At 41.2% G+C, this 144,179-nt stretch overlaps 1 protein-coding gene and 2 long non-coding RNA genes across 4 annotated transcripts; 2 read left to right on the top strand and 1 right to left on the bottom strand.

The window, feature by feature from the left end:
• Nucleotides 1-48,303: 48,303 nt before the first annotated feature.
• On the top strand, nucleotides 48,304-50,213 carry LOC126161573 (uncharacterized). The gene is made up of 3 exons (XR_007534934.1): nucleotides 48,304-48,611; nucleotides 48,770-48,880; nucleotides 50,019-50,213. It is a non-coding gene; the product is annotated as an uncharacterized LOC126161573 (long non-coding RNA).
• A 1,714-nt stretch (nucleotides 50,214-51,927) lies between these two features.
• LOC126161571 (uncharacterized) lies at nucleotides 51,928-71,926 on the top strand. Of its 2 annotated transcripts, none has more exons than XR_007534932.1 (3): nucleotides 51,928-52,159; nucleotides 54,084-54,197; nucleotides 71,316-71,926. It is a non-coding gene; the product is annotated as an uncharacterized LOC126161571 (long non-coding RNA). The 2 variants fall into 2 exon arrangements; XR_007534933.1 differs by lacking the exon at nucleotides 71,316-71,926 and adding an exon at nucleotides 67,254-67,496.
• Nucleotides 71,927-90,926: 19,000 nt separating this feature from the next.
• LOC126161570 (uncharacterized) lies at nucleotides 90,927-119,174 on the bottom strand. Its single transcript, XM_049917512.1, has 3 exons — nucleotides 119,102-119,174; nucleotides 91,474-91,749; nucleotides 90,927-91,365 (listed from the first exon to the last, which is right to left on the bottom strand). Exons 1-3 carry the CDS (start codon nucleotides 119,143-119,145, stop codon nucleotides 91,329-91,331), a joined length of 357 nt encoding a protein of 118 aa, XP_049773469.1. The 5' UTR covers nucleotides 119,146-119,174; the 3' UTR covers nucleotides 90,927-91,328.
• Nucleotides 119,175-144,179: the final 25,005 nt, after the last annotated feature.

Here is a 144,179-nt window from a genome sequence, read left to right as displayed (position 1 = left end):
GCTCACAGTGGGGGAAGTTGAGTGGGAGCTGAATTCCAATATTGACTCGCAAATTCGAAAAGTCCTTCGAATTCATCACCATTCTGGCCCATCGTTCCTCAAGTGCATATTTTCCAAATATCCCTTAACCATAGGTCATCTCCTTCAGAATGGAGATGGAAAGTTGAACCTTCCTAATCCTAAGCCCAAGCCTACTGTTGCCACAAACGACTCATCTACAATGATCATCTAACTTCTGATTGCAAAAATCTTCCTACTTGCCCCTACTGCAAAGCCAGTCACCTGTACCAACACTGTGCCAACCTCCAGTCCCCATCCACCTGCATCACTTGCAAACAGTTCCATACCACCTACTCCTGTAAGTGTACAGCCAAACTCCCTCCTCCTAAACTTGAACTGATCGTAGTAAATCCACTCTACTGACACACCACTCCACCCAAACAACTCCCTAAGTCCTACTCTACTGCTGAAGACATCTTACACTTCATCACCAGTGTCTTTCAAAGCATCCAACCATTTGAACGTTCACATATCCTCTGTCAGGTCACCCTGGCATCCCATTCTGTACTTCATTTAAATACCACTGCCACATATTCCTAAAACCACATCTACTTCCTCTTTTCCCAAGTAAACATCCTCATCTAATACATTCCATCCCACCATTGAGCAACCGATTCAGTGCCTCAGCACCCTCGATTCCTTTCATCACCACCCTTTTGACAACCATACCAACAATCTTTCTCCTTCTCCACAGCTTCATGCCAGCTCTGTATTTTCATCTTTTGTGATACCACAATCTCTTCCATCTACCCCTTACCTAGAGCTGGTCGTTAAGCAGATAGCACATCAGCACCATCTCACGCAATTTGTCGCCTCTGGGAAGCTCATCATGAAATGCTAACGACACCACATCAGTGCCACCCATAAATATTCAGTTCTCGTGTTTTGCTCACCTTTCTATTTTTAAAACATTCCATTACTAAGTTCAAAACTGTAGGCTGAAGAGCAGCAACATTGCTGCTGCCAGCCCACCCCTACGTGGGGGAACAAAATGACAATAAGGAAAAAAAACCTTACGAAAGTTGCCATTTGGGTTTTGCTACCATTTCTAAGAGCTTATCTTGTTAGATATACTTCTGTATTTCCTTAATGTTATACACATTCTAGTTTCATTCCAACTAACTACATGTCCAAACAGAATCCATTAATTCTGAAGTAGTATGGCCACTATTTCAGCATTACAGTTGCTTATATCAGTTTTTGTCAACTAACAATCCCAACTCTTACTTCTCAACCATAAGATACACGTTTGAGGCCAGTGTGTATTTGTTATAAGATATTTTTATAATCGTTATAATTATGTAAGTTGCATCATTTTAACAGCAAATTAAATTTAATATTTCTACAATTACGCAAATTTCATAATTCGAGGTGTCAGCAGAAATGAGCCACCACCCACAGGCAGACATGTAATTACTCTCATTTTCCACATTTTTACCATGTTTCGTATTTTTTCAGATGTTCCCCAATTTTACAAATTTTCACGTATTTGTCCACAGTTTACCATTTTCCGTGTTTTTCCATGTTTTCCTTGGTCCGTATGTAAATGTACAAGAATATATGCTCCTACTGCAATGAATTATTTAACAACAAATACTAATTTGCAGAGACTTTAAGTGGTAATAAAATACCACAGAACGATTATTAACAAATTGCGCATTAACCATAAAGATAAAGAAATACCACAGTGCTATAGATGTACTCTTACTACACCTTCCCTACATTATTTGCATGTATACGTTTTGAATGAGCTTGATCTCCTGCTAGCAAAAATAATGACATCACAGCAGAATCTCGGTAAATATAAACTGAATTTATGATCCCTTAGTTAAAATTCCGAGGCTTACTGAATTCGAAGGTGAACGTAAATTCGGTGTGTATGACAAATACTGCGTTGCTACAAATTCACAATTACATAAACATTGGAAAATCTGGATCAATGTGGGTTGAATGTAACCAGTGAGTTGCCAGTAGGGTAGGTTCAAAAATGGTTCAAATGGCTCTGAGCACTATGGGACTTAACATCTGAGGTCATCAGTCCCCTAGAACTTAGAACTACTTAAATTTAACTAACCTAAGGATATCACACACATCCATGCCCGAAGCAGGATTCGAACCTGCGACCGTAGCGGTCGCGCGGTTCTAGACTGAAGCGCCTAGAACCGCTAGGCCACAGAGGCCAGTAGGGTAGGTAACACATTGAGCATCGACGCATCGAACACAGGCCATGAACGAGAGAGCACGATCTATCTGCCCAATACAGCACAAGTCCATCTCCCTCAGGAATTTGCAATATTTTAACAATGGTATGTGTAACTGCCCGACGTGATCAACCTGGTAACTGGCGAAAAAACATTGATGAAAAAGTAGACACCCAGGTGAAGCCACCCCACTCACGTAAATATAGACAAACAAGTCCTGACACGGCAGCTGAAATATGTGGATGTCTTTGCAAATAACCGCCATCGCCTCCACCCTCTCTGTTTCTGGACAAATAAGAAACAAGGTACCTCAACCATCCAGCTTTTGACACTAGAGAATTATAGTTTTTCGGGAGTCATGATTAGAAGTGACATCATGACTATGTGACCAACTTACGAGCTTGCCTTGCTTCTCCGCAGACAAAACTGCACAACTATATATACAGGGCTATTACAAATGATTGGAGCGATTTCATAAATTCACTGTAGCTCCATTCATTAACATATGGTCACGACACACTACAGATACGTAGAAAAACTCATAAAGTTTTGTTCGGCTGAAGCCGCACTTCAGGTTTCTGCCGCCAGAGCGCTCGAGAGCGCAGTGAGACAAAATGGCGGCAGGAGCCGAGAAAGCGTATGTCGTGCTTGAAATGCACTCACATCAGTCAGTCATAACAGTGCAACGACACTTCAGGACGAAGTTCAACAAAGATCCACCAACTGCTAACTCCATTCGGCGATGGTATGCGCAGTTTAAAGCTTCTGGATGCCTCTGTAAGGGGAAATCAAGGGGTCGGCCTGCAGTGAGCGAAGAAACGGTTGAACGCGTGCGGGCAAGTTTCACGCGTAGCCCGCGGAAGTCGACGAATAAAGCAAGCAGGGAGCTAAACGTATCACAGCCGACGGTTTGGAAAATCTTACAGAAAAGGCTAAAGCAGAAGCCTTACCGTTTACAATTGCTACAAGCCCTGACACGCGGTAGCGTTCTCGCTTCCCGAGCACGGGGTCCCGGGTTCGATTCCCGGCGGGGTCAGGGATTTTCACCTACCTCGAGATGACTGGGTGTTTGTGTTGTCCTCATCATTTCATCATCATCCAGGAAAGTGGCGAAATTGGACTGAGCAAAGATTGGATAATTGTACGGGCGCTGATAACCACGCAGTTGAGCGCCCCACAAACCAAACATCATCATCACAAGCCCTGACACCCAATGACAAAGTCAAACGCTTTGAATTTTCGGCGCGGTTGCAACAGCTCATGGAAGAGGATGCGTTCAGTGCGAAACTTGTTTTCAGTGATGAAGCAACATTTTTTCTTAATGGCGAAGTGAACAGAAACAATGTGCGAATCTGGGCGGTAGAGAATCCTCACGCATTCGTGCAGCAAATTCGCAATTCACCAAAAGTTAACGTGTTTTGTGCAATCTCACAGTTTAAAGTTTACGGTCCCTGTTTCTTCTGCGAAAAAAAACGTTACAGGACACCTGTATCTGGACATGCTGGAAAATTGGCTCATGCCACAACTGAGACAGACAGCGCCGACTTCATCTTTCAACAGGATGGTGCTCCACCGCACTGCCATCATGATGTTCGGCATTTCTTAAACAGGAGATTGGAAAACCGATGGATCGGTCGTGGTGGAGATTGTGATCAGCAATTCATGTCATGGCCTCCACGCTCTCCCGACTTAACCCAATGCGATTTGTTTCTCTGGGGTTATGTGAAAGATTCAGTGTTTAAACCTCCTCTACCAAGAGACGTGCAGAACTGCGAGCTTGCATCAACGATGCTTTCGAACTCATTGATGGGGACATGCTGCGCCGAGTGTGGGAGGAACTTGATTATCGGCTTGATGTCTGCCGAATCACTAAAGGGGCACATATCGAATATTTGTGAATGCCTAAAAAACTTTTTGAGTTTTTGTATGTGTGTGCAAAGCATTGTGTAAATATCTCAAATAATAAAGTTATTGTAGAGCTGTGAAATCGCTTCAATCATTTGTAATAACCCTGTATATATATATATATATATATATATATATATATATATATATATATATATATATATATATATATAAGGAACTGATACACATGCCTAGTATCGTGTATGGCCCCCGCGAGCGCGCACAAGTGCCACAACAGGATGGGGCATGGACTCGACTAATGTCTGAAGTAGTGCTGGAGGGAGCTGACAGGATGAATCCTGCAGGGCTATCCATAGATCCATGAGGGTACGAGGGCTCAGAGATCTCTTCTGAACAGCGGGTGTTGCAAGCATCCCAGACATGCTCAGTAACATTCATGTCTGGGGAGTTTTTTCGCCAGCGGATGTGTTTAAACTCCGAAGAGTGTTCCTGGAGCCACACTACATCATTTCTGGACGTATGGGGTGTCGCAGTGTCCTGCTGGAACTGCCTGAGACCGTCGGAATGCACAATGGACATGAATCGATGGAGGTGATCAGACAGGATGATTACGTACGTGTCACCTGTCAAGAGTCGTATCTAGACATATCAGGGGTCCTATATCACTCCAACAGCATACGCCCCACACCATTACAGAGCCTCAAGCAGCTTGAACAATTCCCTGTTGACATACAAGGTCCATGGATTCCTGTACACGTGCATCCGCTCGATACAATTTGAAACGAGAGTCGTCCCACTAGTCAACATGTTTCCAGTCATCAGCAGTCCAATTAAGTGTTGACGGGCCCAGGCGAGACGTAAAGCTTTGTGTCATGCAGTCATCAAGGGCACATGAGCGGGCCTTCGGCTCCGATAGCCCATATCAATTATTTTTCGTTGAATGGTCCGCACGAAGACACTTGGTTATGGCCCAGAATTGAAATCTGCAGCAATTTGCGGAAGAGTAGCGCTTATGTCTCGCTTCAGTCGTCGTTGGTCCCATTCGTGCAGGATCTCTTTCCGGCTGCAGCGATATAGGAGATTAACGAGAAGTGTTTCATATTGTAGAAGTTAGCAATCTGACTGCAAGAATTTTCAACAATATAAACAGGCTGAATAATTATCTTGGACAAGTAAACTAGAAACATTGGCTTTGCAAAATTTGATCACGAAAACTGTCTCTGAATAACGTTAAGTTGGCCCTGACTGAATAAATAAAACAATCAAAATTTTTCTCCTTACCTCAAATCTGCGCAAATCTGGATACGCGTTGCAGTACTTCCCTGTCTAGGACCCTGCTATGCTAAAGCTGCAAATTACTGCATCTGCACACAGAAAGTCGAGAGGTGCAATGAGTTCTCTGTTAATTGCAAATCGAACATACTTGGTTGCATTATCCATTAAAAAGAATTATAAGAGAAGGGTTGGTAACAAAATGAAATATCCGCATCAATGACAACACTCTGTTTTCTTTTGTGTAAAGAGAAATATTCCTCAAAGCAGATTTTACATTTAATGAACTTCTCAGCATCCAAACAATATACTTTCATATTTCACAAATCTAACAACTTTCAGTACAGTAACCAAGTTCGTTCGGTGACGCAGCAATAGTACAAAATAATAAAATCATTATTATATTTACCTCACATTTCATTAGATTTCTTGATTCACAGATCAGTTTCATAGTCATGTTTATTGAACAAATGATAAATTTTAGTTTGAATCATAACCGCCATAGATTCCTCACTAACACTGCTTAAAACTACAGCTAAACTCCAACACAGTTGTACTTCGACTCCACTCGCTACAAGAGCTAAACATTGCCTGCTTTACTCAAACACAGCTAAATATCGACTGCTCCCCTGCACCCTCGCGTAGCTCAAATATGTTAGCTTAACTTCTGTGATACAGCTTACCACATCGCTGCTCGCTTACAATCTATTCAGATACCAAAAATTCACATACCAAAATTATGCAGGACACCTATCATTACCCCACGGTCCAGTGGACCAAAATATCTCAGGCGAGGTGATGTCATTGACATTGCTGAGACTGGGAAATTTTACTTTACAAAAACAATATTTTGATAGAAAGATGTAGAAAGGTGAATCTAAAGATAAAATACGAGTACACAAGTAATAATAAAAATATGCATAACAGAAAATAAGTAGAAATTATTGGTGGACTTTACCTAAACAGTTGCATAACTGAAAATAGGTACAAATCATTGGTTGACATAAACATTTTGTTGCAAGCATGGTATTTGCGAAATATGAGGATACCCTCATTACACTTCACACTGCATTACAAATGTAAACTCTTAGTACAGAGAGCTCATAGAATACATATATGCACTGCACACAGTAGCGTCCGAAGAGCAAAGAAAATGTTTATCACCATCCTAGGTTGTGGCACAAAAAAGTGTCGTAAGAGCATGAAACTTGTACATAACTGCTAACCGTAAGTGCGTAAGCAAACTATATGACACACTGAGGGAAAATCTTCCAGTCCCACAGACAATGACAGTGTAAATATTATTTGAAAAGCACAGTGAGACAATCTTGCACACCCACTGGCACTGTCATCAGAAGTATTTTTTAGAACAGACCAGTGCAGGACAATCTTGCAGTCAACTGGCACCAAGATTAGAAGTATTTGAGGGAACTGACCACTAAGGACAATCTTGCTGTCCACTGGCACCAACATGAGACGTGTTTAATATCACCAAACACTGCAGGACAATCTTGAAGTCCCACTGGCACTAACATGAGAAGTATCTGACAAAACTGACCAGTGAGGACAATCTTGCTGTCCACTAGCACTGTAATTAGAAAAATTAGGTATTGGCAGTGATGAGGATCTAGCAAGCTCAGATTGTACTAAAAAATAGTCCATCCACACTGTAGCAAGAACCTAACCACTCATTACGGATAAATCTCCATGAGACCTCCACACTGTGTGTATTCTTAAGTGCAGTACAGGCTATTTACAAGCCAGGTTATAATCAAATAAAGTATGTGAGCTATCAGTGGCTCCCAATGAAAATATTTCAATATCTGTGAAGAGTACAAATAAAGTGCAAATGCCTCATATAAAACAAAAGGGTATGTCCAGGCAATGAAATACAATGGTGAACAAGTATACATATTACGTTAAGAAACAAAATGAGAAATAAAATACCAGAATACAGTACATTTAAATACTGACAAAATGGCTTAAAACTAAGCAAATAGTCAGACTTTAAAAGATATTTACAAAGTCCACATGTCAGAGTAATGCGCAAACTTAGTTGCTGTGTGACAAGAATCATTGCACACAAAGTTACAGTGGTGCAAGTGAAAAATAGTTATCAGGAGCAAAGTATGTCACATTCGGTAACATGAGTAACACAGTTCTATAAAATAGTTGTTATATACTTTCGGAGAAGTGTATAAACATAGTTGCTTTATGACAAGATACTTTCCACTCTCTGTTAACATAAAGAAAATTATTTATGCTAATATCTAAGCTAACTGTCTCTGCAGAGTAAACACACACAAGGGAAAAGTAGGAGCTCCACTAACTACGGGAACAAATAGGCCATAAGGAGAAAAAGGAAGGTTTGTGTATTGCAATAGGCCTATTGTACCTGTGGAGAGAAGTAACTTAAAGTCATTCGTCACGTGTCAGTCAAGATAGCAACAATAATAATTTGGCCAAAATAATGAATATATGTCAGACTTGACAAGATAAATATTATCACATAGCAGAACAAGATTAATCATCAGACAACAAGAATTTAGGTACCCAACCACAAATCACCATAGAGAAAAAGAAATCAAGTGTAGCAGAGCAGAAAATCACTTAAAAAGCAAGCCTAATCTCACACCTTCTAACTAGGAGTAAGAATATCATAATGAAATCCCAAGAAAATATCATCATCTACACAAAGTCTCTCCTTAATACAAAATCTTCAAAAGAAATACATTATAAAGATTCTTTGTAACACTAGAAATACCTACAGAATATCATAAACATCATATCATTTGCTGACAAAGGCAGAGTCTGACTTATTCTCAATCCAGTAAGACTTTTTTTTAAAAAAATGGGTTAGTACTAACTTTGAAAATTCATGAGGTGCAAAACCATGAGACATGTCCTGCCTAATCGTCTGCCACATGACCATTACCTGAACACTTACCGTTTTCTTCTGTATGTACCAAGCTGTCTGTGCTAAGCTGCTGAAGTATAGATCTGTCACCCCTTAACAAAATTATGGTAAGACGATGGCAAGAAAGGAAACATTTACAAGGACAACGTGGGTCTGTTACAGCTAATTATATAGGATTAAAATGTGCTAATGGTAAAAAATTTCAAGAATAAGACTCATCATAAACGTCAAAGAAAACATACGCCATAGTCTATAATGTAACTGCCTATAGGTAATAACCTACAATCTATCCAAAATATAAGACAAATAAAGCGCAGTATGACCTGCGTACAACATTCTTGAAAAATGGAAATGAGCGTTTGGCGCCATTGGCCGGGAGTCCCCTTACGGGGCAGGTCCGGACGCCGTGGTGCGGGTCTGATTACATTCGGCGCCGCATTGGGAGACCTGCTCGCCGGATGGGGATAAAATGATGATGAAGACAACACAAGACCCAGTCCCTGAGCGGAGAAAATCCCCAGCACAGCTGGGAATCGAACCTGGGCGCCTTAGGACGGCAGTCCGTCACGCTGACCATTCAGATATCTTTTTTTTCTTTATTTTTTTAGGTGTCGTTCGTTGCGTTTGGTCTGGGCGGACGTCACATGACATCCGTTCAAGTTGATCGTTGATTCCTTTACTTAGTTTTTCTATTACAGAGGGCGAGTAGCCCTCTGATCAAACACGTTGAGCTACCGTGCCAGAACGGTATTCGATCTAACATTATACAGCCCGTTTTTAAGTGCAGAACATTGTAGTGTGTGTGTTTATTTTCTCTCTATCTTACCAATACCTTCCATGTACAGATCCTAAACTCTAGAACAATAATTTAGAGTTGTGAATGCTCTGTGACTCCCATTCGCTGAGAGATAGATCGTAAATTAGACACTATACTCGAGGTGATAGAAATATGTAGAGCGCCGTCTCGTATAGTTTGATGATTTATGTGTTCGAGAATTTAGAGTTAGTCGACGTACCGTACTGCTCAGTCATTTATCGATGTTCGCAATGATACTCGCAATGTAGAGAGGGCATAGTTTAGCTATGATACTGAAATTGGGGAAACATGCTGCCACATCATTGGCCAGTGCTGAACTTAGTGCAAAATTCTTCACGCTATCAACATCATTTGTAAATATTACAGTACATTGACGGTGTCTTTTCCATCACATCCGCGCATTGCTTACCACATAACGATTTAGTGACATCGCTTGTTTGAGTTTGGGAATAAGTTTTGTGGATGGGTGACAACTTCTGGGGGTTGCTAGCAGTTAAACAGCGATCACGTACATGAGTGAAAAATAAGGAATAACTCAAATGGAACGCAGAGCCATCATCTATTCCGTCACGGTGACATATGAGTTTAAATGTAGAGGTCATGAATCACTAGTTTGGAAACTCTCCACAACGCTACCAAACTCTTCTAGTTTCATTATGTTGTATGTGTGTTTTATTTAAAAAGCATCCAGTGTTATGTTATCCTCTGTAAGAATTTGATTTACACTGTGTGATGTCTAGTTTTCTGTTAGAGGTCGTGGATCAGAGCGTCTTAATGTCAGTTTAGAATCTGACACAGACCTCGAAGTTGTGACAGAAAACGAAACGTTTGGCAATGTGCAAAAGCATGTTAGAAAACAGTGTTTGAAACAGGAGCAGAGGGAGCATCTCATACGATAATTCGCTTAGCGTATAGGTGATGAAAGTTTAAAGTGGTCTATTAGGTGTTTGTATATTTAATATGATCGTCTCCACATAGGCAGCTGCAGTTTGAGGTGTCGGACTTGGTGAACCGTTAAGAATGCCTGGGTGGCTGCACGCTACGCTATTCTGGGGAAGTATTGTGAAATGTCTTTCTTTGCGCTGGAGGCCCACCGTAGCTATATGTCATCGTGCCCGCATCGACGCCTAGGTGACTTGTAAATAGGATGAACTGTTATAGTTCGTAATTTTTCGATGCTGGGGTGGGTATAGGAAGACAGCATGTTGGGGATCTGTACTACGTTTGGGTACGCACCACATTGCGCGCATCTCCACTGAATGCTCAGAACACGGTCCTGTTGCAGTAACTCGGCTCGATCTGTTTCTACACTGTTTGCAGAAGGTGTTGAATATGTCTTTTTCCGACTGAAATTGGAACAAGCACTTGTGGAAAGCTGCAGAAATGGGTGCGACTGGAGGATGTGTAGGGTGTGATTAAAAGGAGGTTGTAATTTTACTGTAGCAGACAGATTCGAGGAAGGTGACTCGTTTAGAGATATGAGAGTGCGTGAAATACGATTGACTTGTGGGTGTGAGCCTATGCAAGTATGTGTTTGAATGGACGTAATTTCTAATATATAGCGTAAGGCTAGAGATCTGAGAAGTTAGTGTATATTTTTGTTCTTAGGACCTCAATCAGCACATCATCTACAACTACTGTCTGACATCGCTTATAACTCAGCGGATATATCGCGGAACGTCTGATATGGTCTCAAGAAAGAATGCGTTGCAAAACTAATGAATTATGCAGATGTGTGCTGTGTGATGGAGTCGCAAATAGCGCTTGCATACGACGTTCCTTAGGCGAATGACTTACAAAGTTCATTGAGTTTGTAGCGAGGTTGCATCGTTGGCTCTTAATACACACATTTCTGCGATCACCGTCAGGGTATTTGTCCGGAAAACACCACCTCATTCAGAGTAAATGTCATACCTCGATTCATAAAGCGGTTATAGGTTTTAACATGGATACTTGGGTGCACCTGTAGAACGACGAGCGCTTGTGAGAGTAACATGCAGTAGTTGTTGGGATCAGGCTTTTTTCTTTAACATATGCTCGATTACGTCTATGACATGGTGGCATGTCTCTCAGGAAGAAAGTAAGAGACATGCACACCCATCGTTGGTTTTCGGTCAGTATTATTTGGTGTCGTATGCATCCAGTTATTGACGAGGTAATATTATACTTAGTATTAGTGCTGGGTGTATGATATGTTCGCATTTGAGCATCAGGTTTATAAAGTATATCTGTTCGTGTAAAGGAAATGTCTATGTACTGTTGTAGGGAGGGTATGGATTTTACTTGGAGTACTGTGATAGCGAAGGGAAGAGTATGCCTAGTGGTAAGGAAGGTACATGTATTTCCAGTGTCACAGCGTTCAACAGTGTATTTCCAATACTTCGCTCATTGCCAAATACCGTTCAGTTGAGACCGCGATCGTAAGATTTAATTGTAAGTATAATGATAGGAGATATATGTGAGAGGTTTTCTAGAATGTGTTCGTGTATGGAAAGTCTGTGGTGGTATTGATTCGCATTCCCATCTTAATGGTAACAGTCTTCCGAATGCAGAGGCCTGTTGGAGTGTAGGAATGTATTATAGGTAACTTTACCATCTTCTAGACGACCGAATAGCGAACTAATGCTTAGTATGTGCTGGGCGGCTTTCATGATCAGGTGTAACTTTGCGAAGATGGTGCGTTTGCGGTGGAGCGTTATACCCTCCCATGTAAACTGTTCGGTTGACTGCTTCTGTACATTTGGCGCCTTTATTTAATTGAGAGAATATTGATTGTGATGTGTGTTGGACACACGTTTGCCTGTTCTCTAAACGTGGGAAAGACCGTAGTTGGTTTGTAAACAATATTGATCATCAGGAATCTGTTACATCACTGACTTCGGTAGTCGAGAGTGCAAATATAAGTTTAATCTACACTCCTGGAAACTGAAATAAGAACACCGTGAATTCATTGTCCCAGGAAGGGGAAACTTTATTGACACATTCCTGGGGTCAGATACATCACATGATCACACTGACAGAACCACAGGCACATAGACACAGGCAACAGAGCATGCACAATGTCGGCACTAGTACAGGGTATATCCACCTTTCGCAGCAATGCAGGCTGCTATTCTCCCATGGAGACGATCGTAGAGATGCTGGATGTAGTCCTGTGGAACGGCTTGCCATGCCATTTCCACCTGGCGCCTGTTGGACCAGCGTTCGTGCTGGACGTGCAGACCGCGTGAGACGACGCTTCATCCAGTCCCAAACATGCTCAATGGGGGACAGATCCGGAGATCTTGCTGGCCAGGGTAGTTGACTTACACCTTCTAGAGCACGTTGGGTGGCACGGGATACATGCGGACGTGCATTGTCCTGTTGGAACAGCAAGTTCCCTTGCCGGTCTAGGAATGGTAGAACGATGGGTTCGATGACGGTTTGGATGTACCGTGCACTATTCAGTGTCCCCTCGACGATCACCAGTGGTGTACGGCCAGTGTAGGAGATCGCTCCCCACACCACGATGCCGGGTGTTGACCCTGTGTGCCTCGGTCGTATGCAGTCCTGATTGTGGCGCTCACCTGCACGGCGCCAAACACGCATACGACCATCATTGGCACCAAGGCAGAAGCGACTCTCATCGCTGAAGACGACACGTCTCCATTCGTCCCTCCATTCACGCCTGTCGCGACACAACTGGAGGCGGGCTGCACGATGTTGGGGCGTGAGCGGAAGACGGCCTAACGGTGTGCGGGACCGCAGCCCAGCTTCTTGGAGACGGTTGCGAATGGTCCTCGCCGATACCCCAGGAGCAACAGTGTCCCTAATTTGCTGGGAAGTGGCGGTGCGGTCCCCTACGGCACTGCGTAGGATCCTACGGTCTTGGCGTGCATCCGTGCGTCGCTGCGGTCCGGTCCCAGGTCGACGGGCACGTGCACCTTCCGCCGACCACTGGCGACAACATCGATGTACTGTGGAGACCTCACGCCCCACGTGTTGAGCAATTCGGCGGTACGTCCACCCGGCCTCCCGCATGCCCACTATACGCCCTCGCTCAAAGTCCGTCAACTGCACATACGGTTCACGTCCACGCTGTCGCGGCATGCTACCAGTGTTAAAGACTGCGATGGAGCTCCGTATGCCACGGCAAACTGGCTGACACTGACGGCGGCGGTGCACAAATGCTGCGCAGCTAGCGCCATTCGACGGCCAACACCGTGGTTCCTGGTGTGTCCGCTGTGCCGTGCGTGTGATCATTGCTTGTACAGCCCTCTCGCAGTGTCCGGAGCAAGTATGGTGGGTCTGACACACCGGTGTCAATGTGTTCTTTTTTCCATTTCCAGGAGTGTATTTGTTTCTAGTTAGTCAATGGTTTACAGCATGCGGCACCTCGCTAAAGTTTGGTGTTTGTGGAGAAATAACTTACAGTCTATATCTAGTGCATTATGTCATGTTAGCGATCGGGAGGCTACTGCCGTGTGCTAGATGTCGATAAGTACGGCGAAAATTGTATAATATTATGGTGAAAATATTGTTGTTCTTTTAATAGAAGAGTATGGAGATGTCTGTAGAAATGCGAGCAAGAAAGCGGAAAGAGTAACGTGTTTGTGCCAGGGTGAAACGATCCTGTCTTTGCATATCAGTTCTGAGAGAGTGACTTCGGTTCGCTGATGTAAAGGGGGTGATTTGGTATGGTGGGCGATATGAATTGCATATCGAGACCAGTACTCGGTGAAATATTCCCTGGTTGGAGATCAGTTTGACGCTCCAATACTCTTGCAAGTATTGTATGTATTTGATGACCTGTAGACAACTTTGAGATGTTTAGTTTTCGGTGCGAATTGGTGATCAGTGTAAAACAGTTTATTACCACTGAGTGCAGCGTCTGTAGAAAGAAAGAACAGTTTGGGGGTATATAGATTGAGAGAATTGTCGGTGTAATTTAGCAATCTTTGCAAAATAACGACAGAAAGCCCCAGAAAGAAAATGCTCAATTGATTGTGGTGGGATATAGGAACGGTGAGAACATTTGTGTATGTCGAGAGCAGGAAGGCTATCACGTTATGTGCGGGAGGAAGACTGGATTCGACGATATCTTGGTAAACAGGTTCTGTTAGGGTAGGAATTTTGGCGTATACAAGCTGAGACAGCAAGAGTGTTAACTATTTCTGGGGCACTATAAAAATACGGAGAGCTGGACTTGGCTGATATTTCTTTTTTTCTCAAAGCCATGTGACGTAAGAATAACACTGGGAATTTTTTAGACGGCGGTGTGTCAGTCACGCCGGGGTGGGTACGTGCGGTTGAACGCGTGTGTCAACACACTCTGTGCTATTCTGCCTTCAATGGTAAATACAAGTGGTGCCTGGAGATGCCTCGAATATGAGACTGGCATGAACACGCTTTGGAATGCTATGACAGTATAACGGTGACGGTGTAGAGGCATGCAACTTTCACCTGTGTTCGACGACGCCAGCTCGGGTACTGTGACGGAGTGCGCAGGACCTAAAGCCGTCGGCACACGGACCGTGCTGTCGAACGTTAACGTTGAGCGTGCCAAGTTCAACGTGCTGCTGAACGCTCAGGAGAGATGTGGCTTGTGCATATGGTACGTGGGCCCCAACGTTGTATACGCGATCGCAACGCACTCCAGCGGCCGTTGAGGGATGTTTCTAGTTCGTAAATCACACTGTTTACTCAACGGGCGCGCGTAAAATTCCCACGTTAGCTCTATGAAAACGCACATTTCCTCCATCGTCCACGAAAAGGAAAGTACCATGTCCAATCAATAAGGACACAGGCTTATAAAAGTTCCATAAAAAATAGTGCGGTACAAATTTGAAATACTTATCCGCATAAGATAAACATTATTTCATTATTCCCACATTTTAGTAAAACCCCAGGGTCAGTCTTACTTGATCACTGTTCCTACCCAGTAGCAGAATCTTTGCAACATGTGAATTACGAAGTGTAAAAGGAGCAGAATATCTTTATACAGGTAGCGCAAGCTGTCCTGTAGATTAAGGCAATCGGACAGTCACCCCTCAAAAAAAAGGTGAACTTATATTTACATAACATCAAATATTATAGTATATACTTATATTAAATTAATAACAAAGTATCAGAACCTTATAAAAACGCGAATGTTAGGGGAAAAAAAAATTGGAAATCTGACGACGCGAACTACCGCCCCCACATACAACCATTATAGGAGACAGACGCTATTCACTGCGCTAAACCAACAGTACATCTGCACTGTGTCATATTTACTTAGCCCTTAGTAAAAACGTTAATCGTAGGTAATCATGTTACTAATTGAAATTTAATTATAACAAATTGTACCAAGAACAGTGCGTTTTGGGTGGATCTTCAGTGTGTCGCTGCCTTCAAATAGCGTACTCTCATAATACGCAAGTTACAATAATTCTTTGGCTTCGAATATGATGTTTCTCATTAATTTATTGGATCGAATCACACAACTAACAACGGGTTTTCCAGTGATTATCAATTTGCTGGTGCTCAGAAACGGCATATATACATATAGGCTTGAAAAGAATTCCAATATGGCGCCTCACAACTCCGTACTGAAGGCAGACGGCTTGCGTGTGACGTAGGTGGCTTTGTTCCATCTCATTGGCCAACGCTCAAACGCACGCTCATAATATCCGACATGCCAGATATTGCTCTGCACGTTCGGAAAGACTCCCGAACGTGTTATTCGACGCTATGACGTCAGAAACTCGGGACGCTCAACGCTCAACGTTCGGATGCACAGTCCGTGTGCCGACGGCTTAAGGTGCGAAGGTGCGGCTGCCTCACTTCGTGGGGTTTGTGGTGCACGCGGTCATAAATGGAGGTCTGTGAGTGCTTTGACAGCTGACGGCCGCATCGACTGTATGTGCTATCGCGTCATCATCAGTGTCTAGTGGATAGGAATTTGTCATGTGTTACACATCAATGGGGGTGCCTCCACCCCATGCTTGCAGAAGTCGAGCAGGGGCCTGTGCACGGCTTGACATCTGACTGATGCGTCACTTGCACTATCTCCTGTGTACTCTTTTGGACAGGGCGCGATGTACTGTGCTTGCGCGCGTTGATTGCATTATTTCGCGAACGGCTCTGTAGACCCTGCTATGCGGTATTTGGACAGTTTACGTGCACTGAGCGTGTCTAGACATCAGTGTGAAGAATTATTTAGGAGCAGTTTGCTATTGGCTGCTGAAATTACGAGTTGGTTGCGTGTCTGTGCATCATGACCCCAAGCACGTCAGGGTGGATGTTTTGTATCAGTGTGATAGATGTGACTTCTGAAATTTTCCCGGCGTATTTCTTCTTCTAATAATTTCCGGGTATGCAGCCGGATCCCGTCGACATTCTGCCACGATAGATATACTCTATACTTAAATACGTTGTTTGAAAATAAATAGAGTGCACTACATCCTTACTCTCGCCAGCAGCCCAGAGCAGGCTGTGTCGTATTCCCATCATTTTCCCTCACCATCTTGGTTTACGTCACGAAAAGGACGACAGCGACCTCTGCTGCTGGCACTAAGTTCTAGACCTCAAGGAGAAAACACTGTTTGCCGCCATCACGGATAACTGTACTTGCGTCATCAGCTGGTGTCACTGAGGCGTCCTCTGGAGGCGACGAAATGTACTAAGACAGTTGGGGTCTGGAGCTCATGGTGAACGCGCCAACTGAGATTATGGTACTTGCGTCATCAGCTCACGTCACTACAGCGTCCTCTAGTGGCATGGATATGAACTAAGTCAGTTGGGCTATGGACTCAGTGACGAATACACTGGGTGGTGGTGCTGCCTCTAATTCTTTAAATAAAGGCTGCTGTATTATTTAGACAGTTGACGATTAGCAAGCAGAGTAAAGGCTGCTGTATTATTTAGACAGTTGACGATTAGCAAGCAGAGTATTTTAGATGGATTATTATTTTACAATTTACGAGTTGTTTGGCTATCTGGACGTAAATGCTTTACATTATTTACGAGTGGTTCGCATGTCTGTAGGTTGTGCAATGTGTTATTTTTGACGGTTTACAATTAGCAAGCGTGTGTGTAGAACGTTATAGATGATTCATGTAGTAGTAGTTTGCAGGTCTGTATGATGTGGGGCATGTCTGAGCATGTGTTCTGTGATACATATACTCCATCCCAAAATAAATTGCCCCCAAATAAATAAAGTACACTCCTTCCTCTCTCCATCAGCCTAGTGCGGGCTGAGTCCTTTTACCAGCAACCTCTACGAAGAGGTTGCGCCCTGGAGGCTTAGGTTAGTGGTGGTGAGCTTCGTTTGCAACAATTTTCTTAGGTTGGTGACGAAAGCGCAAGTGACCTTTCTTTACTGCCAGAATTCAAACTCGGCGGCGGTTCCTAGGAAGAGGTGGCTTTCTGGACCTTGAAAAGTAGTTGAAACTAGGTAGCTGAAAGTATAGTGAACACGTTTTCCTACCTATATGAAGTCGAATCACGTGGCCAATAGGAGTGCAGCATTTTAGAGGGGGGGGAGGGGGGTTGGGGTGGTAGGTCATGAATGAACACCGCACTGATAGTGGGAAAATGTGGAACTCTTCATTTGATCATTGAATATTGAAATTGTAAATTGATTTATTGAATATTATTAAAATTGAAATGGGATTAAGTACTTAGGTAATTGATAGGTTAGATGCGCAATGTGGGTGTTACTTTAGTTAGCATATTTACAGAAGACTATGTATAGCGTGAGTATAAAGGTGTGGGCTTGGGGCTGTGGAGTCAAATGGTGATGTACAGTTACCATGCCGCAGCAGGCAGGACCACGGCGCGCAATTAGCGCAGACCCATGCGCCGGCTGCGGCGACTGGGCAGTCCCACGTGCTCACTAACAGATGACGTACGTGCGTGGCAGCTGTCAACAGCTCCTACGTGCTCGCAAAATGTCGGACGGCGTAGCGAGTTCAGGATGTCAGAGCAATCTTGGATAATGGTACTCACGTAGTAAGCTGACATCACGACAGCATCTTCTGTGAACCAAGCCACGTGGTGGATACACTGGGTGCAGCCATCTTGAATAACGGTGCTTGCGTCATGATCTGACGTCACAGAGGCGTTCTCTGGTGGCGACGATATGAGTGTTAGAATATTTACGAAAGACTATGTCTAGAGCGTGTATGGAGGGAGCACTTGGCTGCTCGCGGGTCTGTGACGTTAGGAGGTAAGGCCGGTATTACACTATCAAATTTCTTTGTCCAATATCTTTGTCCAATATCTTTGTCAAAGATATTTGATAGTGTAATAGGGACTTTGTCAAATGTCGTCCAATATTTGATCAAATCTAGGGCCTCGCTGTATATTTGATCAAAGAAACCGCTTGTCTTCTGTTCACTGCAATGTGACATGTTACCACATGGAGCGCTAGCATCGCTGCAGCGTACTGTCGTCTGTAGTGTTTTTATAACCATTGCCGGTAAATACAATTGGTGTGTGCCGACAACTACAAAATTAATAGAGATGTCTGAAACTGATGAGGCGCTTTACAACGTGAGGCACCCTGAATACAAAAATAGATTAAGAAGATTGGAGACCTAACCTGATCTAACGTAACCTAACCTAACATAACCCTCTCCTGTAGCAAGGAATGGGAGTGTTATAGTGAACCTGTCTTCAGAAGATGTAGCAGTTCTTAAGTGAATATTGTGCTTTGTGATATGAGGATACACTTCATTGAGCACATACAGAAATGTATGCTCATCCATTCTTAAGTAATTGATGTACGACTTGACGTCTTCCACTGTAAGCTCACGTAACAAGTTTTGTTGAATGCTTTTATCGTGTCATCGTAAAACCCACGGCTTCACCCAGATTAGATTAGTTTTTCGTTCCATAGATCCGTGCTGAGGAGAGCCTCGTGGATGTGGAACATGTCGATTTTTTTTAAGCTGAAATAACAATACTAATATTGTTTCTATTAAAAATTTCGCCAATGGAGTAGAGGGAGTTGGCCAGTAGTAAGTCTTTCAGGCTCCTTTTAAACTGATCTTTATTTCTAACTAAATTTTTTATGTTTCCTGGCAAATTATTGAAGATGTGTGTTCCTGAGTAGTGGACCCCATTTTGAACTAAAGTAAGTTGGTTGGTTTGTGGGATTAAAGGGACCAGACTGCGATGGTCATCGGTCCCTTTTTCCAAATACTAAAAACACCCACAGAGAATAAAAACGAGTAACAGAATAGATCACATTCGCTTTTAAGTCCTCGTGCAGATCATTTTTGTCCTGGTATTGTATGTATGAACTGAGTTGTTTGTTGGAAAAAGAGATATATTATTTACGACAAATTTCATTAAGAAGTAAATATACTGAGAGGCAGTAGTTTGTATACCCAGTTCTTTGAAGAGGTTTCTGCAGGAGGTCTGTGAATTTACTCCACAAATAATACGTATTACACGCTTTTGGACCTTGAAAACTTGTTTGAATTCAAGATTTACCCCAAAATATTATCCCATATGACATTATGGAATGAAAGTATGCAAGCTTTTTCATTTTTATGTTTCCTATGTCTGCTAACACTCGAATTGCAAATACAGATTTGTTAAGGCCTTTCTGCAGTTCTGTGGTGTGCTCCTCCCAACTGAATTTATTATCAAGTTGTAATCCCAGGACTTTTAAGACTGTCAACCTCGTATGTATGGTTCCATTTTTTCCCCCACTTCTTTTCCGCATGTGCACAGAATGCAATTGGAGTACGTAGAACTGCTGCGGTTAGTAACAAGTTGCTGTCAGCCATCTTGAACTTTGACGAAAAATTTGATGACAGTGTAATACCCCCTCTAGCTCTACGTCAAAGATCTTTGTCAAATATATTGGACGGAATGTTGGATCACATCTTTGATCAAATCTTTGACAAAGAAATTTGATAGTGTAATACCGGCCTAACTCAAGATCGCCAGCTTCCTCTGTCGCGCCGCGTTACGGGGGTGTGCTCTGATGGCACGGATATGAACTAAACCAGTTGCAGTCCAGACCAAGTGGCGAACACATCTCTATGAAATTAGTTAAATAATAAAGACAAGTCCGTTTTTTCGCCATTATCGTACTTGAATTTGAACTTCCCACCATTTTCTGGGGGGGAAAGGGGGGTTAGGTTAGTGGAGGTAGCCAGTGTCGCATCTTCCCGCCAAAATCAACCATCTTGAATGACGTCACAGAGGCGCTGCCTTTTTCTCTGCTTAGTAGAGATAACGGGGATGTGATGCATTATCATGGTGGAATTTGAACTTAGCGCCATTTTTTCTGGGCAAGGGTGGCGTGGCATTTTCCCGCCATAATTCAAACTTCTCGCCAAAATCCGCCATCTTGAATGACATCATCGCCGCCATCTTGGCTAACGGTACTTTGGACGACAATCGGTGTTGTTCCAATACTCACCCCAAGCCCTCACTCTCTCCACTTTATTTCCTATTTAGCTTAGTTCTTCCCTTGCCCATGCCTGTTCACCTACCCATTAATCATGCAAAATCGAACCGACCTCGACACCCACCCCATTGCATATTCTGCATGTGTAATCAGATCAAATCTGCCAAGGATACCAAGACATGATACCATACTGTTGAGCCATGTGGTCTAACATGTAGAACAACTTCCATTCTGTGGAGCAGTAATGAGTAAGATAAGTAGAATCTAAACTGGCCAAGGAAGCAGATCGGTCTTCTGACCAACCAGGAAAATTAAAGAACCATGATCTGTCGAAAATACTCTCAGTCTCAGAGTAACGGGCATTTATAATATTCTTTGCAAGTGCGGCATCTGTTATGTAGGGCAGTCTCTAAAGACTGTTGCTAACTGCTGTGTTGAACTTGCCAACTTAAGTACAGAAACACTAAAAACAGCAGTTTCCAAGAACAATCTAATGAATAAACACAAGACTGTTTGTACAGACAAGTATTCAGGGTCAAAATTGCAACTATTGGATGCCTGTGATTAGGGAAGCAGTAATAATTAGACTGTATGGTAGCAGCTTTAAGAGACACTGGTAACGCATTTAGCAATTTATTTATTCATTTATTTGCTATTGTTTTTAGTCTTAGCTAGATACAAGAACAGATCAGATGTGACACATAAGTTAATATATGAGGTAACTATTTATTTACAGCTCGTACCAAATAAATAAGTGTTTACAAAGTCACCAGCATTGTATATAACTCGTTGCCAGCAATGTGGAAGTCGTAGGATACTCTGAGCAGTGCCAGTTGTGTTGACAGTTCGAGCGGCGTGGTCTATTACCTGACGAATTTGTAGCAGTTCTGAAGTGAATACCGTGAAGTGTTTCCTTCAGTTTAGAAATCGAGTTGAACTTATGAGGGATTAAGTCAGGGGAGTGCAGTAGATAGTATAGCACTTTGTTGGCAGCCCCATGGGTCAAACAAATCAGTAACAGCTGGCACTGTATGTGCTTGAGCATTGTCCTGCAAAATAATGGTCAGATCCTGCAGAAAGTGTCATCACTTCTGTCTCTATGCTTTTCATTTTTGAAACACAACCTATGACCAACTTAGAGACAGAAGTGATGACACTTTCTGCAGGATCTGACACAAGCACCTCATGTGTATTTTGATGTTTATTACGTACATATATCGTACACAAACTGGGAAAATGCACCTGGCGTTTCACTACGTATCTTTTACCATATTTGATCCATTTTTCCGCGTTTACTACAGCTGGTATGGATGCAAAGACAAATGCGTACTGCAAACGTCTGAGTGGTAGTTACATTAATAAGCTCCAGTTAATAGCTAAAAATCATTTTAGAGACATTGTCCTGAGTGTGTAATATGTGTTAGGCTATATATCACTCTGCTATTCAACCAATAATTCGTAATGAGTTGGCTTCAATCAATCATGTAAGACACTAATCTGTAACTCTGACTACTCTGCGGATTAGTATGTTGCCATAATCGAGATTATTGGCATTCGAACCTTACTTCTACAGTTAATTATCTTAACGGAAGCTTCATTCAAACAATCTGGATTGACTTGACGTATCAAAACGACAGTTGAGGGTAAGGCTGTATAAAGGTTGTGGCCAACAGGTGATGACATCACTTACGAGAACGGAGCTGCTTACAGGTCTAGTCACCAGGTAGCGATGTCACACTTTCGGTCTTTCTGATGACGTCATGAAGCGATTCCTCGGGGCCCGCGATACACACGTGTTTCGAAAAAGTGGCGTTTCATTCCGCTCTGTCTTGAATAACGGGACCAGATTCGATCACGAACCAGACACAGAAACTGTATCGTTGTATCAAAATACCGCTGTTTCAGTCCACTTGTGCTTGGAACGGACTAATTGTATCGAAATAGTGACGTTTCATTCATTCCACTCTGTCAAGGACGAGGTTCGAGCTCAGTGCAGATACTGAAACACATTTAACATACCACTTCATGAAACACTTTCAAGAGTGCCGAAATCGTTTTGACACACAACACCATGAATCTTAAGATTACCGAAAATAAATCTTCGTTTCTAATTGACTGCCCTATTCCGAAATGGTGCAATATCTGCATTATAAACACTAACAAACAATTCGCATTCAAAATAATAAAAGTGTGAGAAACATTCAGTTAAATTACACATTTCTTATAATACATGCTTCTCTGTTCATGTACCATAATCATATTAAAAAACTCAAGTAAACCTACAACATTTCAAATAAAACAGGTGTAGAGGGCAGTTTTTTGACATATACATAAATTGGATGTAGTTATAATTCAAATGAATGAGACTGGCGGGTCACTGGTGGTGTAGTGGTGATATGGAAGGGCTGGGAAGCAATGGTTCGAATCATCTTTTTCCTTATATTTTATTATTTACTCGAATTACGTGGCGTTATTTGTGACTCTATAGTAATTGTGCCTATTATCCACAATGATTCCTTTTGTGTGCACGGAAATTAGCAACATGGGTATGTTACCAATACTAACGGAATTTGGGAATCCCAGTAGCGTATCTGTTGTTTCTGCAGTTTGCTCCCGCCTCCAGTTCCGTACGTGATGGTTCTTCTGTCTTCAGCTATGGCGATACGAAGCCATTTATTTTATGAAGATGAATACTGAGAAAATTAAGTGTAGCTTGTGCTCGGCAGTGTTGTCGCTTGAAAGAAGTTCTACTTCTTGCTTAAACAGACATTTGCGACATGTACTATGAGGTGTTAAATTCAAGTGAAACAATTGCACGTGCTCGTTATCGAACGCAATTAATGCGTTTGAGCATAGCATTAAAGGACAAACGGCCGCAATACAGCGAGAGGCACGATAAAGTGATTTTGCATTACCACTACGCTCGACCCCACGTTACAAAAGAGGTCAAAACGTACTTGGAAAGGTTAAAATGGGAAGTCCTACCCCACCCGCCGTATTCTCCAGACATTGCTCCCTCTGACTATCATCTGTTTAGATCAATGGCGCATGGCCTGGCTGACCAACACTTCCGATCTCAAGAAGTCACAAAATGGGTCAATTCGTGGATCGCTTCAAAAGATGCACAATTTTTTCGACGCGGGATTCGTACACTGCCAGAAAGATGGGAGAAAGTAGTGGCCAGCGATGGAAAATACTTTGAATGATAAATGTGTAACCAATTTGTTTCATTAAAGCCTCAAATGTTGGGGAAAACGGCGGAAGCAAAGTTGTGCACCTTGTAGTTTTAAATTCCGTGACAAGCATACAGCTGAAAACATTTCCAGTGAATTACAAAATGTGACTTCCACTTGGGGTATTACCAATAAAATTGTAGCTTGCACTACAGATAATGTACCTAATATGGTGAAGGCAGTGGCAATGTGCAAATGGTGGCATGCACATTGTTTTGCACATACACTGAATTTAATTGTGCGACCAGGCCTTGAACCAATTACAGACACAAGAGCAAAAGTGAGGTCAATAGTGAACTTTTCAACAGAAGTCCTCAAGCACTTGAGAAATTACACAACCTTCAGAAGCAGATAGGCTTCCCTATATTAACACCGAAACAAGATTGTCCTGCAAGATGGAATTTCACGTATGGAATGTTTGACAGGGTTTTGAAAATCAAAGAGCCTTTGCAAGGTTCCCTCGCCCCTCATTGTGGATTCACAAAAAAAAACTGTTCAATGAAGACTGTTCAGTTATTGAAAAATCTTGTGAAATACTATCTCCTTTAGAGCAAGTAACAACAGAAATTAGCAGCGAAAAAAATAAAACCTTGGCAAAAGCCGTCTTATTAAGCAAAGGTTTACAAAGTCATTGCCTGAGACTGAAAAACTCAAGTTACAGTATTGAAACTATTAGTACAATAATTGCTAAACGTGAGGATGGAGTCTGTACCTGCCTCGTTCAAAAGTTCACAGATAAAGGAACGGCTTGTGAAACAACATTACTGGATCCTCACTTCAGGGAGCATGGATTTCCAAAAACTGAGCACCGATTAAAAGAAACAAAACATGCCATAATTAACAAGTGCTGTGCAATACGACAGAAATCCACTTGGTATTCCCGATAGCTGCTGTCCTGAACCAGGGATGCCTCCAAACAACACCCAGAGCCATTGCTCAGACGCTGGCAGAGCATTTTGCACAAAGTACTGCCACTGCAAATCAGGATCCATCGTTTCGTCGCTACCGTGCGACTGTCGAAAGAGCGACCTTGGACTTTTAGTCGAACAGTTCTGAGGCCTACAATTCCCCTTTCTCCATGTGGAAACTTGAATCGGCACTTACTGAGACTTCTGACACTGCACCAGGTTACGACCGCATCCGGTACTCCATGCTTCGACATCTGCCAGCGGCGTCAAAGGAAATCCTCCTCGAATGTTTTAATCTAATATGGCAGACAGGAGTGTTCCCCACCTCGTGGAGGGAGGCAATCCTCATCCCTCTCCTCAAACCAGGAAAGGACCGCACATGTCCCGGTAGTTATCGTAGTATCGCCTTGACAAGCTGTGTCGGAAAGACCCTGGAACGGATGGTTAACCGGCGTCTGGTCTGGCTGTTAGAGACCAGACAGCTCCTTAGCCGCTTTCAGTGTGGATTCCGAAAATTTCGGTCCACGGTCGACAACCTGACCCTCCTAGAGGCGGCTATTCAGCAGGCTTTTCTCCGTCAGCATCACTGTATCGGTATCTTCTTTGATATCAGTAAGGCATATGATACTACTTGGAGACACTGTATTCTTGCACAAATGCATCAATGGGGCTTTCGTGGCCGCCTCCCCATTTTCATTCGGTCTTTCCTGTCTCAGCGGTTTTTTCGGACCCGCGTTGGTAACACACTGTCTGATCGCTTTGAGCAAGAGAACGGTGTCCCCCAGGGCAGTGTTTTAAGTGTTACCCTCTTTGCCATAGCCATCAACAGTATAACGTCTACAGTGAGGAGTCCAGTACAGTGCTCCTTATTTGTGGACGACTTTGCTGTTTTCTGTTCCTCCTCGAGTGTTGCAACCGTGAGCCGTCAGTTGCGGCTAACAGTGCGGCGGTTAGAGGAGTGGGTTGCAAAGACGGGTTTTCGGTTTTCTGCCGGTGTGTTTGTGTTCATTTTAATCGTTCTCGTCATCTTTTTACTTTGCCTGCCTTGCATATGGGGGATACTGTCCTACATTTTAGAGACACAGTGCGGTTTCTGGGCCTAATTTTTGACTCCAGGTTGTCATGGCTGCCACACCTACGTGACTTGAAAGCCAGAACGCTGAAGGCACTGAACATTCTCAAGTGCCTCAGCCACAGGTCTTGGGGCGCGGACAGGGCGCGTCTCCTTCAGTTTTATGGTGCTTTTGTGCGTTCACGGCTGGACTATGGCTGCACAGTATATGGGTCAGCGAGGCCATCTTATTTGCGGATCCTTGATGCTGTTCACCATGCTGGGATTCGACTGGCCACGGGTGCTTATCGGACCAGTCCCGTACCCAGCCTCTGTGCTGAGTCTGGAGAACCGCCACTTACCATCCGGCGGCAGCTCCTGCTGGTGCGCCAGGCTTGTAAGTTACTAGCAGCTCCCAGCTCGCCTGCTCACCATCTTGTTGCCCATCCACCTCTGGACCGCCTTTTTTCCCGCCGTCCCCGGGCTACGTTGCCATTTGGGATCCGTGTGCAACGTGTACTAGAGTCGCTTGGTGTGGAGTCTATACAACCCCAAATCCAGGGTTTTAACCGCCTGCCACCCTGGTTACTGAAGAGGCCCAGAGTGATTTTAGATTTATTGCAGTACAAGGGAGCTTGCACTCCTGCCACCGTTTTTAATGCAGCATTTTCTGCCATTTTATCTGAGCACCACGACTATGTAGCTGTTTTTACGGATGGGTCGAAACAAGGGGATTCTGCTGGTTGCTCAGTTGTTTTTCCATATCGTGTCTTCAAGGTCCGACTGCCTCAGACTTTTACTGTCTTTGATGCAGAATTGTCTGCGATCTTGCGGGCACTGGAGCACATGAGACATTCTTCCTCTCCTACATTTCTTGTCTGTTCCGATTCACTCAGTGCCCTTCACCCATTGCAACGTTTGTATCCGGCAGACAAAATTGTCCAGACCATCCAGGATGCCCTCCTCCGACTACAGCGACTGGGGAAGGTTGTAGCCTTTTGCTGGGTTCCGGGGCATGTCGGCATTGCTGGGAATGAAAGGGCAGATCTCGCAGCCAAGGAGGCGCGTTTCGATCCACAAGTATCTCAGTGTGCTATCCCCTTGCACGCACTCACCTCGCTGTTGAGCTCACGGGTCATGCGTCGGTGGGAGGATGGGTGGCTGGAAGTGACTGATAATAAGCTCCGTATAGTTAAGCCCACAACGCGTGTGTGGTGTACTTCCTTTCAGCCCCATCGACGGGACGAGGTTCTCTTCACTCGGCTTCGAATAGGCCACAGCCCTATGACGCATGGCTTCCTTCTCCGGCGAGAGGACCCTCCAATGTGTGGTGCTTGTGGCGTCCAGGTCACTGTGCGCCACGTTTTATTGGATTGCGTTTTATTTTCTGACCAGCGGGTCGCGGCTGACTTGCCAGCGGATCTGCCATCTCTTTTAGGCAACACTCGGACGAATGTGGTTAAAGTTTTAAAGTTCTGTGCCCTGTCAAATGTTTTTACAAAGATTTTAGGGAGAGGATTTTAATTTGCTCACTGTGTGACAAACTCGCCCATTTTTTATGTAAGTGGCCAGCCAATAACAATTTCCTGTGACATTTTTGTTGCTATGTTTCCCCTTTCCTTAGGTTTTACTTTCTTATGTAGCATTTTCCTTCTTTTCCTGCTTTCTTTGAGTGTGTGCTTTAGTTTTCTTAGGTCTGCCCACATTCGTTCCCTTTAATGTGTGTCAGGGCGCTGATGACCTCGATGTTGAGCGCCCATAAGCCCCAACACACACACACACACACACACACACACACACACACACACACGTATTCTACAGACAATCCACTACCAGCCGAACCAGTTGTGGTGAGCACATTCAATTTTAGCAAAGGCAACATTTGGCAAGATTTTGACCAAGTTGTAAGAGGGTTGATCCAAAGTTTAGACAATCCACATGCTGCAAGTATTTTCGAGCTTGATAAATTAATGAAGGTACCACTGATACACAGATTACAAGATCCATTGGTGTGGTGGAAATAAAATCATGTGTTATTTCCTACGCTCTTTGAAATAATAAAACGACGTCTTTCTTCAAGAGGAGCAGGCTGTGTCCGGCGCCGGATTTCACCCTCTCCCTTCTCTCATTATCACACAACGTGAACACCACAGCACACCTGTATTATGGCCACCTCTGTTGCATACGAGTGAATATTTTCAAAGACGGGCAAACCATAACAGTCAGATGATCCAATCTTTCAAGCGAACAAGCATCAAAAACGATATTATAAACTACGACTTAGAATAAGTACAGTAGATCTGCTCAGAAATAAAACAGTAAAATTTCAGATGATTTTGTTCTTCTCTGGACAATGTGCACTGAGTTTGTATTTGACTGTATTTTGTTTAGTCCACTAAATCTTACATATAGTTACCTTCAAGAACATTTTTCTCAATTTTTTTTGCACACAGAAGACACTTTTTGCTCACCATTCGGTGAAGTTAATTTTTTTGAGTATGTATATTTATTTATGTGTTTGAGAATAATTACATGATTTATGTATGTATATGTTTGTGTGCTTATTTTTGTAAATGTGGTATGTTCACTTATTACACAATATGGGCATCTTAATACTTGTGCATCATAAATAATTCTGAGGCAAATCAACAACGGTACTTTGACACACTTGTTTTTGGCGTTCAGATACTTCGATAAAAATTGCATTCCAGCAGCTACTCAACTTCATCCCTGATTTTCTGAGGAAGTTTATAATAAAATGATAAGATATCTGCTTGCTGTGAGTGCTTGAGGGAACTCCATATACCTGTACGTCAAACAAACTTCTTTAGCAAGAATAGTAACTGGTTTAGAGCCAGATCTGCCATGACATAGGTATCACAAAGGCATTACACTGTATGAATTATTTTAAATTTTAGTCTGGATTTTCTATTTCAAGGAAACATACAGTTACCTTGAAATGTTTTAACATGTTTCCCAGTTCTATCAAGTGACCTGTATCCAGCTGACTTGTGAATTTTTGACGAAAAACTGCCATACTTGATGCTCCAGTCTGTTACGGTAGTTTTTTGTTGTGTGTGCATCAGTCACTTTCTAGTCCTGTTCTGTGTGACAAACAATGGAAAATTCAACTGTGAGAAAGAAAAGTGTGAGTGGCACACTCGTAAATGTGAATCATCCAGAAGGAGTGCTACACTTCATGGACCACAAGGGGCTAGTTGAAAACAATTTAAATAATAGTGGTTCAACCTTTGACTTGTGAGGTGAATTAAGGTTTCCCGCTAGATGCGTTTCATGTCTTTAATATGTTCATCCCCCCCACCCCCACCCCCCATGAACCATGGAACTTGCCGCTGATGGGGAGACTTGCATGCTTCAGTGATACAGATGGCCACACCGTAAGTGCAGCCACAGTGGAGGGGTATCTACTGAGAGGCCCAAAAAAATTGTGGTTACTGAAGAGCAGAAGCAGCCTTTTCATTAGTTGCAGGGGCAACAGTCTGGACGATTGAGTGATCTGGCCTTGTAACATTAACCAAAACGGCCTTGCTGTGCTGGGACTGAAAGCAAGGGGAAACTACAGCCTTAATTTTTGCCGAGGGCACGCAGCATTTACCGTAGGGTTAAATGATAATGGCATCTTCCTGAGTAAAATCTTCTTGAGGTAAAATAGTCCCCATTCGGATCTCCAGGCGGGGACGATTCAGGAGGATGTTATTATCAGGAGAAAGAAAACTGGTGTTCTACGAAGGGAGTGTGGAATGTCAGATCCCATAATCGGGCAGGTGGGTTAGAAAATTTAAAAAGGAAAATATATAGGTTAAAGTTAGATATAGTGGGAATTAATGAAGCTCAATGGCAGGAGGAATTAGACGTCTGGTCAGATGAATACAGTGTTGTAAATACAAAATCAAATAGGACTAATGCAGGAGTAGGTTCCATAATGAATAAAAAATGGGAGCACGGATAAGTTACTACAAACAACATAGTGAACGCATTACTGTAGCCAAGATGGACATGAAGCCCACGCCTACAACAGTAGTATAAGTTTATATGCCAACTGGCTCCGCAGATGATGAAGAGATCGAAGAAATGTATGATGCGATAAAAGAAGTTATTCAGATAATTAAGAAAGACGAAAATATAATAGTCATGGGGGATGGGAACTCGATAGTAGGAAAAGAAAGAGAAGGAAAAGTTGTGGGTGAATATGGACGGGGGGTAAAGAATGAAAGAGGAAGCCGTCTGGTAGAATTTTGTGCACAGCATAATTTAATCGTCACTAACACTTGGTTTAAGAATCGTGAAAAACGGTTGTATACCTGGAATACACGTTGAGACACCGGAAGGTTTCAGATTCATTACATAATAATAAGATTTAGGAACCAAGTTTTAAATTGTAAGATATTTTCAGGAGTAGATGTGGACTCTGACCAAAACTTAGTTATGAACTGTAGACTAAAACTGAAGTAACTGCAAAACGGTAGGAATTTGAGATGGGACCTGGATAAACTTAAAGAACCAGAGGTTGTAGAGAGTTTTAGAGAGAGCATTAGGAAACGATTGACAAGAACGGGGGAAAGAAACAATAGAAGAATAATGGGTTGTATTGAGAGATAAAATAGTGAAGGTAGCAGAGGATCAAGTAGGTGAAAATACAAGGGCTAGTGGAAATCCTTGGGTAACAAAGAGACACTGAATTTAACTGATGACAGAAGAAACTATAAAAATGCAGTAAATGAAGCAGACGAAAAGGAATACAAATATCTCAAAGACGAGATCGACAGGAAGTGTAAAATGGCTAAGCAGGGATGGCTGGAGAACAAATGTAAGGATGTAGTGGCTTATATCATATAGGGGTAAGGTAGATACTGCCTACAGGAAAATTAAAGAGACCATTGGAGAAAAGAGAACCACCTGTATGAATATCAAGGGCTCAGATGGAAAACCAATCCTAAGCAAAGAAGAAAAAGAAGGAAGATGGAAGGAGCATACAGAGTGTCTATACAAGGGTGATGTACTTGAGGGCAATATTATGGAAATGAAAGAAGACGTAGATGAAGATGAAATGGGAGATACGATACTGTATGAAGAATTTGACAGAGCACTAAAAGACCTAAGTCGAAACAAGGCCCCCTGGAATAGACAACATTCCATTAGAACTACTGAAAACCTTGGGAGAACCAGTCATGACAAAACTCTACCATCTGGTGACCAAGATGTATGAGACTGGTGAAATATCCTCTGACTGTAAGAAGAATATAATAATTCCAATCCCATAGAATGCAGGTGTTGATAGGTATGAAAATTACTGAACTATCAGTTTAATAAGTCACAGCTGCAAAATACTAACATGAACTCATAACAGAGTAATGCAAAAACTGGTAGAAGCCGATCTCAGTGGAAGATCAGTTTGGATTCCGTAGATATGTTGGAACACAGGAGGCAATACTGACCTGTTATCTTAGAAAGCAGATTAAGGAAAGGCGAACCTACGTTTCTAGCATTTGTAGACTTAGAGAAAGCTTTTGACAACGTTGGCTGGAATATTCTAAAATTCTGAACGTAGTATGGGTAAAATACAGGGAATGAAAGGCTATTTACAATTTGTACAGAAACCAGATTGCAGTTATGAGTCGATGGCCATGAAGGAAGCAGTGGTTGGGAAGGGAGTGAGACAGGGTTGTAGCCTGTCCCCGATGTTATTCAATCTGTATATTGAGCAAGCAGTAAAGGAAACAAAAGAAAAGTTTGGGGTAGGAATTAAAATCCATGGAGAAGTAATAAAAACTTAAGATTTTCTGATGACAACGTAATTCTGTCAGAGACATCAAAGGACCTGGAACAGCAGTTGAATGGAATGGACACTGACTTGAAAGGAGGATATAAGACAAACCTCAACAAAAGCAAATAAGGATAATAGAATGTAGTTGAATTAAATCAGGTGATGCTGGGGGAATTAGATTAGGAAATGGGACACTTAATGGGTTTTACTACACTCCTGGAAATTGAAATACGAACACCGTGAATTCATTGTCCCAGGAAGGGGAAACTTTATTGACACATTCCTGGGGTCAGATACATCACATGATCACACTGACAGAACCACAGGCACATAGACACAGGCAACAGAGCATGCACAATGTCGGCACTAGTACAGTGTATATCCACCTTTCGCAGCAATGCAGGCTGCTATTCTCCCATGGAGACGATCGTAGAGATGCTGGATGTAGTCCTGTGGAACGGCTTGCCATGCCATTTCCACCTGGCGCCTCAGTTGGACCAGCGTTCGTGCTGGACGTGCAGACCGCGTGAGACGACGCTTCATCCAGTCCCAAACATGCTCAATGGGGGACAGATCCGGAGATCTTGCTGGCCAGGGTAGTTGACTTACACCTTCTAGAGCACGTTGGGTGGCACGGGATACATGCGGACGTGCATTGTCCTGTTGGAACAGCAAGTTCCCTTGCCGGTTCTAATGAATTCTCTTACTTCTTTGGTTTTGATGAAAGTCTATGTGTGTGTGTTAATGCAGCTAGCCGCTAACTTGGTGTAATGTTTTGTCTGTACAGAAGTGTATCTGTCGCCTTTATCGCTCTCTCATCCTCACACACAATTATGTACAATAAAATCAAGGGCTTAGGTTTTCTTATCAGGCTTATCCGTGCAAAGACAGACAAAAAAAATTATACTAATGGGAGGATTCTGAGTAACTTCTAGAATTCCATTCGCTCCGTCTCTCTCTCTCTCTGTCCTTTATCTGTGTACAGTTCAAATATAAGTTACATGCAATCAGCCTAGTAGAATCTCTGGTGGAGCTCTTCGTCTTAATATTCAGCGGCTGGCTTGCTAGAAAAGATCTTTACATACGTTATTATTATTAAGCGCTGCATTCAGTTGGGAAAATCGATCGTTTGAACACTTCGTTCAGTTTACGACAGATCTAAAATTTCAGATGTGGACGAAGCCTTTTTGGACGATTTCAATAAAACTCAGAGATTGCAGGCTCTCTTCGTCACAGCTGAAACTTCCCAATTAAGTACAGGGCCCAGACAATCATCAATGATTCAGACAGAGAACGCATTCGTCATTCACTCTAGAATAAAATGGTCACAAACCTTATTTCTGAGGAAAATTGTATATTGAATCCATTTCCGTACATGTTCCGTTTCCGTGGATTTTAAGTCTCATGCAATTTACTTTTACAAGTCCTTCTTTCTCTTTATCTACCACGCTAGCGGCACAAACTTTCCTGTCTCGCTTTAGCGCGAAGAAGAGTAAGTAAATCTCCTTTAGCAATCCGAAAATCTTCCAACCGATACTTTCCGAAGCTGTTCCTTTTTCTCCCCTCTCTCTATAATGACCATGGAGTATATATCTCTGTACCTCTGTTGTTCCAAAGAATAAACGTACTAGAAAAATACCTTGGCGTCGACGAGCTGTCGGCGCATATATTACTAGAAAATCTGCTCAGATACTTTTCAAACGTAAATAAATGTGGATGATTTGATTGACCAATATTAATTATTGCGTGGTAGAGGGTAATTTTCCGTGGGGAGATTACAATGCCCCTCGCAGCGAGCGAAGTTTGTGAGGTCAATTTTTATTCACCGAACACACTTCGCGAGCTATCTATTAGCGTGGATAACCCGGAAGTGATGATTGTCAGTCCTCCGACTGAAAAAGAATATTATGTTTGAACTAGACGAAGAAGAGAAATGTTGAAGACAGAAGAAATGAAGAAACCGGTACCGCGGCTGTCTTACTTTTACGTGCATCTAGGTGTTATGTTTGCTGTGCACAACCAAGGAAGATGATCTTTCATGAACTTATGTCAGGGTCTACCCATTCGGGAACTTTCTTAAGCAGGGAAACCTTGGAAAACCTCTTAAGCTTAGACCTCCAGCCTACGGTACATAGAAGATAGGAAAGCCTATAGAAGAACAAAAAATAATTTTGAAATTTATCTCTAAAGGAAATATAGGGCTTCATTTGTATCACGATTTGGAGAAGAGTAGTTTGTGCCTCTAGCAAAAAAAAAAAACGTTTTACAATAAACAACGTGAATTTGCGTTTTACAATCTTGCTCCTAGGACAATATCTTGCGGTGCTAAACTCCCCCGGGTCTTGCATGTCCCCGACGTCCACATTTGTAGTCGGTCTTCTATGCGGCCCCCTCTGTCGTTGATCTTCTACGCGGCCCACAATGGGAAGAGTAGAAGGGACAGGGATACTCGAATTCACATGCAACATTCATTCCAAAAGAATTAGCAATGACCAAAAGGGAAACTCTTCCTGTAAGAGAACTGATTAGGTTGCACCGTCCAAGATTCTCCTTTTTGAAAGCAAAATCCTTGTGGCTTCATGGATCATTTTTGTTACGACGTACTTCAAGGAATTCAACTCTTAATTAATGATGTTGCCAAAAGCATCATCCGATTTACTCTTGTTTGAATACTCCTTTTGACTTTGCCTCCCCACTTGTGCTTATAAGTCCAAAAGTTTTAATAGATTTTCTATGACTGATTTGTTCTTCGTAATTTAAAGGATTCATGTAACTGACTATAGATTTTGGATTCAAATCATCGAATAATGGAAAGTGTAGTTCATTTTATTCCAAGACATCATCCACATTTCCTTGATAAGTCATATAATTTAGCTATACTCCAAAAAAAACTTTTTATTCTAAATACATATATTTCTACGCTTGAGTGCTGAAATGTAGAAGTTATTAGCATTGAGGAATGCGGATTCACTTCTTTCATTTACTCTCTGATTCATACGGCGTTCATCCATGCTCATATATGGAAATGGATTTTTCACACAAAATTCCCAAACGAACACGAACCATTAAATTACTACTGAATCTATGAATACTACTTTCTTTAATCATTCAATAATAAAGTAAAACTCTAAACTTCAAATTATACCACCTATTCCTTTTAAAGTTCAACATGAATCAGTTTATCTTCGCGTTTGGTGCGAGTCTCCTACAAAGGATATCTGTATCGTCTATATCGATTTTAATTCTCGCGCCGACGTCAACTGTTTTGCGCGGGAAATAATCTTTGCGGCGTTAACCGTCACTCACGATTCACTACCACTACACATCCCTTCACATATCTACACATTTAAGCGTTCACATGAGATTATATATGAATCTTCACTCGAACCTCTTTAGATTATTCAGCGTCATTTGCGGGGAAACATTTCATTCTTCTTGAAGGTCAGTCAGATCCTTTATACATCTTGATAACATTAGCAATGCTAAAGTTCTATGTTCACCCAAACCACAGGTGAAGCCTATCTCCACTATCTTTTTTACAACACTCAATAGTACTAATTAGTCACTATTTCTATACTCTATGTCACTGACTAACTATTTCAATTTAAAGGCTTTTAACACTACACACACACAGTTTATTGTTATATATTTTACGAGCGTTCATCTCTGTCACTCGGAACACCATTCCTCCCTATCTTCTAATCTTCATTATATCTTTTTAAGTCGTTATGAAGAAATAACCCTTTTATTTTGTTCGATCCCGGGTAGCGATCTATTTCCTTTTGAACTTGAGCCTTTAACCTCCAGGGAACAGGATAGAAAGTTCTACAATACGTTTCGTGCGGCTTAACGTAGAGATGGCATATGTATCCTTTAATCACTCCTGGCCTTTCATCAAACACGTTTTCATACGCTGATAATAATTCTTTGAGCTGCTTCTTCTGATCTTCAGTGATGCATTCGGATTCATTTAACTTCTCATACACTAATTGACCGAAATCTCCTTTGACTTTGAACTCATTATTCACGTGCTGTTTAGAATTTTGTGCAGTCCTGATTACTTGCACACTGATCCCACTATTATATTTTCTGGTAAGGCTTTCTTTTTTCAACAAGTCCAACTCAATTTCTTGTTTATTTACATTTAACCAAATTTTTCCTGTTTTAAAATCTATTCTGCATCCGTATTGACGTAGGCTGTCGACTCCGATAATGCAGTCTACCACCAAATTTTTCACAACAAGGAATGTGCTTAATATTGCTACCTTTCCTACTTCTACACTAAGTAGTGACTGCACTTTTACATTCGCCGATCGAGCCCCAACGGCGCCTATTATTTTGCAATTTTGAACTGGAAAAATTGGTACTCGTCTTATATTTCTGATCTTGTTGAATAGAGCCTCCGAAATAACATTTGTGGTTGCAGCTGTGTCTAAAACCGCCACTATAGGTACAGTTTCCAAAATGACTTGCACTTCGGCTACTGCCACCTGTTCCTTATTCTCATCTTGGGGTTCTAAGTCCTCGGTCAATTCATCTGCCAGTAATCGTCCATCATTATACGTTAGCATGGGTACACATATCCTGTTGCCCCTCAACCTATTGTTGACCGCTCCTCCGGGGCACGAGTGAGTCCTTACAAGTTGGTTGGATTTTGATTCCCCTGGTGGTTGACCTCATCCGTCACTTCGGTAATTACCGGTTGATTCGCGGATGTCCGTCCCCACTGATGTTGGTTATTTGAGTTTATTCCCCCCGGTTGGTTCCACTTTCTATTACTGTTATTGTTCCAAGCTTGTGGTCTGAAATTCCTTTCGTTCCCCCATACGGGATTGTATCGTTTCCCATTCCTGTTGTTCCTTGGATAGCCCCTCGCAAGACTATTGCCGGTATTATTATTGAGATTTTGAGGGGTTTCTCCACTATTTATCGATCTCTGTGCGTTCCCTTGCCTACCATTTGGCGGAGGTTCTATCTCCCTATATTGGAATCTGTTGTTACGGGCTTTCTGGTTGTTCTCTTCTATAATGTCTATATGATCTAACGTCGTGAGGAACGACTCCAGGTCTTTATCGTTGCCGTAAATTAATTGATTCCGGATGCTAGTTGGTAATCTTGCCTTAAGTATGTTTATTATGTCTGGCAAAGGCATAGGTCTGTCCCAATATCTAGTTTTATTTATATATTTTTCAAAATACTTCCTAAGGCTTCCTTTCGAAAAAGAGAAAGGCTCTGGGTAGAGCACCTCCTGCCTTAGGCGTTCCTGTACTCCTTCTGACCATAACTTTGCTAAAAACGCTTTCTCAAAATCGTCATAGGTCGAGCAAACAGAAGTCATGTCCGAGGCCCATATCGCCCCCGAACCTTGTATATACCCAGTAACGAAACTGATCTGCCACTCCGACCAATTTCTGGGTAGAACTCCTCTAAAACTTCGAATAAAAACAATCGGATGGACCCCCCTTTTGTCAGTGTTAAAAATCTGAAATTGCCGATGCTTTATCATTTTTTCTTCGGCATGGCAAAGGCTTTCGTAATCTCCGTCAGATAAAACTTCACGCGAACAACTAGCTCGTGGCAATTTAATATTTGAGTTACTCACACAAGTCGGTATTGTGTGCGAATGTGCAGTAACTGGCTCTATAGTCGCTGGCAACTTCTGCTGCTGGCCTGTATTCATTTGTTCTGAGCCTTGTGAAACGCGTATCGACTCTGCTATCGTTTGTTTCCAATGCTCGAGATCAGCACCTAACTGCTGTCGCACTTCCTCTAGTCCTTTCGCAAACAAATTCTCTTCCTGTTTGCCGCACAGACTCTGGAATGCTTCTTTAACATTTTGCTCAACGTTTTCACACATTAGCCTTTTGTTTTCTAATGTGATTTCGGATAATTTACCCGTTAATACATTAATCTGGTGGTCTATAACGTCTTGACGTTCTGTCAGATGTTCCACACTTTCCTTTAGGTTCGTCTGCGTACGTGCCAATTCAGGAAGTTGCGCAATTGCACATGACATGGCATCTTGCTTTTGTACTAATTGCGGAACCATTTCCACCTGTTCGCGTACGGTATCTATCTTAATAGCCACGTACTCCTTCATTTCTACACGTACGCGTTGAGTAGATTCCTCGCATTGAGCTTTAACCAATTCGATTTGTGCAGTTAATTTTCGTTCCGTCTCTTCGGCCTGATCTTTAAGTTCCTTTGTCTTTGTCTTTGTTCTAATTCGGAAAAACTGTCATGTAACTGCTGCTTAATCTCAGCTTTCAGCTTTTCCTGCCCTTCCGTAACTGAGGCTAACTTCGTATTCAAATCATTTTGCCCTTCATTCACTGCGCCGAACTTCGCGTTAATGTCGGTTTTCAAATTTTCTTGCCCTTCAGTAACTGAGGCTAATTTTGTATTCAAATGGTTTTGCCCTTCAGTAACTGAGGCTAATTTCGCGTTAATGTCGGTTTTCATATTTTCCTGCCCTTCAGTAACTGAGGCTAATTTTGTATTCATATTATTCACGGTCTCCGTTAACATCTGCATCTGCCTCATGATAATGACCAATGGGTCTAATCCATGTTGCATACTGGCTGTTAAGATCTCCAGCCGTGTCTACCGGGCGTTCTATTGCGCTATCTGTAGCGATCGGTTCTACAACACTTCTTACTACATCATTATCATCAGTGCTCACAGGTGAAGGCTGTTGCGTGTTGCTCTGCTCTGCTTGACTCATCTTAAACATTGCCCTAGTTAAAACCATATTAATGTTCTACAGTCAAGATATATATATATATATATCTCCCTTCAAAGAATACTTCTGTGGCTACTTTGTTATGAACACAATTAGTAAATGTTCAAATCTACGTCTACTTCCTCAATACTAGCAAGCTTTGATAAAAAAGTATACATCTGGCCCATTTTCTGCTTTTTTTTTTTCTTTTTAATTTTTTTTTATTTTAATGGACTTGTAGTCCGGGGTGATTTTAGTCCGGGGTGATAGGTTACAATACAGCATCACCGGTTTATTGCGGTCTAACTGTGTTGGTGAGCCAGTAAATTTCCACTGTGCAGTGACTGCGTCACTGCACAATTCACTTTGGAGGTGTGGCGGTGGGACTCGTGGTCCCGTACCACCCTCTGACGGTGATAGTACTACATGAGTCAGGCAGACTGGGTGAGTCCAACGTGCTGCTTTTATTTGTAGATCAAATAATACGACTGCGAGTACTTCTTCTCTTTTCCACGTTAAGTTGTCTCGTCGTAGTTCACATGAAACAAAGAACAAAATTATTTTAACAACGTCCAAAAACGTGTCCTGTCACGGATTGGCCATTCTAATGACTTCTCTTACTGTAATTGATTTGATGAAAGTCTATGTGTGTGTGTTAATGCAGCTAGCCGCTAACTTGGTGTAATGTTTTGTCTGTACAGAAGTGTATCTGTCGCCTTTATCGCTCTCTCATCCTCACACACAATTATGTACAATAAAATCAAGGGCTTAGGTTTTCTTATCAGGCTTATCCGTGCAAAGACAGACAAAAAAAATTATACTAATGGGAGGATTCTGAGTAACTTCTAGAATTCCATTCGCTCTCTCTCTCTCTCTCTCTCTCTGTCCTTTATCTGTGTACAGTTCAAATATAAGTTACATGCAATCAGCTAACAGACCGGTGATGCTGTATTGTAACCTATCACCTCGGACTACAAGTCCATTTTAAAAAAAAAAAGCCTAGTAGAATCTCTGGTGGAGCTCTTCGTCTTAATATTCAGCGGCTGGCTTGCTAGAAAAGATCTTTACATACGTTATTATTATTAAGCGCTGCATTCAGTTGGGAAAATCGATCGTTTGAACACTTCGTTCAGTTTACGACAGATCTAAAATTTCAGATGTGGACGAAGCCTTTTTGGACGATTTCAATAAAACTCAGAGATTGCAGGCTCTCTTCGTCACAGCTGAAACTTCCCAATTAAGTACAGGGCCCAGACAATCATCAATGATTCAGACAGAGAACGCATTCGTCATTCACTCTAGAATAAAATGGTCACAAACCTTATTTCTGAGGAAAATTGTATATTGAATCCATTTCCGTACATGTTCCGTTTCCGTGGATTTTAAGTCTCATGCAATTTACTTTTACAAGTCCTTCTTTCTCTTTATCTACCACGCTAGCGGCACAAACTTTCCTGTCTCGCTTTAGCGCGAAGAAGAGTAAATAAATCTCCTTTAGCAATCCGAAAATCTTCCAACCGATACTTTCCGAAGCTGTTCCTTTTTCTCCCCTCTCTCTATAATGACCATGGAGCATATATCTCTGTACCTCTGTTGTTCCAAAGAATAAACGTACTAGAAAAATACCTTGGCGTCGACGAGCTGTCGGCGCATATATTACTAGAAAATCTGCTCAGATACTTTTCAAACGTAAATAAATGTGGATGATTTGATTGACCATTATTAATTATTCCGTGGTAGAGGGTAATTTTCCGTGGGGAGATTACACGGTCTAGGAATGGTAGAAGATGGGTTCGATGACGGTTTGGATGTACCGTGCACTATTCAGTGTCCCCTCGACGATCACCAGTGGTGTACGGCCAGTGTAGGAGATCGCTCCTCACACCATGATGCCGGGTGTTGGCCCTGTGTGCCTCGGTCGTATGCAGTCCTGATTGTGTCGCTCACCTGCACGGCGCCAAACACGCATACGACCATCATTGGCACCAAGGCAGAAGCGACTCTCATCGTTGAAGACGACGCGTCTCCATTCGTCCCTCCATTCACGCCTGTCGCGACACCACTGGAGGCGGGCTGCACGATGTTGGGGCGTGAGCGGAAGACGGCCTAACGGTGTGCGGGACCGTAGCCCAGCTTCATGGAGACGGTTGCGAATGGTCCTCGCCGATACCCCAGGAGCAACAGTGTCCCTAATTTGCTGGGAAGTGGCGGTGCAGTCCCCTACGGCACTGCGTAGGATCCTACGGTCTTGGCGTGCGTCCGTGCGTCGCTGCGGTCCGGTCCCAGGTCGACGGGCACGTGCACCTTCTGCTGACCACTGGCGACAACATCGATGTACTGTGGAGACCTCACGCCCCACGTGTTGAGCAATTCGGCGGTACTTCCACCCGGCCTCCCGCATGCCCACTATATGCCCTCGCTCAGAGTCCGTCAACTGCACATACGGTTCACGTCCACGCTGTCGCGGCATGCTACCAGTGTTAAAGACTGCGATGGAGCTCCGTATGCCACGGCAAACTGGCTGACACTGACGGCGGCGGTGCACAAATGCTGCGCAGCTAGCGCCATTCGACGGCCAACACCGCGGTTCCTTGTGTGTCCGCTGTGCCGTGCGTGTGATCATTGCTTGTACAGCCCTCTCGCAGTGTCCGGAGCAAGTATGGTGGGTCTGACACACCGGTGTCAATGTGTTCTTTTTTCCATTTCCAGGAGTGTATTTGGGGAGAAAAATAGCTGATGATGTTCGAAGTAGAGGGGATATAAAATGTAGACTCTATATGGCAAGGGAAACGTTTCTAATGAAGAGAAATTTGCTAACATTGAGTATAGATTAAAGTTTTGGGAAGTCTTTTCTGAAAGTGTTTCTAAGGAGTGTAGCCCTGTACGAAAGTGAAACATGGATGATAAATAGTTTAGACAAGAAGAGAATAAAAGCTTTCAAAATGTGGTGCCGCAGAAGAATGCTGAAAATTAGATGGGTAGATCATGTAACTAATGATGAGGTACTGAATATAATTGGGGAGAAAAAGAATTTGCGGTACAACTTGTCTAGGATTGGTTGGTGGATACGTTCCGAGGCATCATGGGCTCACGAATTTAGTGTTGAAGAGAAACGTTGAGGGTAAAAATCGTAGAGGGAGACCAAGAGGTGAATACACTCAGCAGATTCAGAAGGATGTAGGTTGAAGTAGCTACTTGGAGATGAGGAAGCTTGCACAGGATAGAGTAACATGTAGAGCTACATCAAACCAGTCTCTGGACTGAAGACCACAACCACAACAACAATGTGTTCATTGTGCTGTGACTGATTGCTGAGCATAGCCCAAACAGAAAACATATGTATTCATCTTCTGACCAATGTCTAGAATGATACTGAATACATCAAAATAGATGTGAATAAAATGTAAATCACAATTAGAGCACTTGGAAGGTTCTACAGTTGTATGTTTAAAATTAATAATATATAAGCTTCATAAAAAATCTACAAGTTTTTAATCAACACTAAAATAAAAATATTACTCAAACTGGTTTAGAGCGACATTGATTGTTCTAGTGCTTTTGGACTGGCCTCAAAATATATCTGCACAATGAAGGATATTGCTGTGTTCAAGTAGTCTCTAAGTTTTCTTTTGAAGTCTGGTAACGCTTCCACATACTTCACACTCTCAGTTAGACTACTAAACAGTTAGCATAATACCTCTGTGGGATCTTTATCAGAAAGTTTGTGTCTTTAAATGGTGATATAATAATTATTATTGTCCCTTGTGTGATAATTGTGCCCTTCTTTAACATAAGCACACTGTTTATTTTCAAATCATGATCCTTCTACGAGGGTTGGAACTTAAATAGTGGCAACTATTTATTCACCAGCGATACAAAAGAGTTACATGTTTGCACCTGTTACTGTCCCTCACAGTAGTCACCAGCGTTGTGTAGAACACGTTGCCAGCGATGTGGATGGCGTTGTATACCGTCAACAAAGCTTGTTCTGTTATGGTGCGAATGGAGCGGTCTACTGCCTGTCGAATCTCTGGAACAGTTCTGAAGCAAATCCCACGAAGTGGTTCCTTCATCTTCGGAATCAAATCAAAGGTACAAGGACATAAATCCGGGGAGTATGGTGGATGGTACAGTACTTCCCAGTCGCATGACCGAACAGAGCAGCCACAGCTTGCGCTGTATGCGCCCGCGCATTTTCGTGCAAAATGATGGGTTGCGCAGAAAGTGTCGCTGCTTCTTTCGCTAAGTTGGTCGCAGGTGATGCTCCAAAAACGAACAGTAATAGTGTGCATTGACAGTCTGCCGTGGAGGAACGTAATATGTTAGGATAACACCATCACAGTCGTACATGAAAATAACCATAACTTTCACCATCCTGGGGCTCTGACGCACTTTCGACTTTCGCGGAGACACAAAATGACGCCATTTGTTGGATTGGCGTTTCAGTTTTGGCTCGTAAGATGTGGCCCATGTCTCATCCAGTGTTACGATATGGCGTAAGATTCGATAGACAGTAGACCGCTCCATTCGCACCATCAACAGAACAGGCTTTGCTAACGGTATACTACGCCTTCCACATCGCTGGCAACGGGTTCTACACAACGTTGGTGATTACTTTGATGGACTGTAACAGGTGTAAACACGTAACTCTTTTGTATCGGTTGTGAATAAATAGTGGCCACTATGTATGTTCCAACCCTCGTTTATAAGTACATGTAGGGAACCATTAGTATTCAGTATTCATTGAAATTACTCATGCAAGACAGCCTGGGTAACAGCCATGCAATATATCTTACTGATTTCTTCTGATGTTTTTATAGCCTCTTTATATATGTATATTTGTTCTGTGGTCCATATTATTATGCAGTGTAGCAAATGTGACTGAATTAGGACCACTGGGCTGATACCTAAATTTTCTGTAATTTAATTCCAAGTTTACAAGAATACATAGCTTCTGGCTGGTGCCAGTAGAAAGAATTTTTAAAAAGCACATTTTTAGCTACAATTCATGCTGGCAAAATTGTGCAAACAGATACGTGTCCTTATTGTTATGTTGTCATCCAGCCACTAAGTACATAATGGGTAAAGTACTGCAGACATTATAGGCATAATTTCTTAATTCAGTGTCTCGCTTCCCAGAATGCTATCTCGATAAGTTATCTCTCATGATATGCCTTTTCAAGAGCACATACTGACTGTCACTGCTAAAACCTATCAAAATTAGGCAATAGAATACAGGAAGACGAATTTGCCAAAATGTGTTATGTCAAAGATATTAACGTCTGCCCGCAGCTAATTGGAAAGTATGAAAGTCACGTGAAACGAAAGCAGCGCATTTGGTGCAGGAAATACGAAACTGCCAACACACCTGACTGAAATTTTCATACTTTCTGCGATATGATTGGCGCTCTCGCAACTCATTTGTGTTTATATGGCAATATTTATATAGTAGACACCGAAGATGATATAATGTGTAGGCCTACACGACTACAAAACATAAACTGTATCTTTGTTTGGAAAAGCAGCTTTTCGAAACATTAGATTGCACAGTTTTATTTGTTTAGGAACAGTTGGATGTAATGGTGAGCAAGAAATCGCGTGTCTAATCACAGCGATTGAGAAGTCACAAATATCACAATAACAACTTTACAGAATCTAGCTGCGGTTTCAGTCACACAAGAAGCCTTTAACGTTCAACGCCGTGTGCCCTATGTTCGTCGAATTTCGTACTTTTTCCTGTGAACCTGTTGTCTAGCCGCGATTGAGTTGACATGTCGCAAGTAGGAAATAAAAAGCTCTGTTAACATTCTGGTACCTTCACACTGAAAACCAACTCCAGCAAACTCGGTTGACTACTGTTTCCAACTCGAAGTTTGACTCGAGTTTGTAGTTTATGGTCAGTGAGCAAAAATACTGCAGAGTTGCGTGACTTTCGCATGCTCATTTGCCGTGTCATCTGCTGTGTTTCTTCCGACAGTGGCACCTCACCATTGTCAACATATCCAACAATTCAGCTTTTTTAGAAACTGAAATGAGGAAACCTCTGTAGGACCCTTCTGATTCTACATGTACAGATATAAAAGGAATTTGTTAAAAGAAGTTTCGCATAAAATAAGTATACCGCTTGTGGAGTGTGAAAGGAAATGGACAAATCTGAAAACACAGTACAATCGTGAGCATTGTAAAATGGTCCAAACTAAAAGTGTGTCTGGGACAACTGAGATATACTTTCCAATACGGATATTTTACAAGCATATTAAAAATTTGGAAGGCGTGAACAAGCCAGGGAGAAAAATATTTACAATCGTAAGTAAAATGTCATTCATTAGCGTAACTGAAGCTGTGAGACATTTGGTCGGAAATTTTGTAATTCAGTCGTATTTTCACCGGCAATTTATTTCTCTTGTCGTATCATTTTGCCAATATCTGATACAAAGTAGTTTGCAAATTAATGGCTTACATTGTTAGTAACTAAATCTGTAAGGGTTTTGTTTGGAAGTTTTTAGTTACATTTATCTTTTCACTGGATATTTATTTATTCATATTTCTCTTGTCATTTCACTTTACCAACATCCGATACAAAGTAGACTGCAAATTCATCCCATATACTCTTTTCAGTTCGTTCTGCGTTGCCTCCCTTTTTCTGAAGACATTTATTTTGCGGAGACATCTTCCAACTGCCATCTGAAACCCTGCCTGTTTCTGGATCTTCCATATCAAAACTGCCAGGTGGTGAGTAAACTGTGGCACTTTCTTTATTTCTTCTAAGAAAACTGTGCAAAGACACAGTTGCAGAAGTCACTAATGTTGCTTTTTCAGGACTTAAGTGCATAGTTGTTCTAAGACACCGAAAAAATGCTTACAATTTCCAAAAAAATTCTCCACAATTCTTCTAGCACGACATATTTGGTAATTAAACAGTCTTTCCCTGGCTGCCTCTCTCTTGCCATCCTGCATATGGTTTCATCATGTACTCTGAAAAGAGCGAAAGCGTCATCTCCCACCATAACAAATAGCAAATCTTCACTGTGAGAATCCTTTTCCATTGTTTTTCTGGAACAAGAAATAAAAACGCGGAACTTGTGTTTACAAGAATTTGAAACTGTTGTCACCATTTTTCAGTAGTTGTCAACGGTTGTAAGTTTGCGAAATTCTCAGCAGTTGCAAGTTTGTCAAACTCAAAAACAGTTTCATGTTTTTGTTTGTTGAGTTGTTTTTTCGGTGTGAAGGTACCTCAACGCTGTGTGCCACCCTTCAGCCTAATTTTGTACTTCTTACTGTGAACCTATTGTCTAGCTGCGATTTCAGTGACAAGTCGCAAGTAGCTACTAAAAAGCGCAGTTGCCAGTTAACAGTCAACGCCGTGTGCCGTCTGACGGCCTAAGTTCGTACTACTGTTTTTCTTTGTGACACGCTATCGAGTGTAACTGCGATTTCCGTGATAAGTCGCAGCTATAAATCGAAAGTGGCAACTAAAAAGTGCAGTTAACAATAAGTGCTGTGTGCCATCTCTTGTCCTATGTCCGCACTTCATTCTAAGAACCTTGTGTGTCACGATATAGATGTATTATGTGCTTGTGGTCGAAGAAATGAACCAAGAAGCTAATTTGCTCTGAGAAAAATTTTATACCCAGTTGAGAATTGGTGCAGCTGAGGAATGTGAAGGCCAAATGAAGCTTTGTAGTAATCACTGCCACCTCCTTCCCCTCACCCAGTGTGGCTTCTGGCCTTCCATCTCAGCCGACGACCATCTCCTTAACCTTACCAATCTTCTTTCCCTCCAACTTAACTCCCATTGCTCCGCTGTCTTTGTTTCCCTTGACCTTCAGAACGCCTACGCCCGCGTCCGGCATGCCTGGCTTCTCTTCAAACTCCAGACCTATACTCTCGCTATCAATTTCGTCCGTCTTGTGTTGCTTCCTTCCCCTCCCATCGTCCCTCCTATGTCACTATCCACAATTCCAACTCCCGTACATTCTACCCCTCTGCTGGCGTTCCCCAAGGCTCCATCCTTTCACCTCTCCTCTATCTCCTGTACACTGCTGATATGCCCAAACCTTTCCTGCCTGTTCGTCTCCTCCAATTTGCTGATGACACCGCCTTCCTAGCCCTTTATCCTACCCTTCAATGGTCCCAATGTACCCTCCACACCCACCTCGACCAGTTCACCACTTGGTGCAACCAGTGGTTCCTTCATTTCATCCCCTCCAAAACCCAGGAGATCATAATAGGCTGCACCACCTGCTCCTTCCATCTCCATGATTTCTACCTACCCATTTATGGCCGTCCTATCCACCTTACTCCTACCCTCAAATACCTTGGCCTCATCCTCGACCACCACCTCACCTGCACTCCCCATTTCTTTACAGTCCAATACAAAGCTCACAACAGACGAAACCTCCTGAAACACCTGTCTGGCTGGACATGGGGACTGCATCCTTCTACCATCCTTCACATCTACAAATCCTTGATCTGCCCCATCCTTTGTTATGCCAGTGTTGTTTCGATTTCTGCCCCTCCCAGGTTCTATAAAGCCCTCTAAATCCTCGAATGCCATGCACTCGTCCTCTCCTTCCGTATCTGCCTTCCATCCCCCACATGCATCCTCTGCGACCTCATCCTCTTTCCTCACCTCCTCCATTTTCTTGAACACATCCACACCCTGTATATTGTCCGCCGACTCGATCCCCCCACCCCCTGGTGTCCCCTTCCTCTCCACCCCAACCTGTTGCCACGCCTTTACTATTGTGTTCTGCCCTCTATCCATCTCCACATCCTCCACCTCTTTTCTCCAACGCAGCTTCCAGCACCTACCCCTCACGGATGATAAACTTTGCCCTGACGTCTACCCCTCCTAGCAACTCTAACCCCATCTTCCTCTTGCCTCCTCCTCAGGACTCCCTCTGCCCCCCCCCCCTTTGTTTTTTTGAGTCTAGTTTTCTCGAGTTGTAATGTTTCATGTGTTTATTGTGTATCGAATGTGTTTTAATTTACGTAGGGTTGTTTGACTTCCAAATTTATGAGGTGTTGTGGTTATGGTCCTGTTTTTCATAGTTGTAGGTGTTGGTTTTTTCGTATCAGTAGTTATGGTTGACCTATATAGGTCAAGGAAAATGACCGATTACAATTTTCGGTTTTATATGCAGGTATTGATGTTTTGGCATCATCAGCTGTGGTGAAGGGAAATGTCTGATTTCAATTTCCATAGTTTTTGCTGTAGGCATTGGTGTTTTGATATCGTCAGCTGCGGTTGACCTGTATAGGTCAAGGGAAGTGTCCGATTCCTGTAGATTTTGTAATTTTTTTTTTTTGTTCGTCATTTTGTGTGTTTACTGTTATATTTAGTTTGTCCCCTCCCTAAAATCCCCATTCCCGTGGTTCTCTTATTTATACGTATTTACGTGTGTTTTGCCGTGTGTATCTAGTAACATCATATGCGCTGTAGTGGAGACGCATAGAATAGCCATTTCAGTCATGCTGACAACGTCACGGATCAACGCAAATGGGTCGAATCGTACACTTCCACAATTCCAATACCATATCTCGGTATCGCAGTTACGCTCCAATATTTACACTGTGCAATTTGTCAATATTTATAGTGTGGATATTTGGATAACTTATTAACCCACGCCATCCAAAAATTTTCCGATATATTTTAAATTTGGCTATAACATCAGATTTTATGTCGGATGATAAATTATAGCTTGTAATATCTACTTATACTACGAGCTTAACTTCGATTTCTTTAGAGTTGGCGAAGAATTATGTACACTATAAGGTTTGTAGAAACGTTCCGGAGGTACATACGAGTTAATTGCTAACAATAAATATTTGTTCCGTTATTTCCTTTCGCATTTCGTAAAGAAAATGAAAAGTACGATTTTGTACTTGTGCTGACATCAAACGGCAGGAATATGCTACTCATGCCTGTTGACACGAATTGCCAACAGATGTCAGGAGACTAAATTTCCATTGGTCGCTTGAGCTGGAACGACGCGGTGGAGACGGTGCAAAACGCCTTGTCGTTTCTGTTTCGCAGTTCGCAGTAGTGATGGGCTAAACTGCGATTTTCCGATATCAGTGATTTCTGTGAATGCTACTTTTCAGTATCTGTTATTCTTAACTGTGATTTGTCGCAGTTAAGAGTCGCAGTTAAGGAACCAAGTCGCGTATCCCTCCGCCACTGCTATTTCTGCGATTTCTGCTACTTCCGCGATTTCTGCGACTTCTGCTACTTCTGTGATTTCTGTGACTTCTGCTACTTCTGCGATTTCTGTGACTTCTGCTACTTCTGCGATTTCTGTGACTCCTGCGATTTCTGCGACTTACCACCGCATGAAAAAGCTACATCTGTCCACACAGAAAATTGCATCTCAACAAACATGTCATTGGTAAGTATGTTTTACGTTTGTTCTTCCGTTGGCTTTAATCTTGTATTAAAGAAACAACTGTGAAAATATTAATAGTGTAATTAATATGTAAGTAGCCATACAGTACCGTAATAGTTCGTGTTTAGAAAATGAATTCTAACGTATTGTTATGTTCCCAGGTACCCGAACTACATTTCAGTCACTCAGTAAACTGATAACTCAAAATATCATTGTCAGCAGATCTGGAGAAATTGCCACTGCGTCTTTAGACCGTTTTCGTCAGACGAGAGGTTAGTTTCTAACAAGGGAACAGCCCCATCGCACCCCCCTCAGATTTAGTTATAAGTTGGCACAGTGGATAGGCCTTGAAAAACTGAACACAGATCAATCGAGAAAACTGGAAGAAGTTGTGTGGAACTACGAAAAAAATAAGCAAAATATACAAACTGGGTCGTCCATGAGTAACATAGGTAATATTAAGGGAACTGTGAGGTGCAGAGCTCCGTGGTCCCGTGGTTAGCGTGAACAGCTGTGGAACGAGAGGTCCTTGGTTCAAATCTTCCCTTGACTGAAAATTTTAAATTTTATTTTCAGTTTATGTGAAAAACTCTTATGTTTTCATCACTTTTTTGGAGTGATTATTACATCCACAAGAAAACCTAAATCGGGCAAGATAGAAGAAACTTTTCACCCATTCGCCAAGTGTACTAGTTAGGTGGGTCGACAACATATTCCTGTCATGTGACGCACATGCTGTCACCAGTGTCGTATACAAAATATCAGACGTGTTTTCCTGTGAAGGAATCGGTTGACCTATGACCTTGCGATCAAATGTTTTCGGTTCCCATTGGAGAGGCACGTACTTTCGTCAACTAATCACACGGTTTTGCGGTGCGGTCGCAAAACACAGACACTAAACTTATTACAGTGAACAGAGACGTCAATGAACGAACGGACAGATCATAACTTTGCGAAAATAAAGAAAGCAAAATTTTCAGTGGAGGGCATATTTGAACCAAGGACCTCTCGTTCCCCAGCCATTCACGCTAACCACAGGACCACGGCGCTCGTCGCTTCACAGTCCTCTTAATATTGCCTATCTTACGCATGGACGACCCAGTTTGTATATTTTGCTTATTTTTTCATAGTTCCACACAACTTCTTCCTGTTTTCTCGATTGATCTGTGTTCAGTTTTTCAAGGCCTATCCATTGTGCCAACTTATAACTAAATCTGAGGGGGGTGCGATGAGGACGTTCCCTTGTAAGTGTTTCGATGGACTTACTTAAGTGAGATCGTTCTTGCAAATGTGAAATATACCCCATTGAGTGGCTTTCATTACAGCAAATATTAGCAATCTACTCTGCCAATTATATTGCTTGTAATTAGTGACAGCAAAAATTGTTTAATAATCCTTGTGATTTTGCAGACACAGTTCTGGTTGCTGTACGTATCTATCCACATCAAGGCTGTAGGGAGAGACTCGTGAAGATTCAAGAGAGCTCTTAGAGGATTTGCAGTTTAAAAGTGACATTATTGCGAAATAAGTGTGCAGATGAGTGATTAAACTGTGTTTTATTGAAGTTGTTGTGCGATTTTAAAGGAATAATAAATGTTAAATACAATGAGCGAATAATGAAAATCTCATTTTCCACATGTTAAGCCGTCCTATACCCTTAATTTTCCGCCACATATTTATTGGTAAACACTTGTTGGAGAGTGAAATGCCGCCCCCCCCCCCTCTTTCTCCACAATCTTGTTGTGACACTGACCTGTAACATATCCCGAAGTCTACAATATGCATTTTGCGCTGTTGATACGAAAGTGGGAAGTACAGATCTTACAGTTAAATCAGGAATAGCTTAAGTGAATTCCTTGAAAGTAACACAGGAAGAGCTTACTTATGTAGGTGGTAGTAGTGTCGGCAAAGAGTTCTTGTGTGTGAAGTTGCCATGTAGAACACCAGGTGTAAAACTTTTCTCCCAAGTCTTGAACTGTGTCGGAATAAAAGTGAGGCATTCATATGACTGTTTTCATTTCTCTATACTTATACAGATGTCTGAGTTCTGCTGCGTTAACATTGCAAAGTCCTGTAGGCATGTGGAGTATTAACCAAAACTGTCATATTGGAAGCAGAATCAAACACATTTGTTACGTTACTTGATATTTTCAGGAGAAAAAGGCAATGTTGCTTCTTATTAATATAATACATTCAGAGTCACAGCAGTATTTGACCAACCATAACTGATGCTGAATGTGCATGTCATCATATAATATGAAGGGCTTATTTCAATAGTGGTACAAGTCCATTACCTCCACTTTTCTGTCTATAATGCTTCTGAAATTAATGATCCAAACAAACATAAATAAAGCTTCATCTCTAGCAAGAAGCCATATGCTTGAATATTTCTGGTATCTCAAATGCAGATTTGTCAGCGCTCATTTAACTTTACGACTCTGTATCTCAAAATGAACAAAAATGGACTTGTACCACTATTGAAATAAGGCCTTCATATGCACACACAGCACATCGATCTCGTGAGGCACAAGGCCTCAATAACGAAGTACGTACGTCGGTCAACAGATGACACTAGGAAAAGTATGTTAACTGCGCTTTTTAGTTGCTACTTGCGACTCTTAGTTGCGATTTGTCACAGAAATCGCAGTTTGACTCGGTAGCGAGTAGCGTAGTATGAACTTTGCTCAACAGATGGCAGTGCTAACTGCGCTTTTTAGTTGCTACTTGCGACTCTTAGTTGCGATTTGTCACGGAAATCGCAGTTGGGACTCTATAGTGTATCGCAGAGATGGGCGTAGTACAAACTTTGACCCACAGATGGCACTGTTAACCGCGCTTTCTAGTTGCTACTTGCGACTCTTAGTTGCGACTTGTCACGGAAATCGCAGTTAGACTCCATAGCGTACCGCAGAGATGGACGTAGTACGAACTTTGGCCAACAGATGCCACTGTTAACCGCGCTTTTTAGTTGCTACTTGCGACTCTTAGTTGCGACTTGTCACGGAAATCGCAGTTAGATTCAATAGCGTACCGCAGAGATGGACGTAGTACGAACTTTAGCCAACAGATGCCACTGTTAACCGCGCTTTTTAGTTGCTACTTGCGACTCTTAGTTGCGACTTGTCACTGAAATCGCAGAAAGCAGTGCTAAATTCGACCAATAGATGGCTCACGTCTTTGAATATGAAATACTACTTGCGACTGCTAACTGTGACTGAAATCGCAGTTAGATTCTGTAAAGTTGCTACTGTGATATCTGTGACTTCTCAGTCACTGTGATTTCTAACAGATACGCGATTTCCTGCCCACCACTAGTTCGCAGTGATCTTAGCCAATTAGCCACGTGTGGATGCATGCGTGAGTTGAGAAGATTGTGTTTGTTTATGGTGTCAAGGATGAGAACATATTTCTTGTGTTGAAAACATCGAACTCGAATACTGTGCAGCACCGAATTATAGGAGAATGAAACAAATATATGAGGCTATTCTGCAGAAGAAAAATCGTAGAGCAAAATGGTTACAAGTGTTGGGAGAAACAAGTGCTTATTTGAGGTAAGTACATTAATCAGATAAAGTAATACATATACAGTATGAAGTTTTCTTTAGATAATAAATGCACTGGATTAGCTGTAAGTTTCATCTTGTGAACAGACAATTCTAGAGATTGTCACCCGCCAGTAACAGCCCGAAGGTAATTTTAGGTTGAAAGGCGTCAATTTGGATGTGAGTTGACGAAGCCAACAACTGTGAATACGAACTCGAGTTGTGGTGACATAACCGATATGCAGCGTATCCCTAGGCCTTTGCTAAGTTGAAACGTAACCGTTTCGTTGTAAGTTGCGAAGCGATATCGGAGCCTTTAGTTAGCCCGAAATTTGCCATACCGAAGCAACCGAAAAACTGTACTTCTATTAATCTGTGTATCCCATTTTTAATGCACCCCTGTTTTGATCGAAAAGCCAGGGTTCCTTCAAACTTTTGCTGTTGCGTATAAACTGATGTAACCGCTGTGATGTGTTATTAGCCGCTTCTGCAGGTTAAAGCCGCGTCTCCAGAGGCAAAGAAAACTTGAAACTTCCCGCTGTGAGACAGAAATTTAAGACGTTTAAAGGCCCAAATAAACGAGCTGGCGTATGCAATCGGTCGCTCTATGTGATCATTCCCCACGCGACTGATGTAGCAATTAATTTCAACCAGGATATTTCGATCTCCACTGTCTCGTTAAGTTCTCTCAGAAATAAAGGTAAAAGTTCTGTGTGGCAACAGTGTCAGTGGGTCTCCATATATAGACTAATATTTACCTAAAAATAAAAACAAATTTTAAATGTATTAAAATTGTTTCGGAATACTTTTCTGTTGAACAATAGATTGTTACATATACAGCCTTGGTGTCTGTATTTCACAAATACATCTTAAAAATTTTCTTTTCCTTTCTCACGTATTAGTCAGCAACTGCAAATAGTTACAAAAGGGCTTCACAATTTCCATGTGTTTATAAAACTATTTTTTACGAGGGAGAATTAGTTTGTGTAATAACATGAGACTTATTTGTAGCTGAAGACTCCTAAACGTACGACTTAATGTCGGCGTAATTTACGTCTTTCTCAATAGGAGAACGTTACTAGAAAGTTTCTCTGAATAACAGTCTTTTAGAGCTGTATTCCTTTTTATATAAGCGTTATTTGCATCTTCACCTTCACTTTTCAGAGTGATCTGTGCTCCCTAATTAACTACAAATTCCAACATAGTCCTTCCTCCATGTTGGCATAGTTAAAAGAAACAAAATTGCTGTAGACAAAATATAACTTGGCGTTTTTGTAGGAGCAGAGAATCTGTGGATGTAGAATGACTTTCGTATGTTACGGATTGTTTCCAATTGTCGCCAACCTTAGCTGTTTACAATACAATGTGCTGTAGCAATAATGCGTTGTAATAGGCATTGTGAATGCAGTGTTGACTCCAGTGTGCTACTTCTCCTGTGAGGTGGGCCCCCTCACAGGCAACTATTGATGGTTCCAATTTAATGACAAGTCAAATGATCCCTGATTTAAATTTTGGACACTATGAAATTTGTATATGTTTTTCCTCATGTTATTTTCCTCTTTGAAAGCTATTCAAATTCCAGTCTTACGATCATTGCTGTCTTTGCAGGGATACATTGACAACATTGCATGTACAGTTTGTTGCTGTGTAATGTTGGCTGTAAAACATTTTATATATTGAATAGAGTACAATCATTGCAACTACCTTGGCTGTTATTGTGATGTAAATATTCAAGCTGCAAGCATTAAGCTGTGCTGGAGAAATGTTGAAAATTGCCATCTCAGTTTCATTGCTTTGTGAAAGTCAGTGTTTAAATCGTTATGTTTCTTGTAATTGCTGTAGACCATATAATACAGTCAAAAGGACTATAAAAGGTCTTTCAGATTGAACTATTTATTTTGTAAATAATGGAGTTGTGTAACTATATTTTCAGCCACTGAAATGATTAGGCCTACTGATGAAACATTTGAACAGCAAAGGATGCCATGCAGCAGAAGTGAAGAGTGGATTGTAAATCTGCTGTTGCAAAACAAGACTAGAAACAGAGGTGAGTGTTATATTTATTTTATTATTTATCTTTGTCATCCAAAATGTAAGAAATGTGTGGGTATACAGAGCAAATCAATAACTCAAAATATACACCATACGGAATACATAACATGCTTTATGAAGATAGGAGAGGCATTGGGATGTGGCCATGATTAGGGGACTATTCCAGCATTTGCTGAAGCAGGGTGTATACGACCCGGGACAACAGGGAATTCCGGGAAAAACCCGGGAATTTTTTCATCCGGGAGAAAACCGGGAAAAACCCGGGAATTTTTCATTGTTTTAGCTTTCAGTTACATTTTTGTAGTTTTGACTGCAGAATTGATTCTCTAGCAAAGAATGTTATTGTATCCTGCTACTGGAGAATGATACTGCAGCTATAAAATATAAACGAGAGGGAAAAAAATAAAACTGTAGTGGCAAAGGAAATGTGCATTTTACGACAACAAAACACCGTGCACGCACAAGCGTCTACAGATAGCAAAAATATGTTAAAGGCCGTAGGGCGCAGACTGTAATTCTTCGTAACAATAAACTGCTTGCCATGAGCATGACGTCACAACTCTTCACATTAGGTTCGTTTGACCAGTTGCCAGCGGTCTGTTGCGCATGCGCATTTGACTCGCGTATAAGCAGTACCTTCTCTCGCTTCCCGCTTCTTGAAGTTTGGCTGTTAGCTGCATCGGTAGTAGCAGCAAGCAGCCTGATGCAAACGAGAAAAATTTTTCTCGCGCGCACTAGCTGCCAGATTCGCGCTTGCACAGAGTTGTCTGAGTTGTAGTGGGGAGGGGGTTAGTCTCCACGTGACCCGTGTTTACGTTAAGTGATTCCGCTGCTTTTCTTCGTGTACAGCTCCCACGTCAAATGAAAACAAAACGGATTTCTGTGGCCGGGAGCTATCAAGTGAATTAAAATGCATTCACATAATTACAGAGGGCAAAAATATATTATTAATTTCAGTTTCTGATTTTATTTTCTTTCCAAGTTAGTAGCAGTCAAGCATTAATCGCCTTGCAGAAGAATGAAGTTATTTTTGCAAGTTTGCTAAAGAAATTCCGCTGAGGCAATCATTTTATTTGAAACGAAGTGTTTCATTTAACAATTTTGGGTACTTCCAACTGTTCGGTGAATTTCAAGTGCACGTTATCATCTTCTGCCATGTATGGCATTATGCCATAATAAAGAACCAAACATGAGATCGTAGAGTACTGGTACTCCAAGAAAATTTACATCCCAAAAATCACACTGAAAAGCTTAATATCAGATGGGACCTACTTCATTGTGAATCTGGAAAAAACCCAATGTGCACTTCAAGCCGAATTATGCATTTTAGTATGATTCACGAAATTTTGATGCCTTTTGGAGTATCCTCTGATGCCCTGTTTCTTTTATGGTGTAGTGTAAGCTCTCTTAGTGCTTTATACACACGAACATGCGGGCTTCCTACACCACTGCAGTTGCACACGCACAATAATTCGTTTTTGGTGCTCTCTGGCAACTGGTAAATCGAACCTATAACTAACAGTATTGCGAACGGTGGTTAGAAAAGCGTTACTTTCAAAGTAAATTTCTTTTTACGCAAGATGAATTATGTTAAGTGTGTGAAAGTGGGATGGATATCTAAATCACAGAGCGTTCGAAACTGAACAGTTTGAGGACCAGCCACTTCAAGAATTTCGAGCCGAGGCATTTATGTCACAATTTTAAATTTACTGGCACATTTGTGTGATGTATCTTAAAGTATATCACACCAAAAAAAGACCAATGTTACACGGGAATGCTTAGCTTTTCTTGTAGATATACGGTACTGTGTACATTAATGTAAACCGTTAACTTTTCCTCTTGTGTGTTCGCGCTATGTAACCAGTAATCTTGCTAGTGGCTGATTATAACAAGTGTCCTATGCTCTGAATAGCTGCTGTCATCGGCTGGCGAGATCTCATGGCTTGAGATATGACTCGGTTACGAAAGGACATCACAACCTCGGTTGCAACGCTCCGGAAACTAACAAGCTGTGTTTGGTGCAATTCGAATTTATACTTTCGTAATACGAAAATATGCAGCGTATATGTTGCTGCAAATCAAAGGTCTTTCCAAAACTTCTCTGCTCCGGCTTTTTTCCAGGGAAGTTCTACGCGATTATATAAAACGTTAACCATTCAAAGGATTGATAAGTTTTACAGTTCCGAGGGAACTTTTTCTGTGCTAAGTGACAGTAGGTCGCCCGGGAAAAAGCATATTTTTTAAACGGGATATCCGGGAATAATCCGGGAATTTTTTTTCCTTGTCCACCTGATTTGGCTGGTCCCTATTGTGCAGTGTTCACACAGTTCTGCTCTACATCACTACGCTCATGTGCTGGTAAATAATGGGTTTGAAGATGGTGCACTGTGTTAACTCCAGTCTGTGCAGAAAATTGACTTCATGCACACGAACATTCAGCTGTGCTCCTCAGTCTACCTTCTCCTGATGAATGAGATGTTGAACTCAGGAGAATCATGAGACCATAGTATCATGCACTTCAGACTTTTACATATGAGTTCCTTGTGAAAGCAATAAGTCTTAATAATGTATTGAAGTGCAACAGTGTGTTGTAGTTATCCTATTAATTACTAGGCCTACTCACTACTCTGAATCCACTTAGTACCCTTTAATTGTGTAGTATGCACTACTTGTGAAGAATTTTATAGTTGCCTTTCTTAGATAGATGTATTTTAGTAATCTTTCTAGGTCAAGAGGAATATTCAGTATAAATTGTTGGCTTTGGCAAGTGAAGCTACCATGACATCACCTGTTGGTGCAAATTTTACACAGTTTGGCTGCTAGTTGGGAAAGCTACAAAATGCGAAAGTAACAAAAACTTGGCTGTGGTGACTGACAGTTCTGTGGCTTTGCACAAGGTCTGGCTGAGGTTGCAGCATGACAGTTTGGTTGTGAGATGGCAGATCCAGTGGATGTGAAATCAAAAGAGCCTTGTTGTGATGATACTGATCTGTAGCTTAGCCCATCTGACAAAAATAGCCACTGATATATTATGATGTTTACAAAGTTTGTCACTTGCTTTACATGTCACTGGTGAAAACTGGCAATTTGTACTGAATATTCCTTTTTATCTGTGTTTTTTGTTTTTGTGGGCAGTTTATTGTATACACATATAAAAAAAAGTTTTGCATCACCTCTGTTCCAAGAGTTCCAGAACCTCTACAGAAAACTGGAAAAAAGATCAACATAAACATATTTTCCGCCGTTTTTATTGCTCATGAAAATGACTCATTGCATGTTGTACCAACATGCAGTGAGACCTTCAGAGGTGGTGGCACAGATTGCTGTACACACCGGTACCTCTAATACCCAGTAGCATGTCCTCTTGCATTGATGCATGCTTGTGGTCATCGTGGCATACTATCCACAAGTTTATCAAGGCACTGTTGGCCCAGATTGTCCCACTCCTCAACAGCGATTCGGTGTAGATCCCTCAGACTGGTTGGTGGGTCACATTGTCCATAAACAGCCCTTTTCAATCTATTCCAGGCACATTCGATAGGGTTCATGTCAAGAACCACTCTAGTCGAGCAGTGTCGTTATCCTGAAGGAAGTTATCCACAAGATGTGCACAATGGGGGCACGAATTGTCATCCATGAAGACGAATGCCTCGCCAATATGCTGCTGATATGGTTGCACTATCGGTTGGAGGATGGCATTCACATATCATACAGCCGTTACGGCGCCTTCCATGATCATCAGAGGCATACATTGCCCTCACATGAATGCCACCCCAAAACAGCAGGGAACCTTCACCTTGCTACACTCGCTGAACAGTGTGTCTAAGGTGCCTGACTAAGTTGCCTCCAGACAGGTCTCCGACGATTTTCTGGTTGAAGGCATATACAACACTCATTGATGAAGAGAATGTGATGTCAATCCTGAGTGGTCCATTCGGCATGTTGTTGGGCCCATCTGTACTGCGCTGCATGGTGTCGTGGTTGCAAAGATCGACCTCTCTGTGGACGTCAGGAGTGAAGTTGTGCACCATGCAGCATATTGCGCACAGTTTGAGTCATAACATGACATCCTGTGGCTGCACGAAAAGCATTATTCAACAGGGTGGCGTTGCTGTCAGGGTTCCTCAGAGCCATAATCCATAGGTAGCGGTCATCCACTGCAGTAGTATCCCTTGAGTGGCGTGAGCGATGCATGTCATTGACAGTTCCTGTCTCTCTGTATCTCCTCCATGACCTAACATCGGTTTGGTTCACAGAGTAACAATGCAGACACGATTGAACTGCCCTATTGACTGCCTAGGCCTGGTTGAACTAAAGACAACACAAGCCGTGTTCGTCCTTCCTGGTGGAATGACTGAAACTGATCAGCTGTCGGACCCCCTCTGTCTAATAGGCACTGCTCATGCATGGTTGTTTACATCTTTGGGTGGGTTTAGTGACATCTTTGAACAGTCAAAGGGACTGAGTCTGTGATACAGTATCCAGTCAACGTCTATCTTCAGGAGTTCTGGGAACTGGGGTGATGCCAAACTTTTTTTGATGTGTGTCGTTTTAGTCCCTGATAGAAAATGCTAGTTTTGAGTTTGTTGTTTTGTTTTTTCTTGGTATGTGTTAAGTCCAAACTGGCTCTTGTTCTGTGATTATGTATAGAACTATCAGTGAATTACTTTATTATGTTTTCCCTGAAGTGCACCACTGATTGGTACATAATCTCATATGGTTCAGTTTACAATGAGGTCGACTACTAATGATGATGTTACATTCCACCCTGGATTTTCCATTATTATTCTTACAGCTCTTTCCAGCAGTTTAAAAAGTGTTGTCATGTTTTGTGCTTTCAATCTCCAGAAAAGAATCTCTTAGCTAAGAATTGTATGTACCTAGTCATAGTTTGCCACCACATGACAATGGCTGGGTCAAACTAATGAAAAAATCCTAAGAACATAACGAGCTGATGACATTCTTTTTGCCAGGATCTTTGTGTGTTCCTTGCATGTTACATGTTCATTGACAATCAGTGTTCATCCCTAAAAATTTTGTGTTTGCTATACAATTTATCGATATATCAGCTATACTTAATGAGACAGAATTGTTTTCCCTCTTTATACTGAATTGCATATCATTCGTTTTCTTTATGTTCAGTGTTAATTTAATGCATACTGCCCATTCAAAAAAATCCATGAGGCTTTCGTTTGTATTTCATCCAAGGATCGTCTCGCAGTGATATTGCAGTTGTTAAAGTAATACAGTAAGAATCAGTAGCTCAAAGTGTAGACATACACAGGAATATTAAGCATGCTATACAAGGTCTTCCAAAACAGTTCGTTCCAGTTAATACAGGAAGTAGAGAGCATCAAAACAGATATTTAGTTGTTTCGTATGGTCCCTGATGGATGGCAGCTTCTGATAATAGGGGTGATTTACACAGATGTTAGTGTAGAATGCTAATTGCGGCAGTGGTAATTGCAGGAACTGCTCTCATGTGCAACCATTGGACCATCCATATACATGCAGTACATTTTGGGGCTGTTGGTTGTCCTACCTGTTCAAAAATTTCTGGCATGTGCACAATGGTACCACCAGTGACAGTAATTCTAGCTGCAAGGCCTTCTTCTGTTTCTACAACAGTTCCATATACGAGCTGCTTTATATGCCCCCAGAGGAAGAAATCCAGACACACATGGCCACCTAGGCGGATCCATTGACTCCTGAAGATGGCTCTCAGACAATTCCTCACACCAATTCTGAAATGCTTGAATTACATCCGTCGTGTATTAATCAGAGGTGCATTCCCCAGCATTTCTGGCACTACATCTTCCATAAAGATGCGATCTCCATCTGTTGAGGTGGAATGGAAGAATATACGGTCTAATCAACCCATCGCCGAGAATACTCACCCACACATTAACACTGAATTGTGTTGATGAGCATGAGCTGAGTACATGGATTCATATGCATGCAATTATGTGAATTGTGAATATAGAAATGGCCTTGACGAGTAAACGAAGCCTCACCAGTGTGAAGGATCTTGGCCAGAAATGAGGGGTGCAAGGCAGTCTGTGGTAAAAATCCTTGTGCTGACTGTGCGCATTGAGGAAGATGGAAAGGATGAAGCTGCTGGTCATATAACACATTCCTCACAAGGCTATGTCTGATGCCAAGGGTGTGTGAAGTACATCATGCACTAGTAGATGGAGTGTCTTCAACATGCCACAGAATCCCGTCTTCCATTTCAGGAGTGCGCACTGCTCGATTCCGACACGTATCATGAATACTTGTATGGAAATTGCCTGTTTCATGTAGCAGGTGATGCAAATGTCTGAATGTTTGGTGTTGTGGAACTCTTCAATTGGGAGAGTGCTGTCATTGCTGCTCATCCTTTTTCATTCACAGACGTCTATATACCAGAAGCATTTCCGCCATTTCAGCATACATGAACTCTTAAAGTTCTCTGCTCTTGTTACAAGGCAGTAATGATTGTGACTGAATTGGTGTTTACAAGGAAGTCACCATTGTTGTCACAGGGCCGCCATGCTTGTGAATGAATCTGTGTGTTTCTAATCACATCGCAGAGCCAACGATCCATACACAGAGCAATTTTGAATCTCGGTACATCCCCAGTCAGTGACACCAACGCAACAGCTTATGTCAGCACCAGTTACAAAATGTTCCCTAACAGTACAAGTTGACTTCATAGACTATATGTTCCTTATTGAAATATATTTGTTTTGATGTTCTCTACCTCCTTATTAATTTAAACAAATAGTTTCAAAACATTCTATATAATGATAGGCCAATTGGTCGGCCTTGGCCTTGATAATGGGAACATTCCGGAATATGCCTGAAGTGATCTGGGAAAACCACAAAAACTCAAATCAGGATGGTCAGACAGAGTGAACCCTAGCCTCCCGAATATGGATCAGTGCATCAAAAGCACAGCATCACCTCACTCGGGTGGTCCCTATTATACAGTGTTCCTTAATTTGCTCACAAGAATCTTCTGATGGCAAATAATATAATCACAGTAATGTACCATCTGTGATAAACCTAATTAACCAATGTTTGCAGTGACAATTTCCTTGTGGGCATCATTTGCTTTCTTCAGTAGGAGTTCTGTTGTTTTATTAATGACAATGATATTGCTGTCATCAGTGAAGGGAACAATTTCTCCGTGTCTTACACTATCTGGAAAGTCATTGATATATATTAAGGATAGAACTGGATCCAGTATACTATCCTGAGGTACACCAAAGTTTGTGTGTTTCTTGGCCAACAATTGTTTTACTAAAAATTTATCATCATTGGATGTATAGATTGTCCTGGCCTTTTGCCCCTTCTTTTCCAGGTAAGAGTGGAACAACTTGTTCGCTATTCCTCTTACACATAGTGCATCTGTACCTACACCGATGAAATGTTGTACTTTACAGTTCACAATATGTCAAGTTAGGTTGCCTATACTACAGTAATGATGTTGCAGCAGCAGCTTCTATACACATAACAGCAGATACAATTTTCCATTCCATCTTGTAAATGTAAGCTATTGAGCAATAACAGTGTATATAAGAATTAGTTTTTCAGTTCCTATCATAGTTGCACAAAACAAATAACCAGATAATAATACATAGCTATAAGCATAACAAAGTGCATGCTTTCTATAACAGAGCAAAGAAATACAGAAAATAAGCATTTGTTGATGACAGATGTTCGAAAGCAGTATGGTACATACTTTACAAAATAAATAATAACCAAGATTGTAACTTCTAGCTCTACATTTTGTAATGACAATGATGCAATAAATAACCAATATTGGTAGCTTTTCATTCATCAATTTGTGGTGAAGGTGGTGAAATTCTGTCTAGCTCCCCATCGCTACTGTTATCGGAATCAGCAGGGAAACTGTATTCATCATCATCATTACCAAGACAAATCATTAGCTGTTCATAGCCACTGATGATACCATTCATTCTCTGTGCTGCTTTAATTAGATTTTTGATGTGCTAGACACTTTTCCTTCATGAGGCTGCATCCACTGTTGCAAGTATATCACTCAACAGCCTATCCACCTCTGTTATTGTAAAGGACTGAATGATACGGGGCATGGTTGGTTACAGTTGTTGTAGGGACTGGAAATAGTTTTAAAAGATTCGAAGAACCACTCGACAAATCAGATAACCTGTGTCTTCATGGTAATCACCCGTCTTGTTGGTCCCAAAAACTAAAATTGCATCAGAGACAAAACCACTGGAAGAGCCTGAATGGAACACAATTAATCTAGCTCCTCTTCCCATTGGCTGATGACTGCTACCTTCTAGCATTTTCTGACAGCTTCCCTGCTATTAACCCACATTTTATCTATGAATATTATTGAATTAATGTCTTTGACCCCAATTTAGTGCAAGACAGTGCTTCTAGCTGTAACAGTATGTGCCTTTTCTAACAAGAGTTTGGGTCTGTCTGGCATTTTGCAACAGAATTCCATGCTCTTCAGCACAATTTGTAGTGATGTTTTCTCACCCCTGAAAATTCCACTTTCCTTTAATGACACTGGTAACTTTGCAATGATAGGATTCTCTTTCTTGCTGTAGTAACCATAAACAAACCTGCAAATTGCATCATTCTGGAAAGCTTGTAAGTCAGTGACAAGGAGAGGCTGCTTTTTCTTTTTTCCTGGGATTGATAAAACTGTACTATTTCTTCCAGAAATTTTACAGTCATTATGGTTCACATTAAAAGCAGTAGAAACTCTTGGCGTGGTAGATGGATATTATCTTGCTGAAATGTAAGTCCAGGCTGGCTTGCCATGAGGGGCAACAAAACGGCATAGAATATCGTTGATGTACCACTGTGCTGTAATCCTGCAGGTATGAAAAGAAATGGCACCCCAGATCATCACTCATTATCTAGGGCATCTCCAGACACATCTTTACTGGTCATCAGTGTTCAGTTCGAAGGAGGACTTATCACTGAAGACAATTCTACTCCAGGCAATGAGATTCCAGGCTGAAGACACGTCTTCATGTGCACTGGACAGTGGTGGGATACCAACCTCACTAACCCACCAATGGCCTGACAACCAGGGCGTGGTGTGGAGTGCAATTTCTTTTCTTAGCAGGATCGCTTCGGTTGTCGTCTGTGGCATCCTTACAGCACAACAGTACATCAACGATATTCCACACTCAGTTTAGTTTTTCCCTTACGTAATAAGAGAATAAGTTTTAGTACTTCTTGTTTACAAAAGATTTTATTTTGCACGCTAGATGTTCGGCGGCAAATATACATCGTAGAACTTACAGTCTGAATTCTCAGGGAATTCTATTTTACAAAAATAGAAAATCGGTCTATGACTGAAGTATGGCGGCATACAAATCGCTTCTACTTATATAGTTTTAAACAATTACATATTGAAATTTGCATGTATACAATTCTAGTTTTTATATATATCTTCCCAAATTACATAGAAATTTACATAGAATATAAATGAGTAATTCATACAAAGACAGGAAAGAATCTGTTACTATTAAGACAATAAATTACATGTTTTATCATTGCAACAATGTATTTAATTTGCATATAGTATTTAACTGACTTAAAGGAAAATCACGCTATCATTTTCAGGTGAACAGAGGGATTAGTTTTATTGAATCAAAGGTATAGATGCAACTAAGTAATTTTTGTATGAGTAAAATTCTACTTTTCTGTATGGTCGTAATTACAATTTTATTAACTAACACCAATTAAAACATTAGTACACTTGATTCGGTCATATTGTTTGTGTCATATTTTTATTAGGGATTCAAACAATAAAACTATCTGACCCTCTATGACTTGGAAATATCAGAACTTTATTAGTTAATTACTCCATAATTACAACAGCAAAATTCTTCCTACTATGTACCTGAAATTTGTATTGTGTGCGAATTAAGGTGGTACATTAGCTTTTAATCCAACATGTTTCCTTCATTCTAGTGACGCCCAATGTAAACCATGTCAAAACAACAGTTTAATTTAGTGTCAATTACTAATATTATATATACTGTATTTACTCGAATCTAAGCCACACTCGAATGTAAGCCGCACCTGAAAAATAAGACTCGAAATCAAGGGGGAAAAAAAAATTTCCCGAATCTAAGCCGCGCCTGAAATTTTTGACTCAAAATTCAAGGAAAGAGTTTTAGGCTGCACCTCCAAATCGAAACAAAGTTGGTCCATTTGAATTTGAGACACAGTTTAGGTCGAATGAATGACGATACAGCTACAGTAATTTGGTTCGAGTCGTAAACTTAGCAGTTAAGCTTTACCAGGTAGCCGTTGCCTTGCGTCAGGCGCTGTGTCCGTATTTATACGGGTACCCTTCCTTTTTCACGTGCTTCGTCTGGTTTGAATTGATTGACTATTTTTCTTTGATCTGATAAGTGCCGTCCTCTTTGTTATAGGTGTTTACATCTTTCTAAGCTGAAAATGCATTATTGTACTGTGTCATGCATTGTTTGTCGCATTCTGATAATGAGTGTTTACAGCCTGTCGCCGCTCGCGACATGGCTTGCTTTTGTGCGCGCTATCGCCGCTTACAATTAAGAAAAGAGAGGCATCGTCTCATTAGTGAAACAATGGCAAGAGACTGCTATTTGTTGTTACTTACACTGCTGCTTTTTTTTTTTTATAATGATCAACAAGAACCAAATAGTAGACTGCGTGTGATAGAAGATGTTGTGAAGGAGAGTTTAGCGAAAATTTTTCTCAGTTTGAAAATCTTTGCAGACGCCTCTTTAGAACATTACATTCTGCACAGAAATTAGTCGTCTTAGATTTAAAACTCTAGTCAGTTGTCGTGCTTCATTTCTGACTGTATCACTATTCGGCGCAAAAATAATACGAATGTAAACATGGCATGATATATATATTCTTCACTCTAGTTTCGTAGAGTTTATTAGGCAGACAGGATTTCGAAGAGAATACTGCATGTGATTCACAATTCATAAAAGTTCCTATTAGCACCCGTCTCATGTCACAGGTAGGAAAAAGTTCAGAACGTGGAGTTGGCCATATTCACAAACATCCCAAACAGTCTTGCCAGTCGGATTTTCGTAGTACATTGAAAGGCTGCTACATTAAAAAATGAACAATACGGAATTTGTATTTACTTCATTGGATAATGTATGAAAATGCAGTGGTCGAAACTCGGGACGGAGAAAAAAGCTCGTCTTCCACCTGTTTTTAATTTATTTACTGACGCAGAGGTTTTGGTGCCAGTATTTATCTTTGTGCCTGTAAAACATGCCTGTCTAGCACTACCTATATTTGACGGCAGAAGTTAGTTGTGGCGGCCTTACCAACATTTTACAGAACTTCCGCTTACTTTGCACTCGATTCTAAGCTGCAGGCGGTTTTTTGGATTACAAGAACAGGAAAAAAAGTGCGGCTTGATTCGAGTAAATACGGTATGACCTCTTCGGGGGAGTGGAAATGAGATTGGAATGGGATATAGGGTCCCAAGAGGGTGTGGTATTACAGTGCTCACCCTCACCATTAATGTATCAGGAACTTCTTATGATAGCATCTGGCTCCCCATGTCTAGCTGGGACTGTCAAGAAAATTTTTTTTTCAAGTGAGAGTAGCCACCCTGTATTCTTGTGTATTTTGCAGTTCCAGGAGAGGACCTCAGTGACTTCCTCCAGAGTCTCCCCACTACTTTTCCCCCAGTTTGCTACTGCCATGAGCAATTCCTGTTTCAGTATCTTAGAAGATTGATCTCCTTCATTTTGTTCCTCTTCATCTTCCAAAACCAGTCTGCTGTTATCTGCCTGAGTACTGTATGACTTCCACATAATCCATTCAAACTTTTTCTTCCTTTTCTATACATACTGTTTTCTTCCCATATTTATCTAATATGCCTTGTTTGCTTATTTTCCTTACTTCTCTTCTTTTTAAGAATTTTACTGTTCTGGACTTTTAATTTTCTTTTCTTTTCCAGTTCGTCTCTTTCCCCTTAGTTCATTGTTCAGTTTTCTGAAATGTGTCATGCTTTTTTCTGAATTGCGCTTTTTCTGTTTCCTGTGCTCATCCATTTTGTCCTTTTTTTCCAAATTGTGGTTTTTCTGTTTCCTGTGTGCATCCTTTTTATCCAGTATAATTCGTGTTATCCACACTTCATTGTATTTCTAATGATATTCCACTCATTAGTGACTTCTGTTACATGTCCAATTTATTTTCAACATAGTGATTGCGCTCTTTAACAGTCTAATTCCTCAGTTTCCCAACATCCCATATCTTTAAATACCTGCTATGAGTAAACTACGGTCTGTATCAGCATCTGCACATGCTGCATTTGAAACTGTAATTGATTATGACAGAGTCTATTTGATATCTAACAATATCACCAGGAGCTTTCTATGTAAATACTCTTCTTTTATGGTGCTTAAGCCGAGTATTAGCGATCCAGAAATCAAATCGTTCACAGAAGACTGTCAGTTTTTCTCTCCTTTAATTGGCCTCTTCTGGTCCATAGTCTGCAAATACATTGCTTCTTCTTCCTATTCCACTGTACCACTGACCATTACATTTATTACTTGTCCTTTCCCATTTTCTTCATAGACTTCCTCAATTTGCCCATATATTTTGTCCACTTTATCTTTGTTTACATCTGATGTTGGCTTGTAAACTTGAATATTCAATGTATCCACAGGATTATTTTTTAATTTCACCTCTGTAAATGTCCTTGTACTCTCCAGATTCAAATTATTCTTCTCCTTCCCATTGAACATTGGTTAACCTAAAAAGGCTGATATTATTTCTCCTCTTTGTGTTTTCCATTCTTATTCATTGTCTTTACATCCTATGCAACAATCCTCAGTAGATGGGTTTCCCTTATCTTCCATCATATTATTATTTAATTCAGTGCATGGTTCTCCTGAGGAAGTGCCCACCTGGAGGTCAGATTGAAGGCCTTTTCAAGAAAATTTCTTCTCAGGAACAACCATACTTGAGAGCACAGTCAAGAGAGGCAGGGGATCCCAAGGTGTCTCTTATTACGCTGTTTTTCTGTTGCTTTCAGTATCCTCTGCTGTTGGCCAGGCTCATCCACCTTTGGGACTGGTTTTCCACTCCGAGGGCAAGAGAGTACCCTGCTTTCTATTCACTCATTCACCCTCTAAGAAGGCTGTTTGCGCTTGACAGAAGGAGTCTCCTTATCCCAGGGAACGTGGTTTCTGTGGCATTAGCGACTTGTGATATAAGCCGTGACCCTTCTCTAACATGCCAAGGTGACATCAGGATTTTCCTTTCACTGGGTATAGTACCAAATGGTTTTTCCTAGACTCTTCAGTGCTTCCAGATAATAACTCTTGCATAATTACAAACTCTGGGTATATTGTATACTCTGTGATCTATGCCTAGCATTTTTCCTTGTTTTTCATATTACTCTGTGCCTTGCTAAAAGTGTATTTCAATGAAGTGTAATGGCCAATGAGACAAATCATTAGTATTAACAGTTCAGGTGAGCAGACAACAATGTTGCTGGGTGTGTCTTAGAGCAAACCACACCCGGTCACTGCTATTCGTGTTTTCTATCAGCAGAAACAAAAGATTCGACAACATACAGGCTGTATTTGTATGTGTGAATTTATTTACAGTTAATGTTTGCAGTAAATAAGATAGAAAAGAACTGTTGAGTTTATAATATTCTGAACTGTCATGAAGTTCATTGTTGTACTTAACAGAAGTTATGAAAACTGTTTTCACAAATCATTGAACATTCACAGTTTTTGTTGTTAAGTATTTGCATGAATTAGTTCTACAATGAGTGACAATAATTTATCAGTAAATTAAAGCCATAATCTGAAGAAATTACAGTATGACGAAAGATCAACTGCGTTCTCCCTTCTTAAGTTCTTGCATGTGTTGACGTTACACTAACGGGAAAACACCACTCATATCACTGTCAGAATCTGATTTACAATAGTCTACTTCAGCATTGTTTAAACTATCACTGCTCCTTCCCAGATTTCTAATTTAATTTTTGATGCAATATTCCACAACCTTCCGTTTTGGCTGCCCTAATGATGATACTTGCACTGCTGTTAGCAATTTTCATCCAGGTCTCACTTGTCACTTGATTGACAGCTTCCAAAAGGAGATTTTCAACTTCAGAGATGGTGAATTTCTTGTTGTTTGCAGCAACATAGTTTTTTATTTGTGCCCTTGGCATTGAAATAACAATGGTATGAAGGAAGCCATGGCCTTTAGCAGTCTCATCAGTTATGTAAGTGGGAATGTGGTTTCTTTTGTGCCACAATTTTGAGCAGTTCAGTCTTCTTTAGATCTTCTCCAGGAGCCACTTTTCATTTTTCCAGCCACAGAATAGTATTATCTTTTTTGTTGCCAAAGTTTGTATGTTGTTGTGAACAGCAGAATAATATAGGACTTTATCTATAATGGTCACTGATGGACTTGACAGATTTGCCATAAGCAATGTCTGTAACCACAACAGGAAAAAAAGAGCTCACATTTTTCATTTTCTTTTTCAAAGTAGTCCTGCACAAAACACACGAATTCACTGATATGACGGTGTAGTACATTTTCTCTGTTTCACTTCATGTGTTAAGCTGGCACTATTCGTCACACTAGACTTTGTTTGAAATGTACCAAAAGTGAATAAACACTAAAAACAACAAAAATAAATTAAGCTATGAATCAAACTTCTATTTAGGCAGCCGGCCAGAGTGGCCATGCGGTTTTAGGCGCTACAGTCTGGAACCGGGCGACCGCTACGGTTGCAGGTTCGAATCCTGCCTCGGGCATGGATGTGTGTGATGTCCTTAGGTTAGTTAGGTTTAATTAGTTCTAAGTTCTAGGCGACTGATGACCTCAGAAGTTAAGTCGCATAGTGCTCAGAGCCATTTTTTTTTTTTTTTTTTTTCTGTTTAGGCAAACATCGAAATGACAGCACTGGTTACACATGAGTCACTAGTATGTTTTCAGACATAGGCACACATTTGGTTTGCAGAGTGGCAGTGTGGCTTGTGCTGCCTGCTCAAGAGCAGTCTTATCATTGGTTAGCTTCCTGTGGTTTTTAGTCAATGGAACGGCACTAGTAATGTGTCAGTACCAAAGACTCGTCTCCCAGACTGTAATATTCACAGTTGCTGCATTAGCAGGGCTTACGTCAAGCTGATTTATAATTCAAATTAATAAGTGGTATGAGACATTGGTTGGCAGGAATAAAGTGGAGTCTCTTTGTACTAACACTGCAGACAATGTGATGACTTTGAGACAAATACTGGAAAAACTTTGCAACATTGAATTTCAGTGGAAATCACTAAAAGACAGACTTCAACTGTCAACTATGAGTACTCTAGAACTTTTTGGCAAGCTATCTCCCAAGCAGTTGACTGGATATCTGCTAATGGGCATTGGTGCAGGGAACATTGGATTTTTGTGAATATTGACTTTTTATTGAAACTCACCTTTAGCAAGGTACAGAGTTACATGAAAAACAAGAAAAAAATGCTAGTTATGGATATTGGAGTAAACATGATCCTCAGAGTGTGTAATTGTACTAGAGTTATTAAATAAAACAAATGTTTGTGAACATCAACAAAACTCATATTCATTAACTTACAAAATCCTATGTTATCGATTACCATCTGAAATCAACCCCCAACAATAATGTAGGCAAAATATCTGCTATTGATATATTGCTTTCACCAATAGTGATTATTTATGTACAAAAGAAGTCGTACTTAAATGTGTTTTATTCTTTGATGAAACTCCAGATTCTGAGCAAGTTGATTAGCAGCTTCATTGTTAACTCTTCAATTAAGCACTGTGATTACCTGATTAAGGTTATTAAGGAAATGTTTAATCCAGATGATTTCTGAAGCTGTAGCGTTAGCTGCAATAACATCAGATTCTGTTGGTCAACATGGCAACTGAGATTTGTTACCAGGCAGTTCAGTTAATAGAAGCACCACGATTATACATTGATCAATCAGTACCAAGATCACCATTATGATCAGTGTCACTATAAAATCTAGTATTCCATGACATTTCATTTGTAGATAGTATCACATTTGGAAGTTCCATTATGATATCAAAGGATTTGTTACACTTGTATTACATAGAGATATGTTGGATTTTCTAACTTCCTAGGTACTTCTCTTACAGCATTTGTTATACCATTTCTGCTTCCACACCACAAAAATGTAGGAGCACTCGCTGCTTGTCTATAAGAGCGTGTAATGTTAGGTGACCCTACTTCTGTATCACTGTTTTAATGATTGGAGTTGCCACAGACTTAGTCATTTGTAGAAAGCATTCTAAAATTTTCTTTACATAATGCAATTGACTATTTTGTATAGGATCATCTTCCTTTGATCGACTTCTAGTCCCAAGTAAAATGACACTGGCTGTGAAGTGGTTTTGAACTCTTTCCTCATATCACTTGTGAATTTTCTGTAAACAGTGCCGCACAGCTTCGATGTTAGTTGGTTGTTTAGTTTCATATTCATGCATTATTTGTACAGTTAATTGTAATGATTTGAAATTAAATTTTTTATTAGGTTGAACAACCAGCATTTCTTTTTATTTTGTAGACCTTCAAACAGGGAATGTGTCTCTTTCCTGATGGAATATCTTCTAAAACTCAAGTCTAATTGCCTTGCTATGCTTTTATTTCTTGTTCCATGTGTGTATAGAACCACCAAAGACTGATGTAATGTGTATTCACAGCCAGCCAGTTTGACCATAGAGAGAGAGAGAGAACATGTATAGTGTGTCTACGGGATGGTATTTAGTGCTCCTTGTAGTGCCATACACTACTGTTAGCCACTATGCTTTGGTGGTCGTTCAGAGTCATTTTGAAAGTGGGAGATTTCATGTGTGATATTGTAAGATAATCATTTACTAATTGCCTAATGTCTTTTCAAAACCATGCCTACCATTTGTCGAGTGAATAACTGCATGCACAGAAACAATAAAACTATGAATATTTGTTATGTCAAATGGGTACTGTTCTCTTAGTGTTCTTGCCTTATAAGCCAGTGCAGAACTTGTATGTGTTTAACTTTACAATAAATGTGAATTTATTGTTTTACCCTCGGTTTCCTTTGGAGCGCAGGCTGCTGATGAAGAAATGGGTTATTCTGATGGAAAAGAAAATTCGTGCCTGACAGAACACACTCTTAACTTGTTCTTCACGTTTTGAAGCAAAATTTATGTATGAAGTGAATGACAGAAGGTGACTGTATTATTTTCCAAGTCACCTGCAAAAGAAAGGGGGAAGAACTGTGCAGAAATGACCACATACAGACAGTGTCGAACAAAAGATTATAGAGAATTAAAGCCAGTCTCATTATGTCAACAGCATTGTGAACAGCAAATGTATCTTGTAAGCAAATATTTGTCTCCTTGTAAGTGATTATGAATGTCTGTCACATTTCAATACTGAAATATTTTTATGTTTACAGAATGGATCAAAGCATTAACAACCAAGACGTTCACTCATTTAATGTATTTACAGTTATTATAGATATTGGGCTGTATTATTAATTTGTAGTTTGAAATTGAGTGTCAACGTTTGTTCTCTTTTTTTCTGTGGTAATGTACATGAAACTACTTGGTTTTGAGAGAGCTTACTGTCCCTATTACAAAGCATTTATACTGATATTGAAAATAAATCTTTTGTTGTGTTAAAGTGTTATAAATTATGAACCATCAACTCTTTCAAATTAATTTCTGTTTTACTAATTTAGATGCTTAACACCAGAAATTGCTTATTATAAACCATTTTTATGATAACAACTTTTAAACCACTCTTTTAAATGTGACACATATAAATCATAAATGAATTTAATGTTTGAAATGTGTGTTGGTCATTCTTATTGTGGTGAAATGAAAATTTTCTTGCATAGTTCCATAGTTTGTGCCAGTGCATTTTCATTTATGCTGTATTTAATTATGTTTAATTTTCTAAAATTGTGTGCCCAGTTGTTGAGAAACTGGGTTCTCTGCAAAAGATGAGGAAAACCCTCACACTGTAGTAGAGTCACACCATCAAGTACATGTTGCTGTGAATATTTGGGTTTGCATTGTAGGCAACAACTTCATTGGCCCATACCTTCCACCTGGCCATGTGAATGGCCACCTGTACTTGAGGTTTATGCAAAGAGTTCTACCTGAGTTATTGGAGAACATATCCTTGGCTGTTCATGAGAGCACTTCAGTATGGATGTCTGCAGCCATCTCTGTGCTGTATTTCCTGGGTACTACATTGGAAGGGGTGGTCCTATTCCATGGCCTGCAAGATCACCTGACCTGTATCCCCTTTATTATTTCCTATGGGGATACCTAAAGTCACTTTTGTATGAGACCCCAGTGGATACGAAGATGGAATTGGTTGCCAGAATTGTAGCTACCTGTGATGCGATTCGAAACAACCGAGGGTTATTTGTCGTGCATCAGAAGCTTGTTCGCAGATATCGTGTTTGCATTGAGGTTGATGGCTGTCAGTTTCAGCACATTTTGTAAGATACAGTACGAATGGTAAGTTCGTTGTGTCAGTGATGGTATTTACAGTTAACTGTAACTAATGTAAATAAAAAAGTACACGGTAATGTGATTTTATTCCTATTATCTCCTTAGGCTGGCTTCTCCAATTCCTGGTTCCCTACCTCAAATTCTTCAGTGGGCCATCCTATATGTACTGTTAAATTTTTGCACAATCTTACAGAAACACCTTCTATAAAACATATTGACTTATGTTTGGATTCACTTAGTTTATGTCTCCTACTAGGAAAGAGAGCAAAGGCTCCTATTATAGGAATAACAGAATAGAAGCAGTGAACAGTATAGACGAGTGCATTGCTTACTTGAAAAACATTTTTTTTTTTTTATGGTACATTTGTGCACAGCTTTACCAGGAATGCTGCAATTCCTGGACTTGCAGTTGATTTAATGAATCTTAGAGGACACTGTAAAATTTACATTTGGACACAAATAACATCTCTCAAATGTATTTTGATACATTGGTTAAACGGAGATCATTTGGAATTATTTCTTGCTTCTTTCCATAGCAGAGGTTGTAAGAGAAACATCCAAAAACTGTTCAGTTTAAAGCTGCCTACAGGATATGTTTCACTGCACAAGTGGATCCTCTTGTTAATGAAAATTGGCAACCGTGTTGGCAGATGTTAATAACGAAGTTGATCTTTACATGGTTGATAATTGTCACGCATATTAGAGCACATTGTCATTGTATAGTGAAAATGTTGAACAGATTGCAGACAGTGTAGTGAGATGTTATTTAAAAAATTGTGTAGAATAGTTACCTGGCTTATGTTCAGATTGAGAAGATAACGGACTACTTAAAAGTTACGCAGAACAGCAGTACTAGGTTTCTGAAATAATTCAAGCAAAAGAAAAAGAAAAACTCCAAACAATGGAAAGTCCATAATGGAATAACAATAATACTATGAAAAGAATAGACTGCTTCTCACCATAAAAGGAGATGTTGAGTTGCAGACAGGCACAAGGAAAAGACTGCTATTCACACAAATACAACTTGCACACACATGGCCACTGTCTCTGGTCACTGGCTGGACTCAACATGGCCACAGCATACAGGCAGTGATTCAATGTGTGAGTTGCACTTGTGTGAATGTGTGTTTTCTACTTCAGAAGAAGGGCTTTCGGCCGAAAACTAACATGTATAGCAGTCTTTTCAATATGTCTATCTGCATCTCCTCTGTGTAATGAGTAGTAGTGTATCCTTCTAATATAAAAATATACTGATTAATTTACAGAGGGAAGTGCTTTCTTTATTAACAAATCTGATATTTTGTGATAATGACCACATGTTTACAACTAAAGGAATCACAGAGTGTGCTATTGGTGAAATAGATTCTGAAATGCTATTTCACCTGCGGGCTTTATTACTTCTGTAAAAAGAAATCTGCAGAGGAGAGAGGAAAACAAATAAGGCAAACTTTCCCAAAACTTGTCCTGTTTAAAAAGCAATAACTGTGATATTAATTAGTGATATCTGGACCAAAGAGTGCTCTGTCAGTTATTCTTATTTTGTGTAGATGTGTCAGTTTACTTGTATAACAAAGGTTGTTTCATATGCAAGAAGCAATAGAACGAAAAAAAGACAGACTGTATAATGAGCGTGATGTGGATGTTGATAACACAGGTAGCTGTGTGTGTAGAAGTGCTCTATATTGAAAATCACTAATGAACTGTGCAAACATTTACCACCATGCCATTTATCTATAGTTGCACTAGACAAGAGGTCTGCAAGTCGTGTGTGTGTGTCCAATTTCAATGTGGAGGTCAGGAAAGAGGAACAGCAAAGTGTAATGCAGTTTTGCACTGTGGGAGGGGTGTCAGGTAATGAAATTCATGCCTGAATGTCTACTGTGTATGGCAAACATAGTATGTCACACATGCACTTGTTGGCATGGAATGAACAATTTTGAGAAGGTCAGGTGTCATTCAAAGACAGCTATTGGTAAGGACAGGCTCATCTAGTCATTACTCCTTCTGTCATTGCTGCAGTGGATGCTGCCATCGGAAGTGACCAAAGGCTGACAGTGGAAGATATTTGGCTCATGTTCGGCATCAGGTAAGGCAACACATCCAGTGAGCAGTCTAGACACCAAATGATGTAGGGAATGGAAAAGGTCAGTCTGCTTAGCTAATGTGGAAATGGCTAACTGAATGTTTTAAAGAAATTATGGAACTCAGTGGGGAAATACTTGAAAACTTGAACACTAACAGTTTTTAATGTTCATCTGAGCAGGTAGTAAACGAATGAATCGATGAAAATGTGTTCTCGTGGCCTATCAAGTTCCCTGGAGGAGGTAAATGGCTAAGTATGAATGAGATCAGAGCCAGAGCAAATACTGCACAAATCAAGGACCCAGCCTGAACTGGGCTCTCTACGTCAGACTCTGTTCCAGACAACTTTATACTGTTGAGCAGGCCACATCACCCATTCCACATTGGCATTTCCGGCACTGCCATGTGGGGTTGTGTCTGTGACCATAATATGTCGTCACTACCTATTCCTTGCCACACCTCGCGGCTTCTTCACGTGAGCACACCAACATCCTGCCACACCCAACTGTGCCCTGATGATGGCTTTTTCTTTGTACTGTGTTTGAAATTTATTTGTTCTGGCTTCTGTTTTTTGCCTGTTGGGCGTTGCAGTTTCTAAATATGCGACACTTCCTGCCCGTCCCCCCTTTGGGGAAAAATTTGTGGGCACTGTCCCTGGCAACTACAATTTTTAACTTAAATTTTTCACAAGTGTTATCTCATTAATTGGTAAAAGTACACATGTGCTTTACAGTAATATTCAGAAGATATGCGTATATACTTTTGAGTGCTGCATGAAGGAAATACATTATAAACAGATTTTTTCCTGGAAGAAAAACACATTTAAATTCTTACTTTTCACACTTCATATCATTGTTAAGATTCTAATACCTGAAATATGGACACATTTTACTTTTCAATTTGAGCCATTTCATATCACTATTGTAATTCCATTCTCAGGAAAGATGGGTATACATTTTATGTAAAATCAACTTTATGATGATTTACACTTCATACAATAATGTACACTTCTTGACATAAATACAATATTAATACCTGAAAGAGAAAATACTTCACAATAGTTTTCATTCCTACCAGTGTTTATTTGTAATGTTCAGCATTTGTCCATTTTTGCTATGCCATTCAGAGAAACACCACCTATAAGATGAGCTCGCAGATGCCTAGTAGGCACTCTAGACTTACCAAAAATGATTTCCTGACTGTCTGTTGATGCCCTTCTGGTAGGATAATAACTGACAACATCCCCATCTCGGCACAGAATTTATGACTGTTTGTAACACACATTTTTCTGCAGCAACTGTAACCCATTGTTTTCACCAAAAATTTAAAAGTCTCTCTGACATTTGCAGTATTTACGTAGACAACGTGCAATTACTAAAATCACTAACCTGGAGCCCACATAACTCCAGAAAGAGAAATTGCTTAATGAGAAGTTACCCAAAGTGCTTCTCTCTTTATGTCCAGTCTCACATTGCACATCTTCCAGCTCATGTCCTGCAGCTGTTAGGTCATCCAACTGTCTAACTGTAGGCTGTATTGGCAAATCCAGCTTAGATTCACTTATATTTATCCTCTTGGTATTTACTGTTATTTCGGCGCAATATCACTACAGGTGCTATTTGTTCATATATACTCAGATTGTATCTGCATTTACATCTGTGCTCCATAAGCCACCTTAAGGTGCATCGCAAAAAGGGTATTATGTCTACCAGTGTCACTTTCCCCATTTCCTGTTCTAGTTGTGTATGGTTCGCAGGAAGAACACTTTATTGTAATCCTCATGTGCACTTTAAGCTCTCAAATTTTATCTTGATGGTCTTCCTGCGAGATATGTGTGGGAGAAAGCAATATATTGAATGACTCTTCGAGGAAGATACACTCTCAGATTTTTAACTGTAGACCATACCATGATGCAGGACCCCTATTTTGGAGCAGCTGCCAATGGAGTTACTGAGCACCTCTGTGACACTTATGAACTGTAACAAAATGTGCTGCTCTTCTTTGTATCTTCTGTATTTTTTCTATCAGTCCTATCCGGTTGAATGAGTGTTTTGTAAGCCACCTCCTTTGTTACGAATTGTATTTAATGAGGATTCTTCCACCTAATCTCGATTTGACATTTGTCTCACTCGCAGTTAATTTTATATGGTCACTCCATTTCAAATCACTCTGTATGCGTGCTCCTAGGTATTTTACAGAAGTAACTGCTTCCACTGATTGTTCTGCAATTTTGTAATCATGAGGGTTCTTTACACCTATTTATTTGCAATATGTTAAATTTTTTTACACTGAGGGTCAAGTGCCACTCCCTGTGCCAAGCATCACTCCTCTGCAGGTCCTCCTGCAATTTTCTAGTGTTGTGACTTCTGTACACAACAGCATCACCCGCAAAAAGCCTCATGGAACATCTGATGTTATATACTAGGTCTTTTGTTTATATAGTGAAAAGTAATAGTCCTGTAACACTCCCTTGGGCATGCTAGAAATTACTTTTACGTCTGAAGACATCTTTCCATTCAGAATAACATGCCTTATTCTATTTACTAGAAACTCTTAGTCATCATACAGTTTGATATTCCATAGACTCATATTTTGTCCATTAGGTGGCTGTGTAGAACTGTATTGAAAGCCTTTTGGAAGTCAAGAAACACAGCATCTACCTGGGCACCTGTATCTACTGCTTTCTGTTTCTCGTGTATGCACAGAGTGGGCTGGGTTCCAGATGATAATTGTTTTCGGAACCTATGTGGATTTCAGTTTCCAGAAATGTCATAATATGGAGGCATAAAACATTTTCCAAAATTGTACAACAAACTCATGTCAGAGATATAGCCCTATAATTTTGTGTGTCTGTTCAACAGCCCTTCTTGAAAATGGGAATGACCTGAGCTTTTTACAGTCATTAGAAACACTTTGTTCCTCTGGAGACCTACAGTACACTGCTGTTAGAAGAGGGTCAAATACTTTTGCATCGGCTATGTAGACCTGAAAAGGTATTCCATCAAGTCCAGCAGCCTTTCCTTTACTGATTGATTTCAGTCGAGTCATATGTCCACAAAAGTTACCTGAAACTTTTTAACTTTCCTGTGTCTCAGGGCAAGATATCTGTGGGTCTTCTTTTGTGACAGATTATGGTAATTCTCTCATCTACTGGGGCAACAACCATTCGTTACACAGGCCAATGAAAAATTTTTTTGAAACAAAATTTTTACTTTGATAGCTGATGTTTGTGGGTTTTTATGAGCTGAATCCAAATCTAGCCTTAGTTTCTTTTTGTATCACCCATAGTTTTTGAGCAATATGCTTCTTATTATATAGTATAAAAATCCTATGCTGCATAGTAAATGGGGAAATTAATGAAACACTTTGTTGCAACACTTTGTTACAACGTAAGCATGGTTTGTATTTACAGTAAGCTACCTAAAACAATGATATGTGTTAATAGAGGTTTAACTTGTCAGCTAGAATTGGTTTGTATTTTCTTTCTCGTTTTTTCTTTGCAGCTTCTTGTGTAGCTTTTTCTACGATGAGTCACTTGCTGAACTTCTCGGTGAAGTAACCAACAGTAGTCCCCCATCATGTTGGTGTTCCAGCAGCCTTGGTAGCGTTTTTCCATCACTTTAATGTCCTGGTGAAAATGCTCTCCTTGCTCTTCACTAACATCTCCCATATTGTCTGGGAAGTAATCAAGGTGACTGTTCAAAATGTGAACTTTCAGGCTCATTAAAAGTCCTAAAGTTTTAAACTTCTTTAACATTGTAGCTATAATAGAAACATGCTCTGGGTCTTCTTCATGTCCTAAGAACTTTGTAATGACTTGCTTGAATGATACCCATGCTTCTTTCTTATTTAAGGTCATTGAATCCACAAAGTCAACATCAAACATCAATTTTCTAATGTCAGGTCTGACAAAGACACCTTCTTTCAGTTTAGCTTCTGAAAGGCTTGGAAACTTTTGGCAGAGATACTTAAAACACGGTCCACCTTTAGGCAAATCCTGTAAAAGCTGTTTCATTAGGCCTAACTTTATATGTAGATGTGGTAGGAGCACTTTTTTTTGGATAACAAGGTTTTTGCGAAAAATATTCTTCTCACCAGGTTTTAAAGACTCCCTCACAGGTCAGTTCTTTCTGCACCAGTGTTGATTCTTAGCCCTACTGTCCCATTCACACAAGAAACATGGAAATTTGGTAAAGCCACCTTGCTGACCAAGGAGCATGCATGTTACTTTTACATCACCACATATCATCCAATCATGAGCAGAATAGTATATTTTATTTAGCACTATTTCTAGGATTTCATAGCTTTCTTTCATATGTACAGAATGTCCAACAGGTATAGATGCATTCATATTACCATTGTGTAATAAAGCAGCCTTTAAACTAATTTTGGATGAATTAATAAAACAGCCTCCAGTCTTCCTTTTTGTATTCAATACCAAACTCATTCATCAGACCGATAGTGTCTGACAAGGGACCTCCCCATCGTACTCCCCCCCCCCCCCCCCCACATTTAGTTATAATTTGGCACAGTGGATAGACCTTGAAAAACTGAACACAGATGAATCGAGAAAACAGGAAGAAGTTGTGTAGAACTATGAAAAAAATAAGCAAAATATAAAAACTGAGTAGTCCATGCGCAAGATAGGCAACATCAAGGATACTGTGAGCTCAGGAGCGCTGTGGTCCCATGGTTAGCGTGAGCAACTGTGGAACGAGAGGTCCTTGGTTCAAGTCTTCCCTCGAGTGACAAGTTTACTTTTTTTATTTTTGCACCGCAAAACCGTGCGATTAGTAGACAAAAGAACATGCCTCTCCAATGGGAACCGAAAACATTTGGTCGCAAGCTCCTGGATCAACCGATTCCTCCACAGGAAAACACGTCTGATATATTCTATATGACACTGGTGACGGCAATGTGCGTCATATGACAGGAATATGTTGTCGACCCACCTAACTTCTACACTTGGCGAATGGGTAGAAAGATTCTTCTACCTTGCCCGATTTAGGTTTTCTTGTGGATGTGATAATCACTCCCAAAAAAGTGATGAAAACATAAGAGTTTGTCACATAAACTGCAACAAATGAATGCAACAGTTTCACAGTCACACAGTTTTCCCTGTGCTCTGTCCAAACATCTGTTTTTAACGTTTTCAAATTTTTCCGTGTGTAGACCGTCAAATCCTGCATATGTCCAAGCAAATCTGAACATGACCTGGAATTTTGGAGAGCGAAGTTGATTATGTGTGAGTGCCTGAACTTTGATAATTGTCAGAAAATAAAAAATTGAACTTTTCACTCGAGGGAATACTTGAACCAAGGACCTCTTGTTCCGCAGCTGCTCACGCTAACCGCGGGACCACGCCGCTCCTGAGCTCACACTAACCTGAATGTTGCCTATCTTGCGCATGGACTACTTAGTTTGTATATTTTGCTTATTTTTTTCATAGTTCCACACAACTTCTTCCTGTTTTCTCGATTGATCTGTGTTCAGTTTTTCAAGGCCTATCCACTGTGCCAACTTATAACTAAATCTGAGGGGGGCGCGATGGGGAGGTTCCCTTGTGAGCAGTATACTAAATAACCTCCTTGTTGAAAAAACTTCGAAAATTGCTGCTCTCTCTTTCTAAACATGTATATCCTGGTTCCAACTGCTGATAAGTTCTTTTCTTTTAATCTAGAGCCAAGCAATTCAGCTTTTTCTTTCATTAAGCCCATATCCCTAACCAAATCAGTATGCTCGGTCTGAGTAAACAATCTGGGCTCTAGACTTCCTGTATTACAGTTGAATTCATCATTATCTGGTTCATCTAAATCAGCTAGTACATCAGAAAATACTTCTGTTGCAACAGAATTTAAATCATCTGGTGGTTCAGGAACCGGCAAATCTACACCGTGCCCTACTGGTTGGATGGCGGATGGAAGGTTAGGATAGCTTATTACCTTCTGGTTTTTCAAATTACAACCAGTAATATCAATACTGCAAAAGTAGCAATCATCAGAATGATTTCTTGGCTCCTTCCATATCATAGGAACAGCAAATGTAAAGGCTTTTTTTCTCCTTTTTGGACCATTTTCTCAGATCTTCAACACACACATAACATACCTTATGCGGTGTCCAAGATTTATGTAAAAGAAAACTGTAACAAAAACTGTCAGCAGAATTTTGACAACCACGATTAGACATTGTACTGAGCACATGTACCGGAAACGGGAAAGTGAGGTTAGGTTGACAGTAAACAAAACACCATCTGTTAACAAAAAAATAGAATCAACCTTTTTTTGAAAGCAAATGTTTTTCAGCAGTGCTACCAACGTCATCTACATTCATTACACCTCCTTTTTAAATTATCTTAACTATATAAAAGCTGCTAAACTCTTAAAAAATCTCTTAATTTAATAAATCTAACTGTAAAATGTGAGGAAATGGTGGGTGATGAAGTTTTTTAAGTATCATATTTGGATTTCATACCCTAAAAAACACATAAGAATAAGGTATTTTCAGCAAAAAAGTTTTATCGTTGGCCTGTGTTATTACTCAGCGGTGTCCACAGACTTCCTTCGACATCATTATCTTCTGCACACAGTCCAAAACTTCATGGAGTGGCTGCAGCACCTTAGCTTCACTTGTTTCATCATTATGCATGAACGAAAGTATAAATTCCTGCTTGCATTTCTGAGGCTCTGATCTAATGTTTTATGTTGTAACTGTTTGCTACTTAGCTTCAATACTACCATTTCATGTCATCAGTTAGCAGTAGCTATTTTTTGGGGGTAATATATGTAAACAAATGTCTCATTCCATGCACTTCTGACTGCACAGTTAATATTATATACAGGTTGTATACAAAGTCCTCTGCTGGTGGGATATTTAACACTTAAGATGCCAGATCAATAATTCCAATGAATTGGTAACCACCACCTGCTGTACGGGTGACAGGGAACAGCTTTCCTTTGTTGTCATCTTTTTATCAGTTCCAGGTACCTTAAAATCTGAACTGGATTGATCAGATACAGCTCCAAAATACCTTTCTGAGCACCAACAAGTGCTGATATTAACATGTTGTATGTCCTGCCCGAACTGATTGGAAAGGCCCATGTATTAACTGTTTCTTAACAGCGATCAAAATTATTGCTCTGTGCCATAATTTGCCTGTGCTGTTCTCACATCCTACTATATGACAGCTCAATTGTTTCCTTCCCTGCATGATAATCTCTTCATTTTTCACTATGGAGCATTTCACATTCAAAATGTGAGTTTTGGCTAGGATTGAGCAACACAGTTCGTAAGAAGGGGCTTAGCTGGTTGACTGTAGTGAGAGGGAGACTGATTTGCCTAAGCTGTTGAAATCGCTGGTGTGAAAGTTACAGGACTGGGAGGTATCTGAAATAAGCTCTTCAGAACAGTTAATAAGTTGAAGTTTATTCAGCTTTAAACAAAAAAGCTAATTGCTGTGGCTGAGATGTATTCACAGCCAAGTCCGATACAAACACCATTCTGTATGTTCGAATGAAAGCCTGTCTTGAGACACATGACAAATACAGAGTCCCGCAGCCACTGCCTAAGAGCCCATCAGGTCCTGTTGCTAATTCTGCAATGAACTGTGGCTCTCCCAGCTGCCTGCCTGCAGAATTTCGCATCAGACTGTTCTACCTCACCTCTGCTCCTAGTACTCTTACTCCTAGCACTCTCTCTCTACTCAGAGCTTCCTGCTTCTGAGTTTTATTACAATTCCTCCTTTGACCCTGCCTGTGCCTGGCATGACCTAGTGTCGAGGGCTACTCGCCTCGTTATTTTCTGTATATGTGCACTATTGTTCAGTGGTTCTTCAAAGGCTGGGTGGAGGGGTAGAGATGGCTGTCTTAATATGGTGACACACTGTGTCTTAAGCCCTGCATTAGCTTCTCATGACGCAGTGCTATCCTCACTAGGAGGCCCTCTCTTTCTCTCCTTCATATCCCACGCTTTCTTTCTAACGAGAAATGCCATAAGCCTGTTAGTTTTAATTACAATTCTTATCAATGACTGCATTGTCAGAAGTACCCATGGCCCTCCTTGCGTGTTTATAGCTTTTAGCTTATTATCAAGTGCAGCTGCCTATAAGCTGGCATTGGCCAGCGTGCTTCCAGGTCTGTGGCTGCTCTCAGCCATGTTGCCTCTTTTGTTACTAACATGAACAATGTATTTCAGACTTGGCTTTCTCATGGTTATATAACACCTCCCTCCACCAGTGAAATTAGTGTTACTCTTCAGAGTAGCGTCGGTTGTCAGTTCTTTTTATTTATATTTGACAAAATTGCATTACAGAATTTCTTCTTTTACTTACATTCCTTTGGCATAACTGATTATACACTGTCATTAATACGCTGAAGTACATTTCATAAGATATATTCTTTAGGTGCATTTCTTAAGTACATTTACTTCCTATATTTTACTTGAAAGATAACAATTAAATTTTACTGATATGTTTTACAAATTTCTTTTGATTGTAATGTCTACTTCTAAATGAAACTGAATTGTCATGGTCTTTTGCACTCAGTTCATAAATTCCTACTTCTTCAGCTGCTCTACGGAGGGAACTTCGAGCTGGACTAGTTTCTGGACATTGATTCACGATGGTTGTTTGTACACATATCTTTCCACAACAGTAGTATCATTGAAGTGTTTCTGTAGACTTCTGAGACATTTTTTATGATATTTGCATTGCTTACAACAACATATTAATGTAACTAATGTGATTAGTGTAATGCTTATGTATGTTGTAATTGGTGACTGTCCAACCTCTTCCCTGCAACTTTTAATTGTCCAGTTGGGTTACTAAATGTTCAAATGGTATGTCTAGATTTAGCACAGAAGTGTTTCTCTTCTCTTTATTTACAGTAGAACAGTCTCCTTTGTGATATTATTGTGAACCACTCTTATCTGTTGGTATGAATATTCTGATCCCGTAGCCTTTACACTTACTGTAGAAACTTAGGTTACCTATGCCTTTAAAGACTAAATCTTGTGGTGCTTCTCTCCTGCATAATACTGTCAGCCCTCCCTCCTTCGGAGCTAAATATAACCATTCATTACTGTTTAGTTGTGTCCAAATGCTTTGATTCAATGCGACTATCCTTTTCACAAAACTTTCTGAAATTTCTCTTTCTAGTTGCAATAATTTTGCTTCACACTCTCCATGATCAAAGGTTGATAATAATGCAAAGAACTGTCTACTCAGTTCTTTACAATTCAATTGTTGCATTGATCCATTGAAAGTTTAGCATATTGCCACTTCTTAGACTCATCTATTGGCAAGAGCTTTTTTTTCTTGCTGTAAAAAATGTATTTCCCTTTCATTTGAGGGATTTCTCCAGACAATGGAAATATTCTATACAAGTTAAAAACATTGTCATTAATTAAAGGGCTATTAATTACAAACCTTATTATACTACCAGAGATGAAAACATCTAAATCAGTTACTCGTAATAGTAAATAACCAGATTATTCAGCAAGAGCAACAGGAAATTTAACATCTTTTAGCTCACCACATTATCAGGCTTAAATATTTTACAATTTTTATGGGATTAATTATGTGAGGCTACAATATCTCCCTTTGTGTGTTTACAGTTGCATTTATCATGTGCTTGTATTCCTCCTCTATCTGCCAAATACTGCTAACTGTTGCAATACCTGTTCTGCTATTGTTACAAATGAGGCTACCCTATTAAAACCATGTCTGTTTCTTTCACACATGCTTTTATAAAACACTCTAGGCTTTCCACCCCAGTCTTTAGGACATGTTCGTTCGCTTTCAAAGTATAAATTGCTCTGTTTACTCCTGACAATGTGGGCCTTATCACTGCAACTTGCCTGTTTTGTTAACCTTAGTAATCCTTCTGAGTTTCTCTCCATGGCATATATATGTTCCTTGTAGTATGTTGCATCTGCTTCATCTAGTGTGCAACAAAGTATTTTACTTACCTGGCCTACAAAGTTAAAGATTCCTCTTTTTTTTTCGTCTCTCGTGCTTCATCAGCTGCTGTACTAGTTGTTGCAGGGGTGTAATTTTTTTTTTTTTTTTTACATGGTGTGTTACCTGTTGGTCTGGTAACTTACTCTATTAATCTACATTCAGTTACTGTAGTGTGTGTCTGCACCTTTGTTCTGCTACCTTACCACATTGTCCAGCCTTTTGAAAACACACTATAACAGAGTCCATGTTCACATATGTCACAATGCTCCATATGGTACTGTGTGTCTCCAATTGTCCTACATTGTCATAGTGTAACCCTGAAGATATAGGAAACTATATAACTTGAAAGTAATTCGGCAAGTATGCTGGTCTAGATTTTGTATATGTGGCTACTATTGTGAGGAACTGAAATAGTCTCCACCGAGTGTTATACCGCTCTTCTTGTAGTGCGTCGAGTTATGCTGCTCTGTGTCATCTGGTGTGTACGCACTTCCCGTGTGCCTACAATCTGTAATGAATTGGCTGCTACCTGCTTGGATGCGCCGAACGTGTCACTCACCTTAGCCACTGCTACTGCATCTGATGTTGCTGCTAGGTCCATACCATTGGTCTCAAGCCTGCGAAACACTGGCTGCTCGGGCATCCCTGTGCCTTGTGGATTTGCTGTGCTACTGTAGCCCTGTGTTGCCCTGCAACCACCAGGACTCTATTTGGAACCTGTTGTGGTACAGAACTCCAGCTTGAGCTGGAGATTCGCCACAACTTCCTGTTAGTTGCCACAGTTGCTGTAGCAGGATCAGTAGGTATTGTTGTCTTCTGTGGATAGGTAGGCCAAGTCCCAAATGCCTAAGTGCCTTTATGGTACCCCACACCTGGCACCAATTTGTTTGTGTCGCACGAGATAAACAAGAAATTTTGAGTTCCACATCCAACAGTTCATGGTAAGATTAGTGTTCATGTTAGAAGTTAAGCAGAGGGCAAGTAGCCAGCAGAAACTGATAATTAAAACCACAATAAAATGTACAAATGGGCAAGATGAATTCTTAGGACAATAACACACAGAGAAAGTGGTCTGGGAAAACAGTCATCAATTACACATGATGCTCAGCTTTTCCGAACAGCACTGTTCCAAATGATGTAACTAGCGATTTGGGTCAACAGTTTCTGCAGTGTGTATGGTTCAAATGGCTCTGAGCACTATGGGACTTAACATCTATGGTCATCAGTCCCCTAGAACTTAGAACTACTTAAACCTAACTAACCTAAGGACATCACGCAACACCCAGTCATCACGAGGCAAAGAAAATCCCTGACCCCGCCGGGAATCGAACCCGGGCGCGGGAAGTGAGAACGCTACCGCACGACCACGGGCTGCGGACTGCAGTGTGTACCAGGTCATATTTCGTCCCAAAATAACCTGACAACAACTCACAGCCATGAGGTACAACTTCACTGTTTTGCTCCCCAGGCTGACATATCATGAACACCCTAGCTCCTCACTAGAAGCCTTGCCAAAACCCATGGCAGCACCACCAGGTTGGCTGGTGCAAACTGTAGGCAAATGATAGCACACCTAAAAGCAAATTAAGCTATTGAATTCAAGATCGAGCCAGCACTAAATTGGCTTAGGAACAAGGTGGAATCCAAAATTTTTGGTCTGGAAAGTAAGAGTAGTAGATGTTTGCACTGCAAGGTGGCGAGAGCTGCATATCTTATGAGTTAGTGTGTGGAGTGGCATTCAGCTGGGAGGCAAAGCGACGATCGTCCCAGTGGAAGAGCCTGGGCTCTCTAAGACCCAAAAAAGCGAGACAGGTGAAGAGCAAAGTGAAGAGCATGATCATCGTTTTCTTTGATACCAAGGAAACTGTGCACAAAGAATTCGTCCCACCCAGCCAAACAGTGAATTCCGCGTATTACTGTGACATTTTGCGATGGCTCCGTGAACACGTGTGGCGACGACAGCCCGAACTTTGGCATCAAGGAAACTGGCTGCTGCATCACGGCAACATACCCTGTCACACATCCTTGCTCACTAGGAACCTTTTGGCAAGAAACAACATGGCGGTTGTACCCCACCCACCGTAATCGCCAGGTTTGGCACCTTGTGACTTCACGCTATTCCCAAAACTGAAACTCATGTTGAAAGGCCATTGGTTTGACACACTAGGGAGGATTCATAGAGCATTGGTAGCGGTGATAAACACAATCAAAGAACAGGACTTCCAGAAAATGTTTGACCAGTGGCAGAAGTGCTGGGACCGGTGTGTACGTGTAAATGAAGGTGATGGTGATCATTAGTCCAAAGCTAGGGTTTTCAACAGATGGCAGCACCAGTCCCAATTTCGGATAGCACATTGTGTATTCCACCATGCATGGAAACTTTGAACCCAAGGTTAATAGCAGTTGTACTTTCATTAGGAGAATTACAGTTATTTCAAAATATTTGTGTCCAATAAGAGAAACTACATGTAATGAATTTATGAAATAAGAAACTAAAGAAAATTGGAATTAGAAATGCACAAATTAAACCAACTACATAAAGCATTCTAAAGTTAATTTGTGTGCAAAATTCAACTGTTGTTTCAGTTTAGTCATAAAGTTAATGTCAAGTGAAATGTACTCAATACTTGGAGTTTGACAAATGGTAAAAATCTTAATGTACACAGTGGGCCATAAGTCGGTTGTCAATATCAGTCAGTAGTCTTTGTTTTGCCTAGGGTAGTGGTAGTCATTTGTGAACTGATTAGTGCATAGTTCCCATAAGTCAGTTGACACTGTCATTTGTGGTTATTTTGTTTTTTCTGAAATGCAATGGAATAGAAAGTTAGCTGCAGAGCAGCATGTATTTGTATTGGTGGAAACATGACTGTAGTTACAGTGATGGTTGTTATTTGTTCACAGAACATTTTCCATTAATCTAACCTCACCTTACAGGGTTATTGCAAATGTAATTTAAGATTTGAAGAGACTGAGTTAATAGCAGAGCTTCTTCATTCAGGTATGCAAATGTCTGTCACTATGGAAGACAATCTTAGTGCTTTTCCACAATGGTTTTTGGAAACACCAACTAAATCTAAAAAAAAGTGTCCTAGTAATATGGAATAGCAAGACTAAGCCTACAAAGGGATCATAAAAGCTGAAACAGAAATCATATAGGCCTCGTTTACCTCAAGGCCTAAATGAAGATTATCCAGACAAGTGTATAGAATTCTGTAAGCTGTACACTGTTCAACAAGAAGCTGATCCCAAGTCTTACAAAAGCATACTTTGGAGTGACAAAGTAACTTTCGAGGTGGGGGTTCTACAAATGGGCAATGTGGCAATGGGGACAGAGTTGACTCTCCTGGCATGAGAGTACGAGCAGGGATTTTCAGTTATTTTCAGCTTATTTTTGGATAGTACTGACAATTCTGTAAATTATCCAGACATGCTACAATAAGTGTCATCAGAATTGGTAAATAGTCCACTTCTTGAACATCTGCAGATGGTTAAGGAAAATGTGATATGGTAACAAGATGGAGTACTGTATTTACTCGAATCTAAGCCACACTCGAATCTAAGCCGCACCTGAAAAATGAGACTCGAAATCAAGGAAAAAAATATTTTCCTGAATCTAAGCCGCACCTGAAATTTGAGACTCGAAATTGAAGGGGAGAGAAAAGTTTTAGGCCGCATCTCCAAATCGAAACAAAGTTGGTCCATTGCAATACGAGACACAATTTAGGTCGAATGGATTAAGATAAGGCTACAGTAGTTTGGTTAGAGTCGTAAGCTTAGCAGTTACGCTTTACCAAGTAGCCATTGCTGTGTGTCAGGCGCTCCGTCCGTATTTATACGGGTACCCTTCCTTTTTCACGTGCTTCGTCTGGTTTGAATTGATTGACTATTTTTCTTTGATCTGATAAGTGCCGTCCTCTTTGTTATAGGTGTTTACATCTTTCTAAGCTGAAAATGCATTATTGTACTGTCATGCATTGTTTGTTGCATTCTGATAATGAGTGTTTACAGCCTGTCGCCGCTTGCGACATGGCTTGCTTTTGTGCACGCTACCGCCGCTTACAATTAAGAAAAGAAAGAGTGTCATCGTCTCATTAGCGAAACAATGACAAGAGACTACTATTTGTTGTTACTTACATTGCTGCTTTCTTTGATAATGATCAACAAGAACCAAATAGTAGACTGCGTGTGATAGAAGATGTTGTGAAGGAGAGTTTAGCGAAAATTTTTCTCCGTTGGAAAATCTTTGCAGACACCTCTTTAGAACATTACATTCTGCACAGAAATTAGAGTCGTCTTAGATTTAAAACTCTAGTCAGTTGTCGTGCTTCATGTCTGACTGTATCACTATTCGGCGCAAAAATGATACGAATATAAACATGACATGGTATGTATATTCTCCCGCATTTGCTGTTGTCTCACTCTAGTTTCGTAGTTTATTAGGCAGACAGGATTTAAATGAGATAGCAGCAAACATGAAAGAATACATGGCAAAATGTTTATATTTGTATTATACTTACGGTGAAGAGAATACTGCATGTGATTCACAATTCATAAAAGTTCCTATTAGCAACCATCCCTTCTCACAGGTAGTAAAAAATTCAGAACGTAGAGTTGGTCATACTGACAAACATCCCAAACAGTCTTGCCAGTCGGATTTTTGTAGTTCATTGAAATGCTGCGACATTTGAAGATGAACAATACGGAATTTGTATTTACTTCGTTGGATAATGTATGAAAATGCAGTGGTCGAAACTCGAGGCGGAGAGAAAAGCTCGTTTTCCACCCGCCTTTTCTTTTTTGCTGACGCAGAAGTTTTGGCGCCATTATTTATCTTTGTGCCTGCAAAGCATGCCTGTGTAGCGCTACATATATTCGACGGCAGAAGTTAGTTGTGGCGACACCTACTAACATTTTTCAGAACTTCCATTTACTTTGCACTCGATTCTAAGCCGCATGGGGTTATTTGGATTACAAGAACCGGAAAAAAAGTGCGGCTTAGATTCGAGTAAATACGGTATCCCTGCATTGTGGAGTTATTGTGTGAGACATTCTAAATGAAAGCTTTGATGAACAGATTGGCAGATGGGGTATACTTGAATGGTCTCAATAATCCCCAGATATCACACCCAGTCTGGCATGTATCAAAATATGAGGTCTAGGCCATCAAAATTTGTGATGTTGAGTATTTGAAGGAATGAATTGAATCAGAATTTGAAAAAAACCTACAATCCTACTTACCCTATCGAGAGGGCATTGAGTCAAAGACAAGCACAGTGAAAAAGACTGATAACTATTTAAGCTTAAAGCCCGTCTCTCACGGAGCAAGATTCGCTGTTAAGTTTCCTTGCTGGCTTGCATGATGACTACCTTGCGGGCTCCGTCGTCTGCTAGTGGGCTATCTTGCTGGGAACCTTGTAAGATTTCCAGGATAGGTCCGGTGCTATTTTTCTTGTAAGGTTCCCTGCATGCTACCTGCGTTGGCCAATCATGAGACGTTTCATTTGTGATGTCAGACGCGGAAAGCTTGGGTGGGAAACCTTTGTTGATAGTCACTTTTCTGCTGTTGTGAGGTGCGGTAGGAAGTTCTTATAATTATTAAATAATGGCACCGCAGTGGTTCAAGGAAGTGATTGAAGCATTGATATGTACTTACAGGGAAGAACAGTGGAAAGCGCAAACTGTCCGCCAGACACCACACTTGCTAGGTGGTAGCTTTTAAATCGGCCGCGGTCCGCTAGTATACAACGGACCCATGTATCGCCACTGTTAGTGATGGCAGACCGAGCGCCACCACACGGCAGGTCTAGATAGACGTACTAGCACTCGCCCCAGTTGTACAGCAGACTTTGCTAGCGAAGCTACACTGACAAATACGCTCTCATTAGCCGAGACGATAGTTAGCATAGCCTTCAGCTACGTCATTTGCTACGACCTAGCAAGGCGCCATTACCCGTTTATATTGAGATTCAAATTATGTATCGTCAAGAGCGATGTTCTATAATTATGGATTAAAGTTAAGTATTCAAGCAACTATGTACTTTATTTACTAGACTCAACTCCTTTAACTGTTCCAGACCTCACGCCATCCTGCGTGAGCTTATAGCGTGCATTTCGGCCTCCTCTAGCAACACTGTGTTGGCTCTTCTGCCAACACTACACAAACTATTATAATAAACACTTGCGTGCAGAAGCACTCGAAAGAGTTGTAAGTGCCGTGTGTCTTGTTTGACCATATACGAATAGCAAGGAGTGCTATAGCAAAATGCACAATTTACATACTCAATTTAAAGTGGAGTACGCCAAAGTAAAATCACAGAAAAGCAGTAGCACTGGGATGAACGACGTAAGTACAAAACTATGAATTTTGTGTTGAATGTAGAAACCTACTACTTGCAAAAATCGGACACATTTGAGACTATTTCCTAGAAATATCACACTGAATATTCACCAAATTTTTGAAAGCACATAATCTTGAATGGTAATGGATTACGATGTAGCTTTCTTCTGAATCAGAGGCGAAACCATATAAAGCAGTTCTTCAAATACCAATACATCCGTTCATATAAAATTTGCTGAGGATGTACAATCTTCTATCCTATAAAATAAAGTTGTATATAACAGTCATTATTGTTATATTTATAAAGTTATATAGTAAGGAAATGGTGATACTTTCAAACAAAAGTAGGTGTTAATGCGAACTAACCTCAACTCTTTATGAAGCATGGACAGCACACCTTTTCCAGCGTTTCTCCTCTTAATCCAGTTTTTCGTCCATTCTTTCTTTCTTCTTCTCTCATTAGCATGCATTTCTGCATCGTTTAGCACCAAAACAGCTAATAACGCCAGTTTGCTCTGAACATCTGTACCTGAAGCAGCCATCTTCGTTCGATACAACATGCAGCCGATCACAACACAACTAGCTGCTGATCTTGCACCATGGGAGAGCTTCGGCATGGAAGATAGCCTCCGGCTCCTTTCTCTGCAAGCCGGCAGGCATGCATGCCATCTCACAAACTTGTGGCGAACCTTCTTCCAAACACACACACACACACACACACACACACACACACACACACACACACACACAAATATCTCTCTCTCTCTCTCTCTCTCTCTCTCTCTCTCTCTCTCTCTGTGTGTGTGTGTGTGTGTGTGTGTGTGTGTGTGTGTGTGTGTGTGTGTGTGTTGGGTGTCTTGGGCCTCAGAGCCTGGAGACAGGGGCCATGTATGTACGAATTGTGCTTTGTGTGTGTGTGTGTGTGTGTGTTTTCTATTTCAGAAGGACTTTTTGTTCAGAAGCCTAAACGTTTAGCAATCTTTCTAATTATTCGTGACTAGTGGCACCTCTATGTGGAGAGAAGCAATCTGTTCTTTTGTTGTTAATCCATCCATTGTTTGAAAAAACCTACAGTCTTGGAAGATTTGCAACAAAATTTGTAAACCAGTTTGCTTAGAACAGCATGGAAACCACTGTGAGCATCTCTTTTCATAACAATTTTATTTCACTTGTTGTAGTATTACTGTACCAAACATATTTATGGCAACTGACCTCTGGCCCACCCTGTATTTTCATGAAATTATGTGTACTTTGTTCACAAAGCACACATTAATGCAAAACGTGTTGTAGTACCCTTTACTCCCCATAGTTCAGCTGAAACTTTTCTTGTTCAGTGATAAAGGAGTATTAGTATGAAGAAAATGGATCAAGGAAAAGAGATATCAAGGAAAAGGTTATGAATAAAACAGTGCCAGTAGTGTTCTAAAGATGGAGCATATGATAAAAAATAGTGGAGGCTACCTTGCTGGTGGTAAGGTATGTTCAAATAGAATGAGATTTTCACTCTCCAGCGGAGTGTGTGCTGATATGAAACTTCCTGGCAGGTTAAAACTGTGTGCCTGACCGAGACTCGAACTCAGGACCTTTGCCTTTCGCGGGCAAGTTATAATGGTATTTGTTTGAAACCAGAAACAATAATTTCATCGTATGGCGATGTTTACACAATAACAATCTGCAGTGTATTCAGTGTTGTATTTGTAGAATAAACAACAACAGATAAAAAAACAATTTCTACAAAGCACGCTAAGCCATGAGGTTGGTATCCAAAATTGCTGATAATGCCATGGTGATGAAGAACGGAGAACCAGCAATGCTGTCAGCCAGTGAACTGGTCACAGCAGCTTCTAACTGGGCATGCTTATGCTGTGTGTACTGGAGAGTGCCTTTGGTTTCTGAGGTGAGGAGATACGATGCCTGGTGACGCACATCAGCTGTGTTTTTGCTAGCTTAAAAGACTCTTCTATGGGTATTCTGGATATTCTACCACATTTAGACATTTGTGTGTTTAGGGGTATTCTCTTTCTTGGTTTGCTCTCTTGTCACATTATATGTTCTCTTGATGTTCTGGCTTGTGTTCAGTTTCAGTTGGTTATACTCATCAGATGCTAGAACGCTTGCTGTTGACAATTTAGTATGGCCCAAATAAAGTAGTGACTCTGATGTTAACGTATCATCTCAGGCAAGAATATTCATCTGTAACAAAAGAGAAGTATACTGGGAGGAAAAAAATGACCTGTCAATGAGTACTGTTAAAGTATTTGGGATCCTCAACAGGGCAGATGAGAGAAGCAGATCAAATGCATTCATAGTCATGCTAACAGATTTATGCCTAATTGATCCAGAATTTCATGGATGTTCAGGGATCTTAGATGGAAATTTTTGGAAAAAGTGTAATGTTCTGTTTTTCCAGAGTGGTATTGTGTACATATAAGGAACCATTATTCCACAAAGACTATAAAAAAGGTTCTGCTGCTTTTATTATGTACCTTGCAGCAGAACTGTAAGAATACAATAAGTGTGTCAGGGCAAGCAGGGAAACTTTTCCTGATTTTCATTTATAAGTGATGGAGTTAAGAATAAATAATATCAAGTATGTATTATTTTCTGTCAGATAATTTTAAGGTAATAATAATACTAACAATATCTGTAAAGTTAGAGAAAATATATAATAGTACTGTCAATCATTATTCCAGAATGTAATGAGAAATGGAGAAATGATAGAGACAGATTATATAGCATCTGCTGTGCACCAATGTGTGAGTGGAAATTCACTGCTTACTACTAAAGTAATTTTGGAATAGGTGCTGTCTAATAATTACAGCCAAGTAAGGAAAAATAAGTGATATTACATAACACCATTTACTGGCTAGTAAGTTACAGGTGCAGGTGTGTTTATTCTGCAGCTATGCCTAAACTTAGGAAAGTGAAGGATAATAATGACTCATAGCAAAACACATGGGTTGTCCAAAAAGAAAAATGTACTTGGATATATCCTTAATACATAAGGTATGAAAAACATTTGTGGGAATCTATCAAACCTAATCAAACTTTTTTAGAAAAGGTTCCATTCTCATTGATGCATTTGTAATAATTAGACCCAAGTTTGTGAAAGCTACGTTATACTCTTCTATTACCAATAATTACAGCTATAAAGTTACTATTTCTGAGCGTTTTATCATTTTCCAACTGCTTTTCTATTCAAGTTTACGGGAAAGTGTGATATTCAGTAGGTTCCAAGTTGGGACCGTAAAGGGAATATTAAAAAAAATCTGAATTGAAATGTAGCAGTTATTGTTGTATTGGTGTACTATCAGGCAACTGAATGTTGTTATGATTCAACAAAGCCCAGCAGGAAGCATTACGTGCCTCATGTTTTAGATGGTGTACTGAAATCATCAAGAAGTTTTAGAATAGGCTGCTGAAGTTATTAGTATGAATTTCATTAGGAGTAAACTCTTGCAGGCTGAAAAGATGTAGTATCTTCTTCCTATTGTTCAAATTTGACAATGCTTGTTTGGTTTCTGAAAGAGAATCTGTGTGATGCCTGTCCATTGTGTGTAGTGTCCTTGATCCCATAGGAGTCTGTCAGTATTGTTTGTCGTGGGCACTAGCAACTGTTGACAGGTCCTGAAGGGACTCAACTTCTGATGCTGAGTGCCAGCTACATGTATGTGAGTGTGGCTTACAAAGAAAATTAGTATGCTCCACATCTTAGAAACTATTTTGTAGCTGTACTGGAGTGTTTGTCAGGGAAATGAGAGGCCAGTTATAGCTCTGAAATAGCATGGAATGTCGTTATAATGAATCAAGGCATTGTATGGATGCCAAATCAATGTTCTCCAAAATCAACCACATTACAGCATTTTGCTTGGAAAATTGTATGGTACAGAGGGGTATGAACATAATAAGGATGATACCCAGAACCAAGTGGAGCTTAGGGCAGTGTGGACAGCAGGTGGTAGGAGGGAGGCTGGAGGGGAGGGGAAAAAATGAAAACGAAATAAGATAATATAAACAAAATAAGAGAAGAAAAATAGATTAACTCATAAGTATAAGTATGCCAAACATGATACCCGTCATCTCAATGACTGCTTCACAGCCTGTTCCATATGGATTCTTCCCACCAACACCAGCTTTTCTGAATTGCGCAGGTGGGAACTTTCCCTGCAATACATCCTATGTTCCCATAATCCTCCTGGCCTCAATCTCGTGTGTGTGTGTGTGTGTGTGTGTGTGTGTGTGTGTGTGTGTGTGTGAAAAGGAGGTATGCATGGACTAAAAATAAATACATGAAATGTAATCATTAATCAGTTAACGAAAATGACAGTAAGAATTAGGGTAGTCAAAACTCTATTATATTTACACTTAAAACTACTGTTTTTCCTTGTTTCCACTCACTGGTACTATATAAGAATAAAGGCACTTTGTAATGTGAGAGAAAGTATGGAATGTTTCAAATTGACTATGTAATCATGCATTTTATTTGATATTGCAGTTTACAGAATAATTTATGAAATTCTTTACCTGCAGACAGCTGTAGGTTACTTCTTGTTCAAATATTTTATGTGTATATTGTAATGACTTGGTCCCCTTTTATTTAACACTCATTTATGAGTGAACCAGATGACAATTGGTGGTCCTAGCTATCATAATTGGTTTTAATATAATAGAGGGAAACATTCAACGTGGGAAAAATATATCTAAAAACAAAGATGATGTGACTTACCAAAGAAAGCGCTGGCACGTCGATAGACACACAAACGAACACAAACATACACACAAAATTCTAGCTTTCGCAACCAACGGTTGCTTCGTCAGGAAAGAGGGAAGGAGAGGGAAAGACGAAAGGATTTGGGTTTTAAGGGAGAGGGTAAGGAGTCATTCCAATCCCGGGAGCGGAAAGACTTACCTTAGGGGGAAAAAAGGACGGGTATAGACTCGCACACACACACACACACACACACACACACACACATATCCATCCACACATATACAGACACAAGCAGACATATACAGAGGCAAAGAGTTTGGGCAGAGATGTCAGTCAAGGCGGAAGTGCAGAGGCAAAGATGTTGTTGAATGACAGGTGAGGTATGAGTGGCGGCAACTTGATATTAGCGGAGATTGAGGCCTGGTGGATAACGGGAAGAGAGGATATATTGAAGAGCAAGTTCCCATCTCCGGAGTTCGGATAGGTTGGTGTTAGTGGGAAGTATCCAGATAACCCAGACGGTGTAACACTGTGCCAAGATGTGCTGGCCGTGCACCAAGGCATGTTTAGCCACAGGGTGATCCTCATTACCAACAAACACTGTCTGCCTGTGTCCATTCATGCGAATGGACAGTTTGTTGCTGGTCATTCCCACATAGAATGTGTCACAGTGTAGGCAGGTCAGTTGGTAGATCACGTGGGTGCTTTCACACGTGGCTCTGCCTTTGATCGTGTATACCTTCCGGGTTACAGGACTGGAGTAGGTGGTGGTGGGAGGGTGCATGGGACAGTTTTTACACCGGGGGCGGTTACAAGGGTAGGAGCCAGAGGGTAGAGAAGGTGGTTTGGGGATTTCATAGGGATGAACTAAGAGGTTACGAAGGTTAGGTGGACGGCGGAAAGACACCCTTGGTGGAGTGGGGAGGATTCCATGAAGGATGGATCTCATTTCAGGGCAGGATTTGAGGAAGTCATATCCGTGCTGGAGAGCCACATTCAGAGTCTGATCCAGTCCCGGAAAGTATCCTGTCACAAGTGGGGCACTTCTGTGGTTCTTCTGTGGGAGGTTCTGGGTTTGAGAGGATGAGGAAGTGGCTCTGGTTATTTGCTTCTGTACCAGGTCGGGAGGGTAGTTGCGGGATGCAAAAGCTGTTGTCAGGTTGTTGGTGTAATGGTTCAGGGATTCCGGACTGGAGCAGATTTGTTTGCCACGAAGACCTAGGCTGTAGGGAAGGGACCGTTTGATGTGGAATGGGTGGCAGCTATCATAATGGAGGTACTGTTGCTTGTTGGTGGGTTTGATGTGGACGGACGTGTGAAGCTGGCCATTGGACAGGTGGAGGTCAACATCAAGGAAAGTGGCATGGGATTTGGAGTAGGACCAGGTGAATCTGATGGAACCAAAGGAGTTGAGGTTGGAGAGGAAATTCTGGAGTTCTTCTTCACTGTGAGTCCAGATCATGAAGATGTCATCAATAAATCTGTACCAAACTTTGGGTTGGCAGGCCTGGGTAACCAAGAAGGCTTCCTCTAAGCGACCCATGAATAGGTTGGCGTACGAGGGGGCCATCCTGGTACCCATGGCTGTTCCCTTTAATTGTTGGTATGTCTGGCCTTCAAAAGTGAAGAAGTTGTGGGTCAGGATGAAGCTGGCTAAGGTAATGAGGAAAGAGGTTTTAGGTAGAGTGGCAGGTGATCGGCGTGAAAGGAAATGCTCCAGTGCAGCAAGGCCCTGGACGTGCGGGATATTTGTGTATAAGGAAGTGGCATCAATGGTTACAAGTATGTTTTCCGGGGGTAACGGATTGGGTAAGGATTCCAGGCGTTCGAGAAAGTGGTTGGTGTCTTTGATGAAGGATGGGAGACTGCATGTAATGGGTTGAAGGTGTTGATCTACGTAGGCAGAGATACATTCTGTGGGGGCTTGGTAACCAGCTACAATGGGGCGGCCGGGATGATTGGGTTTGTGAATTTAAGGTAGAAGGTAGGGGTGTGGGGTGTCGGCGGGGTCAGGAGGTTGATGGCGTCAGGTGAAAGGTTTTGTAGGGGGCCTAAGGTTCTGAGGATTCCTTGAAGCTCCGCCTGGACATCAGGAATGGGATTACCTTGGCAAACTTTGTATGTGGTGTTGTCTGAAAGCTGACGCAGTCCCTCAGCCACATACTCTCGAGCTTTAACCAACACTTTTTCGCCTTTTTTCACAACAGATCTCCAGTTACTTTCTCCAGCGTCAGCTTTCAGACAACACCACATACAAAGTTTGCCAAGGTAATCCCATTCCTGATGTCCAGGCGGAGCTTCAAGGAATCCTCAGAACCTTAGGCCCCCTACAAAACCGTTCACCTGACTCCATCAACCTCCTGACCCCACCGACACCCCGGACCCCAACCTTCTACCTTCTTCCTAAAATTCACAAACCCTATCATCCTGGCCGCCCCATTGTAGCTGGTTACCAAGCCCCCACAGAACGTATCTCTGCCTACGTAGATCAATGCCTTCAACCCATTACATGCAGTCTCCCATCCTTCATCACCACCACTTTCTCGAACGCCTGGAATCCTTACCCAGTCCGTTATCCCCGGAAACCATCCTTGTAACCATTGATGCCACTTCCTTATACACAAATATACCGCATGCCCAGGGCCTCACTGCGCTGGAGCATTTCCTTTCACGCCGATCACCTGCCACCCTACCTAAAACCTCTTTCCTCATTACCTTAGCCAGCTTTATCCTGACCCACAACTTCTTCACTTTTGAAGGCCAGACATACCAACAATTAAAGGGAACAGCCATGGGTACCAGGATGGCCCCCTCGTATGCCAACCTATTCATGGGTCGCTTAGAGGAAGCCTTCTTGGTTACCCAGGCCTGCCAACCCAAAGTTTGGTACAGTTTTATTGATGACATCTTCATGATCTGGACTCACAGTGAAGAAGAACTCCAGAATTTCCTCTCCAACCTCAACTCCTTTGGTTCCATCAGATTCACCTGGTCCTACTCCAAATCCCATGCCACTTTCCTTGATGTTGACCTCCACCTGTCCAATGGCCAGCTTCACACGTCCGTCCACATCAAACCCACCAACAAGCAACAGTACCTCCATTATGACAGCTGCCACCCATTCCACATCAAACGGTCCCTTCCCTACAGCCTAGGTCTTCGTGGCAAACAAATCTGCTCCAGTCCGGAATCCCTGAACCATTACACCAACAACCTGACAACAGCTTTTGCATCCCGCAACTACCCTCCCGACCTGGTACAGAAGCAAATAACCAGAGCCACTTCCTCATCCTCTCAAACCCAGAACCTCCCACAGAAGAACCACAAAAGTGCCCCACTTGTGACAGGATACTTTCCGGGACTGGATCAGACTCTGAATGTGGCTCTCCAGCACGGATATGACTTCCTCAAATCCTGCCCTGAAATGAGATCCATCCTTCATGGAATCCTCCCCACTCCACCAAGGGTGTCTTTCCGCCGTCCACCTAACCTTCGTAACCTCTTAGTTCATCCCTATGAAATCCCCAAACCACCTTCCCTACCCTCTGGCTCCTACCCTTGTAACCGCCCCCGGTGTAAAACCTGTCCCATGCACCCTCCCACCACCACCTACTCCAGTCCTGTAACCCGGAAGGTGTACACGATCTACCAACTGACCTGCCTACACTGTGACATGGGAATGACCAGCAACAAACTGTCCATTCGCATGAATGGACACAGGCAGACAGTGTTTTTTGGTAATGAGGATCACCCTGTGGCTAAACATGACTTGGTGCACGGCCAGCACATCTTGGCACAGTGTTACACCGTCCGGGTTATCTGGATACTTCCCACTAACACCAACCTATCCGAACTCCGGAGATGGGAACTTGCTCTTCAATATATCCTCTCTTCCCGTTATCCACCAGGCCTCAATCTCCGCTAATTTCAAGTTGCCACCACTCATACCTCACCTGTCATTCAACAACATCTTAGCCTCTGCACTTCCGCCTCGACTGACATCTCTGCCCAAACTCTTTGCTTCTGTATATGTCTGCTTGTGTCTGTATATGTGTGGATGGATATGTGTGTTTGTGCGAGTGTATACCCGTCCTTTTTTCCCCCTAAGGTATGTCTTTCCGCTCCCGGGATTGGAATGACTCCCTTTCCGCTCCCAGGATTGGAATGACTCCTTACCCTCTCCCTTAAAACCCAAATCCTTTCGTCTTTCCCTCTCCTTCCCTCTTTCCTGACGAAGCAACCATTGGTTGCGAAAGCTAGAATTTTGTGTGTATGTTTGTGTGTCTATCGACGTGCCAGCGCTTTCGTTTGGTAAGTCACATCATCTTTGTTTTTAGATATAATTTGTTTTAAGATATTTAATAATAATATACTCAGAACAGTTATTATTACAACTATATGTTGCTCCATGTACTTATGTCGCTTATGAATTTGAAAAGTTTTTCACTAGGGGAGAGTAGAGACCACCTACAAGAAAATTAAAGAGACCTTTGGAGAAAAGAGCTCAGATGAAAACCAGCAATGAAGTGAAAGGTGAAAAAAGTATATAGAGCGCCTGTACAATAGAGATGAACTTTAACACAATATTATAGAAATGGAAGAGGTTGTAGATGAAGATGAGATAAGAGAGATGGCACTGCAAGAACAAGTTGACAGAGCACTTAAAGACCTAACTCGAAACAAGGCCCCCTGGAGTAGATGATATTCCATCAGAACTACCGATAGCCTTGGGAGAGACAGCCATGACAAAACTCTTCCATCTGGTGTGCAAGATGTAGGAGACAGGCAAAGTACCATCAGACTTGAAGAAGACTGTAATAATTCCAGTACCAAAGAAATCAGTTACTGACAAGTGTGAAAATTACTGAACAATCAGTTTAATAAGACATGGCTTCAAAATACTAACATCAATGGAAAAACTGGTAGAAGCTGACCTAGGGGAAGATCAGTTTGTATTTCGGTGATATGTATGAACACGGTGGGCAGTACTGACCCTATGACTTATCTTAAAAGATAGGTTAAGGAAAAGCAAACCTACTTTTTTAGCATCTGTAGACTTGGAAAAAGTTTTAGACGCTGTTGACTTGAGAACTCTCTTTGAAATTCTGAAGGTAGCAGAGATAAAATACAGGGAGCAAAAGGCTATTTACAACTTGTACAGAAACCAGACAGCAGTTGTATGAATCCAAGAGCATGGAAAGGAAGCAGTGGTTGAGAAGGGAGTGAGACAGCATGTCCCCGTTGTTATTCAATCTGTACATTAAGCAAAAAGTGAAGGAAACCAGAGAAAAATTTGGTATAGGAATTAAAGCGTAGGGATGAGAAATAACTACATTGAGGTTTGCTAATGACATTATAATTCTGTCAGTGACAGAAAAGACTTGGAAAAGCAGTTGAATGGAATGTACAGTGTCTCAAAAGGAGGACATAAAATGGATATCAACAAAAGCAAGACAAGGGTAATGGAATTAAATCAGGTGGTGCTGAGGGAATTAGATTAGGAAACAAGATACTTAAAGTAGTAGACAGGTTTTGCTATATGGGAACCAAAATAATTGATGGTGAGCAAAGTAGAGATGATATAAAATGTAGACCAGCAATAACAAGAAAGCATATCTGAAGAAGAGAAGTTTGTTAATATCAGTTATTGATTTAAATGTTAGGAATTTTTTCCAGAGGTATTTGTCTGGAGTGTTGCCATGTATGGAAGTGAAATGTGGATGATATACAGTTTAGACAAGAAGAAATTGGAAATTTTTGAACTGTGATGCTTCAGAAGAATGCTGAAGATCAGATGACTAGATCATGTAACTAATGAGGAGATAACCAACAGAACTGGAGAGTCAAGAAATTTGTGGCACAACCTGACTAGAAGAACGGATCGGTTGTTAGGACATATTCTGAGACATAAAGGGCTCGCCAGTTTAATAATGGAAGGAAGTATTGGGGGGGGGGGGGGTAAAATTGTAGAGGAGACCAGGAGATGAACACAGTAAGCAGATTAAGAAGGATGTAGGTTGCAGTAGTTATTCAAAAATGAAGAGGCCTATGCAGGATAGAGTAGGATGGAGAACTGCATCAGACCAGTCTTAAAAGTGAAGACAACAACAAACAACATAAATTTGTTTATTCAAGTAAGTGATGATATCTGTGATGATGTGGAGAAGTCATTTGATAGTAATTTGGCAATACAAGTTATCATAATCTTGTCGTAGATAGACACGGTTGGAGACCATGGCTGTTATATAAAATTATTTTATTTAAAAAGTACCATAAATGGTTTTGAATTTTTGCACAATTCATGAAGAGATGGTTTTTTCCATGCTTTCATCAATACAGATTATGCAATGGTTTCCTGTGAGTTGTCCTAGGATAAACAATAATTTACAGATTACGAATGTGTAACCAAAATATAGTGCAACCATTCTGGTTACACATTTGTAATTTGTAAACTTTTGTTTACCCTAGTGCAACACACAAGAAACCAGTGTATAGTCTGTGTTGATGAAATGGTTGCACTACATTTTGGATACACATTTGTAATTTGTGAATTATTGTTTATCGCAGGACAGCTCACCGAAAACCAGTGTACAATCTGTTTTGATGAAAGCATGAGAAAACCATCTCATGATCAATAGTAAAAAATATATAAAACTGGTAACAGTACTTTTTGAATAATGTGACCTAAAACCAATTTTTGGCTGGTTGCTGTTTGCCATCAACAATTTATTTCGTACAAATTATAACTCTGAGCTATGAAAGAAAGGTGTTTTGGCTGCCAGTTAAAATATTTCAGATGGCATTGGATGCATCTTGGCTTCATCCTATTTAGAGAATATGTTTTGATCTATGTACTTTGAAGAACATATAAGGAAACCGTTTTGGGATGCCTTGTATTTTGCTTCTTACTATGGAACCTAGGAAAAATCCTAGATCCCTGCTGTTGCAAATGTTATCGTCAGTCGGTACCACAGAAACAAAGTGCAGTATATCAGCAGGATAAATCAAGATTACTGTTTTTATGGTGGCAGATTTTACCAGGCTAAAGGGGATTCAAGGACCTGGTAAAGACAACATATCGCGAAAAAAAATTGAAATGGAATGTAACAATATCTTGCAACCATTAAATTGCTAGAAAGATGGTGCAAGGTGTGCAACTGAAATTTTAATATAAAGATTCATCTGCAGTAAGTCTAGTGAGTTGTTATAAATTTAGAGCTGAAAAGCATAAATGAGTTACAAATATTTTTATGTCTCAGTTTAATGTGTTCAGCTCGAAAGTACTAAAATCATAATCTTAGTAACTAATACTCACCATAGGTGGGGAATTGAGCTCTATTTTAATTTAAAGTTGACTTTTCTTTTTCTTTATTTTTTTTCTTCTTTTTTTGCCCCAGTTGACATGGGCTGACCTGTAGCTCTTCTGCATCTTTTGGATCATGATCTTCAGATTGGTACAAGCATAGACTATCCAAATGTTGCAGCATTGCATAATAAAGTTATGAGCATACCATCAATTAAAGCCTGGATCACAAAACGACCAGTTACAGATCGATAGAACAAGTTTAGTTTTAGCATTACAGTATGAGGTTGGTCATGCTATATGCAAGCATTAATAATTGTGTACAAAAATAATGTAGTTGTTTGTTATTTCCATGATTAGTTTAAAAAATGGAATATTTTTACTCTAAAGGCATTTACTATTTGTTATCTGTCTTGATACTTTTTTTAGCACCTTTGAGAAACTATACACACAGTTTCCATCTACATATAATAGAAATACAAATTCTGTAGTGTAATGTACACCAAATTCTAGTACTGGAAAATGTGATCCCCATTCAACTTATGTTGGACAAGTTTTAGAAAGACCTCAAATGATCTGAAGCTGTCTCCAACTTGAACGTCTGAAAGTATCATGGAGTATTACCATGCATAGTCCAAATGAAAGTGAAACTCTATTATATTTCTTACACTGCATTTCCTCTCATCACTACACTACCTCATGTGTGAACTAATTCCAAACATTACTTCTTTACTGCTTCCATTATATTTATATTTTTGCAGATAATGGAAGCAGTAAAGAAGTAATGTTTGGAATTAGTTCACACATGAGGTAGTGTAGTGATGAGAGGAAATGCAGTGTAAGAAATATAATAGAGTTTCACTTTCATTTGGACTATGCATGGTAATACTCCGTGATACTATATATATATATAATGAGATCCATCCTTCATGAAATCCTCCCCACTCCACCAAGAGTGTCTTTCCGCCGTCCACCTAACCTTCGTAACCTCTTAGTTCATCCCTATGAAATCCCCAAACCACCTTCTCTACCCTCAGGCTCCTACCCTTGTAACCGCCCCCAGTGTAAAACCTGTCCCATGCACCCTCCCACCACCACCTACTCCAGTCCTGTAACCCGGAAGGTGTACACGATCAAAGGCAGAGCCACGTGTGAAAGCACCCACGTGATCTACCAATTGACCTGCCTACACTGTGACACATTCTATGTGGGAATGACCAGCAATAAACTGTCCATTCGCATGAATGGACACAGGCAGACAGTGTTTGTTGGTAATGAGGATCACCCTGTGGCTAAACATGCCTTGGTGCACGGCCAGCACCTCTTGGCGCAGTGTTACACCATCTGGGTTATCTGGATACTTCCCACCAACACCAGCGTATCCGAACTCCGGAGATGGGAACTTGCTCTTCAATATATCCTCTCTTCCCGTTATCCACCAGGCCTCAATCTCTGCTAATTTCAAGTTGCCGCCACTCATACCTCACCTGTCATTCAACAACATCTTTGCCTCTGCACTTCTGCCTCGACTGACATCTCTGCCCAAACTCTTTGTCTTTAAATATGTCTGCTTGTGTCTGTATATGTGTGGATGGATATGTGTGTGTGTGCGAGTGTATACCCGTCCATTTTTTCCCCCTAAGGTAAGTCTTTCTGCTCCCGGGACTGGAATGACTCCTTACCCTTTCCCCTAAAACCCACATCCTTTCGTCTTTCTCTCTCCTTCCCTCTTTCCTGATGAGGCAACAGTTTGTTGCGAAAGCTTGAATTTTGTGTGTATGTTTGTGTTCGTTTGTGTGTCTGTCGACCTGCCAGCACCTTCATTTGGTAAGTCACATCATCTTTGTTTATATATATATATATATATATATATATATATATATATATATATATATATATATATATATATATATAGGGTGGCCCAAAAAGGATGGTCACATTTTAAATAACTATAACTCCATCAGTTTTACAAATTAATTTTATTCTATTACGTAACTAAATGCTCCCAGGCACCCAATTACAAGAACTAACCACAAAAAATCATGTACGGAAAATGACTTCCGGAAGATGGTGTCCTTCCTCGGTGATGCATTCCACAAGTCTTTCCTCGAAATTTTCCATCACTTTCACTACTGTTTCTTCTTGAATTGCCATAATTTCCGCACTGATTGCCTCCTTCAGATCAATTAAGTTTCGGGGCTTCTGTACGTAGACTTTTGACTTTAGGTATCCCCAAAGAAAAAAATCACAGGCTGAGAGGTCAGGTGATCTCGTGGGCCAGTGGACATCTCCAAAACGCGAGATGATGTGGTGGGGGAACATCCGCCTTAAAACACACATGGAGTCATTGGCTGTGTGGGCCGTGGCCCCGTCCTGTTGAAACCAAATTCGATCTCGATTTACATGTAACTCTCGCAGTTTCGGCACCAAAAAGCTATGTAGCATGTTAACGTAACGTTTCGAGTTCACTGTGACTGTAGCGTTGTTCTCCTCAAAAAAATAAGGACCAACAATCCCCAATCTTGAAATTCCACACCAGACTGTTACCTTAGCACTATGAAGAGGCTTTTGGTGCAATTCTCTGGGATTATCTGCTGCCCAATACCGGCAGTTTTGTTTATTGACATAGCCGTCTAAATGGAAATGGGCTTCATGTGACATAAGAAGCACAACATCATTATTAGAGTACAAAATGTCAAGCATGGATTCACAAAATCGTCTTCGCTGCTCAAAATCACGATCATACAGCTTTTGCGTGATCATAATTTTGTATGGGTGAAACTGTAACTCACGGCTTAAAATACGCTGCAACGAACTACGGCTGAGGCCTAAAGTTTGAGCACGACGCCTAGTGGAACGACGTGGGCTTTGCAGCACTGACGCTCTAACATCATCAATGTTCTGTGGAGTAACTGCCGTACGTGTATGCCCTGTAGATTTACCACTTTTGACAGACCCTGTTGTCCGGAATGCAGTCACCCAACGTGATATGGATCTGCGATCTGGAATGGGTCCATCACGCGCTACACCAAAACGTTGTCGAAACAATCGTTGCACAGTAATAAACGATTCATCATTTCTGAAAAACTGTTCCACAGCAAAAACACGATGCTCGACCGTCCACTGCGCCATCTCGTGGCAAACTGGGTGTAATGGCCGACTTGCAGACGGCCGGCATTGGTCCCCCCTCCTCACCTTTCAATGGTACTACGCAGTTCAAATCCGACCATCCTTTTAGGGCCACCCAGTATATATATATATATATATATATATATATATATATATATGATTATAATAGAAGGAAACATTCCACGAAGGAAAAATATACCTAAAAACAAAGATGATGTGACTTACCAAATGAAAGTGCTGGCAGGTCGACAGACACACAAACGAACACAAACATACACACAAAATTCAAGCTTTCGCAACAAACTGTTGCCTCATCAGGAAAGAGGGAAGGAGAGGGAAAGACGAAAGGATGTGGGTTTTAAGGGAGAGGGTAAGGAGTCATTCCAGTCCCGGGAGCGGAAAGACTTACCTTAGGGGGAAAAAAAGGACGGGTATACACTCGCACACACACACATATCCATCCACTGTCTGTATATGTGGTTACCCACTAGTTGAAAGACATGAAGTCAAGTGAACTCAGGCAGTAGTGTTGTAAGTAGGCTGTTTATATTTTCTTATTGGCAAAGTTACGTAGCGCTCTATATGAAAATCACTGGCTGTGCTGTGTGCAGTCTGTGGCTAGTTTGCATTGTTGTCTGCCATTGTAGAGGGGCAGCTGGATGTGAACAGCGCGTAGCGTTGCGCAGTTGGAGGTGAGCCACCAGCAGTGGTGGATGTGGGGAGAGAGATGGCGGAGTTTTGATAATTTGTAATACTGGATGTCAATTATGAATATTAAGGTAAATACACTGTTTGTTCTCTATTAAAATCTTTCATTTGCTAACTATCCCTATCATTAGTTAGTGCCTTCAGTAGTTTGAATCTTTTATTTAGCTGGCAGTAGTGGCGCGCGCTGTATTGCAGTAGTTCGAGTAACGAAGATTTTTGTGAGGTAAGTGATTTCTGAAAGGTATAGTTCAATGTTACTCAGGGCCATTCTTTTGTAGGGATTATTGAAAGTCAGATTGTGTTGCGCTAAAAATATTGTGTGTCAGTTCCAGCACAGTTTTGTATAAATAGTTCTAAGGGGACGTTTCATATGTCGACCCTTAGCCTAGGATACCTCACTGGAATCTTCTGATATTTTTTCTTGTAGTTTGTGTATTTAGTGTAGCTTTTGTTTATTGCTAGCGCGTAATTGTAGAGAGAATCTCCTTTGTAGTTGCAGTCTTTCATTGTTGTACTGTAAAACAGTTGTGGCATGCATGTAGATTTTCACCAAGTATTTCGCAGCTGCAATTAACTAGATATTATTTTCAGTGCTATATTAATGTGTTCTCTTATTTTTGCTATTCAAATTGTGCTTTTCTGTGTTATCGTGTGAAATATTGTGACAATAATGGCGTGTGAAAAACGTAACACTCGGCTCCAAAGTAAACTAAGAAATGACAGTGAAGACGAAAGCAGTGTGTTGGCCCCACCATGTAATGAGTTAACTAATGTTCAAAGTAGTAATTTGGTAACTGTGCATAGGGAAATGGAGCGGGCGTCAAACAATGGCGTAGACAGTCAAACAGGTAGTGAACAGGGAAGCATTATCGATCGATCGGTCGGCAACAGCTCGCCTCAGGAATCCGAAATGATAGGACACAATTTTGCAAATACTGTAGATTCAGGTTTTGCGTCCTCACTGTTTTCTCAAATAAGTCAAGACACATTTTCAGCTTGTCAAAATGTGAATGTTGCCGGTGCAAATGCACTGCCGAAAAGAGTAGAGGAACAGATTCCAAACACTAATGCATTGTTATTACAACTAATGCAACAAATGGAACAAAATCAGAGACAAACACAGCAACAGTTAGACACAATGGGACAAAATCTTCAAAAGTTAGACACAATGGAACAAAATCAGAGACAAACACAGCAAAAGCTTCAAAAGTTAGACACAATGGAACAATACCAGAGACAAACACAGCAAAAGCTTCAGAAGTTAGACACCACACTTGAACAAACACGTGAAGATTTAACTACTGAGTTACATAACATCGAATCGAAATGTCAAAAGGTCTGTAATGACGTAAAAACACAAATTTGTGAACATTTTCAACCTATTTTTTCGCGTCATGAAAATGCATTACAGAATCACGAAGCAGCCATAAAAGAACTGCAAACTATTGTTCATGAAAATCATGAGACCTTGCAAGCTAAAATGGACTCAGTTGCATCTACCGATTCGGTTACGCAACTTGCAAAAACTCAGGAAAACTTAAAGGACACAGTAGAAAGACACATGGAGGAAATTAGTTCATTATCAGAGAAAGTAGCCGAACTTTCGGATCAGGTCGCTAACTTATCTACAAAGGTAGATGATGATGTGAATGACACAAGACCCGTAGCCTTCACTGACACAGAAGAGTATGAACAAATAAGAAAATTCAAACAAAATCAAAATCAAATCAATACACAGTATAAAAGAGAAATCCGGGAAGTACAAGATCAGCTGACACAGGTAATACAAGAATTACGTATTTCAGAGGACACTCGCGCCCCAATAAGGGAAGAGGGACATAGAAATACGGAACAGCCACAAAATAATAACACAGGGCATTTCGGTAATTATGAAAGAAATTGGCAAGGTACACAGAATTTTGAGATGGAACCGACGACACGACGTATCAATGACCGATATGCTACTCGCCGACACGATGAGTTTGACTATAAGCTGTTCATTACTACACGTAAATTCAAAACGTTTAAGAATTCTGCCAACGACATTCATCCACAAGCGTGGCTCCATCAATTCTCTCATTGTTTCCCTCCCAACTGGTCATTGGAGCACAGGTTAGAATTTATGTGTGGCTACTTAGAGAATGAACCAGCTGTAAGAATGCGATCGGTCATTCACGATTGCCACAGTGAAGGAGAATTTTACCATGCCTTCCTCTCAGCATATTGGTCTCAAGCCACACAAGACCGCGTAAAACATAGCATCATAATGATGAAACACTTCGAACAATCTGAATTTTCCAGTCTTGTGAAATATTTTGAAGACATGTTGCACAAGAATCAATACCTGTCAAACCCATACAGCCCCTCAGAACTCATCCGCATTTGCTTAATCAAACTGCCCGAACATTTGAGACATATTATTTTAGCAGGACGTTGCAAAGACGACATTGAAGCTTTTCAGGGACTGTTACAAGAATTAGAAATTGACACAGATAGTCGCGGGATGCGAAAACAGGAAAACAATCACTACAGGTCACATCCGTCACAATTCTGTGACGACAGAAACGATAACTGGACGCGACAAGGCTATTCTCACCACATAAATCGTGACCAAAATAGACACCACCCGTATGACAACCGTTGGCAGAGTAGTAATAATTACAGGGAAAGATCACCTCTCCGCAATAATGACTATCACAGAGACAATCAGAGAAACAGACAATATGGGAACCAAAATAATTATTATCAAGGGAGACAGAATAACTTTAGACGCAACGGTCCAGCGCGCAGTTACGATTCAGGGAGAAATTCTCCACCACGTGACCGACAAGAAAGATACTATGGAATCTACCGACATGACGACAGACGATATGATCGTAACGACAGACCTGAATTGCATCAGAACTGGCGAAATTTAAACAGAGCAGAGCACTCTCGTCACGATGAATTTGTAGAAGTTAGGTCTCCAAATCCCAATAACGACGCGCGCCAACAAAGAGAAAATAGGCAATGACTCACTCCACTGGCAGCCACAATACGTACTTATGAAACTGACGACGGAGCTGCCGTAGCTAGTAATTACGTAAAAATGGAAGACATTAGGGACATCTTCCTCCAGGAACACGACGTAAAACATAACAACATTGCATATCCTGTGATTCACATTACTGTAAATGACGTAAAATTTACGGCAGTACTTGACTCTGGCAGTCCCATTTCAGTAATTAGTGAAACAGCTTTTAGCAAATGCAACAAATCGAACGATTGCCCCACACTTCCGTTACGTAAGATTAAATTACAAGGTGCAATCTTTGGAAAAAGTGTAGATGTACGCCAACAAACCAATTTAGAATTCTTTTGCCAAAGCCACAGCTTCTCTATGAACTTTCTTATTGTTCCATTATTGTCGACGGAAATTATACTGGGAGTAGACTTTTTGAATGAATACAAAGCAATTTTAAGCTTTCACGATGCTGAAATAAGTTTAGAGAAAGAAGGTAGGTCAATAGCTTTGAAATTTGAAGACTGGCTCTCAAACCATGATGAGGAAATTAATCGGCTTTACCTTCTGTTAGATAACAGTTTGGAATTTTCTACGGAACTAGACACTAACAATCACTCTGTAAGTACTGACAGGGATGACATCGACGGCATATTTGAAATTAATGAGTTAATTCAGAATAAAATTCAAACAATTGAGAATTGTAGTGACACTGATAGGCAGGACCTTTTTGAGATTTTACAAGCACATTCCACAGTTTTTACTCACAAAACAGGAACGATCAAGGGATTTCAATACCAATTTCGTGTTCGTGAGCATACTAAATTTTGTGTTAGACCATACGTAATTCCAGCACATTATAGGGACCGTGTTAGAACAGAAATACAATCTATGCTTAATGAGGGCATTATTGAGCCTGCAGTGAGCTCATACAACAACCCATTACATGTTGTTGAGAAGAAAAATGGATCGATCAGGCTTGTTTTAGATTCGAGACAAATCAATACTATCATTATTCCTGAAACAGACAGGCCGCAGACGATGGAAGAACTTCTTCAAAATTTTAATGGTGTAAAAGTGTTGTCTTCCATTGATCTCAGATCCAGCTTTTATCAGATCGAACTTCATCCAGAATGCAGAAAATACACAGCTTTCCTTTGTTTCGGCGTTTGTTATCAGTTTCGGAAACTTCCTTTTGGTTTGAACATTTCTTCGGCAGCATTCATTCGTGGGTTAAATTCCATATTACCTGAGTTCTTAAAACGTCACATCACCTTATATGTGGACGATATCCTAATAGCAGAAGCTTCATGGGAACAACATAACCGCATCCTCAACAGTTTGTTACGTATTTTTGCAGAATCTGGAATTACAGTTAACTTGGAAAAGTCTGAATTCGATAGGACAAAGGTGAAGTTTTTGGGACATATTATTTCTTCTGAAGGCATTCAGCCGGATCCTGAAAAGTTAGAAGCAATCAGAGCCATTCCAGTTCCAGCCACAAAAAAACAAGTACGCAGTTTTCTAGGTCTCGTAAATTTTTACCGTCGTTTTCTGAATATGCAAATTCTAGTTACACCAAAACTTTGTTCTCTCACTGGAAAAAATACTATTTGGAACTGGGACGAACAAGCACAGTTGGAATTCAATTCTTTGAAAGAAGCGTTACTTCACGCGCCAATACTAGCTCATCCAGATCTGTCACAAGATTTCTGCCTTAGCACGGATTCTTCTAAAGTCGGTCTTGGTGCCCATTTATTTCAAGAAGCCATAGAAAATGACACTACCATTCAGAAAACCATTGCTTTTGCTAGCCGAGTGCTAACAAAATCTGAAAAAAATTATTCCGTTACTGAATTAGAAGCTTTAGCTATCGTTTCGGCATTTAACAAATTCCGTTTCTTTCTTTCTGGTAAGCACGTAAAAGTATACAGTGATCATTGTGCATTACAATTTCTTATGTCTTCAAAATTAAATCATGACAGGCTAAAACGTTGGGCATTGTTTCTGCAAGAATTCCGCTTCACAATAGTCTACATTCCCGGCAAGGAGAACATTGTTGCGGACGCGCTGTCACGCGCACCGGCTGGGCTTGAGAAAAGTAACACAGAAGGCAACCTCGAGAAAAATTTCAGTATTCTTTACATTCAGAAAGTCGCCTTTGAAAACTTCATCACCACATCTTTAAAGGACATTGCTCAGGAACAAGATAAAGATCCGATTTGGAAAGACATCAAAAGTAAATGGCATGAAAAGACATACACTCAGATTCGGCATTATTACCTGGTTAGAAACAACATACTCTTCAAACGCTGCACTGTTGATGACAAGCTATGGGTACTTTGCATTCCAGACGATTTTGTTAATAAGCTCATTTGGTACATTCATTTCAGCTACGCACATTTTGGCCCACGAAAATGTTATCATATTCTTCGAACGACTTGTTATTTTAACAATATGGAAAAGAGAATTCGAAGAGTCTTGTCTATTTGTAAACTTTGTCAAAAGGCGAAACCATCTACTGTCTCCCATCGTGCTCCGCTTTTTCCTATCATTCCTTCTAAATTAAAAGAATTTGCTGCTGTTGATCTCTTGGGACCGCTTGTCAGAACATCGAATGGATTTGCGTACATTCTAGTCGCTGTTGAACTCACTTCAAAATTTGTTTCTTTCACTCCGTTACGTAAAGCCACTGGACGGTCTGTATCCAACGCCTTTGTTAAAAATTTCTTACGTGAAGTTGGACAGGTTAGCAAAGTCATTTCAGATAACGGACCGCAATTCAGATCTGCTGTTTGGTCACGCATGCTTCGGAATCATAAAATCAAACCTGTTTTTATTTCATTGTATTCACCACATTGTAACCCGTCTGAACGGATTATGAAAGAAATCAATAAGCTTTGCAGACTTTATTGTCACAGAAAGCATCAGCATTGGGACAGATATTTACACTTATTTCAAAATGTGCTGAATGAAATGCCTCATGATTCCACTGCTTTACCACCTACTCTTGTACTGAAGAATGTAGAACCTCCGAACAGAATCAGAGAGCTTGTACCTTTCCCGAATACACGTAAACTTCGACACAAAGACATAATTGATTTGGCTCTTAAAAATATAAAATCTGCAGCAGACAAAAGGAGAAAACTAAACGGTAAAGCAAATGCAAAGAAATTATGTATTGGTCAGAAAGTTCTCATTAAAGCTCATTCATTGTCACATAAGAAGAAACACTTGAGTCACAAATTCTTTCTAGTTTACAATGGACCTTACAGAATCCGACGTATACCACATGATAATTGCGTTGAAGTTGAAACTCTGCGTACTAGGAAGAGTAAAGGTTTACACCACATTTCTCATGTAAAACCATTTCTTGACAGATAATCTGCTTTTTAACTTAGTCTTTGCAATTTTCACTTCACGCTACTTGTACAATTTGTCACACTGAGAAACTGTTAACATGCAACTATGTTTTAAAGCTAACTAACCATCCAGTCAAGAACATAGGTAACTTAGACAAGTAATTGCGAATGCATTGTTATTGCGAACAGACGACACAGTGTTGTTATTTACACATTCCTCCTTGTTAGTTGCACGATTACGTAACGAATATACGGCTTACATACTTAGAACATATACCAGCACTGCTAATGAAATTTTCATGCAACATTTTGGTTTGCTTGAGAGTGGATTCTGGATTTGAGGTGCTTTCTGTGAAATGCCAGATGACACAGTGGTTAGTTTATGTGACAGCTACACGATTTTATCACGACGCTGCTAATACGTGACAATTTACAATGTTGCTTTTGCGGTGTATCTGTTTTATATCTGCACAGTTTTTTCTGAATTCTTCTATAAAGTGAGACATGTTTTAGTGGTGACTTTTGTGCTATTGCTACAAGGAGACAGCCTTTTTTGTAGGACAACAATACGTTACAGCACAGTACTTTCCTCATCACGGCAATAAGCGTAATAACTAAGTTATCTATACGCAAAGCATTTCACTTTTGTGTATCATGAGGTAAGTACATTGACTTCTGCAGAACTTAGCTTTCGGAGGACAATAACTACGACACTTCCCAGAGATTATCTTACAGCAAGACGCACATTTAGCGCTACAGGACATGTATTTGAGTGATCAATTTTGTACGTAAAACATTTATTTTTAGAGATTTTTGAATTACAAAGAAAGTTTTTCGTGATACATTTCATTCCATTGCAGTAAGCTATAATACCTGAGGATACAATTACAATAATCCTCAGGGGGGTACACGTTTACTTTGTGTACCATGTGTCTGGCAAGCACAAGGAGCCCTAGCTAATATGGTATTTGCTTATACAATTTAACACATCGGTACCATATTTCTCTAACACATAAATTACACAGCTATCTGATCATTTAACAGAGAAACAAACTTCTTTATTACGTCAGTGACACATGTTTACGCAATTACAGAGTTGGATTACTTCACACTTAAGAAATTGTATTTTGTCTGTACTTTTTGCACTGTTCATATTTTTTTGGAACCATTGTGATACTGTGAGAGCTTTGAATGATGTATTTGGTATGGGATCATGATTTTTAAAGAACGTTTGAGGTAGATGACACTTTTGACATGAGCAGAGAATTTTTTTAGATTCTGAAATTATTGCAGAAAGCTACGACGTTTTTGAGATCTGACTGAGGTGTTATGATGTTACTATTACGACGACGATGTGTATTATGCTGCTGAGGTATGTTTATGATCAATAAGCTAATGCTATATGAGTTATTTGATTATGCTACGTATGTTATGATGAAATATTGAAGAAGTGTTGACGAGTAAGGTAAGGAATAATGAATAGAAGTTAGGGACTCTTGACTTGTGAAAAAGGATGTTGGAAACCGAGAATCGTACTTTAAGAGTTATGAAATGTGTGTAAATGCGTGAATGTATCACAATGCCGGCGAAAATTTTTTGGACACTGTTATATTCATAAGATTTTGTTTCTACAGATTTGTAACGCAAATTCTTGACCTGTGAAGACTGTCACTGTAGCGGAAACTGCTGTCGTAAATATTTCCGTAAGAAAGTTAATTGACCACCTGCACGTGCGTCGTCGGGACACAGCTGTGTCAAACACCTGGAGAACAAGCCATTAGGGTGTGCCTTTCATCGCTAATGCGACACCCTCGTTACTTAAAAACATATGATTACTCGCACTTTGTGCTAATTATTGAAATGCTTATGAATTGATGGGAAATATTCGTACATCTGTACACCTGATTATGACAAGTGTCTTTCTCCGAGAGTTGAGTGCTACTGACTTACGAAATGCCACATGACTATTGAATGATATTTTTATGCTTTGCTTTTCATAGTTGCTTATTTCATTTAATATCTGGTTTCCAGCTGTGTTGCAGCATTAGTTTTATAAAATAAACTTAGATGCATTTGCTAATGTGAACTCTTTCTGTCAACAGATCTATTAAATAATTATTTTATGATCCACATTCTTTAAAAAAGGAGCACTTGGAAAGGAAAGAACAATAAGAAGGAACTAGTAACAGTAACAAATAATTTTCTTTTCAAGTATATGGTAAAATTTTTTTTACAATAAGTTCTTGTGGTGCACCACTTTAATTACATAGACATTAAGATGTGAATAGACATTTCCCTTGTCTGCATTGTTGTTTTTACTGTAATATTTTTTCTGCTTGAGCTATGTCATGTCTAGGTATAAGTTGCTGCTGTTTGCCTGGCATAGTGTTATTGAATTTGACTTTTGCTAATTTCTTAATGCTGCTTGCTTCGCAAATCTGCGTTTTTTTCATTGCTGTTTATATTAACTGTGTTATGTGATGCTGCATTGCCTTGTCCCTTGGTATATATATCTGAGCTCAGTAGATTTAAGTTAGCTTAAGAGGGGGTAGACTATATAAAAAACTGACTATGGAGAATAGGTAAAGAATGCATTGCGAAGTTATATGAAAAAGATTTGGGCCCCAATGAGTATTGTACAATCAGAAATAATTAGTTTGAAAGAAATATGAATAGAATACAGGAAGGAGGTATAAATAGGACTTTTGGGAATAATGATGAACGAAAGGAGATCTCCATGCAAAATACTGCAGTAAAACAAACCCTGTCCTTTCCTTTTGTGTCATCCCTCTATATGTTTGTGTACCCTTGTGTATTTGTGTTTTTCCTGTCTTTATGTGTTTAGCTGATGAGAGCTATGTTGTAGAATTTTTCTAATACTCTGTTATTTTCTTTGTAAAGATGCTTAGACATTATTTATTCTGTGTTGTTTTAATGCTCATGTGTGAAGTTGACGTTTCAAAAGTGATTCTGATCTTTTATTTTTGTACTCATGTCATCATTCCTGTAACACTGATGTATATGTTTATTTCTATTCCTTTGTAAAGCCTGTACTACAAATGTTATCTGTATTGTTATGTTTTTAATGATGTATTTTGTATCTTTGTAATTGTATTCTTATGTTATATAATTGTAATTGACGCCAGTTAATCAAATTAAGTAACTTGTAAGCATTTATTTCACTGCACACATTTCTGTTGGTCATAGTATATGGACAATATGTGAGAAGTAGGGACTGTTAGTGTTTGCACGTGTGTTACTAATTCAGCAAGGGACTGGATAACAGCATTGCTGGTTCTAAGGACAATTCCCAAAAACTTTGTGCGTGCACAAGTGGTGGTTTATGGACTTGCTATCTTCTCTGCAAGACTCTTCGATGGTGATTGTGCACCTGCACAGTCGCAGCAGATGGCTGCTGGCCATCTCTACAAGGACTACAGTGGGTCTGCATCTCTGGTGGCCCACCAATACCACAATCTCTACCAGGACTACAGTGGGCCTGTCCACACTTTCTACAAGGACTACAGTGGGTCTGCATCTCTGGTGGCCCACCAATACCACAATCTCTACCAGGACTACAGTGGGCCTGTCCACACTTTCTACAAGGACTGCAGTGGGTCTGCACCTCTGGTGGCCCACCAATACCACAATCTCTACCAGGACTACAGTGGGCCTGTCCACACTTTCTACAAGGACTGCAGTGGGTCTGCACCTCTGGTGGCCCACCAATACCACAATCTCTACCAGGACTACAGTAGGTCTACTCTGTGATCACCTATCTACCAATCTTCTTCAAAACGTCGAATGACTCTGCTGTGGGTTTGCTTTGTTGTGGCCCATTACCTGTCAGCATGTCAAGGGTCAGCACTGTCTTTCCGTTGGAAGGACACCACTACTTCTTCAAGACTACATGGCAATCCACTACTTCTGTGTGCAATTTTTTTTTACTAATGAGACTTTATGAAAAAAAACTGTAATTACTATTATGATGAATGATCAGGACTGTCTTTATGGACTGTGAAAAAATTTTAGCTTTTGACCAACATTGTATCAATAAGTGTGTGCATTTTATATCTTTGTTACTGTAATTGTGAAATTTTTTTTTCAAATCTGTATTGGCCAGTGCCCAACACCATTTGTAAAAATTTTTTGTGGGGAGCATGGGGGCTATGTAAGTAGGCTGTTTATATTTTCTTATTGGCAAAGTTACGTAGCGCTCTATATGAAAATCACTGGCTGTGCTGTGTACAGTCTGTGGCTAGTTTGCATTGTTGTCTGCCATTGTAGAGGGGCAGCTGGATGTGAAAAGCGCGTAGCGTTGCACAGTTGGAGGTGAGCCGCCAGCAGTGGTGGATGTGGGGAGAGAGATGGCGGAGTTTTGATAATTTGTAATACTGGATGTCAATTATGAATATTAAGGTAAATACACTGTTCTCTATTAAAATCTTTCATTTGCTAACCATCCCTATCATTAGTTAGTGCCTTCAGTAGTTTGAATCTTTTATTTAGCTGGCAGTAGTGGCGCTCGCTGTATTGCAGTAGTTCGAGTAACGAAGATTTTTGTGAGGTAAGTGATTTCTGAAAGGTATAGTTCAATGTTACTCAGGGCCATTCTTTTGTAGGGATTATTGAAAGTCAGATTGCGTTGCGCTAAAAAACATTGTGTGTCAGGTTAAGCACAGTCGTGTATAAGTTGTTCTAAGGGGACGTTTCAGTGTGCAGCTGTTGAGGGCAGAGTCCAGTGACGGCAGGTGGCTGGTTCATCTTGATGCGTAGACTGGTGTAGATCTCCACTCAGATAGTGGCTGGTGCTGACAGAATGAGTGCCTAATTTTGACATTATTTTTGCTAGCCACATCCGCTGTGGTTTCTGCAACAGTAATGGTTTTGCTCTCTAAGGCAAGGCCCGAGATCCAACTGTTGAGCAACCAGGACACCATAGCTCCAGTTCTTCTGTCGTATCACCACTTCGCAGCCCTGGCGGTACTGTGAAGATGTCGCAGCCTCTCCTTTCAGAAGCAGTGGCTAGTGACTGTGGGATCGTCATTTTGTTGAATAGTGGCTCTTGCATACCAAACATATGTGATAGCAACATGACACCAAGTTACAGAGACGACCTGTGATGCCCTCTGTATGGTGTCATTTTGGTGACTCATCACACAAGTCATCTGCTTCACCAGCCAGAATCATGGCACAACAACACTGTGATTGGAACCCGGTTGTAATTACATTGGTTTGGTGACTGTAATAATCAGTCAGCAAATCATATACATCAGCAAAGCACAAACTACTCGGGTCTGAGAGTGGGCATACTTTTTGCACCACTCGGTACAGTTTATCACAAGAAGACAGTAAGAGTTCGCTCTGACGTTCAGGGTCAGTTATTTGATTTGATTTGCTTTCCAGTGAAAAACAAGGCAATGTAAACAGACTTCTCTACTCGCACACGCCTCATTCTAAGGAAGTGAATGACAGAGAGAGAGAGAGAGAGAGAGAGAGAGAGGGAGGGAGGGAGGGAGGGGGGATGATGCTGCAGCTGCAGCTGCAGATTGTTGTAGCAACAATTCCTATTGATGCTGTTTTTGTTTTTGTCGTCTTTCGAATTCTCGGTGCTTTTCTTGCTGTAGCTGCAATAGTTGCTGTCGCAGCTGCAACTGCTGCTGCCACAACTTTAGATACTCAGCATCCACGCTTCACTTAGAATAGGTGCATGGTGAGAATGTCCTCATTGTCATTTTATCCTACTACGTATAACTAGAATATCGTTTATGATCACTCACGCTAGTGGTGATGCAGAGACCGGAGGAACAAAAAGGTGATTCATGTGGTCAGTGACGATGGAGTTCACGAAGTGAATGGGTAGCCGGAAACAAAAGTCCAGAGAATAGCGAAAGTCGCAGTAAATGTGCGCAAAGAGTCCAGGGATCGATCCTTATAGAAAACTGTGAGCACAGACAAGGTCAATAGCTCTACTGTGAACGCCGCCTATCGAAGTCTTCAAAGAGTAGAGAGAACTGCTTTGCTGCACACGATCGCTTCGGTAGCTGTGTAGCATGGGCAGCATAAGTGATTGGTAATCGAAGGGGCCGAAGTCGATTTCGTCCATTCGGGGACTGGGTGTTGTGTTGTTCTTACGTTCGTATCCTGGCATCGAACAAATAAAATTGTCTCAGATACACTGTCATATCGTCTTTCTGTTGGTGAGAGGGCTGAGGGGGCATGGACCGAAATATATATGTAGTTCGTCAGGAGCTGACTGTCTTCACTGCTGCTGTGGTGGCCTTATATAGCCCATGGACGGCTTCTGATTGGTCGGCTTGTGGTTGGTGGGTGATTACGTACTGCTGTCGCAGACGGTGTCAATGTGTGCGCCAGTGGCGCCACCGCTTCCGTTGGAACGTAAATCTTGGAGGGAATCTCTTTTGTTGCTTCTCTGCATCAAGCGCTCGTTTCCATGCACCGCTCAGATAGTATCTGCTATCATGGTTAAAGTTCTTCTCGCTCATTCTTATTTCAAAAGCCTCCTTAATAAAAGAATCCCAGTATGTGGAGGCATTGGACAAAAAATTTGTTTCACAGAACAGAATTTAATGTTTGTTCGTGAGGCTGAGCTCCGCAATTGCCGATTTCTCCAGCTCTCTATTTTTAATATGCTGTTTGTGTTCTGTGTAGCGGTCGAATGCGGTATGATTAGTCTGTCCTATACAGGGTGTTACAAAAAGGTATGGCCAGACTTTCAGGAAACATTCCTCACACGCAAATAAAGAAAAGATGTTATGTGGACATGTGTCCGGAAACGCTTAATTTCCATGTTAGAGCTCGTTTTAGTTTCGTCAGTATGTACTGTACTTCCTCGATTCACCGCCAGTTGGCCCAACTGAAGGAAGGTAATGTTGACTTCGGTGCTTGTGTTGACATGCGACTCATTGCTCTACAATACTAGCATCAAGCACATCAGTACGTAGCATCAACAGGTTAGTGTTCATCACGAACGCGGTTTTGCAGTCAGTGCAATGTTTACAAATGCGGAGTTGGCGGATGCCCATTTGATGTATGGATTAGCACGGGGCAATAGCCGTGGCGTGCCACGTTTGTATCGAGACAGATTTCCAGAACGAAAGTGTCCCGACAGGAAGACGTTCGAAGCAATTGATCGGCGTCTTAGGGAGCACGGATCATTCTAGCCTATGACTCGCGACTGGGGAAGACTGAGAACGACGAGGACATCTGCAATGGACGAGGCAGTTCTTCGTGCAGGTGACGATAACCCTAATGTCAGCGTCAGAGAAGTTGCTGCTGTACAAGGTAACGTTGACCACGTCACTGTATGGAGAGTGCTACGGGAGAACCAGATGTTTCCGTACCATGTACAGCGTGTGCAGCCAGTATCAGCAGCTGATTGGCCTCCACGGGTACACTTCTGCGAATGGTTCATCCAACAATGTGTCAATCCTCATTTCAGTGCAAATGTTCTCTTTACGTATGAGGCTTCATTCCAACATGATCAAATTGTAAATTTTCACAATCAACATGTATGGGCTGACGAGAATCCGCACACAATTGTGCAATCACGTCATCAACACAGATTTTCTGTGAACGTTTGGGCAGGCATTGTTGGTGATGTTTTGATTGGGCCCCATGTTCTTCCACCTACGCTCAATGGAGCACGTTATCATGATTTCATACGGGATACTCTACCTGTGCTGCTAGAACACGTACCTTTACAAGTACGACACAACATGTGGCTCATGCACGATGGAGCTCCTACACATTTCAGTTGAAGTGTTCGTACGCTTCTCAACAACAGATTCGGTGACCGATGGATTGGTAGAGGCGGACCAATTCCATGGCCTCCACGCTCTCCTGATCTCAACCCTCTTGACTTTCATTTATGGGAGCATTTGAAAGTACCAAATGTAGAGACTCTTCGTGCTCGTATTGTGGACGGCTGTGATACAATACGCCATTCTCCAGGGCTGCAACAGCGCATCAGGGATCCCATGCGACGGAGGGTGGATGCATGTATCCTCGCTAACGGAGGACATTTTGAACATTTCCTGTAACAAAGTGTTTGAAGTCACGCCGGTACGTTCTGTTGTTGTGTGTTTCCATTTCATGATGAATGTGATTTGAAGAGAAGTAATAAAATGAGCTCTAACATGGAAAGTAAGCGTTTCCGGACACATGTCCACATAACATATTTTCTTTCTTTGTGTGTGAAGAATGTTTCCTGAAAGTTTGGCCGTACCTTTTTGTAACACCCTGTATAATTTCTTCCCCTCTCACAGGGGATATTATAAGTTCCACGGACCCTGAGGCCGAGACTGTCCTTAACAGGGCGCATAATCTCCTTAATTTTCTTAGGAGGACGAAAAATCGATCTTATACCCAGTCTACCCAGGACTCTTCCTATTTTGCTGGATATAGCGCCACAAAAAGGAAGAACCGCAATCGGTGTTTCATCCTGTGAGTGTGCAGCGTTTTCACGTTTCCTTTTCTTCGAGAATGCTGCCTTTATATCGCGTGCACCATAGCTATTCTTTCGGGACACGTACTGCAGGTGGTTGATTTCGGATTTCAAGTGGTCCTCGTCAGAAACAGTTTTTGCTCTATATATCGAGGCGTTCAAAGCGGCTCTCTTCTGAACAGGGTGATGGAAATGCTGTGCATTAAGGTATAAGTCGGTATGCGTCGGCTTGTGGTACACAGAGTGACCGAGACGCCCGTCCGTCTATCGTTGTACTAAAACGTCTAAGAATGGCAACCATCCTTCATTCTCCATCTCGACAGTGAATCGGATGTTCGGATGTATGCTGTTTATGTGTTGCATGACTTGTTCGAGAGCTTCTGCGCCCTGTGGCCAGACCATAAATGTATCGACAACATAACGATAAAATAAGGATGAATGGAGGGGAGCCGAATTTAATGAACATTCCTCAAAATTATCTACAAAAAAGTTTGCCAGTGATGGAGACAATGGAGAGCCCATCGCCATACCATCCGTCATTTCATAAAATTTATTACCATACAAGAAGTAGGTGGTCGCCATCACAAGCCGGAACAACTTCATAGTTTCAGGAGGAAAAAGATCCTCCAGAATTTTCAAAGTGCCCTCCACAGGGAACCGAGGGTGGCCTCAGATCTCAAGCAAGAGGTGTCATTTGTGCCGACACGAGCCACGATTTGGAGCTGGTTGTATCTGGTACGTTCAATAGCCGCCAGCAGGGCCTCCTCCACATCTCGGACGATACCTTGTGGAAAACATACCGAATGCACAATGGCCTCCTTTCCCGACATGACTGCTATTTTCTTGAGGGGCACCATTAACCGCCTAACGTTGGAGCTCCTAGTGACCAGCATATCGCCATCTACACTTGTCTGGAACTGGCAGGAAAATTCGCTTCCTTATGGAGTTTGCTGGCTGATTTTCTAAGTTGTCTCACACCATTTGTTACTAAATATGGCGACTGCAAATTTTTTACGAGTACACGTGTGAGCATCTCAGACGTCTGATTGAAGCTTATTTGTGAGCATAAACTGAATATAAGAGCTTCACGCGAGAGTTTCATATTTCAGCACAGAGCAAAGTGTTTTTAAACCAAGCAGTTCGTGCTACCCACATAATTTTGCGTGAGCACCGTAATGTATTGGAAAGTACGTACTTTGTGAAACGGTCTGATGTCGTCTTTTGTTTGTTCCAATCATGCAGGAAATGGTGAATTTCTTCAGAAATTTTAGCACCGGAATCTTATGGCCTGAAAGCACTGTTTCCCAATGCAGACAATATGGCTAGGCAGGAGACACCCGCGTTCGAACGTGCTCGAGATTTCCCTATATGTCTTAGCGTTCGATACAGTATCGAGCTTGATCGAACAACCATGTAACATTTGACTTGCGTGGCACTAGTGCAAGGTATACCAAGGACGCAGCCACAATTTTGTCAAAAGGGAGGGGGGGGGGGGGCTCCAGTTTGTTCTGTGCTGAAAACACATATCTGTAGTTATTAATTTTCTGTACATAATTTGCTTTTGGGAGACCTTCATACAAATAATATCATAAAATTATGCAGGAAAACCTTTGTATACCCTCAAATGCAGAATTAAATATTTCTTTATTTAACAATATGATAACTTCACACTATTGCCAAACGAATTAAAATTGCCTCTTTGCTAACAAAACACAGCTCAGACTTCTAATATAAGGTTCACAGAAGAATGTTAACAATGGGTTGAATAACTTATGAAGTTAAACGGGTTCCAGTCTCTCCTACTACAATTTTGTATTTAAATTCGGTACTTACCTGAAACCACTTCATAATTTCTTCAGTACATCAAAGCATCCCAGCTTCCTCAATTCAGTCTCAAATTTCATTAAAGTATCTTCCATTTTATTAAAATTCTTCATTTTCTTTAAGTGTTCAAAACTCTTCTTAAAAATTATTATTTCAACAGTCAACTTGTAACTGTAACAACCCAATTTATTTATAAAACAAAAGAAAATATACAAATACTATGAGCTACAATTTTGGGATTTTAACACTGATTCACGCATTAATTTCAAGTAGACTTCTATGTATGCAACCTTATAAATGAGTTTGCACGTATCCATGATAATGTGTTTATGAAGCCTTTGATGCCAGTAAACTGCTCTACAATGTACAACACACTGTCGTTTATATGAAGTTTTTTTGTACAAATTCTTTAGAGTTATGACAGTTGGGCTCACTGTTCCAAGTATGTCACGAATTTCACAGTACAACATCGTTCTGCAGTAAAACTTGAAGATGTGATATATCACCGAATATCAAATCAAATTCCTTTCAGCCATCTAATTTGCAAACTGTTACTTATTGGGCTACCAGTTTCGGCGATAAATTACACAATCTTCAGGATCTTCCACCGCAGGTTCGAATCCTGCCTCGGGCATGGATGTGTGTGATGTCCTTAGATTAGTTAGGTTTAAGTAGTTCTAAGTTCTAGGGGACTGATGACCACAGCAGTTAAGTCCCATAGTGCTCAGAGCCATTTTGATCTTCCACCTCGGTTCCGGTCAAAATAGGGGCCAACATTCAAAGGCTGGTGTCTGTAGATTTCTGCTTGATACAGCGATCACTTCGAATATTATCTGCCGATCTTTAAGTAAAGGTAACAGACAGAACCGAACATTAAAAAATGTAAATTTGCGCTAAGTTCTTATGGGACCAAACTACTTAGGCCATCGGTCCCCAGGCTTATACACTACTTAAACTAACGTACGCTACGGACAACACAGACGCCCATGCCCGAGGAAGGACTCGAACTTCTGGCGGGGGGAGCCGTGACACGACGCCTGCACCGCACGGCAAAACGAAAATATTTTCTCCCAAAAAATATTACTTGATACGGAAAATATCACTTGACTGCACGCAGTATAATATTTTTTTCTTTGTGAAAGGCAGTATTGATTTACCAAGTAGGTAACAAGTGAGCAAGTCAGTCCCTGATGATTAAAATTCGCTGCCGCTGTGCCCGAGTGGTTCTAGGCGCTTCAGTCCGGAACCGCGCTGCTGCCACGGTCGCAGGTTCCAATCCTGCCTCGGGCATGGATGTGTGTGATGTCCTTAGCTTAATTAGGCTTAAGTAGTTCTAAGTCTAGAGGATTGATGACCTCAGATGTTAAATCCCATAGTGCTTAGAGCCATTTGATTAAAATTCTTCTGGTTGTTGCACACATCATTGTATAAAATACTTTAACTATAAACCGTAAAACCAACGTTTCTACAATATTACAATGGCTTTTCTCAGGCAAGACTCAGATTCTTGCCCTGAGGAATGCCATTGTAATACGGTCGAAACGTTGTTTTTACAGTTCAAAATTAAAGTATTATATACAATGCGCGGCACAAGGCCCAGAAGTATTTTAAACATCGTGAGACCGGCCACAGAAGCCTACGTGGTAAATTCAATTACTGTTCACGTATTAGATAGAAACGTTACCAAACCGTATTTTAATCACTTTGAAAATAAGAGGGCAACATTCACATGAAACAGTCAAGGCAATTCATCAAGCATTAAATGCCATACGAACGAAATATATTGCAATTAAATGACTGTAATTTTTATCGTTAGAATGAATTTCAATGGCAAGACCCGTCCATCTTGGAGGAGATTGCTACAGCATCACGATCAAATTCAGTAACAACTGCAGCACCAGCAAAACCAGCAACATCTGAACCAGCTCAAGCAAAAAGCCCAATAACAGCAGCAGCACAAGCAACAGAAGCAGAATTAGAGGTGTACAAATTCCCCTTGCAGCCTGCTTGCCCCTAGCTCCTCTGCAACCATTCATGCAGGTCGGCCTGCCGCGACGTGAACACAAGAGTGCGCGTGTACTGAGGCATAGTGGGTAATGTGGTCGACTTGGGCTTCCGCAAGCCCGGGCTACCTGGGTCCCCGCAGGCCTGCCAAGCTTCACGGGACCCGCTCAGCTTGCTGCGCCTGACATCAGGTTGCGCTGTCAAGCTACCGCGACTAGAGTAGCCAGGTAGTTGGCCCGCAGTTCATTTATCGCAAAGGTGGGGGCGGCACAATGAATAGGTCGAACTTTAGTGAAATTGAGAAAAAACTGACAACTGGCGAATACATGCTGGTAACGAAACAGAGCACAAGTGCCGCATGGGAAACGTTTTCGTGTGTTTATGATGCCGCTTCAAATAAATCTGTAGGTGTGTCTCAATGCAAACTATGTAAAAAGCTCTTAAGTACTTATTCGGGAACCTCGAGTATGTTACGACATGTGTGCAAATTTGACAAGCAGTTCCCTCACTCCGTAAATATCTTGAAAGAGGACAAAGATTTAGTGGCCGAAAAGTGCGTCGAAATGTGTGCGAAGGACCTGAGACCATTTAGCAGTATAGAGGGAGAAGGATTTCTTAATTTAGGGCAGACACTGATCAACATAGGTAAAAAATATGGCTCAGTTGATATTAAAAATATTATGCCTTCCCGAGTGACAGTAGCTAGGAAAGTTCAAACCTTAGCTGATAAAGTGCGCAGCAAAATGCTCCCAAATATAATGCATGCGATTCGTTCTGGTATATGTGCCAGTACAATTGATCTATGGACAGACAATTACAAAGGGGTGCATTACATGTCCGTGACAATGCATTACATAAATTAAGACTGGCGTTTGAATAACTATGTACTGATGTGCTCTGCGTTTCCTGACTGCCCAAAAACTGGCTCGAATATTCGAAACGGAAGATCGCTTAAAAACTATGGGTGTTTCTCGTGAAGACATTGCCAAAATTACATTTGTCACAGACCAGGGCAGTAACATTGTCAAAGCTCTCGAAATATATCAGCGTCTTCCATGCATGGCTCATAGTATAAACACAGTCTTGAAACATGTTCTGAGCGAACAGTTTTTGAAAGAAAATGTTCCAAATATATTAGCCATTCTTAATACAGTGCGGGCTACGGTTTCCTACTTCAAGAGAAGAGGTCTGTGTGTGAGACTGAACTCATCTTTAAAGCAGTGGGTTTCAACTCGTTGGAATAGTTATTTTGACATGCTTGTACCAGTCCATTCTCAGATTGATTCAGTGAAGGCTGTCTTACATAGCGAAGGTGGCTCTGATAAGATGCTGGGTTATGACCACCATATAACTGGCCAGCTTATAGCATTTCTTAAGCCGTTCAAAGAAGCCACAGTTGATCTAAAGGGTGACAAGGAGCCAACCCTACATTTAGTTCTACCGTGGTTTTATGCCTTAAAAGCTCACTGTACTGTACGGAATAACGATAAAGAGGTTTGTAATTTTATTCCATCTGAATATTATAGAACAACTTATGAAATATGTATGTTGATAAAATGTATTTTCAGGACATGAAACCTTTGAAACAAGCCGCCGGTGCCTCCCTAGAACAGAAAATGTGCGTTAGTATGGTACATAAAATTGCAACGTTTATGGTGCCTAACTACCGCACATTAAGAAAGTTAACCGAGGATGAAAAAATTGATGTTTACCAAGCAGCACGACAGATGTGTGCTGAAGGTAAGCTCCTAAGATAATGCATATATTCTTCATCTACATGTACATGGGTACTCTGCAAGTCACACGCAAGTGCTTGGATGAGGGTTCATCGAACCACTTTCAACTTATTTGTCTCCTATTCTCGAATTTCGCGCGGGATAAAACACCTACATCTCTCCGTCTGAGCGCTGCTTTTTTGTATTTTATTTTCATGATCATTTCTTCCAATGTAGATGGGACTCAACAATATATCTTCGAATTCGGAGGTGTAAGTTGGTTATCGAAATTTCATATATAGATCGCACCACGTCAAAAAACGCCATTGTTGTAATGATTCCCACCCCAACTCCTGTATAATTTCCGCGGCACTCTTTCCCCTGTTTCACGATAATACCAAACGAGCTGCCCTTCTTTAGACTCTTTCCACCTCCTCCATCAATCGTACCAGAAAAGGCTCTCCAACTGCGTAGCTATACTCCAAAGAGTGTTGTGTCATTAAAACGCCTACAACATTTTCTGTGTGTCCATTCCTATTTAAGTAGGTCGTAATTGTAATCAGAGGTATTAAGTAGAATCTACAGCCTTTAGATTTGACTGGTTGATCTTGTAAACGAAATTTAACGGACTTAGTTTAGTACACACAGCCGGCCGAAGTGGCCGTGCGGTTCTTGCGCTGCAGTCGGGAACCGCGAGACCGCTACGGTCGCAGGTTCGAATCCTGCCTCGGGCATGGATGTGTGTGATGTCCTTAGGTTTAACTAGTTCTAAGTTCTAGGGGACTAATGACCTCAGAAGTTGAGTCCCATAGTGCTCAGAGCCATTTGAACCATTTTTTAGTACACACACGGATAACCTCGCTCTTTTCATTATTTATTGCCAACTGCCAATTTTCACACCAAAAAAATATATATTATTTAAATCGTCCTGCAGTTAGTTTTGATCTTCTGGTGACTTTACTGGACGATAAATGATAGCATCATCTAAAAACTATTATAATTTCAACTATGTGTAGTACGATCTTCACATTATTCTGCAAATATTAATTGGAACCTGTATAGTTACAGTACAAGTGCCCAATCACAGCACCAAAGAAACAAATCCAGGACCGTACAAAATGGCGAAATTTGAGGACTGGGCAGAAGAGTCTTCTCTCCTACATGATGAAGTCATCAGATACTTGCAAGAACACTGTGTGAACGAGGGAGACATTCTACAGTGGTGGAAAAATAACTCCCAACGACTTCCTCGACTTGCGTGTGTGGCAAGAAAAATATTAAATATACCAGCCACTAGTGCCTCTAGTGAGAGAATTTTTAGTTGCGCTGGAAACCTAATTAGCGAAAAACGATCACGTCTTAATTCAGACAGACTTAACGATCTCGTCATAATTAATTCAAACACTAATCAACATACACATTAAGAATACAGTAGAACATTAAACAGGAAACTATGAGTTTGAGTGCAAATTTACTAATTAAGAGTGCACTTTTCTAATTGTGCTTTCTGGGCGTCAATTTCTGAGATAGAAATTTTGTAATGCATAGAGTTCATTTTTATTTTAGACTAAACTTTTTGATTTCAATCCTCCCAAGTGACATTTATTATTGTTTGTAAACCATTTTCTGTTACTTGTGTTTGCAAGAGTAGCCAAATATTTTTAGGAGTATCTGGTTTGGCCTAAATAATACTTTCAGGGGAACTGAAGGAAAATTTGTAAATATTTTATGTTGAAAAGTGTTCTGCAAAATAAAATATTCATTTGTGGATTAAGGCAATACACATTATGAGTTTAAATTACAATTTATTTTGTTGAGTTCCACACACATTGCGAAATGTAATTTTATTCCTGTATTTCTATATTAAGGGGAATCCCACAAGCAGGGTCAAGATGCTGAAGACCTAGACACTACAAATGCTTTTAAAATGAAGAGCGTCTTTTTCCACGAACGTGTTGTAGTAGGAATATAATGAAAACTCGGAGCCACTCTCCACAGCGTCTACGTCTGCGTCATGAGGATTCAGACTCGTCGTTTAGGTCTGTGTAATGAGGGTCTACAGTCGTCGTTTAGGTTCGCATCATGCAAGTAAACACTCGTCTAAGTCTGGATCATGAGGGTCCGAACTATGGTCCCTATGACGCAGACCTAGACTACAAGTGTGGACTCTCATGACGCAAACGTAGACGCCGCGAAAAATGGCTCAGAGTCGCCATTGTATTCCCAGTACTATAGTTTTTAGACGAACTGGATACGTAACAAGTGCTTCGATTTTGTTAAAATGCATTTTGGAAATTTAGAATGATTTTGACAACTTTGAATGAATTCACAGAACCAGTAAAATACATCCTGGAAAAGTAGTTAAATATTTGTATAACTGGTGTCATACTTGGCTGAAACATACTAAGGTTAAAGAATCTAGACTTCCAAAATCTTAATTTGGTTCTCATTGCAGTACAGTGGCTATCAAGGGCGTAGATAATTTATTCTTCTGGGGAGGGGACCAATCTTCTTTTTGTTTTTTGGGGGGGTGGGGGTGGAGGTTCGCTTCTTTAGTACAAATATCCATCCATTTCAGTGTTGAAACCTGCAACACAGACTGCATTGCGTTCCACTAAAACAAAAAACACTATGTTCATGGGCTCGGGGGGCCAGGGGGGGGGTACCTCTGCCCCCCCCCCTCCCCGTTATCTACGCCCCTGGTGGTTAATTCTAGGTTTTAGTGTACAAAGGAGCTCCATTTTCAGTGGTTGTCTGCTTGCTACACAAACCTGTTTGAGATGTGATCTGATGGTGGTTTGAATCAGAATATCCAAAACTGAGAGATTGTGAAGTCTCGAAGAAATCCTTTTATATCTGACAACTAGCTGAAAACCGCGCGTTGCCTGGGCATTTATTTATTCCATACTCTCGTAGTCCATCTTCCCTCCCCTATTTTCTCTCTATCCATTTATTCCTCTCCCACTATCTCTATGTTCACCTCCCCCCCTCCATCCCCATCCCTTGGCCCATCTCTCCCCACCCTCTATCCTTCTCCTCGTCCTCTCTCTGTTGGACTCCGCCACTTCAGTTCATCTCCTCTTCACCTATCTATGAAAACTCATATATATCTGTCAACTTTTGTGGTGGTCAGTGAAGCAGTGTCAAAGTTTATTGCTAGGCAGCATTTATTGTAATACTTTTGATACGCAGCATTGATAGTTTTGTTTTCTGGTGCGTAAACAAATGATGTTGAAGGTGTCCTGACAGGGGAATATGCGACATACAATTGGCCATGTGAAAAACATGATTCTCAAGATTGATGCCTCAAACATATAACGACTGCCCTTGCGATTTATCTATCAACATGGCAAATGCAAGCTGCACTGGAAATTATAACCGTTTAAAGCCGAGTGGCATGTCGGTCGGAATCATAGTGATACGTGGAATCAAACTGTCTTAACCTTTGTACTTTCCTTTTAAAATTGTGGCTTCCATTACGTTGTTCTGTAATTTCTTCACCGCAAGTCGGGTGCCATTACAAAGACATGGCTGGTTTACCTTTCGCAACATAATGATTGCCGATCCGACTTAATTGCAGATTGGGAGGCGGTAATCCGGGCAAATCCAGCGAATTTAAAAATTCCGTAGGACAGTTGACTACATCAACTTGGTTAGTAACGGAATAAACCGACTTGTATGTCATCAATTTGCCAGGTATCATATTTTGAATCTGAAAATTCATTTCGTTAACATCAAGGTTTTTTGCAGCCAATATAACACATTCGCTCAACCAAAACTGGTTTGCAACTGTTAAGCGACATTTGCTGTGCGCGAATTGTCAAACACGATGACAGTGAATGTGTCAGACATCTGTCAAATTTCAAAAAGATCATAGACATTTCGTTTAAAAAATGTATGTATATATACATATATACACACACACACACACACACACACACACACATACGTATATATATCTACGTATATATACACATACATATATATACATACATACATATATATACGTATATATACACATACACATACATATATACATACATACATACATATACGTATACACACACACACAAACATATATACATACATACATATACGTATACACACACACACAAACATATATATATATATATATATATATATATATATATATATATATATACATACACATACATATATTACATATATATAGAGATACATACATACATACATATATATACATATACACATTCAAAAACCTTCTCCATGGAAACGTGGAGCCAACTTTCATGGTAACCCGCAAACGATGTCAAAATCTTTTGTAAGGTACTCTATACCATGCACTGTCCGAAATACTATGTAGACAGTGATGTTCCTCTTGATGGTCAAGTGTGCAAAGTTTCTTCAACATCGGACTAAAACTGTAGGCTGATGTAGAAGTGTGTAAGTAAAGTGCCCTCCGCCATGCACCATTGAGAATTTTAAGCAGACAGCGCCCTTCATCCTGCTTTGAATATCAAGTGTGCCAAATTTCATCAAGATCGGAATAAAAACGTACAATTTGTCGAATTCCGTTAGGTAAAGTAACCTCTGCCATGCACCCTACGAAATTTTATATAGGCTGTGACCTTACTCTTGGTTTCTAGGTATAGTGTACAAAATTTTATCAAGATTGTATGCAATACAAACACACGGACACAATGAAAACGCACTTTCAGTTTTTCTCAAATTTTCGAATTTTTCGGTCGATTTTCCAAAAATTTTATTTCAGAAAAACCTTGTCCTGAGAATTACGAACACAACAAAAAAATTTCCGAATTGGTCCAGCCGTTCTCGAGTTTTATGCTTATCAACATATTGCGCAATTCATTTTTATTTATATAGATAATAAGCCCGAAATATACGCGTAAAGGAAGAATGTACAAATAAAACGCAATATTTTTTGACCTGAAATTAATATATATATATATATATATATATATATATATATATATATATATATATATATATATACTCCTGGAAATTGAAATAAGAACACCGTGAATTCATTGTCCCAGGAAGGGGAAACTTTATTGACACATTCCTGGGGTCAGATACATCACATGATCACACTGACAGAACCACAGGCACATACACAGGCAACAGAGCATGCACAATGTCGGCACTAGTACAGTGTATATCCACCTTTCGCAGCAATGCAGGCTGCTATTCTCCCATGGAGACGATCGTAGAGATGCTGGATGTAGTCTTGTGGAACGGCTTGCCATGCCATTTCCACCTGGCGCCTCAGTTGGACCAGCGTTCGTGCTGGACGTGCAGATCGCGTGAGACGACGCTTCATCCAGTCCCAAACATGCTCAATGGGGGACAGATCCGGAGATCTTGCTGGCCAGGGTAGTTGACTTACACCTTCTAGAGCACGTTGGGTGGCACGGGATACATGCGGACGTGCATTGTCCTGTTGGAACAGCAAGTTCCCTTGCCGGTCTAGGAATGGTAGAACGATGGGTTCGATGACGGTTTGGATGTACCGTGCACTATTCAGTGTCCCCTCGACGATCACCAGTGGTGTACGGCCAGTGTAGGAGATCGCTCCCCACACCATGATGCCGGGTGTTGGCCCTGTGTGCCTCGGTCGTATGCAGTCCTGATTGTGGCGCTCACCTGCACGGCGCCAAACACGCATACGACCATCATTGGCACCAAGGCAGAAGCGACTCTCATCGCTGAAGACGACACGTCTCCATTCGTCCCTCCATTCACGCCTGTCGCGACACCACTGGAGGCGGGCTGCACGATGTTGGGGCGTGAGCGGAAGACGGCCTAACCAGCTTCATGGAGACGGTTGCGAATGGTCCTCGCCGATACCCCAGGAGCAACAGTGTCCCTAATTTGCTGGGAAGTGGCGGTGCGGTCCCCTACGGCACTGCGTAGGATCCTACGGTCTTGGCGTGCATCCGTGCGTCGCTGCGGTCCGGTCCCAGGTCGACGGGCACGTGCACCTTCCGCCGACCACTGGCGACAACATCGATGTACTGTGGAGACCTCACGCCCCACGTGTTGAGCAATTCGGCGGTACGTCCACCCGGCCTCCCGCATGCCCACTATACGCCCTCGCTCAAAGTCCGTCAACTGCACATACGGTTCACGTCCACGCTGTCGCGGCATGCTACCAGTGTTAAAGACTGCGATGGAGCTCCGTATGCCACGGCAAACTGGCTGACACTGACGGCGGCGGTGCACAAATGCTGCGCAGCTAGCGCCATTCGACGGCCAACACCGCGGTTCCTGGTGTGTCCGCTGTGCCGTGCGTGTGATCATTGCTTGTACAGCCCTCTCGCAGTGTCCGGAGCAAGTATGGTGGGTCTGACACACCGGTGTCAATGTGTTCTTTTTTCCATTTCCAGGAGTGTATATATATAATGTTGGGGTTTGTCTTTTGGTGCTCAGGTAAAATAAAAACTTTTAATGAACGTTCATAATACGACAATGACTCGCGCAGACTAAACGGCTGCGTAGCGCAGCTCAGCAGTAATATGGGCAGGCAAGCAAGTTTCCCGCAGCCTGCCCGGGTTGGGTTGTGCTTGGCTTGGCTGGGAGTGAAGCAGCCTGCCCGTTCTGTTGACAACGCGCGCCGGCCTGCCCGCCTGGCCACCGGGCAAGCATGGGCGGGTTAAAAGCGGAACTTGTACACCACTAAGCAGAAATGGTGCCAACAACAACTGTAGCAGTTCCACTGCAGTCACTGGTAGAAAAGAGGAAGGAAACCACAGTGAGTGTTGTATCACCACCTCCATCCTACGCCAAAGTGTTATCAAGTGCCTCCACTCAGCCTGCCCACATAAATTATGTAACATGTGTAACAAACAAGAACCTTGAGAAGCACACAACCAAAATATCACCTCCATTAGCAGATAAGAAGACAGAAACCTCAGTAAGTATTGTATCATCTCCATCCCATAGTGAAGTGTTATCTAGTGCATCAAATTAGCCATCTTACACTAATGTGTTATCAAGTAGGCTTATATCAAATCCCCCATGCCAGATAAATTATGCAGGAAGTGAAATAAAAAAGTCTGCCACCCGAGCCTCAAACAGAACAAAAAAAAATACCACAGAGAAGTGATGATTTTTTATGGCCTGCCACAAGGAAGTCCAGCTGTTACTGAAACATAACACCATCAGCACACCAACACTAAACATGAGGACCAGTGAAAGGCAAACCACCATGTGTGCATCCAATTGGGCCCAAGACACCATGCATCTTCCCTCTTGCTGTGAAAAATCAATATTATTCATGCACATAAATATTAGATCTCTGAAATATAAAGCTGATGGTGTTGTATTGACTGGAAACAATAGAATAGAATCATGAAATAATGAACACTGGTGAAGAGATAAAACTGTATGTACCACCATATTTTAATTTAATTACAAGTTACTGCAGACTCAATGAAGGTTACGGGGGTTCCTCAATATATACAGGGTGAGTCACCTAACGTTACCACTGGATATATTTCGTAAACCACATCAAATACTGACGAACCGATTCCACAGACCGAACGTGAGGAGAGGGGCTAGTGTAATTGTTTAATACAAACCATACAAAAATGCACGGAAGTATGTCTTTTAACACAAACCTACGTTTCTTTAAATGGAGCCACGTTAGTTTTGTTAGCACATCTGAACATATAAACAAATACGTAATCAGTGCCGTTTGTTGCACTGTAAAATGTTAATTACATCCGGAGATATTGTAACCTAAAGTTGACGCTTGAAACCTCCGACGTTCAGTTGCGTGTTGTAACAAACACGGATCACGGTTGGCGAGCAGCATCTGCAGGGACATGTTTACGATGACGACCGTGTTTACGAGTGTGGCTGTAGTGCACTGTTGTGGTTTGGTCTAGCTGTGGCAGTGTTCGCATGTAGCGCTTGCTGCTATTGTTATTCTGCATTCGTCTCCGCACGCAGACGAACTGTAGTACACCGTGTTACCAGACGTCTGTGATAGTGTAGTGTTGTAGGAACTGTGACCATAGTGTATTCTAACTCTGAAAAGGCGGAGATGATACTCATCTATGGCGAGTGTCGACGAAATGCAGCTGAAGCCTGCAGGGTGTATGCAGAACGGTACCCGGCAGAGAGCATCCAACGTGCCGCACATTGCAAAACATCTACCGCCAACTGTATGCAACAGGTATGGTCGTAGCACGCAAACGGGTCCGTAACAGGCCCGTCACAGGAGAAGCGGGTGCAGTTGGTGTGTTAGCTGCTGTTGCCATGAACCCACACATGAGTACACGGGACATTGCGAGAGCCGGTGGACTGAGTCAAAGTAGTGTCATGCGCATACTGCATCGTCACCGCTTTCACCCGTTTCATGTGTCGCTACATCAGCAATTACATGGTGATGACTTTAATCATCGAGTGCAACTCTGTCAATGGGCATTAACAGAGAATGCTTTGCAGTTCTACCTGTTTGCTGATGAAGTGGGTTTCACAAACCATGGGCAGTGAATCTACGGAACATGCATTACTGGTCCGTGGACAATCCTCGCTGGCTCAGACAGGTAGAGCGACAGCCACCGTGGACTGTAAATGTATGGTGCGGAATCATTGGAGACCACCTCATTGGTCCTCACTTCATTGCAGGGGCCCAGACAGCTGCAACATACATCGCGTTTCTACAAAATGATCTGCCAACGTTGCTCGAAAATGTCCCACTGGAAATGCGTCGACGTATGTGGTATCAGCATGATGGTGCACCTGCACATTCCGCAATTAACACTAGGCTGACCCTTGACAGGATGTTCGACGGGCGTTTCATAGGACGTGGAGGACGCATAAATTGGTCAGCCCGTTCTCCTGATCTTACACCTCTGGACTTCTTTCTGTGGGGTACGTTAAAGGAGAATCTCTACCGTGATGTGCCTACAACCCCAGAGGGGCAGCCTGTGGCGACATTACACCAGATGTACTGCGGCGTGTACGACATTCATTACGCCAGAGATTGCAATTGTGTGCAGCAAATGATGGCCACCACACTGAACATCTATTGGCCTGACATGTCGGGACACACTCTATTCCACTCCGTAATTGAAAACGGAAACCACGTGTGTACGTGTACCCCACCCCTCATGGTAATGTACATGTGCGTCAGTGAAAAAGACCAATAAAATGGTGTTAGCATGTGGACGTAATGTGCTGTTCCAGTCTCTTCTGTACCTAAGGTCCATCACCGTTCCCTTTGGATCCCTACGTAATTCGGTGCTCTCCGATACACACGATCGAACAGCGGAGGAGTGGTACTCAAGCGTCAACTTTAGGTTACAATATCTCCGGATGTAATTAACATTTTACAGTGCAACAAACGGCACTGATTACGTATTTGTTTATATGTTCAGATGTGCTAACAAAACTAACGTGGTTCCATTTTAAAAAAACGTAGGTTTGTGTTAAAAAACATACTTCCGTGCATTTTTGTATGGTTTGTATTAACTAATTACACTAGCCCCTCTCCTCACGTTCGGTCTGTGGAATCGATTCGTCAGTATTTGATGTGGTTTACGAAACATATCCAGCGGTAATGTTAGGTGACTCACCCTGTATACATAAAGATGATTTTGAATTGGGACTCCCTAATGTCGACCATCTGACAGATCACAAAGGTATATGGGTAAAACTAACAATTAATGAAACAATGGGGGATTGTGAACCAACCCAGTACGTCAGGCTATTAAATGATAAAAACATAAATAGCTTCAGAGATAACCTGAAGCTACTAAACTGGAATAATATAATATATGCTTCCAACAAAGTTGAAGAGGCTTGTAGCAGGTTTGTTAGTACTGTATCTGAAATTTTCAATACCTCTTGTCCAATGGTTACCAAACGAAACAAAACTATGGCAAGAAAGCATGGCCAAACTACTCCACATAGTTAGTTCACACCATATTTACAGAAGCTAAGATTAATGGTTTTGATATGCTATGATAAGGTAAAAAATGATAGTGTTGACAATGCAACGTATGTTAGCCTCAAGAGACACTATAGATCACAAATCAGATTAGCAAAATTTAGAGCAAATGATAACTTCATCGAAAACTCCAATAATAAGAGTAAGGCTGCGTGGATGGTCATTAAAGCAGAATTAGGTGCAGGTAGTCATAGTGTAAAAGTTACAACTGATGTTAATGACACCCCAGATGAATTTAACCTCTTTTTTATCAATGCAGTAAACCCTAATCCCTCATCTCCTCATTAGAAGAGTTCAAAATCAAATTCACAATCTACTTATAGAAACCAGTTTTTACAAAACTTTACTGATACCATGCCAACCTGTAATTAGGGACATGAAGAAATAAGTGATGTAATTAAATCAGTGGCAAAGTTAAGTGACTCCAGATCAGAAGATATTTATGGTCTCTTAAATTTTGTGATTAAAAAAATAATCGACTTGATATCATTCCCTCTCTGCACACTCATAAACTGGATATTTGACAGTGGTACTTTTCCATAATGTCTAGAGAAGACAGTAGTAATTCCATTACACAAAAAGGGTGATAAATCCTGCACTAATAATTATCGTCCAATTTCTCTGATACCTATTTTTTCAAAAATAATCGAATATTGTATACAAAAGCAAATTAACATGCATTTGTCAAAAAACAATATACTGACTAAGTCTCAATATGGTTTTAGGCCCCAGTTATCAACAATTAATACTGTTGAAAATGTTGTTTCTATTGTGCAATCTTCTTTTGAATCCAAATTATCTGCTGAAGCCACACTAGTGGACTTAAGCAAAGCATTTGATTCTGTAAACCACACAATACTGCTGGAAAAACTATGGTGTTATGGCATTAGGGATCTGGAACACTCCATCATTAAATCATATCTCAGTAACAGAAAGCAAAATGTAAGCTACAACGGTCAAAAGTCACAGTTACTGAATGTCACTAGAGGTGTTCCCCAAGGATCAGTGCTTGGGCCATTACTGTTTATAATATTTATAAATGACCTGCCCAGCAATATGCCATGCAAATCTGTGCTTTACGCAGATGATACAATTTTCATCAACTCAGGGAAGGACATAAATAAACTGAAGGAGCAAAGTAAAGATTTTCTCAGATTATCTAATATGTGGTTCGAAGCCAATGAGTTAGCTATTAACTATGGAAAGATTGTAAATATATCCTTCAGCTTATCCAATGCTGATATTGAGTACACTTCTACCAAACTTCTTGGCATATACTTAGATACGAAATTAACCTGGCAGAGTCACATAGACAACATATCTTGAAAGTTTTCACGAGCTATCTATCTACTGAAAAAATTACGCACCTGTGTTTCTGAAAGCCTGCTGATTAATTCCTATTATGCATTCATTGCCATATTAGCTATGGTATTCTTCTATGGGGTTATTCTCCATGGTCCAGGAAAATTTTTATTTGGGAGAAGAAATCCATCAGAAGCATCCCTGGGATTACTAAAAATAACATATCATGTAGGTCATACTTCAAAGAATTACAGATGATGACAGTCCCTTCTCTTTTTATACAGCTGCCATTTGTACATAAAAGAAAACTTTAACAGTTACAACCTTAGGCTGTCTGTTCATAATCATAACACTTGTCAAACATTTAAGATAGACATACCAACAACTCGACTCAAGAAAACACAAGACAGTTATGAATACATGGGAATAAGGCTTTTCAACACATTACCTGTGCAGGCACATTGTATCTCTCTTAATATATTTAAAAGTAAGACTAAAAAATGGCTGAAAGACAAAGCTTTTTACAGTGTTAAAGTATTTGAAAACTCTTCAAAAATAGACCTGACTTACGAAACCACTTGCAACTCTGTTTGTACCTCTTCCTAAGCTTTTTTGGTCTCTGTAGTTCCACATTTAACTGTTAAACATGTGGAGAAATCCTTATGTATGAAATGTATTCTTTTATTATGCACATTCTTTAAAATGCACACTTTAGTTATGTGGGATATCTTTATGTATCAAATGTATTCCTTTAATATTTATGTTCTTTTAAAATGTATACTTTAGCTTTGTGTGATACCTCACAATAGTTATATTTCTTAATATGTAAATTGTACATTACTCATGACGACATCGATTGCATGTAAATGCTTAAAGATGGATAAATAAATAAATAAAAAATAGTACCACCGAAGGCCACTAGATAGCGTGACAAGCGAAAGCTCGAGAATTGGACATCATCGTGATTGCAATCTTCTATTTATTTATTAGTGGCCGTTGTTACGCATGACTTGCACCTAGAAAATATTTCAGTCCGCGTGTCACAGTTATTCTTACTATTGAAATGCAAGTTTCATTAAAAACACTAAGGCAGGTCGTTGAGACAGTACCAACGAAAGTCACTAAATCGCAGGTCAATCAAAAGACAGCCTTTAATTTCACTACTCATTTTGTTACAATGCGACATGCATAATGGAGGATACAACACAGATCAAATCACAGATAATCCTTATTGCCGAATGTTTTTAATTAAAAGCACCAAAACCCAACAGGAAAGACACACCTGAATTTGTATTCGACGTTAACGAGCTTCTATTTTTCAGAAACGTTCTTCTTCCTATTGTCAGTCTATTTTATATCCTCTCCACTTTGGCCGTCGTCAGTTTGTTGTAGCGCATCTTCTATCCTCTTTCCATTCCGTTAACAGATCATACAAGTCCAGTACTGTCTCTGATTCACACTGAAGCGCCAGAGTAACTGGTTTAGGCATGCGTATTCAAATACAGAGATATATAAATACACAGAACACAGCGCTGCGGTCGGCAACGCCTATATAAGACAAGAAGTGTCAGACGCAGTTGTTATATCGGTTACTGCTGCTACAATGGCAGTTTATCAAGATTTAAGTGAGTTTGAACGTGGTGTTATAGTCAGCTCACGAGCGATGGGACACATCATCTACGAGTAGCAATGAAGTGGAGATTTTCCCGTTCGACCATTTCACGAGTGTACCGTGAATATCAGGAATTCGGTAAAACATCAAATCTCCGACATCGCTGCGGCCGGAAAAAGATCCTGAAAGAATGGGACTAACGACGACTGAAGAGAATCGTTCAACGTGACAGAAGAGCAACCTCTCCCAAATTGCTGAGGATTTCAATGCCGGGCCACCCCAACAAGTGTCAGCGTGCGAACATCATCGATATGGGCTTTGAAGCCAAAGGCCCACTCGTGTACCCTTGATGACTGCATGACACAAAGCTTTACGTTTCGCCTGAGCCCGTGAACACCAACATTGTGCTGTTGATGACTGGAAACATCGTGTGTAGTCGGACGAGTCTCGTTTCAAATTGTATGGAAGGGTGGACCTGTACGGGTATGGAGACAACCTCAAGAATCCACGGAACCTGCCTGTCAGCAGGTGACTGTCCAAGCTGGTGGAGGATCTGTAATGGTGTAGGGCGTGTGCAGTTGGAATGATGTGGGACCCCTGATACGGCTAGATACGACTATGATGGATGACACGTAAGCACCTGCATCCATTCATGTCCCTTGTGCATTCCGGCGGACTTGGGCAATTGAAGCAGGACAATGCGACACCCGACACGTCCAGAATTGTTACAGAATGGCTTAGGAATATTCTTCTGAGTTTAAACACTTCCGCTGACCACCAGACTCCTCAGACATGAACATTATTGAGCATATCTGGGATGCCTTGCAACATGCTGTTTAGAACAGATCTCCACCCCTTGTACTCTTACGTATTTGTGAACAGCCCTGCATGATACATGGTGTCAATTCCCTCCAGCACTACTTCAGACATTACGAGAGTCCATGCCACGTCATGTTGCGGCACTTCTGCGTGCTTGCGGTTGGCCCACGATATTAGGCAGGTGTACCAGTTTCTTTGGCTCTTCAGTGTAAATTGTCATTGTTCTACAAGAAGGATTTTTTTCCTTCTCTCTTTCCTTTTCAGATTTCTCCTTGGCCATATCTACACTACTAACGATTGAAATTGCTACACCAAGAAGAAATGCAGATGATAAACGGGTATTCATTGGACAAATATACTAGAACTGGCATGTGATTGCATTTTCACGCAATTTGGGTGCATAGATCCTGAGAAATCAGTATACAGAACAACCACCTCTGGCCGTAATAACGGCCTTGATACGCCTGGGCATTGAGTCAAACAGAGCTTGGATGGCGTGTACAGGTACAGCTGCCCATGCAGCTTCAACACGATACCACAGTTCATCAAGAGTATTGTCTTGGTGTATTGTGACGAGCCAGCTGCTCGGCCGCCATTGACCAGACGTTTTCAATTGGTGAGAGATCTGGAGAATGTGCTGGCCAGGGCAGCAGTTGAACATTTTCTGTATCCAGAAAGGCCCGTACAGGACCTGCAACATGTGGTCGTGCATTATCCTGCTGAAATGTAGGGTTTCGCAGGGATCGAATGAAGGGTAGAGCCACGGGTCGTAAAACATCTGAAATGTAACGTCCACTGCTGAAAGTGCCGTCAATGCGAACAAGAGGTGACCGAGACGTGCAAACAATGGAACCCCTTACCATCACGCCAGGTGATACGCCAGTATGGCGATGACGAATACACACTCCCAATTTCTAAATTTTCCGCGCACGGAGATCAAGTTTACTGATCCCCATCAACAGACTTTCGAAATACACAACGCCACACCAGCTCCACTCCAGAGGGCTCACAACTTCTCTTCTATATCTCACGAGGACTGCTTAGTGACTCCACAATTTCGCGGGTTCGAAACCACTCCATGAATTTCTTTTAATACACGGGTGTTTTGGGCAGTCAGTCTCTTTAGCAGAATGTAGAAACTTCGATTGCCCATTTGTTACTAAAGCTCATAGTAAGGCTGTACGGCGCTTCTGCCCGCTGGACCTTTAAGCAGTTTCTTCCCGAAGGATATTAAAATACACTTACTATCCCTGTGGAAACCACTAGCCTTTGAAACCAGCAGATTCTGGCCAGACCACCTCATTCTAGCCGGATTAAGGGAACCCTACTCTTTATTGGGAAAGTCATGCTACCAAATCTAGTGCCAGACGCTGGGACTCACGTGACATTACTGTGAACGTAGATACCAGACTGAGTTTCATAGGAAAAGTCTAAAGGAAATGTAACTCATCCACGAAGGAAGTGGCTTATGAGGTACTTGTTCGAACAATTCTTGAGTGTTGGTCACCAACATGGGATTTTTACCAGGAAGAATATCCAGCGAAGAGCGGCACGTTTCGTCACGGGATCATTTAGTCGGCGCGAGAGCGTTACAGAGATGCTCAGCAAATTCCAGTGGCAGACGCGCTACAAAAGAGGCGTTGTGCATCACTGAGAGATTTACTACTGAAATTTCGAGGGAACACTTTTCGATGGGAAGAGATGGATGTTTTGAAGGATGATGGTTACAAAGCGAATAACGTCCTCGGTCGTGGGGAGTGGGCGAGGGGTGTTGCTGGGTTGGGTGAGGTCATCGGCAGGGCGGACAGGAATGGTAAGCTCAGGAGAGACGGGGGGAGGTTTGGATTTGGATTTCTGCAAGTACGTGGGAAGGGGCAGGTTGCAGGTGTTACAGGAAGGGTGGAGTCTAGGTTGGGGCACTGGCAGCAGAAGTGGGATCCTTTGCAGTGGGGGCAGGTGAGAGGATCACGGTAGTCGAGGGTGAGGTGGGCGTTGTATTTCAAGCAATGCTGACAGCAGTAGGATTGGGGCTGGGAACGGGAGGGGTCGACTTTATATCTACGATTGTATATGAGGGCTCCCTCTTTGAGGAGGCAGTCGATGGAGGGGGTGGATTCACTGAAGACCCTCATCTAGAAGATAGGTCCAGTGGCATTGTTACTATGTCACGCAGAGCGGATCTCCAGGTCAAGATGGGAGTTGAGCTCCTCCAACACCTCAGCCTTAGTGATCACGAGGCTGATCTTGGTGATCACGGCGGTGAGGATGGGTGGGGAGCGAGGAGGCTGGGGCTGGTGGGAGGAGGAAGTGGGCTGGGCAGGGGTGAGGGTGGCCTTGGGACTGAAGTGGAAATTGGGATATGGGCAAGGATATCAGTGTAGAGGGTAGGGCTGGTGGATTTGACGAGGACAGAGTCACGGCACGGGACAAGGAGGGAGATGGGGGCGGTACAATAGTACTTACTGAGTAGGAGAGTGAGATTGTGGGCTTCCAGGAGGTGGGTGTCGGGGTGGGAGAGGATGTAGGTATGGGTAGGTGGAGAAGAAGTGGTAGAAGAAGCTGGAGGGGGAGGGGTGAAATCCATGAAATCTTCGGGCAGGGGTGAGGGAGGGGGGCGGGGGTTTTCTTGGAGCTAGTTGATTGGGTGGGGGTGGTGTTGGGGCGTTTCTTGTGAGCAGGATGGGAGGCGGATTGGAGGACGGGAGTTACAGGTAGGTGGCGGGAGGTGGAAGGCCCCTTTGCTGTAGCTGACGGTTGTGGTGGCGGCGGTGTCGGTGTCGGAGAAGCTGTAGCATGTACTGTGGTCCTACGTGCCACAACCCATGCTGGGGTTGGCAAAGCAGGAGTAGTAGGGGAAGGAGGAAGGGGGAGGGAATGGATCAGTTCGTGTAGAGGCAGTAGGTGTGGCTGTAGGGGTGGAAGGGAGAGTGAACGGTGTAGGGATAGGGATGGACATGAGGGGAGGAATGGACATGGGAGGCTGAGCCTGTGCACACCATGTAATGGTGGTAGCTGAAGCAAAGGGAGAAGTTTAGACCACAGAGGTGGTGGGGTTGGACATGATAGAAGAGACTGAAACGGCGAAAGACACGAAGATGAAGACTAACACGAAGACACCGACGATGACAGTGTCCAGGAGGTGTCCACGGAGCAAGGT

The sequence above is a fragment of the Schistocerca cancellata genome, chromosome 2, assembly GCF_023864275.1.
Source record: "Schistocerca cancellata isolate TAMUIC-IGC-003103 chromosome 2, iqSchCanc2.1, whole genome shotgun sequence".
NCBI classification, from domain to species: domain Eukaryota; kingdom Metazoa; phylum Arthropoda; class Insecta; order Orthoptera; family Acrididae; genus Schistocerca; species Schistocerca cancellata.
The sequence above is the reverse complement of the archived record's forward strand: the minus strand, read 5'-3'. Positions and strand labels throughout refer to the sequence as shown.

What these genes read in the sequence shown, in the direction of transcription:
- LOC126161570 (XM_049917512.1), bottom strand. Translation starts at nt 119,145, where the DNA reads ATGAATCACCTTTTTGTTCCTCCGGTCTCTGCATCACCACTAGC. An exon ending in GTCTCTGCATCACCACTAGC is followed by an intron (nt 91,750 to 119,101) that starts GTGAGTGATCAT and finishes GCCGGCTTGCAG; the next exon opens with AGAAAGGAGCCGGAGGCTAT. An exon ending in ATGCTTCATAAAGAGTTGAG is followed by an intron (nt 91,366 to 91,473) that starts GTTAGTTCGCAT and finishes TTTATTTTATAG; the next exon opens with GATAGAAGATTGTACATCCT.